Source organism: Lutra lutra, chromosome 12 (assembly GCF_902655055.1).
Source record: "Lutra lutra chromosome 12, mLutLut1.2, whole genome shotgun sequence".
Classification (NCBI taxonomy): Eukaryota; Metazoa; Chordata; class Mammalia; order Carnivora; family Mustelidae; genus Lutra; species Lutra lutra.
The window spans coordinates 69,216,769-69,360,947 of record NC_062289.1 but is presented as its reverse complement, the minus strand read 5'-3'; the positions used below and the strand labels follow the sequence as shown (position 1 = coordinate 69,360,947).

The 144,179-nt window shown below is 42.8% G+C and overlaps 1 long non-coding RNA gene, 1 pseudogene and 1 gene segment (V, D, J or C); all 3 read left to right on the top strand.

Annotated features, from left to right (window-relative positions):
* Positions 1-12,148: 12,148 nt before the first annotated feature.
* On the top strand, positions 12,149-12,636 carry LOC125081656 (probable non-functional immunoglobulin lambda variable 11-55). The segment is given in 2 exon segments: positions 12,149-12,197; positions 12,313-12,636. Coding segments are annotated over 2 exon segments (351 nt in total).
* Positions 12,637-25,004: 12,368 nt separating this feature from the next.
* On the top strand, positions 25,005-25,341 carry LOC125081658 (uncharacterized). Its single transcript, XR_007121769.1, has 2 exons — positions 25,005-25,073; positions 25,173-25,341. It is a non-coding gene; the product is annotated as an uncharacterized LOC125081658 (long non-coding RNA).
* Positions 25,342-69,276: 43,935 nt separating this feature from the next.
* On the top strand, positions 69,277-131,250 carry LOC125081787 (immunoglobulin lambda variable 5-45-like; annotated as a pseudogene).
* The last annotated feature ends 12,929 nt before the right edge of the window (positions 131,251-144,179 follow it).

Genomic DNA, 144,179 nt, shown 5'->3' with positions numbered 1-144,179 from the left:
TCCTTAATTTCTCTGTCTTCTGTCTTGTTGTTGGTGTAGAGAAATGCAACTGATTTCTGTGCATTGATTTTATATCCTGACACTTTACTGAATTCCTGTACAAGTTCTAGCAGTTTTGGAGTAGAGTCTTTTGGGTATTCCACACATAGTATCATAACATCTGCAAAGAGTGATAGTTTGACTTCTTCTTTGCCGATTTGGATGCCTTTAATTTCCTTTTGTTGTCTGATTGCTGAGGCTAGGACTTCTAGTACTATGTGGAATAGCAGTGGTGATGACGGACATCCCTGCCATGTTCCTGACCTTAGCAGAAAAGCTTTCAGTTTTTCTCCATTGAGAATGATATTTGCGGTGGGTTTTTCATAGATGGCTTTGATAATATTGAGGTGTGTGCCCTCTATCCCGACACTTTGAAGAGTTTTGATCAGGAAGGGATGCTGTACTTTGTCAAATGCTTTTTCAGCATCTATTGAGAGTATCACATGGTTCTTGTTCTTTCTTTTATTAATGTGTTGTATCACATTGATTGATTTGCGGATGTTGAACCAACCTTGCAGCCCTGGAATAAATCCCACTTGGTCGTCGTGAATAATCCTTTTAATGTACTGTTGAATCCTATTGGCTAGTATTTTGGCAAGAATTTTTGCATCTGTGTTCATCAAGGATATTGGTCTGTAGTTCTCTTTTTTGTTGGGATCCTTGTCTGGTTTTGGGATCAAGGTTATGCTGGCCTCATAAAATGAGTTTGGAAGCTTTCCTTCCATTTCTATTTTTTGGAACAGTTTCAGGAGAATAGGAATTAGTTCTTCTTTAAATGTTTGGTAGAATTCCCACGGGAAGCCATCTGGCCCTGGACTTTTGTTTGTTTGGAAATTTTTGATGACTGTTTCAATCTCCTTATTGGTTATGGGTCTGTTCAGGCTTTCCATTTCTTCCTGGTTCAGTTGTGGTAGTTTATATGTCTTTAGGAATGCATCCATTTCTTCGGATTGTCAAATTTGTTGGCGTAGAGTTGCTCATAGTATGTTCTTATAATTGTCTGTATTTCTTTGGTGTTCGTTGTGATCTCTCCTCTTTCATTCATGATTTTATTTATTTGGGTCCTCTCTCTTTTCTTTTTGATAAGTCTGGCCAGGGGTTTATCAATCTTATTAATTCTTTCAAAGATCCAGCTCCTAGTTTCGTTGATTTGTTCTATTGTTTTTTTGGTTTCTATTTCATTGATTTCTGCTCTGATCTTTATGATTTCTCTTCTCCTGCTGGGTTTAGGCTTTCTTTCTTGTTCTTCCTCCAGCTCCTTTAGGTGTAGGGTTAGGTTGTGTACCTGAGACCTTTCTTGTTTCTTGAGAAAGGCTTGTACCGCTAGATATTTTCCTCTCAGGACTCACTGAGCCACCCAGGCGCCCCTCTCTTTCTATTTTCAATGATAGCCTAACTGGATATAGTATTCTTGGTTGCATGTTTTTCTCATTTAGTACTCTGAATATATCATGCCAGCTCTTTCTGGCCTGCCAGGTCTCTGTGGATAAGTCTGCTGCCAATCTAATATTTTTACCATTGTACGTTACAGACTTCTTTTCCCAGGCTGCTTTCAGGATCTTTTCTTTGTCACTAAGACTTGTAAATTTTACTATTAGGTGACGGGGTGTGGACCTATTCTTATTGATTTTGAGGGGGGTTCTCTGAACCTCCTGGATTTTGATGCTTGTTCCCTTTGCCATATTGGGAATTGGGGAATTTCTCTCCAATAATTCTCTCCAATATACCTTCTGCTCCCCTCTCTGTTTCCTCTTCTTCTGGAATCCCAATTATTCTAATGTTGTTTCGTCTTATGGTGTCACTTATCTCTCGAATTCTCCCCTCGTGGTCCAGTAGCTGTTTGTCCCTCTTTTGCTCAGCTTCTTTATTCTCTGTCATTTGGTCTTCTATATCGCTAATTCTTTCTTCTGCCTCATTTATCCTAGCAGTGAGAGCCTCCATTTTTTATTGCACCTCATTAATAGCTTTTTTGATTTCAACTTGGTTAGATTTTAGTTCTTTTATTTCTCCAGAAAGGGCTTTTATATCTCCCGAGAGGGTTGCTTTAATATCTTCCATGCCTTTTTCAAGCCCGGCTAGAACCTTGAGAATCGTCATTCTGAACTCTATATCTGACATATTACCAATGTCTGTATTGATTAGGTCCCTAGCCTTTGGTACTGCTTCTTGTTCTTTTTTTTTTGTTGTTGTGAATTTTTCCGCCTTGTCATTTTGTCCAGATAAGAGTTTATGAAGGAGCAAGTAAAATACTAAAAGGGTGGCAACATCCCCAGGAAAATATGCTTTAGCCAAATCAGAAGAGATCCCAAATCGTGAGCAGGGAGAAAGGGGATAAAAAGGGATTCAGAAAGAAAAAAAAAAAAAAAGAAACTCTTTAAAAAACAAAGCCAATAAAAAATATAAAAAGGAGTGGCACCTGGGTGGCTCAGTGGGTTAGCCTCTGCCTTCGGCTCAGGTCATGATCTCAGGGTCCTGGGATCGAGCCCTGCATTGGGCTCTCTGCTTGGCAGGGAGCCTGCTTTCTCCCCTCTCTGCCTGCTGCTCTGCCTACTTGTGATCTCTCTCTCTCTGTTAAATAAATAAATCTTTAAAAAAATATAAAAGGATATATATATATATATATATATATATATATATATTAGCTAAACTATTTAAAAAACGTTAAAAAAGAAAACGGTAAAAGCTAAAAAAAAATTAGCAGAGGAAGAGAAAATAAAATTGTAAAAGAAAAAAATTAAATTAACTGCAAGGCTAAAGAATCATGGGGAGCAAGCCATGAGTTCCATGCTTTGCTTTCTTCTCCTTTGGAAATCCGTCACTCTCCTTGGTATTGAAACTGCACTCCTTGGTAGGTTAACTTGGTCCTGGCTGGGTTTCTCGTTGATCTTCTGGGGGAAGGGCCTGTTTTAGTGATTCTCAAGTGTCTTTGTCTGAGGCGGAGTTGCACCGCCCTTACCCGGGGCCGGGCTGAGTCATCCGCTCGGGTTTGCTGGGTTTGCTTTCAGGAGCTTTTGTTCCCTGAGCTCTTTCCGTAGAGTTTTGGAAGATGGGAATGAAGATGGCGGCCTCCTGGTCTCTGGCCCGGAGGAGCTGAGAGCCCGGGGCTCCACTCCTTAGTGCGCCCTCAGAGAACACCGCCCAATTACTCCCGTCACCCTGGCCTCCAGCCACGCTCCGAGCTGACCGAGCCTGTGACCGGTTCAAGGTAACCCCAAGTTTAGAGCTTACTCCTCGGCTCTGTCTCTGTAGCCGGCTTCCCTGTTCTAATACCGGTAAGCTCTGTGACACTCAGACACCCCCGATTCTTCTGTAACCATGTGGGACCTGAGGCCGCGCTGACCCCGCCTGGGCTTCACCCCAGTTAAGCCTCTGGAGCGATGTCCCTCAGCGGAACAGACTTTTAAAAGTCCTGATTTGTGCTCCGTTGCTCCGCCGCTCACCTGGAGCTGGCCCCTCCCCCCAGGGTCTATCTTCCATTCATTTTGGATTCACTTCTCCGCCAGTCCTACCTTTCAGATAGTGGTTGATTTTCTGTTTCTAGAATTGCTGTTCTTCTTCTCTTCAATCTCCCATTGGATTTGTAGGTGTTTGCAATCTTTAGATAAGCTATTTAGCTGATCTCCCGCTACCTGAAGTAGTCTCAGCCTGCTACGTCTCCGCCATCTTGACTCCTCCCCCTGTAGAATAGTTCTTAATAGTTTTCTTTTTTTTTCTTTCCTTAAAATGATTTTGTAAATTTATTAGAAAGTAGAGAGAGAGAGAGAGAGAGAGAGAGCAAACAGAGCAAGTGTGAGCAGGGGGAGGTGCAGAAGGACAAGCTGATTCCCCACTGAGCACGGAGCCCCACAAGGTGTTTGATCCTAGGACTCTGGGATCATGACCTGAAAGGAAGGCAGAGAGTTAACCAACTGAACCACAAAGGAGAACATATTTTTTCCTCAAATTAGTCTATTTATTTACTTTTGTTCTAACGGAACCATTTTTTTTTTCTTCACAACAAAGTGTACTTTAATGTCTTATTATAACAGAGCTTAAAAGTGTGAGTTTTTTTTTATTTTTAGTTTTTAAAATTTTTGTCCAAGTGACATTTCATAATTTGCACATTGGGTATTATGCATTTTCATTCAAAAACAGTAAGTTGTGGTTCTATTTTGTCTCTAAAAGCAGGATTTTGATGAACCAATTGCTAAGTTGAAATAGAGCTAGCCTATGACCCAACAAGTACACTAATGTGTATTTACTGAAAAGATACAAGTGTAGTGATCTGAAGGGGAACCAGCACCCCAATGTTTATAGCAGCAATGTCCAAAATAGCCAAGCTATGGAAAGAGCTCAGATGTCCATCTACAGATGAGTGAATAAAGAAGATGTGATATATAGATATATAGATAGATATAGATAAGAGATAGAGATAGAGATAGCGGTAGAGATAGATAGCTAGATAAATATCCCATCATATATGTACATATGTGATGAGATATTATGCAGCCTTCCAAAAACAGAACTCTTAGTATTTGCAATAACATGGATGGAACTAGAGGGTATTATGCTAAGCCAAATAAGTCGAACAAAGAAAGACAATTACCATATGATCTCACTAATATGGAGAATTTGCAGGTAGAGGATCATAGGGGAAAGGGAGGAATAAATGAAACAAGACAATTCCAGAGTTGGAGATAAGTGATAAGGGACTCCTAATCTCAGGAAATAAACTGAGGGTTGCTGGAGTGAAAGGGATGGGGGAGAAGGAGTGGCTGGGGGGTTGACAATGCCGAGTGTACCTGCTGTGGTGAGCACTGTGTATTGTGTAAGACTGACTAGTCACAGACCTGTACCACTGAAACAAATACTACTCCCACAAAATGGAAGACAGAAAGTGGTGAAAGACAACAGGATTTTCAGCTCTCAAGGGCATCTCTGAGCTGACAGCATCCTGAGCAATGATTGGTTCATTCTTCTCCTTCTTCCTCTTCTTCGTGTTACTTCCATCTCTCCTTATTCTTCCTTCTTCTTCTCCTCATCCTTCTCCACCTCCTCTGCCTTCTTCTTCTTCTTTTAATATTTATTTATTTATTTGAGAGGGAAAGAGTGAGAAGGGGGGTAAAGGGAGAGGGAGAGAGAGAATCATCAAGCTAACTTCCCACTGAAAATGGAGACCAATAGGGGACTGATCTGACAAACCTGAAATCAGGGTCTGAGCCAAAATCAAGAGTGAGACGCCTAACTGACTGAGAATCTCAGGTACCACAGTGACTGGACCAATCTTCTTACAGGTTCTCTGTCTCTGTCCAGTTTCCTCATTCACTCAGATATTCATTCCACCACATTCTTCAGGTTCCTTAGACAGTTCCCCTCTGGAGGGGCAGGGACTATGTGCTGGGACCCTGCAATGAATTAGACAGCTCCTTTCTTAGATCGTTTCTCTCTGCATTAGTTCTTCCATACTTCTAATCATCCTTGTTTCACCTTCTCCCCACTCCAAGTCATCCCAAAACTTTGATATCCTTTCCAAAAGAGTAATTGACTCTGTTACACCTGTAATTCTCACAGGATGGGCAGGACATCCAACCTTCATCTGGGAATCCTTGAGGAACTTCTCTCCCCTTTTGTGAACAGTCTGAGGCATAGCTTTCCCTGGACCATGTTCTTCTCTATCCCTTCTGAGAATTTGTTCCTTATTTCTGTTTCCACCTTCCCCTTCTCATATCTACCATTGTCCATGACCAGAAGCAGAAATGGAATAATTATGTGGAATAAATGTTTGGTCATAGTCAACTACCCCATACATAGAAGATGTATCATCACATGGGAACCAATGTTCCAGTGAAGATCCATGTTTCCCCCTGAGTGTCCTCATTCAGGTCCTTCCTCATATGGAGAGTTGAGTGGTGGGCCAGGCCCAAACATCATGGGGAGGACTCATGATCTTTGGCAACATCCTCAAGTAATGATTCACTTAAATAATCTCCAGCCCCTCAACATGAATTAACCACTAGCAAGCATCCCTGAACTTTTGTCATGTGCATGTCATATCTTACTGATAACTATTTATTTTAATTTTAAGATTTTATTTATTTATTTGGCAGATGGAGATCAAAAGTAGGCAGAGAGGCAGGCAGAGAGAGGGGGGGAACCAGGCTCCCCCCCGAGCAGAGAGACAGACTTGAGGCTTGATCCCAGGACCCTGGGATCATGACCTGAGCCAAAGGCAGAGGCTTTAACCCACTGAGCCACCCAGGCGCTTCTATATATATTTTTAATATTGGCCAAAATAGTGATATTTTATTTGAAAATGATGCAATTGATGAATATCTGATGATACTGTAGAGCATAAATACCCAGTGGATTGTGTTACTTGTAAATACATAACTGAGAAAGTCTCAGTAATGGAACATTTAAATCAATAAAATGAAAGTAAAATTATCTCTGGATAATTTACAATAGAATGTTACAGGCTTCTAACTGCATAGTTCCACTGTAAATATAAAATTGAATCAATGGGGTGGAATACATTATTTTCTCCATCTTTATGTAAGCCTCCCATCCAAAGTGGGTGTCAAATCTTGAGAGGTTACCATTAAGTGTCACTGACCTTCTTAAAGAAAGAGGAATCTGGGTCCAGGAGAAAGGTGGTGGCAGATGCTGGAGGCTGAAGGAGGGAGTGGGGAACTGGCCAACCAGCAGAGAGGAGCTGGGTGTGGAGAGGTCCCATGCCCTCTCCCAGGAACCACACCCTTAAGATTCAGAGAGCTGAAGCACAGATCTCCCCTCAGTCCAGACATAACCACTGGGTCAGGAGCACAAAGAAGGTTCTTTCCTGATACTTTCCTAATACTCCCTTACTGGCACCAATCAGAAAATAGGTGGTGCTTCTAAAATATGTATTTCAAAAATAACTACATACGTTCTATTACATATAAATAAATTATTTAACAAACTAGACAATTTAAAAATAACTTTGTTTTTTTCTGTTTATCCGTAAGAATTGGAGGCAGTGAAGGCTCAGTTTAGTTCTTAAACTCATCCTGTGCTCATAATCTACCTATGAGATGGCTCAGTTCATGTTCATGGATGCAAAAATTCCCTCCTGCTTCATTACTTGTCCCTACTCTTCCAAAATAGGGAATGAATTCTTTTATCTCCTTTAAGACATATTGTTTGAGAATCTCCTACAGGAGATCATGTAGTAAATAACCCATAACAATTGTGATTTTCTCTACATCAACAATGAAGAAGCTCAAGAGTGTATGAAAAAGCAATTTCAGTTAAGAAAGCTTAAAAAAGAATAGAACTTTTAGGACTAAACTTAACAATGTAGGCAAAAAACTTGTAAACTGAAAAGTACAAAGGATTGCTGAAAATACTAAAAAGATTTAAATAAGTGAGAGGACCCCACACCCATCAGTTAGATGATTTAATATTGTGAATATATGAACAACACACCCAAATCCATGCCTAATTCAGAATTGTGCTGTCATGACCTTATTGCCCCCGTTTTAAATCCATGATGTCTACAGATCACCCCCTGCTTATTGGAGGGTTTGGAAAAATGTCTGATTTTTGGATCCAGATCTTTTTGGATCCAAAAATCCAGATTTTGGATACTCATCCTCCATGAGACCCACCATTAGGCCATGAGGGTTTTCAGTGTAGAGAGAAGGACAAACCCCTCAATAGAAGAGGGCTCCATTTATAGTAATGCTCTGTGTATACCAATCTTCATCCTAATTAAAATAATAAAAATGGAGATTATATATAATCTGTCAGGTTAAATTTCAAGGAAACTTTGAACCCAGAAAAGTCAGCAGGAGCAGAGCCACTTCTCTGGCAGCATTCTGTTCTCATGACTGAGACTGGCATCATAAGTCCTTGCCGTGCAGTCTCAGGGGACCTCACAGGAGACTCTAAACCCACAGCAATAACAACAATGGTCAAACTGGAAGATGGGTCCATGTCGAATTACTATGATTTGTGAATCCCCTTGGTACTCTGAAAACCTTAAGGCTTTTACTTTGTTCAAGGTGATGGGAGACTGGTTATGACCCCGAGCTCCTGAAAGAAACAAACTCCAAACTCCAGTGATATCCAAACTCCAAAGGTAATCCTGAAATACCTGCTAACATAAGCACCACATGGTGCAACACACCATGTATGTAACCATCCGGAGGTCATTAGTGACCTGGGGGTGTGGAATGCCAGCCAGAAGACCACAGAGGGAACCTCTACATTCTACTGCCCTGGGCAGGGACATCATTTTGATCTCTTTGCAAAAGTCTGTGCATCATTCTAGGGGCTCTGAGAGGTGTGGGAGGGGCTAAGTTACTTGGTGTCCACGCAACTGGTGGTGCTGTGGGGCTGGGCTTGTGAGGACTGGCTTCTGGTTCAAATCAACTAGGGATATACTCTAAGAATTCTTGCACACATGGCAGGAAGTGTCTTCACTGAAGTATGACTGCAGCCCCTGTGACCCTGCAGCTGCATGGGGGCTCAGTTCTGACTCACTCTCTCCTTCCTGCCTCATCCTCCACACCATGGAGTGCTTGCTCCAGCTGGTTTTCAGACAGGGACGGACACAGAAATACCTGAAAAGTTTGCATCATGAAAAAAATATCACCTGCCATGCTAACTGAGTCTAGGGAAAGAGACCCCTGGGTAGGGGAGGGGTTGGGGGTATGCCACCACTGTGGCCTCAGCCAGCAGAACATGGGGGATTCTCTGCCCTGTCCTGATTCCTCTATCACCTCCTCCCTCATAGACAAGGAGTCCCCTTTATGCCTGAAGAGAAAAGATGCTGGGGTGGGGGAGGCATTTGCCCTACTTTGTTCCAAAATGAAGCCCTATTTTTTTCTGTCACCTTATAACTTTCAGCTTTCCTTCCAGGGCCCTGTCAGACCATGCTATCCAAGTCATCTGAGACCTTGTTAGGGGGATGAGGAGAAAAAAGAATATGGTATTTATTATAAATTAAAAGTAAATATTACATATTATAAAATTATCAAATCACATAATTTTCTCCAGTGTATCAAAGGATCTTTTGTTAAACAGACACAAAGTGATTGGGTTGGAACCTTTGTGTGATATAAGTTGAGCTCTCAAACACAGGCATTGAGGAGGGCAAACAGCAACCATGCACATTGTATGAAATAAACAATGTACTAAGAGTTTTGAAATGAATACAAAGTCACAATTTATTCCTATTGTAAGGAACACTGTTTTGACACAGGTGTACATTCCTTAAATGTGTTTCTCAAGAATGTAGGGGAAGTGGACCAGGAACGGTCAGTCAGTGAAGCATCTGCCTTAGGTTCCAGTTATGACCTCAAGGTCCTGGGATCAAACACTGTGTCTGCTTCACCAGGAAGTCTGCCTCTCCTTTTCCTTCTGTATCCCCCCAGCTTGTACATGCACTCTCTCTCTAATAAATAAGTAAACTCTTTTAAACTAAATAATGTAGTCTCTCATTGTTCACCTCCCCTTCCAATTTCCCCCAACTCCCTTCTTCTAACTCCACATGTCCTCCATGCTATTTGTTATGCTCCACAAATAAGTGAAACCATATGATAATTGACTCTCTCTGCTTGACTTATTTCACTCAGCATAATCTCTTCCAGTCCCGTCCATGTTGCTACAAAAGTTGGGTATTCATCCTTTCTGAAGGAGGCATAATACTCCATAGTGTATATGGACCACATCTTCCTTATCCATTCATCCGTTGAAGGGCATCTTTGTTCTTTCCACAGTTTGGCGACCGTGGCCATTGCTGCTATAAACATTGGGGTACTGATGGCCCTTCTTTTCACTACATCTTTATCTTTGGGGTAAATACCCAGTAGTGCAATTGCAGGGTCATAGGGAAGTTCTATTTTTAATTTCCTGAGGAATCTCCACACTGTTCTCCAAAGTGGCTGCACCAACTTGCATTCCCAACAACAGTGGAAGAGGGTTCCCCTTTCTCCACATCTGAAAAACAATCTGAAGGGTTTGAAGAGGTGGGGGGGTGGGAGGTTGGGGGAACCAGGTGGTGGGTATTAGAGAGGGCACGAATTGCATGGAGCACTGGGTGTGGTATAAAAACAATGAATACTGTTATGCTGAAAATAAATTAAAAAGAATGATTAAAAATAGTCCAGAGACAGATACATCATATACACTAACTGATCTTTAGTAAAGGATCAAAGGGAAAAAAATAAAGAAGAGAGAAGAACCACATTGTCCTCTCAATTGATGCAGAAAAAGCATTTGACAAAATCCAGCATCTGTTCCTGATTAAAATGCTTCAAAGTGTAGGGATAGAGGGAACATTCCTGAACTTCATAAAATCTATCTATGAAAGACCCAGAGCAAATATCATCCTCAGTGGGAAAAAGTTTGCAGTCTTCCCGTTGAGATCAGGAACACGACAAGGATTCCCACTCTCACAACTCTTGCTCAACATAGTATTAGAAGTCCTAGCAACAGCAATCAGACAACAAAGAGAAATTAAAGGTATCCAAATTGGCAATGAAGAAGTCAAACTCTCTCTCTTCGCAGATGAAATTATTCTTTATATGGAAAACCCAAAGACTCCACCCCCAAACTACTAGAACTCATACAACAATTCAGAAACGTGGCAGGATACAAAGTCAATGTACAGAAATCAGTGGCTTTCTTAGACACTAACAATGAAAATACAGAAAGGGAAATTAGAGAATCGATTCCATTTACTATAGCACCAAGAACCATAGTATACCTGGGAATAAACCTAACCAAAGAGGTAAAGGATCTGTACTCGAGGAACTACAGAACACTCATGAAAGAAATTGAAGAAGACACAAAAAGATCAAAGACCATTCCATGCTCTTGGATTGGAAGAATAAACTTGGTTAAGATGTCTATACTGCCTAGAACAATCTATACTTTTAATACCATTCCGATCAAAATTCCACCGGTATTCTTCAAAGAGCTGGAGCAAATAATCCTAAAATTTATATGGAATCAGAAGAGACCCCGAATCGCTAAGGAAATGTTTTAAAAAAAATAAAACTGGGGGCATCACGTTACCTGATTTCAAGCTTTACTACAAAGCTGGGATCACCAAGACAGCATGATACTGGCATAAAAACAGACACATAGATCAGTGGAACAGAGTAGAGAGCCCAGATATGGACCCTCAACTCTATGGTCAAATAATCTTCGACAAAACGGGAAAAAATATATAGTGGAAAAAAGAAAGTCTCTTCAATAAATGGTGCTTTGAAAACTGGACAGCTATATGTAGAAGAATGATACTCGACCATTCACTTACACTGTACAAAAAAAAAAAAAAAAAAAAAAACTCAAAATGGATAAAAGATCTCAACGTGAGACAAGAATCCATCAGAATCATAGAGGAGAATATAAGCAGTAACATCTTCAATATCAGCCACAGCAACTTCTTTCAATTTATGTCTCCAAAGGCAAAGGAAACAAAAGTGAACTTTTGGGACTTCATCAAAATCAAAGGCTTCTGCACAGCAAAGGAAACAGTCAACAAAACAAAGAGACAACTCACGGAATGGGAGAAGATATTTGCAAATGACAGTACAGACAAAAGATTGATATCCTGGATCTATAAAGAACTCCTCAAACTCAACACACACAAAACAGACAATCATATCAAAAAATGGGCAGAAGATATGAACAGACACTTCTCCAATGAAGACATACAAATGGCTATCAGACACATGAAAAAATGTTCATCATCACTAGCCATCAGGGAGACTCAAATTAAAACCACATTGAGATACCACCTTACACCAGTTAGAATGGCCAAAATTAGCAAGACAGGAAACAACATGTGTTGGAGAGGATGTGGAGAAAGGGGAACCCTCTTACTCTGTCGGTGGGAATGCAAATTGGTGCAGCCACTTTGGAGAACAGTGTGGAGATTCCTCAAGAAAATAAAAATAGAGCTTCCCTGTGTCCCTGCAATTGCACTACTGGGTATTTACCCCAAAGATACAGATGTAGTGAAAAGAAGGGCCATTTGTACCCCCAATGTTTATAGTCCTCTATGAAGGACTTGGACAGGGGATACAATATGTTAGGGTCATCCCAGCCTCGGCTCTGTGGCCTAAGAAGAAGCTGTGTCACTATGGCCTGGGCCACGGTCCTCCTCTTGGCCCTCTGTCACAGCACAGGTAGGGAAAGTTCCCATCTCAAGAAGGTTGCCCCACAGGATGAGTCAGATCCCTCTGGCTCAGCTCCTCAAACACCCTATCCCTTCTCTTCATCCTGATGTGTCTGTGTTTGCAAGTTCCCTGTCCCAACCTATGCTGATCCAGCTGTCCTCCCTCTCTGCATCTCTGGGATTATCAGCCAGACTCACCTTCACCCTGAGCAGAGACATCCGTGTTGCTGGCAAAAACATGTACTGGTGCCAGCAGAAGCCTGGAAGCCCTCCCCAGTTTTTCCTGCACTACTATTCAGACTCAGATAAGGAGCTGGGACCTGGGGTCCCCAGTCGTGTCTCTGGATCCGAAGATGCCTCCACTAATTTGGCAATTTTGCTCATCTCTGGGCTGCAGCCTGAGGAGGAAGCTGACTATTACTGTGCATAGGTCATAGCAGTGGGAGCAGCTACACATACCCACAATGTCTCAGACAATGAGGAAGTGAGACAAAACCCCATGGACACACAGACCTTGTCTCTGAGCCTCTTTTACTGAGAAACTTCTGAAGGGCTTCCTGGCAGATGTATGCCAGTGTCGCTAAGCACAGTGACAGAAACATTTGAGGGGTGGGGCATAGTCCTGAGGTCATAGGTTCCAAATGGTGACACATGTATTAAAGTGGTTAATCCCTTCACTGGTGACAGCAGTAGAACATATTCCCCGGGGACTAGGGCATGAAATGGGGACCCACTGGAACTCTGTCCTTTCTTTACACACAGACCTCATAGAGCCTATCAAATGTTAAACAAAATGTATATTAATACTAAGAAATATAAACCTCACTAATGCATTTTCCCTTGTTAAATATCTTGAAGAGAAGATGATAATAATCCAGAAGGCAGCACACATCATACTATGTTTTAGGATTCATTACAGATATATGGATATTGTATTTTTAGTTCTTTTAAATTTAAAATAAATTTAAATTTTATTTTATTTTTACATAATCTTGACACCAAGTGCGGAGCCCAGAATTACAGCCCTGAGATCAAGAGCCAGATACCTCAGGTACAGAGCCAACCAAGATCCCGCTATATGCATATTATCAGGACAAAGTGTCATTTAGGCCTTATCCAGCCCCCTGGCTGTGCTGTTTGCCCACAAATGAGAAAATTAATTAAAGAGATGAACTTTCTGAGAGCCTCACCTCTCTGAGATTACACCCCAAATCAGTGTTTGTTTGCCCTTGGGAACTGTCAATGAGCTTAGAGTTAAGAACCCTCATTGTCTGAATGCACTGCTTTTAACCTAGAATTGTCTCTGGGTCCATTACATAAAAAGCTCTGGCAGCTCAGCTCAAGGGTGCTCTCACTTCCTGTGTTTGCTGTTGTTGTAGTTGTTGTTGTTGTTGTTGTTGAGTGTGTGTGTGTGTGTGTGTGTGTGTGTGTGTGTGTGTGTGTATTTTCTGATTCATTTTAGAGGCAAAAAAACCATCCCTTGGAGCTACAAAATTCCCAGGGCCTCTCCAATGGGCAGTAAACGATACCTGTAAAATAAAAGTTGAAAATATAATGCTTTGGCCCATTTTGCATCACAAATTGTTTCTTGGAGATATGCATCCCTTTGAAAGTTCCCAATTCAATTTGGTAATGCTAGAAGCTTCCACCAAGATTAAGTCAGGAGGATATACTTTCAATAGTTGCCAAAATTCTCATTTAAATATTCCTCTGTGTGTAACCCATGGAAGGAAGTCACAATGTGGGGATCAACATCCCAGGTTTAGACCATTGTCTAAAGGACACTAACTTCCTGTGTGTACCAAGTCAATCTTCATTATTTCAACATTTGGTCTTTATTTTCTTTAAAAACACATTGGTGAGGGGTATTAAGGAGGACAGATATTGCAATGAGCACTGGATGTTGCATGCAAACAATGAATCATGGAACACTACATCAAAAACTAATGAAGTACTGCATGGTGATTAATATAATATTAAATATATATAAATAAACAAACAAATAAATTAAAATTTTGAAAAATAAAACATTTCATGTCTTTGTGGATTTCCAGTGCACAAATGAAAATTAGGGATTCCATATTTATGTTTTATTTCTGTACCATTGTGGAAAATTAGTAGACAGTCTTTATATTTTGGGGGCATTTTCATTTCCAGTGCACTACATATATAGGAATGTTTGCATTCTCTAATTAAAGTCTTTTCACGCAACTATTTGTAATCCATGTATCTTCCTTAGTGAATGTTGTTTGGATTAAAAAAGAGAAATAGTGGGGCGCCTGGGTGGCTCAGTGGGTTGACCCGCTGCCTTCGGCTCAGGTCATGATCCCAGGTCCTGGGTTCGAGCCCCGCATCGGGCTCTCTGCTCAGCGGGGAGCCTGCTTCCTCCTCTCTCTCTGCCTGCCTCTCTGCCTACTTGTGATTTCTCTCTGTCAAATAAATAAATAAAATCTTTAAAAAAAGAGAGAAATAGATCATTTATGTTGTGATTGTTAACTTTTTAGAGTACTTTATATATTCTGTGTGAACATACTGGGATTAAATGAGAAAGAGGATTACAGGAATGGTCCTTCTATCTGCTAGTCCAGTTGTTCACAGTCATGTGATAGAATAGAACCAAAGTTGCCAAGCTACAAGCTGGTGCAAAGACACCTTTGTCTTGATTTTTAAAGGGAAATTAAAGCTTAAATTTAAGGTAAGAAAGAATCACTGGGAAATTACCATACCTTATGGCTCAGAGATCAGTCCATTAATGTGGACAATTAAATTCTCATTAAAATAAGAAAATATGCAAGGGGACAAGCATTGCCCAGTTCTCACAGGAAACAGAAGGAAAAAGGAGGGAAGGAAGGAAGGGAGGGAGGGAGGAAAGGAGAGAGGAAAGAAAGAGGAGGTCTCTAATCAATGACTTACATAATATCATTTACCAGGTTACATTCCTGACCTGGAGATTACTGTCCAGGGACCCCATGTCCTTGTTTCCCATGTCCACCATGCAGTCCCTGCTTCTGTGCCCCAGGACCCCTGCGCTGGCCTTGGCTGCCACTCTAAGGTCTCCAATCCTGGAGGAAAGAAGGGGAGTATAGGAGCTGTCAGGTGGGGGCTTTGGGTCAGAACTCCTGGATCCACAGAACTGAGGAAAATTAATGCTAGAAGAGTGCTACTCTGCATGGGTCCTAGAGTGCCCAGGGAGACGTCTCCTTGCCACCCTCCCTCTCTGTAGAGGATCCAGCTACAGGGATCTCAGGCATAACCAGGTTCTCTTGGTATTTTTCAGAATACAAGATAATCTCCCCTAAGGGCCTCGCAGAGGATGAGCATTTATGGCAGCCTTCCTGCCTGGGAGGATATGGATCCTCAGCTGTGACCGCAAGGTTTCACCAGCATGTTGGCACTGCCCAATGTCCTCCACACACATTTCATTGATTATCACCTTTACCTGCTGTTTTTATTGTCCCATCCTCACACAGGGGTGCTCCCTTCTTCACAGTCTCCAAATTGAGAGCTAAGACTCATATTTTATTCCCTCTTTCCTTCAACTCAGAGATACATGAAGCCATGGGTACTATGGGACCCCCTCCTCAGCATGTCTGACATGTCCCTTCTTTATGTTTCCATTTATTTTCCTGCCATGGATTTCTCATGCCCACACATGATCCTCTTGTCTGATGTGATTCCCATGTAGCCATAAGATGTCTGGACATACACACATTCTTGAGTTTGACATCTCCCGTGCTAGGTCTTGCTGCCCCATGAAGAATGATTTGCTCAGGAGTCTTCCCCACAGTCCCTGACCTACCCCACTCCGGGGCCACTGTTCACACGGCACTCTGCTCATGTGAAGGACTGTGTGTCTGCTGTCCCACTTGGCCTGTGTTATTTCAAAGGAGGGAGAGGATTAAAAATGATATTGCAGGCCTACTCCTTAGCAGCTGAATTTTAGAATAAAGTCAAGCTATGGATAGACAATGGTCTGTGAGAATGTAGATGTATTTTATTTTCATATTTGGTGGTGTTGGTGGTGCTCACAAGAGTGATTCTCTTAGATTCAGAAGGTCATTATGGAGTCCACACATTCTTTCTATAGCTGTAAAGTTCAACTTGTAGTTATTCCATTACAACTACAAGGCCACAAAATTGAACAAGGACCGTAGTGGTCTTTCATGTCATTGGTCTATTTGTATCTTCAGCTGATTCAGTGCCTTTAAAATTTAAACTCCAAGTATTATCTTCACATATTGGTTTTTCTTAACTAATTGAATTATTTTATAGAATTAATCATCCTGATTCCTGAAATAGTAATTAAAATGAAATATATTAAACTTATATGTGTGGAACCAAATAATGCTCATCAATGAAATAAGATTTTAATGGAAAACAGATCTACAACTGTCAGTTATGCAATTTAAAATTGGATTTTCAAACGTGCCTTTATACTACATTTTAGTAAATATTTCAGAAGAGAGTGAAGTACACATAATACTTCTTATCACAGTCAAAGTAATTAAATATTTGATTTTTCTCCACCTACCTGTTATGCATTTCAAATTATACTGTGGTAGACCAGCAGGCTCCTACCATGGAGAATGTCATCAGCAGGAACCAGCTATGACACTGACACTCTAGTAGTCACTTTAGTAGTAGACACTTTAGTTTTTGACATTTAGTAATGAGGATGATTTAGAATAGGGTAACACATGTAAGGATGTAAAGGATATTTGTATGCATATAGCTTCTTAAATATAACCCGATTGTCAACTAATAATTTATTATTATTATAATACACATAACAGGGACACCTGGGTGTCTCAGTTGGTTAAGCATCTACTTTCAGCTTGGTCATGATCCCGGAGTCAAGGGATTGATTACTGCATGGGCTCCCAGCTCCGCAGGGTGTCTGCTTCTTCCTCTGACTGTCTCCCCTTTCATGCTCTCTCTTACTTGCTCTATCTCTCAAATAAATAAATAAAATATTTTTAAAAAGTGATAAACATAACAGAAAATTTACTGTTTCAATCACTCTTTAATGTGCAATTCAGAGATAATGGGTACACTCCCAATGATGTGTACCCATTACAACTAGCCATTTCTAGTTCTTCATCGTCCCAAGCAGTAACCGTGTACCTGAAAGGGGGATGTTTAACCTGGATCTGGGCAAGAAGCAAGGGCTCCAGAAGCCCATGCCTATACAGGAAGCAGCAGAGAGCAGAGGGCAGCATTGATGGGGTCTCTTGGCAGATGTGGCCTGTCCCAGGTGGGAGCATTCTTTGGGTTGTGCTTCCTACCTCAGATTGACCATGTGGATGCACTGTGCCTGCCATGGCATGGGCATCAATGTGCCCACTGCAGGATGTCTTGTAATTCTAGCTTTGTGTCCCGAAATGTGTCAGGAAACATCAGTGAGAACATAAGGATCTCATTTGGGGCATCTGATATAGGAGTCATGCATATCACTATCTGAATCCCCTCCAAAATCCATGCCAGCTCTTCTCCAGAGACCTCAAAAAGTCCCTGTTATCAGCCTAGGCCCTCCCTGATGGTCAAGGGGAAAATGTATTTGTTTGTTTGTTCATTCGTTTGTTTTTTTTTTTTAATGTATTTTTTTCTTTTTTTTTAATTTATTTTTATTTCTTTTCAGCGTGACAGTATTCATTGTTTTTGCACCACACCTAGTGCTCCATGCAATCCGTGCCCTCTCTAATACCTGCTACCTGGTTCCCCCAACCTCCCACCCCTTCAAAACCCTCAGATTGTTTTTCAGAGTCCATAGTCTCTCATGGGTCACCTCCCCTTCCAAATCGCCTCAACTCCCTTCTCCTCTCCATCTCCCCTTGTCCTCCATGCTATTTGTTATGCTCCACAAATGAGTGAAACCATATGATAATTGACTCTCTCTGCTTGACTTATTTCACTCAGCATAATCTCTTCCAGTCCCGTCCATGTTGCTACAAAAGTTGGGTATTCATCCTTTCTGATGGAGGCATAATACTCCATAGTGTGGAAAGAACCAAGATGCCCTTCAATGGACGAATGGATAAGGAAGATGTTCGTTGGTTTGTTGTTGTTGTTGTTGTTGTTTTGTTTTGTTTTGCTTGTTTTTAATTCTGTGGAATTGATCTGTGTGTCTCTAGGCCAATATGATAATCTTTTCAATACTATAGGGTTATAATATAATTTGAAAGCAGGAAGTATGGTGTCTCCAGGTATGTTCTTTCTCAAGATGTTTGGGCGGTTTGAGATCTTTTCTGGTTCTATATGAAATTCAACATTTTTTTTCTATTTCTGAGAATAATGTCACTGGAATTCTCATAGGAAATGCATTGAATGTATAGATTTATCTGGGTAACAGGAACATGTTAATCTTATTTTTGTTGTGGAGAGCACTGGATTTAAGAATTACTTGGAGATATTGTGTGAGGTATAAAGATGTTTCTAAGATGATACTCATGTCTGTGGTTCAGAATTTGAGTTGATGATGATGGTCTTAATGAAGCTTGAGATACCTATTTTGGATGTAAGCTAAAGAGGGTGGATATTTGTATTTTTTCATTTGCTGATTTATTTGCTTTAATTCAAAAGTATTTACTGAACACCAGCTAAGTATCAGCAAGCTCCAAATACTTAGTGCTGCAAGCAGAAAAATAAATTTGTGAAGATCATGGGCACATGTTCAGTTTTTTATCTGACTCACTATGAAAGGCAGTGATCAGATATTTTATATGAAATTCAGAAGGAACCATTAGAATTTGTATGAATAAGACATACAGTACTTTTAAAAATATTTTATTTATTTATTTATTTGACTGATAGAGGGAGAGAGTTCACAAGGAGACAGAGAGGCAGGCAGAGAGAGAGGAGGAAGCAGGCTCCTCACTGAGCAGAGAGCCTGTTCAATCCCAGGACCCTGATATCATGACCTGAGCCAAAGGCAGAGGTTTAAACCCCTGAACTGCCCAGGGGCCCCAAGACATACAGTTTTATGTTAAGTGAGAGATGCTGGATAGAGATAAACACACACACACACACACACACACACACACACTGCCCTTATCAGAGCAGAATGGCTTAGATAACATCACTGGAGAAAGTAATTGTGTTAATATTTATAGCATGAATACGACCATGTCTAGTACATTGATAGACTAGAAATGGATCATTTATATGAGTCATAAAATGAGTCATTAAAATATATCTCTGATTGAGAACAGAGGGCTTAGGAATTTCTGGATCAAGAGACTGAATCTAGGAATTTCTGGATCATGAGAGAGTGATGTCCTTGAGACTCTCAGCCCATGTCCCCCAAATTACAGTGCCACCAGGATGAACCTAGTGCCTGGTGCAGGAGACCCATTCACACATGGTGTCTCCTCGCATGTCTGGGGGTTCCTGGCTACATTCTTGGAGGGCTGCATTGTTGACCATTTCCTACGTGTGCTCTCAGAGAGGAGACACAGAAGAACCACATTTAGCTTCTTTATAATTCTGGTCTCTCCTTGAATTCCCTGCACACTGTTATTAATGAACTCTGAGCCATCAAGGACAGAGCAGAAGGTTATAGGGGTTCATCAGCTAGGTTGGAATTGTCCTGATATGAGACAGAGGTTGGCTCTCTCCTCCAGTAGCCACCCCCCCACAAAGAGGCTGTAAAGGGACTTGCATGTCCTCTACACATCTCACTGTGTGTAGGATGTATCCTTCCTGAGGGGCCACTCAACTCTGGCCCCCAAAACACAACTATCTATGTAGCAGGAGAAGCAGAGGGTGATTAATGCTGAGGAGGGCATGTCTCTGAAACAAAGACTTGGGTGTGGCACCTGCAGCACAGGGAGGGTCCCCCTGGAATGAGAACCCCAAGCCCATATGTGGGGATGGGAGGTGAGTCAAGCAGGCTGAAGTCCACAGTGTCCCTCTCTCTACTCAGCTCCAGGATGTCCCTCCAAGTCAGTGGTGAGTCTGGACTCTGAGGCAGCAGGGGGTGCTATGGGCTTGTCCCTGTGGGTTTGGGAGGTGGGGTGAGGGATCACCTGGGCACCCAGGCCTGGAATCTTGTCTTGTTCCCTCTGCTCTGTGCTCACTGGGGCCCAAGAGAGGTTCCCCAACCCTTCCCCACACTTAACTGTCCCCAAATTCATGCCAAGGGACCCCAAGGGAGGAAATGATTTACATGAATTTTTCCTCTCTGCTTTTCCAGAAGGGGAGAGGATAAAAAAGGCTTTCTGCAATGCTCACTTGTGAGCTCAGAATCAAAGCCTGGGTATATCCACCATGGCCAGGACCCTTCTATTCATCACCCTCCTCACTCTCTGCTCAGGTGACTGGGTTCTGGGATGTAGGGGGAGTGATTAGGGTAGCCCCAGGCTATTTCTTGTCTCTTTTTGAGAACCTCTTTTGGACAATCACCAGACACTCACCTGTATGGGTCTGTTGCAGGGTTCTGGGCAACTGCTACAGGGTTCTGGGCACAGTCTGCACTGACATAGGAAGCCTCCATATCAGGGTCTGTGGGACAGAAGGTCACCACTACCTGCACTGGAAACAGCAACAATGTTGGGGCATGTTTTGTGAGCTGGTACCAACAGATTTTTCATGGTGCCCCAAAGCTCTGATGCTTGAAACCACTAGTCCTCAGGATTCCCAGCTTGGTTCTCTGGCTCCAGCTCTGGGAACAAGGCCTCTCTGACAATCTCTGGCCTGTAACTTGAGGCCAAGGTTGATTATTACTTCTCAACATGGGACCACAGCATCAACAAGGACACAGAGCTGCAGGGCCATGGAGAAGTGACACAGAAAGCTGCCCCTACTCCCCATGGTAACCCCCATGAGTCTATGTGACAAACAGGGAGACTGTGGAGACCCTGGAGGGCTGAGTGCATGATTGTCTGACCACAGAACAACTGTAGGGAGAGGGACAGTAGCTTCTTCTTTTGCTATTTTTTCTCCTAAAACCAAAACAAATATATTATAATTTGCATGCCATAAAGTTCAGTGCTCTAAAGTGTACAATTCAGTGGTCTGTAGTATACATAATAGTTGAGCAACTACCATCAAGATTAAATTTATATTCCCACCACCTGCAGAGAATCCCATGAACCAGCAGCAGTCATGCCAGTGTCTCCCTGCACTCAGCACTGCGTGGCCCGCAATTCCCTCCTGTTTGCAGTGAGTTCCCTATTGTGCACATTTCACAGGGACTGAACCCTGGAAAATGTGCCCTTGTATGTGCTCAGTTCATTGTCATGAGGGGCGTGTGTATTGTTGTGGGGCATCACCACCATCTGGAAATATGCAGACTGCTTCATGTATGTACATGTCACCTTGTATGGAGGCCATGGTAATCTATCTGTATGGCCCTAACTTTAATGCATGGGATGTTGAAATGTTCATGATTTACATTTCTATAGCGGTCTATAAAATAATTATGGATTTCAATGTTTTTTTTATTTTTATTTTCCAATATCAAATATCCCTTATCAATTTTTTAAGGTTTGTTCAAAGTAAATAATTCAGTCAGTGATTCTTTTATTCGGTTATGAAAAGTAATATGTTATTTAAATTTTTTCTAATTTTTCTCTCGTGCATTTTTTTCTTGACTAATGGTGGGAAGTGGGCTTTTTCTCCTTTCCCTTTTTCCTACTCCCCTGTGCCTGGCAGACACTAAATTTCCCCTTTCCCTTCTTTTCCCATTATAGTGGTGTTTTCAGGGCTCCCCACCATAGGTTTTCACCCACAGCACTGCATCTGAGACCTCCTGTCTCTTTCTTGGAGGACCATTCTGTGGTCAGGGCTCAGGTCTCCTCGCTGTCCTGTGTCTTCATACTCAGAGGACTTCCTCCTCTGATGTTGGTTCAGGACTGCTGCTAACTTCCACTTCTGCCTCCCACAGACTTTTTTGGAACTGGCTTTTCTTTCCAGTGAAGCTCACGACTTCTGGGGTTAGCATGGGAGTGAGGACACCAAGGTCTCTGGTCTTTTTGAGCATTTATGTATCCATTTGTTTTCATTTACAGGATGGAAAAAGTTGGCATATGAGCTATCTCATCAGTTAATATGTTCTGAGTCCTGTATAGCTTCCTGGCTTCCTAATTGTGAATGTGTTTTTAAGAGATATAATTTCTGTTCAGTGCAAGCATTTTGCATATGTATTTTTAAGTATTAACAATTATAAATACTTTTAGAGAGGGTATTTTCTTTTTTTAAAGATTTCTTATTGATTTATTTGACAGAGACAGAGATCACAAGCAGGTGGAGAGGCAGGCAGTGAGAGAGCAAGAAGCAGACTCCCCACTGAGCAGAGAACCTGACGCGGGACTCAATCCCAGGACCTCCAGATCATTCCCTGAGCTGAAGGCAGCAGCTTAACCCACTGAGTCACCCAGGCACCCATAGAAAGGATATTTTCTTCCCTAATATCATGGATAAAATTGGAGCCTCTCAAAGAGCATATATTGAAGTTGTAGCCCTTAGGGCCAAAGAATGTAACCTTATTTGATAATGGGTTGTCCCAGATGTAATTAGGAAAGATAAGACAATAGTGGGTTGGGGTGACCTCTTAATCTGTTTTGACGTGTGTGTGTGTGTGTGTGTGTGTGTGTGTGTGTGTGTGTGTGTAAAAAGACAGCCAGATGGAGACCAGGACAGCACCATGGGTACATAGAGGCAGAGACTCTGGTCCCAGAGCTGCAAACAGGGTGTGCCAAAAATTGGCCTTAAACCTCCAATGGTTAGACAGAGGCAAGAAGGATTCCTCTGCAGGTTTCAGAGAGGACACAGCCAAGCCCTGCAAACTGTGGGGCTGGGTGAGAACCACAGAAATATATTTCTACAGTTTGAAGCCAGTCTGTGGTACTTTCTTATGGCAGCTGTAGAAATATAATACACCTAAAAATCAAATATATAAATATAGGAAATGCTACTAATAAGTGGAGATATACAACTTAACAAGGAAATTACTTCTCAGTTATAAAATTGGAAAATATTAAGATGGAGTTTATCCTCTGTAATATGTGTGCTAAAATGGGAAATCTCATAAATGATGGTGAGAGTATAAATTGGTGCATCAATTTTAGAGCATAAATTTTAAATTTCTATCAAACATTAAATATATGAATGGTTTGCTTCAGGGTTATATTTTTACAATTCAATTATTTAAAAAAAATCTAACTGATACATGTAACAATGAATATACTGGCATATCTAGTTCAGAGATGTTACAAAATCAATAGAGACCAATATGGATATTTCTCCATGGAAACATGGTCAAATTGTGGTAAATTATCCTATGGAATGATTATAAAATATGAATTAAAATAAGATATATCTCTATGCTTGCAGAGAAATATCAGTGATTATATTTTACATATAAAGACAGTCATGGAACACTGGGACTATACAAAAAACAGGACTCTGTTATGTTATATATATATATATAATACTACATATAACACACACATATATAAATTTTCATATCTATTATATATAATATAAATATTATATATGCAAATATATGTATAAAATTACTAGAGCACATTCTTGAGACAGGTTTCACTTATCCACTCAGGGAGTAAGTGCCTGTGGAACAGAAGAGTGGGTTGTCAATGGGGGGTATCATATCAATTTTATAGACCATTTAGAGTTATATTCATATATATGAATATATGAAAAATAATAAAAGTTGACTAAAATGCCTTAAATACACCAGGGAACTAATACAAAATATTTTGTGTAAGGGTAATATTCAAGAATAAGTGAAAATCGACCAACATAATCAAGGACAAAAGATATATTGTATCTGACAGCATGATATTGCCACGGCAAAGACAGAGATAAAGGCAAGGTATATGCCATGAGAGCTCATGACCCTAACAGGAGACCCTGAGAACAACAACAATAACCAGTAAGTCAACTTGTAAGGGTAATCCAAGTAGAATTACTACCGAGGTTGTACCAATTGGCTTCTCTGGGGAACATTAGTCCTTGAGCTTGGTTCAATTGCATTTTGTCCCAGTAGTGAAACCAGGGACAAGACAGAAGCAAACTGAAATGTCACATAACCCAGAAAATTCTCCCAATATAAATATTTCAGTTATTTTTTTACCTGAGGGCATTGATTCTCTGGAAAAATGGATGGATCAACCCCCAATCCTACATAGCTGACCTACTCATTCTATAGCCATGGATGGTGACATTAGAAGGATACACCTGTAAAGGTCATAAAGTCCTTGCAGGAGTGCTGGAGAGTGTGCCATGTTCTGTGGGGGAATGGGTCTGAGGTCAGTAGTGGGCACAGGTGGGCTTCTCCCGAGAGCTCAGGGTCTGGGCCAGGAAGCCTAGGAAAATCTAATAATGACCTTTGCCAGCTAGGGCAAGCAGGATCCTCACTGTGACTTTCCTGCACCTGGGCCTCCAGGGTTCACAAGATCCTTCAGCTCAGATTCATGCATGCCTCATACATCATCCTCCACGGAATCAGAGTAAAATATCTAGACCTGATATTCATGGGAAGAGAGATGGACATGATGATCAGATAACAGAAACATATTTGAAATAGACCAAACCTTGGGACAGAAGTCACCAAGGTCACTGGGGATGTGATCTGGTGAAAGATGTCCCCCTGACAATGTCTCAGGTCCCCTGCAGGCATTGTTGTGTCTGAGTTCCCAGCATCTCCTCCTTTCAAGATTTCTGAGGGGACATGTGAGGACTCTGGGGCAGTGAGAAAGAGGAAGGTGACTTGCATGAAGCACCTTCTCCTCATAGCACGTCTTGAGATATGAAAAGGTCCAGAACACCTCACTCCAGCCTAAGAGTCTGTGAGGGTCACAGACTGCAGGAATCCCCACCATGGCCTGGACATTGTTTCTTCTTGGGTTCATTGCATATGGATCAGGTCAGGGGTAGGGAATCTGTCCATGGGAGACATTTAAAAGTAGGGTCTCAAGGGCTTCTTTTTTCCCCATAACAACAGCTTTCTCTCCTGTTGGTATAGGAGCAGATTCTCAGACTATGGTGATCCAGGAGCCATCACTGTCAGTGTATCCAGGAGGGACAGTCTCACTCACTTGTGGCCTCAGCTCTGGTTCAGTCTCTGCAGCTAACTCCCCTCACTGGTCCCAGCAGACCCCAGGCCAGGCTCACCACATGCTTATCTATAGCACCAGCAGCCTCCTCTTTGGGGTCCCTGATTGCTTCTCTGGATCCAGCTCTGGGAACAAAGATATCCTCACTATCACCATGGTAAAGGCTGAGGATGAGGCCAACTATCACTGTTTGCTGTCTGTGGGTGATTTAATTCTATGAGGAAGTGTAACTGGAACCCCCTGAAGGGCTCTGAGTGGCTCAGCCTTGGAGACAGGAGAGAAGTTGGTTGTGGTAATGGTCACCACCATCATGGGAAGGGAAGCTCCCTGGCATCATCTTTCTCTTCCTTGGTTCAAGGCCATGTGTCCCCCATCCTGGTTATCCCAGCGTGTGTCCATCTCTCCACTGTGACATTTTCAGACTGCGTTTCCTCTTTCATCTGCCTGATGTGTTGAGTGGGGACTCAGTTCCATTATCTATAAAGCAGTACTAAGATTCAATCTCCTGCTGCTTCCAATAAAGACTATTATCAAGAGAGCATCGGTAGTTATGATTGTATTCATTAATTTGATAATTAGAGATAGATTAATAATTTATTTTAATTGAAAGCTTGATAAAAACGCAATTCTCCATCCTAGACCTTCTAAATATGAAGAATGTGTTGATGTTCATAGATTTACATTTAACAATTCCTCCAGGAGATTTGTATGACTGTTAATGGTTGCGAAGCATCTGTTCTTTTATTATTATGAAATTATTTCTGAAAATATCTCTTTAGAAGGCAGTGATAACATCTTCTGACACATTCTCCAAATCCCACTGAAGACCAAAGAGCACTGAGAAACAGATTCAAAGTCTCAGGCTACCGATGAACATAAGTGTTGGGTATGGCACAAGGCATGCTGGGAGATACAGAAGTGAGGGAGAATATGTATCCATTGGATGTAGATGTATAATTCGTCCTGGAGACTGGATGATCTGAGCATTTTGGTTTCTGACTATAAAAGACTCCCAGTGAAATATCGAGAGACAAAGGATGGCATAACATTGTATATTGTTTCAACCCTCTGCCACTAAATGAAGTTGTGCAATACTTGACATTATATTTGGGCGGTTTCTACTATTTTTGTTTCAGAATACATCATCTGAGTTAAAAACCACTAAACAGTGGAGGTTGGGTGGCTCATTGATTGTCTGCCTTGGTTCAAGTCATGATCTCCAGGGCCTGAAATCCAGCCCCATATCGGACATCAGCTCAATGGAAGTGTCCGTTTCTCTCTGCCTCTACCTCTGCTTGTACTCTCTCTCTCTCTCTGTCTGGGTGTCTCTGTATCACTCTCAAATAAATAAATAAAATCTTAAAAAAATAAGCATAAAAATCACTAAACAATACAGAAATTTATTATATCAGCTTATTTTAGATCCTTAATGATATTAATTTTTAAGGAAAGTTACAGTCAAGTTAAACACATCCCCAGGAATTACTTATGCAATGTAGACTTTGATCCAAGAATGAGCAGTTACATTGTTTAACTCATGCTTGCCAGTAACTACATCGAAATTGTTCATTGCTTTACTTGACAGCCTTCCCATGAAGAAAACTTCAGGCCAGAAGACTTCATTAGAGAATTCTACCATGCATTTATAGAGGAAATAATGAGAATCCTACAGAGAATGGAGAAAAAGGAAGAAACTTGAATATATGTTATAAATCCAGTTTCTCTCTGATATCATAACCATGTAAAATGTTTAAAATAAAAGAAGTTAAGAATCAATATGGTTTAAAAAAGAATCAATATGATTCATAGACATAGGGATCAAAATTTAAAAAATGCATATTTAGTCAGCAATGCATCAAATGGGAACCTGATTTGCTCAGATGGATAAGTGTCTGACTCTTGGTTTTGGCTCAGGTCATGATCTCATGGATCATGGGATTGTGCTTTTTGTGCTTCACACTTCATTCTGTTTGAAGATTATCTCCCCCTGCCCCCCCTTTCTCTTTCTCTCAAATTAAATGAGTGCATCTTTAAGAGATCCTCAATGCATCAAAGGTGGTCATTTTAGACACTTAAGGTTTGTGAAACATTCAAAAGTCAGTCAAGGTAATTCAATCTATAAGTGAATAAATTAAAAATATAATCATCTCAATAAATGCACCAATATTGCCCTGAAACCATTCATCTAGATGGAAATAAATTAGGAAGGAAAAATAAACTATATTATTCATAGATGATATGATCATTTATGTCCAAAACAAAAATAACTGACATTAAAGAAAAATCTCAAAACTAATAAGCAATTTCAGCAGGTTCAAATGCACACTTAATATGGAAAAATCAAGTGCTTACCCATTAACTAGCATTGAACAAGGGGAGTGGGAAATATGTACAATTTATATTAGCCCCCCAAAAGGGGAAACTCTTAGGTAAAAAATCAAACATAATATGTGTAAAACCTGTAAAAGGAAAACAACACAATTCTGATAATTGAAATCAAAGAGAAGCTAAATAAATTGAGGGATATTCTATGTTCATTGATGAGAAAGCTCATTACTTTGAAGATGCTGATTCTTCCGAATTGGGTGTAAAGATTCAATGTAACCCTTAAATCTCAGCAAGTTATTCTATATATCCTGAAGAACTGATTCAAAAGTTTACACAGAGTGGTGCCTGGGTGGCTCAATGGGTTAAAGCCTCTGCCTTCGGCTCAGGTCATGATCCCAGGGTCCTGGGATCGAGCCCCGTGTCAGGCTCTCTGGTCAGTGGGGAGCCTGCTTCCTCCTCTCTCTCTCTGCCTGCCTCCGCCTACTTGTGATATCTCTCTCTGTCAAATAAATAAATAAAATCTTAAAAAAAAAGTTTACACAGAGAGGGAAAATATCCAAATTAGCAACATAATATTGCAGGGGAAGAACACAGTTAGAAGGCTGACACTTGAATTTGAAGACCTATTATAAAGCTATAGTATTGAAGATCAATAGAAGACAAGGAGAGAAATACAGATCACAGTGTATTACACTTGGTGTCTGCCCTGCTTTCGATAGATACTCAATGTTGCCAAAATGTGTGTCTACCATGATCCCCAGGCAAAATCCATCTCCTTCCAAGAGATCCTTGTGTGGAGAACGTGGGAAGTACTGAGGTCAGGGACTCCAAGATCAGAGGAGGGTTGAGGCTGGAGCAGGGAACAAGGGCAGAGCTGTGAGGGGGGTGGGGAAGTGTGCAGGGCAGAGCAGGGAGGACCCTCAGACATGGGATGGGTTTGGGTGTTTGGCAAAGAGCAGTGAGGAGTCACTGAAGGGGTTGAAGCCTGAGCTGTGACATGCCTGAGCTGTAGGAGAAGGACCCCTACCTGTGAGAGCCTTGAGGAAATGGTTTCTGAGGGAAGTAGGTGATTGTGGTCATAGGCCTATTATTTAAGGTCCCTGTGAGTCTAGAGATTTGGTGAATACTTGTGCATAGAGCTGATTGTGTCTTAGGGCCCAGTGAGATCATGATTTCTGAACACCCTTTTCCAGGTATATAGAAACAATAATAAAATATCCCATTTCATCCCACTGAAGGAAAGCAATGGGTACAAATTTACAAGTTGGAAATATATTTGGCTACAATACACAAAGTTTGCGAAGCAACAAAGACAGAATCCTGACAAAATTTGCAGAGCAGTAATACTCAGAAACCAATGGATTTAGGAGATACATCTCACTTCCAAACATAAAGACATATGTCTATTATTCACCAATAAATATTCAGTCAGGCAAAGCTGTTAGATTTTCAGAAATCACTCGGTCACATCTGATCCTGGCCTAATTGTAATAGCTTCACATGACCTTTGAAATGTTTGCTGAATTGCTGCCTCAGGAATATGTCACTGAGCTTACTTCCTGGAAAACATCAAGTCTGACCATTTCCTGAAAGTCCCATACAAGCCCCTCCAACCACTCCACTGTCCTCTGATAAATAATGTTTGATATGATACATTCAAATTTTACAATAACTACTCTGAGGATGGTGAACACCAATTGGTGATTTATGTACATTTTGGCCCTTTCCATAGAGAGGTGTCTCTCCAGAGAGTAAGAAACCCTAGTGATCATGTATAGTGTATACGAATCATAGGATCTGGAGATCAGACATGGGAGTGAGAATAGACAGGTACCTGGTGAGCTGCTGAAAGCCACTCGGCTCTCAGGGCTTTGGTCCATATTGAGACAGCTGCATTGTGACAAGCAAGGGTCATTGTGGGATTGCCCTGTTGTCCCCACATAGCTGCTCAGTGAGGAAACTTCACTCAAGGGAGCTGTGCCTGTGTGCTGGGCTCTGTGCTCCTTGATGTGGATGGACTCAGTAGCTGTGTCTTCTCTGGTTTGGCAGAGTCCTCTGAGCTGGGACTTCTGTGTGTTCTCAGCAAACTGCATTCTGTTCAATGTGTGTTGTGAACTGAGATGCAGCACCAGGGCTCAGGGAGGGGCTGAACACTCACTGGGTGGACCCCATTTGCATGGACACCTTCACATGTGGCAGAGGGTAGAGAAGAAATGGAGGCCTGGGCCAGCCCAACCCACACTAGGTATCATGGTTGTATCACCATGGCTTGGATACCTGCACTCCTTGTTCTCCTGTCTTACTAGACAGGTAGGGGCAGGACTCAGAGATACAGGGTGGCCCAAAAAGTCTCTTTCCATGCTCAGCATTTGAGGACTTTTTTTTTTTTTTCCCCCATTGCTAATGCCATAACCCATGAGTGTCTGAGTTTGAAGGTTTGCTGTCCCAGCAATGGGAGCAGCTGTCATTATGCAGTGTCTCAGACAATGAGGAAGTGAGACAAAAAACCCGGGGCATGATCTCTGAGCCTCTTTAATTGTGAACCTTCTCTGGATCCTTCTGTAAGGGAGAATACTCTGTGGGGAGATGTGTCCTTGATGAGGGAAGAGTGACACGCAAATTATGCTGTTGCCTGAGACAGTGCAGGATCACAGTCCCAGCAGCACCCCCAGGTGAGGGAATCAAGCCAAACTGTTCATGCCCCAGATTCTGGAGAACAAGAACAATACCAAACACTTATACATGGGATGCATCAGACCTTCCTGCATGTTGTGTTCCCTTACTACTGTCAGGAAGCAGGAATGTCCTGTTCATTTCAAGATCCTTCTATCTGGATAAGAATAAAATTGACATAAGCCAGATTAATAGGAGAAAATCAAATTTAATAGTGTACATATGGGAATCCACACAGACATGGAAATTCCAAAGACACTCAGGCAAAATGAAGTGTATATGTTTTTTTTTTTTTTTTTTTTTTTTTTTTTTTTTTTTTTTTTTTTTTTTTTTTTTTTTTACTACACAGGCGGTAGGGTCTACTATTCAGTGCAAATAAATGCAATTCGCAGACAGAGGAAGGGGAAAAAATGGTAGACAAATTGTCTGGATGCACTGGGAAACAATGGGACCCAGAGGATCCTCACCAAATAGGCCTGGTTGGGTCCCTCCCTGTCTGCCCTCATAGTACATGTCTTAGTGTGGTTGTTTGTGTGGGAAATCTGTTCCCAAAGAAGGAGCTCTTCTCAATTCCTTAGTCCGTTGAGGGGGAGTTAAAAAGCTTTTCCTGTGTCTACTGGGTTTCAACTGCCTTTGACCTCAAAATAATCTTCACGCCAAAGTGGACCATGTAGGACTGCCTTGTCCTTTTTCCCTACAGTTCTCTCTGATGATTCTTCCCTGAAGTCTCACACATTCAAAATTGAGCAGCGAGATTGTTCAACTTGTTGAACTAGTTTGTTAATTTGAAAGCAGTTCAGATCAGTTAAACTCATTTCTGGAGTCTGCGATGCAGGTAGGCTCTCAAAAAGTCCACACTGAGGAAACAATCGGAAAATTGGCAGGCTGCATTTTTATATAAATTAAAATAAACATAGTCTAATGTTTGGCACAAATTATTAGCCCTTAACCTAAGACTCTGGTGCTACCAATGCAGGTTGGCTGGGTCTGACGACTCAGAGGGGATCCCCCAGGAACATCCAAGAGGTTCCTTAGCTTCACACTGCATAGGCATCAAACATAAGCAAAAAGACGATGAGAACAGAGTTTATGGAAGACATCAACCAGATACAGAGTGTCTGGGAGGTTCAGAAAGGGAAAGAAAAGAGTCTCAGCTTTGCTTGGGGTCTGGAGCTTTTACTGAGGACTGTGATCTGGTGCACAAGTCTTCTCAGGCATCTGGGAACTGGTTAAAACAAGGAGGAGTCCTCCAGTGTCCTACATAAGTCACTTCTGCTCTGGAGCCAGGGGTCCCAGAGTGTCACTAGCCTGGAAAACATTCATGATGACTCCACCAGTCAACCCTTTGTTGTTCTCCATTGAGCTGGAAGACTTCAGAGAAACCATGAACACATTGACCTTTATTTTTTATTTTATTTTATTTTATTTTATTTTATTTTATTTTTTATAAACATATAATATATTTTTATCCCCAGGGGTACAGGTCTGTGAATCACCAGGTTTACACATTTCACAGCACTCACCATAGCACATACCCTCCCCAATGTCCATACCCCCCCCACCCAACCCCTCTTCCCCCATCAACCCTCAGTTTGTTTTGTGAGATTAAGAGTCACTTATGGTTTCTCTCCCTCCCAAACATATGTGTGTTTTGCTTTGAGTTTTCCATTGTTTAATGTTAATATTAAAACTTTGATTTTCTTTTTATTTGTATCTCTTCAGATATCTTTCTTCATCTTTTTACTCATCCTTTTGTACTCATTTGTCTTAGGTGTATCTCTTGTAATGAATATACAGTTGACTTTAGTTTCCTAATCTGGTTTTCTCCTTTTTAGTCTTCTCACAGAGAAGTTTAAGGCATTTATAAATATTGTCATAAACAAAATATTAGCTTTACTATTTTTTTAAAGATTTTATTTATTTATTTGTCAGACAGAGATCACAAGTAGGCAGAGAGGCAGGCAGAGAGAGAGGAGGAAGCAGGCTCACAGCGGAGCAGAGAACCCGATGTGGGGCTTGATCCCAGGACCCTAGGATCATGACCTGAGCCGAAGGCAGAGGCTTTAACCCACTGAGCCACCCAGGCGCCCCTAGCTTTACTATTTTCATTATGTTTTCTTTTTGACACTTGGGTGGTTTTTCCCCATTCTTTTCTATCTTTGAACATATAGACATTCTTTGTTAATGTTTCATAGAGTGTATGTTTTGTAATAAGTTCTGTTTTCATTAAAACCTCTCAAAAGCATTCTTTAGTCTATCAGTCTCTCTCAAATTTAAGGGCAAACAGCATTTTTACACCTTCTATTTAAATGGAAGAATTTAGCATACTTCCCACCCCATACATATACTACTGCTCTCCCTTGGCCCTATATTATCTATGTCAGTTTACTTCTTAACTGGTTTATATTCATTTACATTTCTCTGGTTTTTTTTTTTAATAAATGAAACAATCTGAGGTGCTCTGAGCCTCTGTGGGGCCTCAGCACGTCCCTGCTCTGCTTGATGGATATGCCAGTTCTCTTTGCATTTAGTAGTATCATTCCCTTCACTTTAACCAGATAACTCAGTTTGATTATGTTTGTTTATGTCATGATTATGTTTGATTATGTTCATAATCATTTGGATTATGTTCTGATATTTGTGGGGAATATGGGAAATGTGCCAAACTACAAATGAGATAAGGTGAAACCAAAACAAAATTTCTGTAAAGAAAACCTTGCCTATGAATGTTTGTAGAAGATTTATTCATAATTGTCACATGAGAAACCAATCAGAACTTCACATGGATGTTTATACCAGGTTTTTAAAAATCCCTATGACTCGACATAACAAAATCATTCTACAGTCGGTTATATATTTGCTCACTGGGATATTAGTCAGCATTCTACCCCATGACCCAGAAATTGCACTACTAGGTATTTACCCAAAAGATATACAAATACTGATTTAAGGGCACATGCACAGTGTTTAGAACAGCATTATAAATAATTGCCAAGTACAGAAAGAGCCCAAATGCACATTGACTGATGAATGGATAAAGAATTTGTGATATATATATATATATATATATATATAGAGAGAGAGAGAGAGAGAGAGAGAGAGAATGCGAGCCAGTGGAAATAGTGACAGATGACAAATATTTTCAGTGTGTAGCCCCTCTGTGAATGTACATGAAAGCTTCTAAACACACAGTGCCCACATGTGCTTTCCATCGTCTCCATTTTGTGGAATATATATATATATATATATATATATATATATATATATATATATGGTTGCTAGTCATCAAAAAGAATGAAATCTTGCCATTTGCAATGATGTGGAAGGAACTAGCATGTATTTGTTAAGCAGTCAGTCAGAGAAAGATAAATTCTGTATTATTTCACTCATAAGTGGATTTAAGAAAGTAAACAGGGGATCATATGGGAAGGAAAAAATAGAGAAAAGGAAGCAAACCATAAGAGTCTCTTAACTATGGATAATACATTGACGGTTGATGGAAGAAGTGGAAGGGGTGTAAGCTAAATGAGTGATGGGTGTTAAGGAGGGCACTTGTGATGACCACTGGGTGTTACATGTAAGTGGCAAAACAATAAATTCTATATCTGAAAAGTTTTGCCATATATTTTAACTAGAATTTAAATTAAAAATGAGCAAAAATCACAAAAAAAACAAGAAATAAGTAAAACAAATGGCATATGAAGTTATAGATGTATACAATAATTTTAAATACATATTTCTTCAGAAAAAAAGAACACTTAAAGTGCTATATTTAATATAATTATAATTGAAAGCCATTTTACAAGAGCATAAATCTAGAGGTCCTGAAAAGGTCAGTGATGGAGAGGAGGTGGAGGAAGGAGCAGGAGGATGAATATGCTAGAACAGTATTTATGGCAGGGTCACTCTTTTACAGGACACCGTTATGGTGGCCACATCACACTGCTGTGTTGTTACAACTCAGTTAACTCTACAGCACAGTGACAACACCTGAGTTCATGCACAGTTATGTAGGAAGTCCAGGATCCATGATGAAGTGCACAGTTTGATATCATCCCGTTCACTGCTCTACAAAGGTAGGAAGCATCCTCAATGAAAGAGTGGGGCAAAATGATGATGACCTGATGGCTTCTGAAGAGGAGCGGAGCCTGTAAGTCCAGGGATAAAAGAAACTGTGCTTGAGCCCCTTTTTCCAGTTGATGGACTTGTGTCTGATGCAGTGCGTAACCAATAATTGTGAAGTTCCTGATATGTGCCTGAACTGAACAATGAAGATAATGGTTGGAGATGGTGGGAGCCAACGTTCTCCCTTCAGGAAGAGAAGATCAAGTATTTTGCAGGTCTCCGCCTCTCTATAACCTATGCAGTGCCTGGGCCCACCCACGTGGATCATATTATGACTGCAAGTTATCATTCAGCTATAAGCATAGGAATCTTTGGAAAATAAAGTCTTATTACTTTTAAGACCTGGATATTAGATAGCACACCTGGAGCTGCAGACCAAGTCATGGGTCATGAAAGAATGAGACTATGTCCTCCCCACCAGATGTTTGGACAGAGCCTCCACAGACTGAGAAATGAGCTGGGAGTGGGAGACAGAGATGGAGAGACACATAAAGACAGAGACAAACCAACTTTCTTGGATACCACTCAGTCTTGGGGTCAGATAAGCAGGGGCCTCTGTCCATTTGCTCCTTGCATGAAAGATGAGTTCTGACACCTTGCCACACCTCACACTATTAGTGGAGAAGCACTGGAGCTGTGGAGGCAGCTGGAGACAGTCCTCAGTGAGGAGGCATAGCAGGAAATTCTGAGTATGGCCATGAGGCTCCAGCCTAAGGAAGGTCCAATGGGATACATTCTCTATGGGAAGGGAGCAGAGGACACAAAGGGCTGAAAGCAGGGGGAGTTCTACTCTGGTCTCCAGTCCCCTAAGCTCAGTTAGGTGACCGAGGACTGGGGCAACAGGGCACTCTGTGCCTGCCCCTGGGGTCCATGGTGTGACGGCAACTGGGAATGCAGCATCTGCTTAAGTTGTGGCCCAGAGCCCCAGCCTTGGGTCCCTGTGCATGCTCTCACCAGATTGTTTCCCCCACTCTGTGAAATTGCTGTGTCCCATCATGGTTTGAACATCTTGACAACCTTCTTTGATTTTCTCTTCTATGAGCCCATGTGGAGAACAAGGTCACTCCTCTCCTAAGATACACTTGAAAGTACCATCAGAGGATGAAATCCCAAAATGTCACCAGTGGAGGGGTAATCTCAATCTTTTATATGATTTATGTTTTGCAGAAATTCTCATTGTCAAAGGAGTATTTATTTCTCATGACTTTCCCCTCTGTGTTATAATCCTCTCAAATCACAGATGTATATCCATGTTATTTATTTTTTTTAATGAGACTTAGCATGGTGCTTCTCATATCTTCTCCCTCCACTCCCTCCTGGGTCCCATTCAGAGCAGGTCCTGCCCTTAGCCTTCTATGTCCTCAGGTCCCCACTCAAGTTACTGAATCAGTGGTCAACTGGGGAATGTCAGAGTCAGGAAAGGAGTGCACATTTGCATAAAGAGTAGCCTTCTTTACATGGGGACAGTACAGAGGATAAGAGAGGCCTGAGACAGTCTGGCTCCACTGTGTAGACCGAGGCTGTGTCACCATAGCCTGGGCCCTTCTTCTCTTTATTTTCTTTTCTCTCTGCTCAGATAGGGAAATCATTTGATGTCATGGGATCTTCCAAGGTATTAACAGCCCTCAAGACTGAGAAACTCTCAGTGTTAATGCATCATAACCCATGGTTATCTGTGTTTGTAGGTTCCCTGGGCTATCTTTGCTGGGACAACCTCCCTCATGGAATCTCTGGGAAAAACAGCCAGACTCACCTGCACCCTGAGTAGTGGTTTCAGTGTTGGGAGATATGTCATAGGCTGGCACCAGCAGATGCCAGGGAGTCCTCCCCAGTATCTCCTGAGATTTTACTCAGTGTCAGATAAACACCAGTGTCTTGGGGTCCCAAGCTGCTTCTCTAGCCCCAGAGATGCCTTAGCCAATTCAGGGCTTCTGATCATCTCTGGCCTGCAGGATGAGGATGAGGGTGACTATTACTGTGCTGTACTCTGGAGTCAGGAGGTAGCACTGCTGAGCTTTTCCAGAAGGGAAAGTGCTCTGGCAAAGGCAACTAGGAAAATACTCTACTGAGTGTTACATAATTGACCAAGCATTGTCCCCAGTGAACTGAGACTTCTTGCATATGGGGTCCCCAGAAACCACATGAGTACAAAATACTGACTCACAACACTGTATCAAGTTTCTTCCTCCATCACCATGAGTTGTCATCCTGGCCTATGTCCAGGCAAGGACAGATGGACTGTCAAACACAGAGACAGATTTATATGAAGATAATGACCTATGAGGGAAATGAAAATAATATCCGTGACACCTGCAGATGGCAGTGACAGATTTCCAGATACTCGTCCTCTGCAAGCAGAGTCTGGGGGCTTCAGCATGGCCAGGATTTCTCTGTCCTTCACAAACCTCAATTCATAGTTAAGATGTACTATGAGGACACTAGTAGAAAGACTGAGATCATGAATATCCAGGGACAGCAAATCTGGGTTAAGTAGTAAGCACAGTAAATTAGCTGCTTCAATGAATGACGGAGCCCCTGAGCCCTCAGATTTCATTCTCTGACAAAGTATGTGTGTGGGGGGAGACAAGATGGTGGGGAAGTAGGAGGACGCGCCGTTTCAGCCTGTACCCTAAAGTGAACTGATTACCTACCAAAGATCTCCGATTCCCCATGAAATCAGCCTGAGATCAGAATTATACACGTCTGAATCTCTATGGGGCAGAAGACGCCAGTGGGCAGGTAAAGCAGAGTGGGAATGTCGGACTGTTATTGGAAGATAAACAAAAGGGGGAGGTAGCCACCAGAAGCGACCCATTGGAAAGTAATACCCCAAATACGAGCGTGTCCTGCATCTGGGGACCAGCATTAACTTGGAGACTGGTTGAAAGCACTCAGAAAGAGCAAAGGATCATGGCGTGTGGGGGAAATTGTGGGAATTGGGGCAGCTAGGGACAAGGGCTTAAGTACCCGGACCCAGGACAGCCTCCTCTGGCACTGAGCCAGAGAGAGTGTGGCGGAGAAAGAAGGTCTTGGTCCCTGAGCTACCAGCACGCCCAAGAATGTATGGGGTCCATGGGGTCCAGCTCCTGTGAGGGGCTGGGAGCCTCACCAGATGGCAGAACCTGGAGCCCCGCTACAGAGCCTGAGACAAGCACGCCCTTCACCCTCCCCTGAGAGAGATGCACAAAGGCCCAGCCTGGCACTCTTATACCCATGCCATTGTTTCAGAGCCTGGGACTTGGTGCGATGCACAGCCTTCCCTGAGAGAGGTGCGCACAAGCCCGGCACTCTTAGACCCAGAAAGAGCAGGCACTCCCAGCCCAGGCCAGTGGGAAAATCTCAGTGTGCAATCTCTGCTTGGAACCTCTCTGGTGGTCTGGAGCTGCCCAGACAGCCGCCGCTGCTGTAGTTTTGGGTAGAAGCAGAAGATCCTGTATCCCCAGGGAGCACGACTCGGAACCTGCTCTGCCAGCGGCCAAGGGGGAATTTATATGGGCTCTGCAGCACCTACAGGGGACCAGGCTGAGGCTTCTCTCTGAGATGGAGGTCAGGGTGCTGTTTGCTTTCCTCTAAACCTACAAAAACCATCAAAAGTGGTCAAGGCGAGAGAAAAAAAAGTGAACAGACATAAAAACCTCCAGAGAACAAAAGCCTGAAAAAAACCGGTTTCCCCAGAGTCGACCCCCATGAGAGGGGTGGGAGGACTTAACTCAGGGAAGATCATTGACTGATAATCCACGTGGCAGGCCCCTTCCCCAGAAAAAAATCCAGGAAAGAAAAAAAAAAAAAAAAGACTACAAGAGAACAACCACCACTACTTCATAGGACAACTTCTATTTTTAAATTATTCCCACAATTTTTGTTCATTTTTTATATAGATAATTTTTAACCTATTTACCATCACAGTGAGATGTCCAGTACATCAAATTCCATAATAACCTTCTAACCTGAACTTTTTGATACATACACCTGTGTTTTTCTTTTGTATTTCTATTTTTTTAAATTTTTTTCTAAATTTTAGTTTAGTCTAGTTTATCCCTTTTTTTATTTTTATTTTCTAATATTCATATAGAGTTAATTTCAAGGTAATCCCCTTTCTCCAATCGATGCTTACCCTATAGGTAAACCAATTTATAATCCACCTTTATCTTAGGAAAGTTGAGTCCTTTAACAAAGATATCAAGATACATCCAGGAAAAATCAAAGCAACCTTCCTCGCCCACACTGAAAATTTATAACCACTCTCCCATCTTTTTCTTCCACCAGTGTTTCTGCGTTTTTGTGTTTGTCCTGATAGTATATAAATCTTACACTTGGGGTTCTTTTTGACGAGGTTCTTCCTTTATTTGCATATATATATTTTTTTCTCTTGTCATTTACTTTTATCAGTCTTTTTGTTTGTCTGTTTTTGTTTCTATACTTCATCAATGTTACCTTGGGGCCCATTTGAGCTGAACATTCTCTTTTATCTTCCCTTTCTTTCCTGTCTCTCTTTCTCTCTCTCTTTTTTTTTCTTTTTCTTTTCTTTTTTTCTCCCGTTTGGGTGGGGAACCCTGATTGCTCAGAAGCGTTCCAGGGTGCACCTTGACTGCACCATGGTCAGTATATCCAGCTACATCTCTTCAGTCATCTCTCACCAAAATGACTAGGAGGAGGAAAGCCCAAGAGAAGAAAAATAGAGGATGGTCCTTCTGCAACAGAGCTAATGGCAATGAACATAGAAAATATGTCGGAAAGAGAATTCAGGCTAACAATTATCCAGGCAATAGCTAGGTTGGAGAAAGTCATGTATGACCAAACGGAATTGATTAGGACAGAACTGAAATCGACCAGTGATGATGTTCACAATGTTAGGAAGACCTGAAAGCTACCAGGGAGAGAAAGAAAGCAGTCTAGAAGATATAGTGGAAAAAGTTCTTCATGAAAAATTTCCGAATCTCACGAATGGAACCAGTGTTAATGTACTAGAGGCTGAACGATCTCCACCCAAGATTATAGATTCCAAAAAAAAAAAAAAAATCAAGGCACCTGATAGTCAAATTGAGGAATCATAATTGTAGATACAATCTCTTGAAAGCAGCTAGGACAAAGAGGCTCCTTACTTACAGAGGAAAGTCCATCAGAATAAAGTCAGACCTGTCCACAGAGACCTGGCAACTCAGAAAGGGCGGGCAAGATATATTCAGGGCACTAAATGAGAAGAACATGCAGCCAAGTATACTTTATCCGGCAAGACTGACATTCAAAATGGATGGAGAAATTCAAAAGACTGACATTCAAAATGGAGTTTCCAAGACTGGCAAGGCTTAAAAGACTATGCAACCACCAAGCTGATACTGCAGGAAATATTAAGGGGGGTTCTATAAAAGAGGGAAAATCCTAAGAATAGCATTGAACAGAAATATAGAGACAATCTACAGAAAGTAAGACTTCAAAGGTAACATGATGTCAATAAAATCGTATCTATCAATAATCACTTTCAAAGTGAATGGCCTAAATGCGCCCATAAAATGACACAGGGTTACAGATTGGATAAAACCACAGGACCCATCCATATGTTGTCTATAAGACACCCATTTTGAACCTAAAGATACACCCAGACTGAAAGTGAAGCAATGGAGAAACATCTTTCATGCCAATGGGCCTCAAAAGAAGGCTGGGGTAGTGATTCTCATATGAGATAAATTAGATTTTAAACTAAAGACTGTAGTCAGAGATACAGAAGGACACTACATCATTCTTAAAGGGACTATCCACCAAGATGATCTAACAATTGTAAATATATATGCCCCAATATGGGAGCAGCCAATTACATAAGAAAACTGTTAATCAAGATAAAGAGTCATATTGATATGAATACATTAATAGTAGGTGATCTTAAAATGACTCTGTCAGAAATAGACAGATCATCGAAGCATAAATCAAGAAAGAAACAAGAGCATTGAATGACACATTGGACTAGATGGACCTCAATAGATATATACAGAACATTCCACCCTAAAACAACAGAATACTCATTCTTCACAAGTACACTTGGAACCTTCTCAAAAATAGAACACATACTTTGTCACAAATCAAGACTCAACTAATACCAAAAGACTGAGATTATTCCCTACACATTCTCAGATCACAATTCTTTGAACCTGGAGCTCAGTCACAAGGAAAAGTTCGGAAAGAACTCAAACACCTGGAAGCTAAAGACCACATTGCTTAAGAATGCTTGGATCAACAAGGAGATCAAAGAAGAATTGAAACAATTCATGGAAACCTATGAGAATGAAGACACTTTGGTCCAAAACCTATGGGATAGCAAAGGCAGTACTAAGATGGAAATACATAGCCATCCAAGTCTCCCTCAAAAAATTGAAAAATCCAGGGGCACCTGGGTGGCTCAGTGGGTTAAGCTTCTGCCTTTGGCTCAGGTCATGATCTCAGGGTTCTGGGATCGAACCCCGCATTGGGCTCTCTGCTCAGCGGTGAGCCTGCTTCCTCCTCTCTCTGCCTGCCTCTCTGCCTACTTGTGATCTCTCTCTCTCTCTCTCTCTGTCAAATAAAAAAAAAAATGAAAAATCCAGAACACACCAGCTGTCTCTACACCTTAAAGAACTGGAGAATCAACAACAAATAGAACCAACTCCACACATATGAAGGGAAACAATCAAGATTAGAGCAGAGATCAATGAGATAGAAACCAGAGATACAGTAGAACATATCAATGAAACTAGAAGCTGGTTTTTTGAAAGAAGCAATAAGGTCGATAAACCATTGGCCACATTAATCCAAAAGAAAAGAGAGAAAGCCCAAATTCATAAAATTATGAATGAAAAGGAAGAGATCAAAACTAACACCAAGGAAGTAGAAACAATCATCAGAAGTTATTGTCAACAGTTATATGCCAATAAGCTAAGCAACCTAGATGAAATGGATGCATTCCTGGAAAACCAAAAGCTCCCAAAATTGAACCAGGAAGAAATTGACAACCTGAGTAGAACGATACCTCATAATGAGATTGAAGTAGTGATCAAAAGCCTCCCAAAAAACAAGAGCCCAGGACCTGATGGATTCTCTGGGGAATTCTACCAAACTTTCAAAGAAGGAATAACACCTATTCTCCTGAAGCAGAAGGAAAACTTCCAGACTCTTTCTATGAAGCCAGCATTACCCTGAACACCAAACCAGGCAAAGACCCTAACAAAAAGGAGAATTTCAGACAAATATCACTGATGAATATGGATGCTAAGATTCTCAACAAGATCCTAGCAAACAGGATCCAACAGCACATTAAAAAGATTATCCACCATGACCAGGTGGGATTCATTCCTGGGCTACAAGGAGGGTTCAACATTCACAAATCAATCATTGTAATAGAACACATTAATAAGAGAAGAGAGAAGAACCACATGGTCCTCTCAATTGATGCAGAAAAAGCATTTGACAAAATCCAGCATCCGTTCCTGATTAAAATGCTTCAAAGTATAGGGATGGGGGAACATTCCTGAACTTCATCAAATCTGTCTATGCACAGATTGTCTTGGGAGTCCCTGCTATCTTAACCTGGTGAGCTTCAAAAACCAGCTGGGCTCCAGCTGGGCTCTCAGTTCTTTGGTTCTAGTGAAATGCATGCCCTGTAACCTGCAGGGGTTGCTGTGGGACGGGACTGTGGTCCTTCCACAGAGGCTCAAGGTGGAGATTTATCTCAGAGAAGCCTGAGAATAGAGACTATGTCTTATGTTTCCTGATAGGGCCACAGTATCTGCTTCCTCTCAGGTCTGGCAAGGTCACCAGATCAGGGACCTATGTGTGTATCAGCAGATATCTACATGCTCTTAGAACTACATGCTTCTTCCCAGGGCTCTGCCCAGGGTGGAGGCCAACACCCATCCTTCTCAGTATGTGGTGAGAGCTGAGCTTTAGCACCAGGGTTCAGGGAGAGGCGGGTCAGCCAATGGATGGACCTATTTAAATGGAAAGCCCCTCCTGTATCAAAGGGTGGTGGGAAAAGGGGTCCTCCAACAGACCAGACCACTGTGGGAACTAGGGCCTGTTTCACCATGGCTCAGGATTTCAGTCCTTGTTTTGCTTTCTGTTGACACAGATAGGAAAAGGCCTCTGGGATATAAGACAGCCCTACAGTTGTAGGGATACAGGGAGTGAGAAAGTTTACACATTCCCCTACCCCATCACCCATGAGTGTCTGTGATTGTAGGTCACCTCTCTCAGCCTGTGCTGACTAAGGTGCACTCCCTCTCTGCATTTCTGGAAAAAATGGATGTACTCACTTCTACCCAGAGCAGTGACTTCAATGTTGGGGGATACTATATCATCTGATATGAGCAGAAGCCAGGGAGCTCTTTCTGGAGTCTCCTATACTATTAAACAAACTCAGATTAGCACCAAGGATCCAGGGTCCCCAGCTGCTTCTCTGGCTACAAAGATGCCTTGGCCCATGCAGGGCTTTGCTCATCTCTGGACTACAGCATGTGGACGAGGCAGACTATTTTCGTGATATTTTCCAAGGCAGATATCATATGGAAAATATATTCCAGAATCTTGGGGAAATGAGACTAAAACCTCCCCAGTGCTCTCCCTACATGCTGCAGCCACCCCTGCCCTGCCTGGTACCAAGGCTACACCAGGTAACATCTGTTGACATGCCTTCAGGCAACTTCCCTTACTAGGCCCTTTGCATGTGCAAATACCCTCTCATTTACTGTACATGGTTCAGTTACTCCATGACTAATGACTTCTAACACAGATCTCACTGTCTCCATAGGAATAAATCAGGATTTATTTTTTTTAAGATTTTTTTTTATTTATTTATTTGACAGAGAGAGATCACAAGTAGACGGAGAGGAAGGCAGAGAGAGAGAGAGAGAGAGAGAGAGGGAAGCAGGCTTCTTGCTGAGCAGAGAGCCTGATGTGGGACTCGATCCCAGGACCCTGAGATCATGACCTGAGCCGAAGGCAGCGGCTTAACCCACTGAGCCACCCAGGCGCCCCATAAATCAGGATTTAGAGCAAAGTACGACTTCACAAAGTCTATGGACATGATGGAGGTGACTGACCCCACCCACATCAGCCCAACATCTGCGTTTGATTTCGAGATCTGGGTGCTCTGAGTACTTAGGTGGGTCCAACATGACCCATGCTCATTTCTCAGGGTCCAGTATGAAGAGTCAGACACCTTCTTTCTGCATCTGCTCATTCCAATTTTTCTCTGGGTACTGCTTTTTTTCCTCCCTTCCTCCTTTCCTGGGAGCTCTTTTGTTTTTGTTTTTGTTTTCCCCATGGGGCCCATAGTAAGTAGGTCTCTATAATTCCAAGGTGATGAACAACAGATCCTTCTCTAACGTAAGATGTGCCTATGTGCATTCCTTCCCTGTGTGCACTGGACACCCAGCATCAGGCTCACTAATCACTGAACCAATTGAAAGAAACATTTTTCTTCTTTATCTCAAGATTATCTGAGGCTTATGCCACAGTGCTGATGAGGCTGAGAATACTCAGCGTCTATGGACATATAGAGAATATAAAATAAGTTACAATTCGACAAGTTATGGAGATAGGGACATGGACATACAAGGGAGCTGTGTCACCATCCACTGCTGCAGGAAGCTAACTCCGGGGACTCCCAAACAAGCCTTGGCCTTTCACCTTTCCACTTATTTATGCACAGGTAAATAGCTGAAGTGGTGTATGGAAGGGTTCCCTAGGAGCACCTTGGTTGTTCCTCTTTTCCATACTCTAGCTACACCATGTGGCCCTTGATTCACCCTGATCAACAGTCAGGTCTCTCGATGCATACATCTCAATTACTTTATGCTCTGCAGAGAGTTACATCTTGGATATTCTCTAAGGTTCGGAATTTCTTTACCTTCCTGTAACAAGGAGACTTTATAAAGGTAGCGTGTCAATGACTCCATGTCTCTCTCAGGGGGACTGACCTGGGCTAGCACACACCACCTTCTGTCCCTCCCCCAGTGACCTTAGTCCCTGGAGATCTGTACATTTCATCAACACTAATTGAAGTCTTGGCTGTACACCTCTCAGGAGCACTTGGGGCTCCTCCTCCTAACGTCCCATCCCTTCCATTCCTGTAACCCAGCAGGCATTTAAAATTGAAGCATCTCTGGAGATATTTCTTCTGCAGCACAGCTCCATACCCATCCTATTTGCCCTGCACTTTCTACTCTGCTACTCCTCAATCTCATTAGGAGAAGGAAGAACGGGATGCCTTCCCAAGTTCAACGATGGAATCTCCCCGGGTAAATGATGATTGGTGGGAATAACACAGAACCTTGTGAGGTTTACATTTTCTGCAACTGTACAGTGAAGAAAAATGTTCCTCCTGAAAATCAATGTTTGATAACTGTGTAATGTTGAACAATCCAGGATGGGGTATCACTCTGCCATACTGGACACTTTCTGTGGTTGGAAAGCCCCTGAGCATGTGTTGACGGGATCATAATGCACATCACAGACGCTCTGCAAACTTGGGAAGGCTCCAGGACTTTGATGAAAGCTCTTTTTGATGGTTCTCATGATTGTGGGCTTCCCATGAGTCTTGCAGGTCAAGATAATCATGGCTGGAGGAAATGGTCATTACATAGTTTGCAGTTCAGGGGATATCTGTGGTAGTGGAGGTGTCATACACCCTCACTGAGGTGTTTCTCTCAGCACTAAATGTGAGCTCTACCTCTTCCTTGTCTGAGATATGCCCACAGATCTCTTCCAGACTGCTCCTATGGGGAGACCCTGTCCTGTGCAGTCTGGCAGGGACAGCTTCCTCATCAAAAGGAGCCCACAATAGTAATTTCCTGTGGACAGAGAAACACAGGTGGGAATGACACAGGGGTAGCATCTCGTGAAGGTACCCCTTACCTTGTTCCTCAGTTGCAGGAATCAGGAGGAATGGAACAGTCCTTCTGTGGTGATGTGACACTTGAGGTTGGTCTTTAAAGTGGGGAGTTTTGGTAGTCGTGCTAAGACTTGTACGTGCTTATTGTTGTGGGAATGTCCTCATTCACATGGAATATCAGCAGTTTGCCTTGGTCAGGACAGAGAACCATCAATGATGTGGCACAGTATCTTTATGGTGTTAGGGGCTTAATTAAAAAACCCAGCTTGACTCCCAAATTGAGTTGACATTCTTTCAAATTTTGAAGCTGAACATCTACAAGGGAGGCACAAAATCCATGGAAATTATTTTGAAAATAATTTCAAAATAGAAGTTTTTTTTCTTTCTTTTCAGACAGTACAGTTTTCTTGCTTTTCAGGCAGTACATCTGCCTACAAGTTTTCTTATTTTTCAGATAGTACATCTGCCTAGTGGCTAAGATGAGGCAGACCTGCCAGAGATCCGCACACCACAGCCAACAGGAAACTGAGAACAGCATGAGCACAAACTTTATGATGCTAGATTAAAAAGCAAGCAGGCGGTATTATTTATTTCATATAAATGTTCACTGTGAAATCCCTAGATTCCCAATTCCACATGGAGGGACAAACATCAACCATTCAACCTAACTATGTTGGTTAGCACTCTGGCATACCCCTCCAACTTTTTTGAGTGACAGTGACAAGGACACTAACAAGGAGAGTAGCAGAATCCACAGGAGCTTCCCAGTGCCTGCAGATGGACATGTAACCAGCTGGGGGCGACATGTCTCTGGTGGAGTTGGTTGTGGGAGTTTCAGTCAGGAAACCCCTGGTGACACCAAGTCATTCTTGAAGGCACTGGTCCCTGACACAGTGCTCAGGTCTCAGCCACTGTGTCCGAAGAGGAACAAGAGAGTACCCATTACTCACAAACCTGTATTATAACCAAGCACCTTCTTCCTCTAAAATGCTTTCCACACAGAAAACTCAGAGCATCTTTGCCCCTTCAATTTCTCTGTCCACATACCTAACTCAGGTTACTTGTCATAACTCAGAAAGGGACAGGACCAGATAAAGATAGGGTCAAATTAAAGAACAGTATTCTCCCTGTTAGGTAGTAAGATGGATAATAAAGACCTGGCCCAGCCTAATCACAGCTCTAGGGCCTGTGGGTCTGTGACCACCATGGACTGGATCCCTTTCCTCCTCATGAACTGCTCTCACTGCACCATTAGTAACAAGCTTTGGAGCAACAGAGAAGCCCCCCAAGCTGTGTGGGCTGCCCTCATCTAATCCCCTATCAGATGCCAGTTGCCCCAGATCCATTAGGAATATGTGACTTTGTTGTAGGTTATCTGTCCCAGCCTGTGATGACCCAGTTGTCCTCCCTCTCTGTATCTCCAGTGACAATGGCCAGACTCAAATGCAACCTGAGCAGTGGCTTCAGTTTTAGGGACCACAACATATACTGGTTCCAGCAGAAGCCAGGGAGCCCTCCCCAGTTTCTCCTAAGTTTCTACTCAGACGTAAATAAGGACTAGGGCTCTGGGTCCCCCAGCCAATGCTCTGGCTCCAACAATGCCTTGGCTTCTAGGCTGTAGCCTGAGGATAAGGCTGATGATTACTGTGCTACAGCTCACGACAGTGGGGGTAGCTGTCATTCTTCAGTGTCTCAGATAAGGATGAAGTGGGTGAAAAATGTTTGGGCCAACAGATATTGTCTCTGAGCCTCTTTTCAATAAGAAACTTACCTGTAGAGACATACTGGGGTGGTCTCTTCAGCACGATGATCTATCTTTCAACAAGAAAAAAAGGAACAGTCATGTAATGCACATAAAGTGAGACAAAGTGGGCCATTCCAGGAATATGCACACAGAGGAGCTATCAGAGACCATCTGCACAAAACCACTAAATCTGGAGAAGATGAAGAGGAATAAATTCTGTGTCTACAAGTAATCATGTTACCCTGTGAACATTTATCCACAGTCCGTTCTATCATCTGATTCCATAAAGTGATATCTTGAGTCACTGCTGATATATCCACAGCTGATATATTGACAGTAATTCTGGTCACAGACCCAATGTCTTCTCTCTGAACCAGCTACACATAAACTTGGACCAGGTCCTATAGACGTGCACTGACAGCACTCCCCACACCCTCCCACCTCTTCTCCCCTTTGCTCTCACATCTTCAGGCTTCACTCTCTTCCTCTGGCTCTTCAGTCTGAGCTCTGTCTTTATATAAGTATTTTATTTTATTTTATGTAAAGAATATTTATTTATTTATTTATTTATTTATTTATTTATTTACAAGGACTGAGACAGCAAGAGAGAGAACACAAGCAGGGAGAGTGAGAGATGGAAGAGGAGACTTCCTGCTGAGCAGTGAGCCCCTGATGTGGTTATGGATCCCAGGACTCTGGGATCATGACCTGAGACAAACCTGGAGTTGGAATCAAAACCTAATGTTCCCTTCTGGAGCACCCAAGTCTCTCTCTTTAATAGAAAAATAGGGGTACCTGTGTGACTCAGTGGGTTAAACCTCTGTCTTCCGTTCAGTTTATGATATCAGGGTTCTGGGATCAAGCCCAGCATCAAGTTTTCTGCTCGACAGGGAGCCTGCATCCACCCCTCTCTCTGCCTGCCTCTCTATCTACTTGTGATCTCTTTCTCTCTCTCTCTGGCAAATAAATAAATAAAATCTTTACAAAAATATATAAAAATAATGTTATTACATTTCCAGATAAGGATATATTCATCTACATTTAGGTATTTGCACATGTGACCTATTGTTTCATTCCGACTTCATAATTAACTGATGTCCCAATCCATGGGGAGTCTTGGAGGTATCCACAGACAAGGATTACATGTGTATTTTTAGATATATCTTTCTTTCCTTTATGCTCCTGATTCTCATTCCTAAGAACTCTCTGGACAGTAATTCCACCACAGAAATATATTTCTACAACTCATGAGTTCCCAGGCTGTAGTTGTTTTATGCACAGGCACAAAAACATCAGCAATATCTTGTTCTTACACCCTGGTAGGTACTGGGGATATGGAGAACTATGGGTCTGGCTTCAATGTGGAAGCATAAAGGTGGAATGTGTGTTCCCCCCACCACCAAGTGCTTCCAGACACCCAAAAACCCCACAGTTGTAGATCTTGTGTCTGCAGAGATAAGCTTCAACATATTTCTTGTCACTCAACAGGACAAGGATGCCTAATTCAGTGAATTGTTAATAGGTTTGCTATCACATGAGTCCTTCTAGCCTAAGTAAATCCTATTCTGGTAAAAATCTAGGAGATATTTACCTGTAAATGAATGATCAGGACCCTAGTGTTTTATAAAAAGAATCTCCATGGGGAAACATCGTTCAGGATGTTTCAAAGTCACAAGAGAGACAGAATTTACATAGCCTCCTATTTGGTCACACACACACACACACACACACACACACACACACACACCTCTTCTCCCTCTGAGTGAAGAGTGTGTGTGGGACTCCTCTGCAGTCTCCAGGTTCTAGGTTCTTCCAGAGGATAGGGGCATTCTCTGTTCACCAGCCATTTTCATTGTTCCAATCTCCAGAATTCAAAATCCTCTTCAACAGGAAACATGGACACATCATGTGAAACTTGGGTTCTGTCATCATGGCAGCCAGGATGGAATCTGAGCACCAGCTCTCCTGGGATGATGCTGATGTTCACGAATCTTTGCAGAAGTCTCTGTCTCCATGGGTAGTTCATCCCCCGACAATCTGTGGGTTCCAGTCAGTGCTTAAAAGTGACCAGTACATTGATTCTGGGACAGAAGCCTCAGTATTGCTCCTCTAGAGCTCAAGTCCATTGGGGGACATGAGACACTCTCTCCCTGTGCTCTCATGCCTGGACTTTCTATCTCTCAGTCACCCAGTGACATCTCCAGCCAGGTTGCACTCTACTGAAATGTTCTGTATCTCAAACCAGGGCCAAAGAACCTGTCATCACATGGTCACCATCCGAATTATTGCCATAACACTTCCACTCAGATTTGGGATATTTGACAGAAACATCTGGCTCCAGTTGGCCTTATGTGGTAAAACCCATTCTTGTATCATGGAGGAATGAATAATGGGTCCATCCTGAACATCCTGGAACCAGCTGAAGGGCCTAGAGCTGTGTCTACCCCGGAGAGTGGTCTGACCCCAAATCCCTCTATCCTAGAAGCTATGTCTGTGTTTGGTAATTTTGTCAGAAAGATGGTTCTGAGTTCATAGGAACAGGCTCCTCAAGGGGTTTCACTGGGCATTATGTCGGCCTTTCCCTTGTGGGAGAGCAAACACATGGTACAAATAAAGGATTTTATAAAAAAAAAAAATGTATAAGGGTGCCTGGGTGGCTCAGTGGGTTAAGCCGCTGCCTTCGGCTCAGGTCATGATCTCAGGGTCCTGGGATCGAGCCCCACATCGGGCTCTCTGCTCCGCAGGGAGCCTGCTTCCTCCTCTCTCTCTCTGCCTGCCTCTCTGCCTGCTTGTGATCTCTCTCTGTCAAATAAATGAATAAAAAAAAATCTTTAAAAAAAATGTATAAACACCTAATTATCCTGAGAACAGAAGACATTCCTGATCCACTGTTTTCTATCCATGTGTTTAACCACTCATTCAACCCACATTCTCTCTGCAATAAGCACTGATCTGGGGAAACTACACTAGTGATAGTCCCGACATCTTCCCAATGACATTGCCATTGAGTTTAAATCAATCTTACTGAATAGAATTATGCATAAAATAACACACATTCATTTTAAACACGAGGTTAGCTCTGTGTTGACTCAAAATGAACTCTTTCCCTAGGTCCCTGTCAGAACACCTGCAGTTGTCATTTCTTTCCTAGAACTTTCATCAGGTTTGCCCTTTGTTCTCTGAGATCAGTGCCACCCACAGCCTCACATGGCAGGACTCCTGCAGACAACTGCTTGTGCTGGAAGGACAGATCCTAGGAGGGAGTCACTGCCCCAGCTGTGTGTGAACTGTTGTTTCAAGAAGGTGAAAAGAGTGACAGGTGACAAAGATGTTCAATGTGTTTCCCTGTAGGAATATATGTGAGAGACTCGACCCACAACCTGGAGAGAATCATTCCCTGGCTCCTCAATTTTGTGAGATCCTCAGAGTATGGAGAGCTCTGAACAATAGGGAGAAGGCACATAGGAGGAAAGTGGCAGCCTCCTGTACAGAAGGGACCTTGTGTTCCTGGGGACCTGTCACTGCTCTGGACTAGATCCTGATCTAGAGAAGTAAGTTATAGGCAGCATTTCAATACTGACCCAGGGACAGAAAAGGGTGCCATGGAAAAAGTCCTTCTGAACACTCCATAGGGCATACATTGAGTCCTGACTTAATGGGAGTTGACATGTAGGGACAGCAAGTAAAGCCCTAATTCAAGGAACGTGGACAAAACAGTGTGGGGGATGTGAAGATGTGTCTGATGGGCACTGGTCACCTTGTCACTCAATGGTGTGCCTGTCTATGGACACCAGGGGGCAATCTGGTCTCATTTCTGAGGTTCAAGGGGCATCAGGTCTGGCACCAGCTCCCTGGCACTGCCTGTGACCTCTACTCAGGGCTCACTCCTCTATCCTCCCCACTTCCTGACCCCACACATCTCCTCCCTTGCCCAGCCCCCTGACATGTTGAAGCAAGGAGGGATCAGACACAGAGCCAGGGAGTGATCAGCAACTGTGGTTTCATTTGCATAGATGGTCCCACCCTCTCTCAGAGGATGAAGAGGGGAAGGGACAGATGAGAGGTCTGCTGAGTTGTGGGATCACAGACAGCAAGATCAGTGATGACCTCCACCATGGCCTGGCCCCATCTCTTCCTTACCCTCCTTGCTCACTGCATGGGTGTGTGCTTGCAGGGACAAGGGAAGGGTCCCTGGGAGGATATGTGAGGTCCTGTTTCTCCTCCATATTCAGACCCCAATATCACCCTTTCTGTGTCTCTCCTCTTTGCAGGGTCCTGGGCCCAGTCTGTGCTGACACAGCCACCTTCTGTGTCCGGGGCTCTGGGCCAGAAGGTCACCATCTCCTGCACTGGAAGCAGCTCCAACATTGGTGGTGGTACTATTGTGAACTGGTACCAACAGCTCCCAGGAACAGCACCCAGAATGATCATCTATGCTAATAAAAATCGACCCTCGGGGGTCCCTGAGCGATTCTCTGGCTCCAAGTCTGGCAGCTCAGCCACCCTGACCATCACTGGGCTCCAAGCTGAGGATGAGGCTGAATATTATTGCCAGTCCTATGACAGGAGTCTCAGTGCTCACACAGTGCCCCAGGACTATGGGGAAGTGAGACAAAAACCTACTGTTCCTCCAGCGCTGGGTTTCGCTTTGCAGCTCCCACTCCTTCACCAAGTCAGCTCTTTCCTTTGTTTGGTCTAAATTAAAGCTCTAGACCAATCTCAAGGAAGATTTCCTACAAAATCATCCCCATTCTCATAAATTCAGCCTCTCATGCCTGTCCTTGGCAGGAACACATTGTACAGTTTTCCCATATTTTGGAGAATTTTGTGGGTGCCAGGGACAGGCTCCCCTAGTAACAGAGTCTGCTGCTGAAGAAAACAAAGGCAGGAGAAATGTAGCTTAAATTAATATCCTTACAGCTTGCAGCCCACTCATAGATGCCTGACACTTGCAGAATGTGACCTTTCTGAAGGAATTCATGGCTGCCTCAGTGCATTAGATTTGGGGTTTTATGAAAGATTAAAAGTAACCTTATCTTCACAGCAGCTAGGCCTTCAATTTCTGAGAGCCCTGCTTCCTAATCCCTCAGAGACTTAGGCTATCCCTAACCTCCACTAAATAAAACATATGTAATCAATCACTCCTTAACGTCTCAGTACAGATTTCTGCCCATGGATCCTGTCCCCATGCTATAATAAAATCATCTTTTTCAACATTAAATGTCTAAAGAATTTCAGTTTCATTTGCTTTTAACTTCAAATAACGTTTGTGCCAAAGTGGCCCATCTTGGGGAAGCCCATCTTGACAAGTTCTCTCCCTCCTCTGAAACATGCCAGTATTATACATATTAAAAGTTGGAATAGAAGATTTTTCTTTTGGGGGGGGCAGAAGCTCAATGTTTTATTTCAAGGAGGGAAGTCCTTAGTGCAGAACCATTGAGGACCAGGTGGTGGACAGATGTGGAAGAGAATAATCGACTGGGAGATGATCACTTCAAAATTGGACTGCTGAGCAGTGCATAGTTTGGGTGGGGAATTAAAAAAACAACAACAAGGGGTGCCTGGGTGGCTCAGTGGGTTAAGCCGCTGCCTTCGGCTCAGGTCAGGATCTCGGAGCCCTGGGATCGAGTCCCGCATCGGGCTCTCTGCTCAGCGGGGAGCCTGCTTCCTCCTGTCTCTCTGCCTGCCTCTCTGCCTGCTTGTGATCTCTGTCAAATAAATAAATAAAATCTTAAAACAACAACAACAACAACAACAACAACAAAACACTAAGCTGGTGGCATTTTCATCCTCAATCTTAACTCTGATTGTTTTACTCCCCATTCCAGAACTTTAAATGTCTTTTTCCTACCAAATAAGCCCAAACTCCTTGGCCAAATTTCAAAGTTTTTGTGATGGCCTCACTGTTTTTTCTACCTTAATTCATCTGTTCTATTTGCAAGATAGTTCAGCAAAATTAAAATACTATCTCTCTCTTTTTTTTTTTTACTTTTATCAACTAACATTCATTTTTATTAGTACTTATTTCTTTCATACATACATAAATTGCTCATGTTTTTACCTTTTCCAATAGAATACAAATGTTCATAAGAGAACTTCCTGTTCTAAATTAACAAAATTTGAAACCAATATCTGTGTCCTCTCCTGGTATTTCCCTGTTTGTGTTTGTTTTTTTTTTTTTTTCCCAGCGTAACAGTATTCATTGTTTTTACACCACATCCAGTGCTCCATGCAATCCGTGCCCTCTCCAATACCCACCACTGGTTTACCCAACCTCCCACCCCCCGTGCCTTCAAAACCCTCAGATTGATTTTCAGAATCCATAGTCTCTCATGGTTCACATCCACTTCCAATTTCCCCCAACTCCCTTCTGATCTCTAACTCCCATTGTCCTCCATGCTATTTGTTATGCTCCACAAATCAGTGAAACCATATGATAATTGACTCTCCCTGCTTGACTTATTTCACTCAGCATAATCTCTTCTAGTCCCGTCCATGTTGATAAAAAAGTTGCGTCTTCATCCTATCTGATGGAGGCATAATACTCCATAGTGTATGTGGACCACATCTTCCTTATCCGTTTGTCCGTTGAGGCATCTTGGTTCTTTCCACAGTTTGGAGACCGTGGCCATTGATGCTATGAGCATTGGGGTACATATGGCCCTTCTTTTCACTACATCTGTATCTTTGGGGTAAATACCCAGTAGTGCAATTGTAGAGTCATAGAGAAGCTCTATTTTATTTTCTTGAGGAATCTCTACACTGTTCTCCAAAGTGGCTGTACCAAATTGCATTCCCACCAACACTGTAAGAGGGTTCCCCATTTTCCACATCACCTCCAACACATGTTGTTTCCTGTCTTGCTAATTTTGGCCATTCTACCTGGTGTAAGGTGGTATCTCAATGTGGTTTTAATTTGAATCTCCCTGATGGCTAGTGATGATGAACATTTTTTCATGTGTCTGATAGCCATTTGTATGTCTTCATTGGAGAAGTGTCTGTTCATATCTTCTGCCCATTTTTTAAATGACTGTCTGTTTTGTGTGTGTTGAGTTTGAGGAGTTCTTTATAGATCCTGGATATCAACCTTTTGTCTATACTGTCATTTGCAAATATCTTCTCCCATTCCGTGGGCTGCCTCTTTGTTTTCTTGACTGTTTCCTTTACCCACATCAAATATCATCCTCAATTGAAAAAAGCTTGCAGCCTTCCCATTGAGATCAGGAACACGACAAGGATGTGCACTCTCACCACTCTTGTTCAACATAGTATTAGAAGTCCTAGAAACAGCAATCAGACAACAAAGAGAAATTAAAGGTATCCAAATTGGCAAGGAAGAAGTCAATCTCTCTCTCTTCGCAGATGACATGATTCTTTATATGGATAACTCAAAAGACTCTACCCCCAAACTACTAGAACTCATACAGCAATTCAGTAACATGGCAGGATACAAAGTCAATGTACAGAAATCAGTGGCTTTCTTATAGACTAATAATGAAAATACAGGAAGGGAAATTAGAGAATCAATTCCATTTACTATATCACCAAGAACGAAAAGATACCTGGGAATCAACCAAACCAAAGAGGTAAAGGATCTGTACTCGAGGAACTACAGAACAGTCATGAAAGAAATTGAAGAAGACACAAAAAGATGGAAGACCATTCCATGCTCTTGGATCGGAATAATAAACATTGTTCAAATGTCTATACTGCCTAGAGCAATCTATACTTTTAATGCCATTCAGATCAAAATTCTACCGTTATTTTTCAAAGAGCTGGAGCAAATAATCCAAAAATTTGTATGGAACCAGAAGAGACTCCAAATAGACAATGAAATGTTGAAAAACAGAAATAAAACTGGGGCATCACGCTACCTGATTTCAAGCTTTACTACAAAGCTGTGATCACCAAGACAGCATGGTACTGGCATAAAAACAGACACACAGACAAGTGGAACAGAGTAGAGAGCCCAGATATGGACCTTCAACTCTATGGTTAGTTAATCTTCGACAAAACAGGAAAAAACATACAGTGGAAAAAAAGACAGTCTCTTCAATAAATGGTGCTGGGAAAACTGGGCAGCTATATGTAGAAGAATGAAACTCGACCATTCTCTTACACCGTACACAAAGATAAACTCAGAATGGATAAAAGACCTCAACATGAGACAGGAACCCATCAGAATCCTAGAGGAGAACATAGGCAATAATCTCTTCGATATCAGCCACAGCAACTTCTTTCAAGATATGTCTCCAAAGGCAAAGGAAACCAAAGCCAAAATAAACTTTTGGGACTTCATCAAAATCAAAAGCTTCTGATCCAAGCATTCTTAAGCAGGGTGGTCTTTAGCTTCCAGGTGTTTGAGTTCCTTCTGAAATTTTCCTTGTGATTGAGCTCCAGTTTCAAAGAATTGTGATCTGAGAATGTGCAGGGAATAATCTCAGTCTCTTGGTATCTGTTGAGTCCTGATTTGTGACCCAGTATGTGGTCTATTCTTGAGAAGGTTCCATGTGCACTTGAGAAGAATGAGTATTCTGTTGTTTTAGGGTGGAATGTTCTGTATATATCTATGAGGTACATCTGGTCCAATGTGTCATTCAATGCTCTTGTTTCTTTATTGATTTCTGCTTCGAGGATCTGTCTATTTCTGAGAGAGGCGTGTTAAGATCTCCTACTACTAATGTATTCATATCAATATGACTCTTTACCTTGATTAACAGTTTTCTTATGTAATTGGCTGCACCCTATTGGGGGCATAGATGTTTACAATTATTAGATCATCTTGGTGGATAGTACCTTTAAGAATGATGTAGTGTCCATCTGTATCTCTGACTACAGTCTTTAGTTTAAAATCTAATTTCTCTGATATGAGAATCGCTACCCCGGCCTTCTTTTGAGGCCCATTGACATGAAAGATGTTTCTCCATCACTTCACTTTCACTCTGGGTGTATCTTTAGGTTCAAAACGGGTCTCTTGAAGACAACATATGGATGGGTCCTGTCATTTTATCCAATCTGCAACCCTGTGTTGTTTTATGGGCGCATTTATGCCATTCACATCGAGAGGTATTATTGATAGATATGTTTTTATTGACATCGTGTTACCTTTGAAGTCTTTCTTTCTGTAGATTGTCTCTATATTTCTGTTCAATGCTATTCTTAGGATTTTCCCCTTTTATAGAACCCCCCTTAATATTTCCTGCAGTGTCGGCTTGGTAGTTGCATAGTCTTTTAAGCCATGCCAGTCTTGGAAACTCTTTATCTCTCCATCCATTTTGAATGTCAGTCTTGCTGGATAAAGTATTCTTGGCTGCATGTTCTTCTCATTTAGTGCCCTCAATATATCTTGCCAGCCCTTTTGGCTTGCCAGGTCTCTGTGGACAGGTCTGACTTTATTCTGATGGGCTTTCCTTTGTAAGTAATGAGCCTCTTTGTCCTAGCGGCTTTCAAGAGATTATATCTACAATTATGATTCCTCAATTTGACTATCAGGTGCCTTGATGTTTTTTTTGGAATCTATAATCTTGGGTGGAGACTGTTCTGCCTCTAGTACATGAACACTGGTTCCATTCACGAGATTGAGAAAATTTTCATGAAAAACTTGTTCCACTGTATCTTCTAGACTTCTTTCTTTCTCCTCTCCTTCAGGGATTCCAATAATTCTGACGTTGGAACGTTTCATGGCATCATTTATTTCCCTGATTCTGTTTTTGTGGCTTCTAAGCTGTTTGTTCCATGCTTACTCCTGATCCTTTCTCTCTATTTGTCCTCCAGATCACTAATTATTTTTTTTAAAGATTTTATTTATTTATTTGAGAGAGAGGCAGTGAGAGAGAGCAAGGTCAGAGGGAGAAGCAGACTGCCCATGGAGCTGGGAGCCCGATGCAGGACTCGATCCTGGGACTCCGGGACCATGACCTGAGCTGAAGGCAGTCGTCCAACCAACTGAGCCACCCAGGCATCCCCAGATCACTAATTCTATCTTCTGTCTTAGTTGCCCTAGCTTTGAGAGAATTTAGATTAGAGTGGAACTCATTGAGAGCATTGTGAACCTCATCCCTGTTATCTTTCAGCTCTGCCCTAACATTTTGAATATCATCTCTGGTCGCTTTCAGTTCAGCCCTAATCAATTCTGTTTAGTCATCCATGGCTTTCTCCAACCTAGCTTTGCCTGGATAATTGTTAGCCTGAATTCTCTTTCCGACATATTGTGTATGTTGATAGCTGTTAGCTCTGTTGCAGAAAGCCCATCCTCTGTATTTTTCTTCTGTTGGGCATTCCTTCTCCTAGTCATTTTGGTGAGAGATGGCTGAACGGATGTAGCTGGATGTATCAACCATGGTGCAGTCAAGGTGCACCCTGCAACGCTTCTGAGCAATCAGGATTCCCCACTCTAATGAGAGAAAAAAGAAAAAAAATGAAAAAAAAAAAGAGAGAGAGAGAGAGAGACAGAAAAGAAAGGGAAGATAAAAGAGAAGGTTTAGCTCAAATGGGCCCCAAGGTAAGATTGATGAAGGATACAAACAAAAACAGACAAACAAAAAGACTGATAAAAATATATGACAAGAGAAAAAATATATATATGCAAATAAAGGAAGAATCTCATCAAAAAGAACCCCAAGTATAAGATTTATATACTATCAGGACAAACACAACAACACAGAAACACTGATGGAAGAAAAAGATAGGAGAGTGGTTATAAATTCTTCCTGGATGTATCTTAATATCTTTGTTAAAGGGCTCAACTTTCCTAAGATAAAGGGGGATTACAAATTGGTTTACCTATAGGTAATCCCTTTGTGGAAAGGGGATTATCTTGAAGTTTAACTCTATATGAATATTTGAAAATAAAAATAAAAAAAAAACTAGACTAAACTATACCAAAATTAAAAAAAAAGAAATTTAAAAAATAGAAATGCAAAAGAAAAACACAGGTGTATGTATCAAAAAGTTCAGGTTAGAAGGTTAATATGGAATTTGATGTACTGGACATCTCACTGTGATGGTAAATAGGTTAAACAATTACCTATATTAAAGAAAAATGAGCCAGAATAGTGGGAACGGGTTAAAAATAAAAGTTGTCCTATAAAGTAGTGGTGGTTGTTCTCTTTTCGTCTTTTTTTTTTTTTTAATTTCCTGGTTGGTTTTCTGGGTGAGGGGCCTGCCAGGTGGGTTTTCAGTCAATGATGTTCTCTGAGTTAAGTCCTCACGCCCCCTTCAAGGGGGTGGGCTGAGGAAACCGTTTTTTTCAGGCTTTTGTTCTCTGGAGGTTTTATGTTTGTTCACTTTTTTTTTTTTCTCTCTTGCCTTGACCGCTTTTGATGGTTTTTGTAGGTTTAGAGGATAGCAAACTGCACCCTGACCTCCCTCTCAGAGAGAAGCCTCAGTCTGGCTGCAGGTCCCAAATAAGTGCCCCCTTGGACTCTGGCAGAGCAGGTTCCGAGTTGCGGTCCCTGGGGACTCAAGATTTTTTGCTTGTATCCAAAACCATGGCAGCGGTGGCTGTCTGGGCAGCTCCAGTCTGCCAGAGAGGTTCCAAGCAGCGATCGAACACTGAGATTTTCCCGCTGGCCTGGGCTGGGTGTGCCTTGTCTTTCCGTGTCTGAGAGCACCGGGTTGGAGCCTGTGCGCACCTCTCTCAGGGGAGGGCGCGGGGCGCAACTGAGACTCTGATAGCAGGGCAAGGCACTCTCGTGGGGACTGCAAAAACGCTGTGCTTCTGCCAGCTGGTGAGGCTCCTAGCCCCTCATGGGAGCCAGACCCCAGGTGCTCTCAGGCATGCTGGTGGCTCAGGGACCAGACCTGGTTTCTCTGCTACACTCTCTCTGGCTCTTTGCCAGGGCTGGCTGTCCTGCGTCTGGGGACTTAAGCCCCTGTCCCTAACCGCCCCGATTCCCACAACTTCCCCCTGTGATCCTTTGCTCTTTTTGAGTGCTTTCTACAAGACTCCAAGTTAATGCTGTTCCCCAGAAGCAGGCCCCTCTCCTATTGGGATATTACTTTCCAGTGGGTTACCTCTGGTGGCCTCCTCCCCCTTTTGTTTATCTTTTGATATCAGTCTGACTTTCCCACTCTGCTTTACCTGCCCACTGGCGTCTTCCGCTCCTGTAGAGATCCAGACGTGTATAATTCTGATCTCAGGCTGATTTCGTGGGTGATCAGAGTTCTTTGGAAGGTAATCCGCTCACTTTAGGGTACAGGTTGAAAGGGCACCTCCTCCTACTTCCCCGCCATCTTGTCTCCCCTCTAGATCAGTTCTTAATAGTTTCCTTTTTTTTTTTTCTTTTCCTTAAAATGTTTTTGGTCATTTATTAGAAAGGAGAGAAAGAGTGAGAGAGAGCGAGCAGAGCAAGTGTGAGCAGGGGGAGGTGCAGAAGGACAAGCTGATTCCCCACTGAGCAGGGAGTCCCACAAGGTGCCTGATCTTAGGACTCTGGGATCATGACCTGAAAGGAATGCAGAGAGTTAACTGACTGAACCACAAAGGAGAACATATTTTTTCCTCAGATTAGTCTATTTATTTACTTTTATTCTAATGGAACTTTTTTTTTTCTTCACAATAAAGTATACTTTATTGTCTTATTATAGCAGAGCTTAACAGTGTGAGGTTTTTTTTTTTAATATTTGTCCAAGTGACATTTCATAATTTTCACATTGAGTATTATTCATTTTCATTCAAAAACAGTAAGTTGTGGTTCTATTATGTCTCTTCAAAGCAGGATTTTGACGAACCAATTACAAAGTTGAAAACAGAGCTAGCCTATGACCCAACAAGTACACTAATGTGCATTTACCGCAAAGATACAAATGTAGTGATCTGAAGGGGAACCAGCACCCCAATGTTTATAGCAGCAATGTCCAAAATAGCCAAGCTATGGGAAGAGCTCAGATGTCCATCTACAGATGAGTGAATAAAGAAGATGTGATATATATATATATAGATAGATGATAGATAGATAGATAGATAGATAAGAGATAGAAATAGGAATAGAGATAGCGATAGAGAGAGATAGATAGATAGATGATAGATAGATAGATATCCCATCATATATGTACATATGTGATGAGATATTATGCAGCCATCCCAAAACAGAATTCTTACCATTTGCAATAACATGGATGGAACTAGAGCGTATTATGCTAAGCCGAACAAAGAAAGACAATTACGATATGATCTCACTGATATGGGGAATTTGCAGGTAGAGGATCATAGGGGAAAGGGAGGAATAAATGAAACAAGACAATTCCAGAGTTGGAGATAAATGATAAGGGACTCCTAATCTCAGGAAATAAACTGAGGGTTGCTGGAGTGAAAGGGATGGGGGAGAAGGAGTGGCTGGGGGATGGACACTGGGGAGTGTACCTGCTGTGGTGAGCACTGTGTATTGTGTAAGACTGACTAGTCACAGACCTGTACCACTGAAACAACTACTACACTTTAGGTTAATAATAAAAAATAAATTAAAAAAATAATAATTAAATAGAATTTGCTATTCTCTGGACACGAAGTGGTGTTGTGGACCTGAGAAGAGCCCAGAGAGTGATTCCTACCTCCCTCCCACATGGGAAATGTCTGAGCCTGCACCAGTGAGCCCGGGCGAAATGACCTCTCCAGGTATGTGACTGTCTTGTACTCTGACCATCTAAGCCCATGGAGAAATTGAATGCTGGTCTCCCTCAGCCCCTGGGGATCCTACGTCAACTCCTCCTTCTTCCTGTGACTAGAACCACTGCCAGCACAGAGTGATGCAGTGACTAGACATGGGGGTGGCTGCAGCATATTTGCACGAAAGTCTATTTCCAAGAACAATGCAGAAGAATGAGAGAAATTCAGTGTCTCCAGTCCCATAGTGGCCCTCGGGAGGCTTTGATGTTCTATTTCCTATATGGCTCCGCATTCACTTGTAACATACAATGCACAGGAGATAACTCCTTGTTACCCAAGTGCAGTTCAATGAGGAGTTACTGCGTCAGCCACAGGTGATGGTTCAGACCTAGCCCCACCCCATGTGGGATTCCAGAAGAATCCCCAGCTCCTTTCCTGGGGTCTGGATCAGCAGGAACATCCATGTCAGCACAATTAAATTCTGCCCAGGTGAGCAAATGTCAGGGAACACAGATGGAAACAAGAATCTTCTGATGGGGAGGAAGTGCTTTGGGGTGTCTTGAGAGGATTCCCGGGGTAAAAGTCCCACAAAATGGAACACACAAAGTGGGTGAAAGATGACAGGATTTTCAGCTCCCAAGGGCATCTCTGAGCTGACAGCATCCTGAGCAATGATTGGTTCAATCTTCTCCTTCTTTTTCTTCTTCGTGTTACTTCCATCTCTCCTTATTCTTCCTTCTTCTTCTCCTCATCCGTCTCCACCTCCACTGCCTTCTTCTTCTTGCTTTAAATTTTATTTATTTATTTATTTATTTGAGAGGGAAAGAGTGAGAAGGGGGGTAAAGGGAGAGGGAGAGAGAGAATCATCAAGCTAACTTCCCACTGAAAATGGAGACCAACAGGGGACTGATCTGACAAACCTGAAATCAGGGTCTGAGCCAAAATCAAGAGTGAGACGCCTAACTGACTGAGAAACTCAGGCACCATTTGTGACTGGACCAATCTTTTTACAGGTTCTCTGTCTCTGTCCAGTTTCCTCATTCACTCAGACATTCATTCCACCACATTCTTCAGGTTCCTTAGACAGTTCCCATCTGGAGGGGCAGGGACTATGTGCTGGGACCCTGAAATGAATTAGACAGCTCCTTCCTTAGATCGTTTCTCTCTGCATTAAATGCTCTTCCATACTTCTAATCATCCTTGTGTCACCTTCTCCCCACTCCAAGTCATCCCAAAACTTTGATATCCTTTCCAAAAGAGTAATTGACTCTGTTACACCTGTCATTCTCACAGGATGGACAGGACATCCAACCTTCATCTGGGAATCCTTGAGGAACTTCTCTCCCCTTTTGTGAACAGTCTGAGGCATAGCTTTTCCCTGGACCATGTTCTTCTCTATCCCTTCTGAGAATTTGTTCCTTACTTCTGTTTCCACCTTCCCCATCTCATATCTACCATTGTCCATGACCAGAAAAAGAGATGGAATAGTTATGTGGAATAATTATTTGGTCATAGACAACTACCCCAGACATAGAAGATGTATCATCACACGGGAACCAATGTTCCAGTGAAGATCCATGTTTCCCCCTTAGTGTCCTCATTCAGGTCCTTCCTCAAATGGAGAGCTGAGTGGTGGGCCAGGCCCAAACATTGTGGGGAGGACTCATGATCTTTGGTAACGTCCTCACATAATGATTCACTTAAATAATCTCCAGCCCCTCAACATGAATTATTCACTAGTAAGCATTCCTGAATATTTTTCATGTGCATGTCATATCCTACTGATACCTGTTTATTTTAATTTTATTTTTTTAAGATTTTATTCATTTATTTGGCAGATGGAGATCAAAAGTAGGCAGAGAGGCAGGGGGAGAGAGAGAGGGGGAACCAGGCTCCCCGCTGAGCAGAGAGACTGACTTGAGGCTCGATCCCAGAATCCTGGGATCATGACCTGAGCCAAAGGCAGAGGATTTAACCCACTGAGGCACCCAGGCGCTTCTATATTTATTTTAATATTGGCTAAAATAGTGATATTTTATTTGAAAATGATGCAATTGATGAATATCTGATGCTTACTGTAGAGCATAAATACCCAGTGGATTGTGTTACTTGTAAATACATAACTGAAAATGTCTCAGTAATGGAACATATAAGTCAATAAAATGAAATTAAAATTATCTGTGGATAATTTAAATAGAATGTTACAGGCTTCTAACTGCACAGTTCCACTGTAAATGTAAAATTGAATCAATGGGGTGGATTACATTATTTTCTCCATCTTTATGTAAGCCTCCCATTCAAAGTGGGTGTCAAATCTTGAGAGGTTACCATTAAGTGTCACTGACCTTCTTAAAGAAAGAGTAATCTGGGTCCAAGAGGAAGGTGGTGGCAGATGCTGGAGGCTGAAGGAGGGAGTGGGGAACTGGCCAACCAGCAGAGAGGAGCTGGGTGTGGAGAGGTCCCATGCCCTCTCCCAGGAACCACATCCTTAAGAGTCAGAGAGCTGAAGCACAGATCTCCTCTCAGTCCGGACATAACCACTGGGTCAGGAGCACAGAGAAGGTTCCTTCCTGATCCTTTCCTATTACTTCCTTACTGGCACCAATCAGAAAATAGTTGGTGCTTCTAAAATATGTATTTCAAAAATAACTACCTATGTTCTAGTACATATAAATGAGTTATTTCACAAACTAGACAATTAAAAAAAAACTTTATGTTTTTCTCTTTTATGCATAAGAATTGGAGGCAGTGAAAGCTCAGTTTAGTTCTTAAACTCATCCTGTGCTCATAATCTACCTATGAGATGGCTCGCTTCATATTCATGTATGCAGAGATTCCCTCCTACTTCATTACTTGTCCCTACACTTCCAAAATAGGGAACAAATTCTTTTATCTTCTCTAAGACGTATCTGTTGAGAATCTCCTACAAGAGTTCATGTAGTAAATAACCTATAAGAACTAGGTGATTTTCTCTACATCAACAATGAAGAAGCCCAAGAGGGTATCAAAAAGCAATTTCAGTTAAGAAAGCTTAAAAAAGAATAGAACTTTTAGGAATAAACTTAACAATTTAGGCAAAAAACTTGTAAACTGAAAAGTACAAAGGATTGCTGAAAATATTAAAAATATTTAAATAAGTGAGAAGACCCCACATCCATCAGTTGGATGATTTAATATTGTGAATGTATGAAGAACACACCCAAACCCATGCCTAATTCAGAATTGTGCTGCCATGAGCTTATTGTCCCCATTTTAAACCCATGATGTCTACAGATCACCCCCTGTTTATTGGAGGGTTTGTGAAAATGTCTGATTTTTGGATCCAGATTTTGGACACTCATCCTCCATGAGACCCACCATTAGCCCATGAGGGTTTTCAGTGTAGAGAGAAGGACGAACCCCTCAATAGAAGGGGGCTCCATTTATAGTAATGTTCTGTGTATACTAATCTCCATCCTAATTAAAATTAAAAAAATCGAGATTACATATAATCTGGAGGCTTCAATCTGTCAGGTTGAATTTCAAGGAAACTTTGAATCCAGAAAAGTAAGCAGGAGCAGAACCACTTCCCTGGCAACATTCTGTTCTCACGACTGACACTGGCATCACAAATCCATGCAGTGCAGGCTCAGGGGACCTCACAGAAGAATCTAAACCCACAGCAATAATAACAATGGTCAAACTGGAAGATAGGTCCATGTCGAATTACTAAGATTTGTGAATTACCTTGGTATTCTGTAAACCTTAATGCTTTTCGTGGTTCAAGGTGATGGAAGACTGGTTATGACCCCAAGCTCCCGAAAGAAGCAAACTCCAAACTCCAGTACATCCAAAATCCAAAGGTAATTCTGAAATACCTGCTAACATAAGCAGCACATGGTGCAACACACCATTTATGTAACCATCCGGAGTTCATTAGTGACCTGGGGGTGGGGAACATCAGCCAGATGACCACAGAGGGAACTTCTTCATTCTACTTCCCTGAATAGTGACATCATCCTAGATCTCTTTGCAAAAGTCTGGACATCATTCTAGGAGCTCTGGGAGGTGTCGGAGGGGCTAGAGTACTTGGTGTCCACCCAGCTGGTGGTGCTGTGGGACTGGGCTTGTGAGGACTGGCTTCTAGTTCAGACAAACTAGGAAAATACTCTAAGAATTCTTGCACACTTGGCAGGAAGTGTCTTCACTGAAGTATGACTGCAGCCCCTCTGACCCCGCAGCTGCATGAAGGCTCAGCTCTGACTCACTCCCTCCTTCCTGCCTCACCCTCCAACCCATGGAGTGCTTTCTCAGGCTGGTGTTCAGACAGGGACGGACAAAGAAATACCTGAAAAGTTTGCATAATGAAAAAACTCACCCGCCATGCTACATGAGTATAGGACAAGAGACCTCTTGGGAGAGGAGGTGAGGGGGGATACCACCACTGTGGCCTCAGCCCACAGAACTCAGGAGCTTCTCTGTTCTGTCCTGACTCCTCTACCACCTCCTCCTTCATAGACAAGGAGTTCCCTTTAGGCCTGGTGAGAAAAGATGCTGGGGTGGGGGAGGCATTTACCCTGCTTTGTTCCCAAATGTAGCCTGATTTTTTTCTGTCACCTTATAACTTTTATCTTTCCTTCCAGGGCCCTGTCAGACTGTGCTATCCAAGTCATCTGAGTCCTTGTTAGGGGGAAAAGGAGAAAAAAGAATATAGTATTTATTATAAATTAAAAGTAAATATTACATATTAAAAATTATATATACTATATAAGCATATAAACATATATTAAATGTGTGCAATATGTTATATTGAATTATTTCATACATCATCTTATTATATGTAATCTAGTAAATATAGACATCAGGTATGATATAAAATACTGTAGATTATATATAAATATTGTATCATATATACAGTACATGTTACATGCTGCATATATATATCATATATTACAAGTTATGCATTTAAGTGATGTAAGTGACATATACAGGGAGAGGGAGGAATGCAAATTTATTGCGTGTGGGAACTAATGTGAGTTCACTCCATCCTGAGGTAACTTTAGAGACAGAGAAAGATGTGTAGTCACAGAGAGGAACCTGTATATGCAGAAATTAGGAGATCACAGGGGACTTGTGGGACAGGAGAGAGTGGCTACTTTTTATTTAGTATTTGGGATGAATATTCAGAAGGGGAACTTTGTCATCCCATGTCAAGGTGGGCATAAGGTGGGTCAGGAGGACTGAGAACACAAGCCTCTGCAGGCATCCTCTGCTATGTTACTGCAGGCTAGGCTCCTCCTAGTGCAGAGACTCACATTACAAGGAAGCAGAGATAGCTGGCCCACAAGGGGAAGGGGCTAGGGACCTGCCCCCAGAGCCAGGATACACTGGAAGGGTCAGAGCTCCTTTTCTGGGATAAGTATTGTGGGGCCTGGTTTCCTTTGAAATAGCATTGGGGATTTCAATGATTTGCTGTTTCTGATGTGGTTAGACTGTTTCCTGGGCCCGTTAGAGGCTGTCAATTTTTGCATTCCCTTTGTTCCCTTAAAATCCTTAACTAATGAAGTTTTATTTTGTTTTAATTTTATTTTTTCAGTGTTCTTTTTTTTTTAGATTTTATTTATTTATTTGACAGAGAGAGAGAGATCACAAGTAGGCAGAGAGGCAGTCAGAGAGAGAGGAGGAAGCAGGCTCCCTGCTGAGCAGAGAGCCTGATGCAGGCCTAGATCCCAGGACCCTGGGACCATGACCTGTGATGAAGACAGAGGCTTTAACCCACTGAGCTACCCAGGAGCCCTTTTTTCAGTGTTCTAAGATTAATTGTTTATGCACATATCCATTGCTCTATACAATACATGCCCTCCTTATTACCCACCACCAAGCTCACTTAACCCCTCACTCTCTCCCCTCTAAAACCCTCAGTTTGTTTCTCAGAGTCCACAGTCTCTCATGGTTCATCTCCCCCTCTGATTTCCCCCAATTCACTTTTTCTTTACTTCTCCTTATGTCCTTCATGTTATTTATTATGCTCCACAAGTAAGTGAAGTTTTCGTTTTTGTTTATGCTTTCTTCCATTTCTTCCTAATTCTGACATCTCTGAGGAATATCTGTATGATGTGTACTGGGAAACTCGAGCCATTCTGACAGAAGATCACAAGAAATAGCTGGGGGCCGGGTGTTAATTGACTCCTCTTGTGTCAGGAAAGCTGTATCCCATCTTTTGTGTGTTTGGTTTTGCTTTTCCCCTGGGGACCCCTAGGGTTTTCTGCTCAACCAGGGTCCAGGAGTCCCTTACAAAGTTGGAAAAAGAACAGGCAGACTCCCACATGTAGCCCCCTGTGGACAGTGACCATCATCATGGTCCTTCAGAGATGAAAAGAAAAGCCCAAGGACAGTTCTCTCCTGGGACAACCAGCATTGCGCTAGAATCAGCAGGGGTTGGTGTGGGTGTCTGCCTGTTCTTTCCAACTCTGTGAGGGGCTCCTAGGCCCTGGGTTTTTCTCCAACATCCGGTTCTCTAATCTTTGTGTTCACCACTGTCTCCAGACCTTCACAGTAACAAAGGATTTTCTGATCCATGGTAGGATGCTTTGAGAATGTGTGTGACAGTTTCTCAGGACTCCCTTCAAGGTCAGGGACACCAACTTATTACTGTGACTCCCCAATTTATTTATGATGAAATATATTTCATTATTTCTCAAACTCTTGGTTTTTGTTGCTATTTCTAAGAAATGTGATATTGGTCATTTATTTCTGTATTTTATGTTGACTTACAGAAGCTCTCAAGTTTTTTTTTTTTTTTTCAGATATGTCTACTATTCATCCTAATTTTTCCTTTTTCTTTTAAGTTTCAGTCCTCTTTATCTCCCAATTTATTCCACATAAAATTGAATAATTTTCTCCAGTGTATCAAAGGATCTTTTGTTAAACAGACACAAAGTGACTGGGTAGGAACCTTTGTGTGATATAAGTTGAGCTCTCAAACACAGGCATTGAGGACGGCAAACAGCAACCATGCACATTGTATGAAACAGACAATGTACTAACAGTTTCAAAATGAATACAAAGTCATAATTTATTCCTATTATAAAGAACACTGTTTTGACACAGGTGGGAATTCCTTAAATGTGTATCTCAAGAATGTAGGGAAAGTGGACAGGATCGGTCAGTCGGTGAAGCATCTGCCTTAGGTTACAGTTATGACTTCAGGGTCCTGGGATCAAACCCTGTGTCTGGCTCACCAGATAGTCTGCCTCTCCTTCTCCTTCTGTATCCTCACAGCTTCTACATGACTCTATCTCTAATAAATAAATAAAATTTCTTAAAAATAAATAATGTAGGTGACAATGTGTCAAAAAAGAAGAAAGAAAGGAGAAAGAAAGAAAAAAAATAAAGAAGAGAGAAAGAAATAGTAGTGCAGATTGAGCCCTCATATTGATGGTTACAGTATTAGTTGCTTCCTTCCTATAAGGGAGGGAATGTGTCTGCCAGCCCTGTTCATCTGTGTTTCCACACCTCTCCACAGGTCACACATGGCTGCCATGTGATAAACAACAGGCTATCAGCAGGCCCTACTCGCCCACCTGACCTCACCCATGTCAGTCTGGGCACCCCATCATGGTGGGAATCACTATCCACTTGACACTCTCATCCATCCTTCCCTCTCTCAGCCCAGGGTCCAGTCGGTCCCCTTCCTGTGTCACACCTGAGGATACATGACATTTCTCCCTTTCCTGTTTCCTCTTCTTTCTCCTTCCTCCAGCTGCCCTCCTGGTGTCAGCTTCCAGGTCTCCTTCCCCAAGCTCTGTCTTAGAACTTCCCACAGAGATAAATCCCTAATGAGCAGTACTAGCTAGAAGCACACCTTCTGGTCTCACAGCAAATGTAGGGAGGTCACAGGATGACCCACCTGTTTTTTCTGCTCAATACCCAGATGCTGTTTTGTTCTCATAGCCCCTGTGTGTCCTGTTAACCCTGCTTAGGATGGGCACAGCATTGTCACACTCAGTCTTCTTCTCTGTGACGATGTGTGTCCCCTCCACAAGCTCCTGTTTACACACAGCCCCTAGAGCCAACCACCTCGCCTGAGGCCCTCCTGTGAGGACAGATTCAGAGTCTCTCTGTTCCCTGTGTCTTGTACTAAGCTCCACAGAGGTTCACAGGATCTCCTGGATCAGGTCTGCTCATGTATTTTCCTCTAGAAACCATTCCATGGAGGAAGCCTGTTCAGGGAAAATACACCAGGACCTCTGTCTTTCCCTGGAGGGACACTGGCAATTGATGGAAACACAGGTTTCACAGAAGCAGGTGAAGAAGACACATGCCATCTATGGGAATGAAGGAGAGATTCTCCCAGAGAAGAACAGGGGGCACTGTGAGACTGTGTTTGTGGGTTTCTGCAAGACAGGGTCTCCCAGCATGCTACCCCTCCACTGACAGGAGGCCCCAGTGCTGTGTCCCTAGCTTTCAGTGGGGACAGGGAAGCTGTAGCCTCTTTGAAGCTGGATAAGTCCCTGGACCAGGGCCTGTTAGGTGCCAGCAGCTGCTTCATCCAGGCCCACTAGTGGGAAACTAGTGTGACAGGAAATCTCCCTGTCAAAGGGTTATAGACCTGGAAGTACACAGGAAGGAGAAGCAGGGGTGGGTCATATTTGCATGAGGAGCCCATACTCTATGAGAACCTTGTACAGGGGATAAGACATGCTAGGGTCAGCCCAGCCTCAGCTCTGTAGCCTAAGAAGAAGCTGTGTCACCATGGCCTGGGCCATGGTCCTCCTCATGCTCCTCTGTCACTGCACAGGTAAGGAAAGTTCCCATCTCAAAAGGGTAATGAAAGGGCCTGGTTAGCCAGAGGAACTTGGTTGCAAACCCTGGATATAAGGGTGGGCCAGGCCGGATGGAGACATCCAATCAGTGGGGCATGCATATATTTACTATGGTGAGTTGGAATCCCATTGGCCACCTGTGTGTGGGCCAGGCTCAACCACCTATATAAAGGTTAGTCTGTGAGGCTGGGGAGTAGTAGGAGTAGTAGGAGTGGTAGGAGTAATAGGAGGAGTTAGAATAGCCATTAGGATAGCCGTTAGGATAGCTGTTAGAATAGCCATTAGGATAGCCTATGATTAGCCATTGGGAGAGACGTTAGGGTAGTCTTTGGGAGAGTCAAAACGTCGTGGTCATCATGGTTGTTGGGAGTGTCATGGTCATCCTGGTCATCGTAGTCATAGGCAGCAGCGCCGTGGCGAATGGCCTCTCCACCAGCAGCCTCACTGCCAGCAGCCTTGCCGCCAAGTGGCTTCACTGCCCCAAGCAGTGGCGCCACCACCACTGGCCTCACTGGAGCGGCATCATTCTGGGGAGCAGCCCCATCTGAGGAGCGGCCTCGCCGGAGCAGCCTCATTCCAGGAAGCGGCCCTGTCTGGGGAGCGACCTCGTCAGCAGCGGCCTCATCCTGGGAGTGGCCTCATCCAGAGCGGCCTCTTCTTGGGAGCGGCCCATCCAGGCAGCGGCTTCGCTGGAGCAGCCTCATTCCAGGGAGCAGCCCTGTCCAGGGAGCGGCCTCGTCGGCAGTGGCCTCGTCTGGAGCGGCCTCGTCCTGGGAGTGGCCTCGTCCAGAATGGCCTTGTCGGGAGGAGCATCATGGGGAGCAGAGTCTGCCTGTCATCAGGAATGTTGTCCTCGTCGTGGTCGCCTCTTGGTCGTCAGGAGTGGCCTCGTCCTGGGAGTGGCCTCGTCCCGGGAGCGGCCTCCTCCGGAGTGGCCTTGTCTCGGGAGTGGCCTCGTCGGGGGGAGGCCTTGTCCAGAGTGGCCTTGTCTAGAGTGGCCTTCATGGGAGCGACCTTGTTTGCGTCATCGTCGTCGTCTCTTCGTAAGAGACGGCCCCTACCAGTCAGTTTGATTTTCAATGCTTGGAGCGAAATAAAGCTTTGCTTGACTTTTGCTTTGCATCAGTCTCATTCCTTTGATCACGAGCCCTAACATTGGTGGCAAGTCCGGGATCAAATGGCGAGAAGTGAGCCAGAATCAGAATTTTTGTGAAAAGCCTCCGGAGGTCACAAGATCACAGGATCCTATCTGTCTGTCTGGTTGGAGCTACAGGGTATGGACCTCCGGGGAGAAGCTGGACGCAGCCATGCTCCCCAGGGCTGGAGTGGATGCAGGGACGCTCCTTCCCTCCACCAGTAGATTGCCAGGGGTTCGAGTCCCTCTAGGTGGTCAAGGGTTTCGAGTCTCCATAGGCAGTTGCTAGGGGATTCGAGTCCCCCTGGGTGGTCAGGGGCCTGCCTGGGGTTTCGAGTCCCCCTGGGTGGTGGCAGGGGGTTCGAGTACCCCTGGGCAGCCGCGGGGCTAGAGTCCCCCAGGCAGTCACCGGGGACCAAGAAAATCCCCACTGGCGGTAGGACAGCTGGGTCTGCGGTTGTCTTTGTGTTGTCTTTTTGTTGTCTGTTGTGTTGTTTGTTATGATTGAAGGAATGGGGCAAGCAGAGAGTAAGGGGACTCTGACTTTCGTTTCTCCATTCCTCATAATAGATGTGAGGCTTCTCCTTCACTCATTTCATGTGTTAAGGGCTATAACTGGAGCCAACTGGGATTAGTCTAATGCCGGGTTAAGATGCCCAATGCTGATGATCATTGGAGCAGGGCATGGAATATGAGTGCCTAGTGGGCCACTTTTGGTAAGCAGAACTGGCGCTGAGGGATGAACCATCATTGAGACAGAGACTTTAAGAAATATTCCCAAGCAGCTGCCGAAACTCCCTTTGTTTTTGGGAATTCCTTGCCTTCTCTGGCCCGAAGTGGACTGCCGAGCCCCTCCCCCTTGCTGGCGGGGAAACCATGGCGTCTGAAGTGGAATCGGCCCAGGTGGAAGATGAGGTCTGTTAGCGGAGGGATGGCTGGGCTGATGGTTAACTGTCTGTCTCAGGGCTTTAATGGGTAATTGTTAAAGTAGCTATTGGAGTCTTTGGTAACCTGAAGCTTTAAAGTTTTGCTTGGATGACAAATGGGATGAAGTGATAGGGCATTGGTTGCTGGAACTGGGTTTGTGCTTTTGAAATCTGTTGGTAAACGTTTTGTGCTTAACTGCTGTTGCAACAGTTCACAATTGGTGAACATTTATTCTTCACTAGAGATTGAGATGTTTCTAAGAAAATGTACATGGTTTTCTCTTTGCCCGCCCAGAATTGTAAATGAGATCTCTTTGACTCATAAGGCTTTTCCATGATATGCAAAGTTACTCAGGAAGTACTGCTAAATGAATGATAAACTTGGGTTACATTTGGGGAAATGCTGTAACTACTCCAGAGGTTCTAACATTTCTTAAGGTTACAATGTGGGTTTTTTGTTGTTGTTCTTTTCAGCATAACAGTATTCATTATTTTTGCACCACACCCAGTGCTCCATACAATCCAGGCCCTCTTTAATACCCATTTCCTGGTTCCCCCAACCTCCCAACCCCGCCCCTTCAAAACCCTCAGATTGTTTTCCAGAGTCCATAGTCTCTCATGGTTCAACTCCACTTCCAATTTCCCTCAACTCCCTTCTCCTCTCCTTCTCCCCTTGTCCTCCATGCTATTTGTTATGGTCCACAAATAAGTAAAACCATATGATAATTGACTCTCTGCTTGACTTATTTCACTCAGCATAATCTCTTCCAGTCCCATCCATGTTGCTACAAAAGTTGGGTATTCATCTTTTCTGATGGAGGCATAATACTCCATAGTGTATATGGACCACATCTTCCTTATCCATTCGTCCGTTGAAGGGCATCTTGGTTCTTTCCACAGTTTGGGGTCCATGGCCATTGCTGCTATAAACATTGGGGTACAGATTGCTCTTCTTTTCACTCCATCTGTATCTTTGGGGTAAATACCTAGTAGTGAAATTTCAGGGTCATAGGGAAGCTCTGTTTTTAATTTCTTGAGGAATCTCCACACTGTTTTCCAAAGTGGCTGCACCGACTTCCATTCCCACCAACAGTGTAAGAGGGTTCCCCTTTCTCCACATCCCCTCCAATACATGTTGTTTCCTGTCTTGCTAATTTTGGCCATTCTAACTGGCATAAGGTGGTATCTCAATGTGGTTTTAATTTGAATCTCCCAGATGGCTAGTGATGATTAACATTTTTTCATGTGTTTGATAGCCATTTGTATGTCTTCATTGGAGAAGAGTCTGTTCATATTTCTGCCTATTTTTTTTTTATGATTGTCTGTTTTGTGTGTGTTGAGTTTGAGGAGTTCTTTATAGATCTTGGATATCAACCTTTTGTCTGTACTGTCATTTGAAAATATCTTCCCCCATTCCATGGGTTGTCTCTTTGTTTTCTTGACTATTTCCTTTGCTGTGCAGAAGCTTTTGATCTTGATGAAGTCCCAAAAGTTCATCTTCACTTTTGTTTCCTTTGCCTTTGGAGACATATCTTGAAAGAAGTTCCTGTGGCTGATATCGAAGAGGTTACTGCCTATATTCTCCTCTAAGATTCTGATGGATTGCTGTCTCACATTGAGGTATTTTATCCATTTTGAGTTTATCTTTGTGTACGGTGTAAGAGAATGGTCGAGTATCATTCTTCTGCATATAGCTGTCCAGTTTCCCCAGCATCATTTATTGAAGAGTCTGTCTTTTTCCCACTGTATAATTTCCCCCTATTTTGTCGAAGATTATTTGCCAATAGAGTTGAGGCTCCATATCTGGGGTCTCTACTCTGTTCCACTGGTCTATGTGTCTGTTTTCATGCCAGTACCATGCTGTTTTGGTGATCACAGCTTTGTAGTAAGGCTTGAAATCAGGTAACGCGGTGCCCCCAGTTTTATTTATTTTTTTTTTTAACATTTCCTTAGCTATTCGGGGTCTCTTCTGATTCTATAAATATTTTAGGATTACTTGCTCCAGCTCTTTGAAAAATGCCGGCAGAATTTTGATCAGAATGGCATTAAAAGTATAGATTGCTCTGGGCAGTATAGACATTTTAAAAATGTTTATTCTTCCAATCCAAGAGCATGGGATGATCTTCCATCTTTTCGTGCCTTCTTCAATTTCGTTCATGAGTGTTCTGTAGTTCCTTGAGTACAGATCCTTTACCTCTATGGGTTAGGTTTATTCCCAGGTATCTTATGGTTCTTGGTGCTATAGTAAATGGAATTGATTCTCTAATTTCCCTTTCTGTATTTTCATTGTTAGTGTATAAGAAAGCCACTGATTTCTGTACATTGACTTTGTATCTTGCCACGTTGCTGAATTGTTGTATGAGTTCTAGTAGTTTGGGGGTGGAGTCTTTTGGGTTTTCCATATAAAGAATCATGTCATCTGCAAAGAGAGAGAGTTTGACTTCTTCAATGCCAATTTGGATACCTTTAATTTCTTTTTGTTGTCTGATTGCTGTTGCAAGGACTTCTGATACTATGTTGAACAAGATTGGTAAGAGTGGGCATGGGCATCCTTGTCATGTTACTGATCCCAACGGGAAGTCTGCAAGCTTTTTCCCATTGAGGATGATATTTGCAGTGGGTGTTTCATAGGTAGATTTTATGAAGTTCAGGAATGTTCCCTCTATCCCTACACTTTGAAGCGTTTTCATCACGAACGGATGCTGGATTTTGTCAAATGCTTTTTCTGCATCAATTGAGAGGACTATGTGGTTCCTCTCTCTTCTCTTTTTAATTTGTTCTATCACATTGATTGATTTGCACATGTTGAACCATCCTTGTAGCCCAGGAATGAATCCCATCTGGTCATGGTGGATAAACTTTTTAATGTGCTGTTGGATCCTGTTTGCTAGGATCTTGTTGAGAATCTTAGCATCATATTCATCATTGATATTGGTCTGAAATTCTCCTTTTTGGTAGGGTCTTTGCCTGGTTTGTGGATCAAGGTAATGCTGGCTTCATACAAAGAGTCTGGAAATTTTCCTTCTCCTTCGATTTTTTGAAACAGCTTCAGGAGAATAGGTGTTAATTCTTCTTTGAACTTTTGGTAGAATTCCCCAGGGAATCCGTCAGGTCCTGGGCTCTTGTTTTTTGGGAGGCTTTTGATCACTGCTTCAATCTCGTTACTAGATATCGGTCTATTCAGGTTGTCAATTTCTTCCTGGTTTAATTTTGGGAGTTTATAGTTTTCCAGGAATGCATCCATTTCATCTAGGTTGCTTGGATTATTGTCATGTAACTGTTGATAATAACTCCTGATGATTGTTTCTACTTCCTTGGTGTTAGTTGTGATCTCTCCCTTTTCATTCATAATTTTATGAATTTGGGCTTTCTCTCTTTTCTTTTGGATTAGTGTGGCCAATGGTTTATCGATCTTATTGATTCTTTCAAAAAACCAGCTTCTAGTTTCATTGATACGTTCTACTGTATCTCTGGTTTCTACCTCATTGATCTCAGCTCTAATCTTGATTATTTCCCTTCTCACGTGTGGATTTGGTTTGATTTGTTGTTGATTCTCCACTTCTTTAAGGTGTAGCGACAGCTGGTGTATTCTGGATTTTTCAATTTTTTTGAGGGAGGCTTGGATGGCTATGTATTTCCCCCTTAGGACCGCCTTTGCTGTATCCCATAGGTTTGGGACCAAAGTGTCTTCATTCTCATTGGTTTTCATGAATTGTTTCAGTTCTTCTTTGATTTCCTGGTTGATCCAAGCATTCTTAAGTAAGGTGGTCTTTAGCTTCCAGGTGTTTGAGTTCCTTCCGAAATTTTTCTTGTGATTCAGCTCCAGTTTCAAAGCATTGTGATCTGAGAATGTGCCGGGAATAATCTCCGTCTTTTGGTATCGGTTGAGTCCTGATTTGTGACCCAGTATGTGTTCTATTCTTGAGAAGGTTTCATGTGCTCTTGAGAAGAATGAGCATTATGTTGTTTTAGAGTGGATTGTTCTGTATATATCTATGAGGTCCTTCTGGTCCAATGTGTCATTCGATGCTATTGTTTATTGATTTTCTGCTTCGATGATCTATCTATTTTTGAGAGAGGAGTGTTAAGATCTCCTAATATTAATGTATTCATATCAATATGACTCTTTATCTTGATTAACAGTTTTCTTATGTAATTGGCTCCTCCCATACTGGCGGCATAGATATTTACAATTGTTAGGTCATCTTGGTGGATAATCCCTTTAAGAATGATGTAGTGTTCGGGCGCCTGGTTGGCTCAGTGGGTTTAGCCCCTGCCTTCGGCTCAGGTCATGTTCTCAGGGTCCTGGGATCAAGCCCCGCATGAGGCTGTCTGCTCTGCAGGGAGCCTGCTTTCCCCTTTCTCTCTGTCTGTGTCTCTGATTACTTGTGATCTCTCTCTCTCTCTCTGTCAAATAAATATATAAAAAATATTTAAAAAAAGAATGATGTAGTGTCCTTCTGTATCTCTGACTACAGTCCTTAGTTTAAAATCTAATTCGTCCTATATGAGAATCACTACCCTGACTTTCTTTTGAGGCCCATTGTCATGAAAGATGCTTCTCCATCCCTTCACTTTCAGTATGGGTGTATTTTTAGGTTCAAAATGCATCTCTTGTAGACAACATATGGATGGGTCCTGTCGTTTTATCCAATCTGCAACCCTGTGTTGTTTTATGGGTGCATTTAGGCCATTCACATTGAGAGGGATTATTAATAGATACGTTTTTATTGACATCACGTTACCTTTGAAGTCTTTCTTTCTGTAGATTGTCTCTATATTTCTGTTCAATGCTATTCTTAGGATTTTTCCTCTTTTATAGAACCCCCCCCCCTTAATATTTCCTGCAGTGCCAGCTTGGTAGTTGCATAGTCTTTTAAGCCTTGCTGGTCTTAGAAACTCTTTATCTCTCCATCCATTTTGAATGTCAGTCTTGTTGGATAAAGTATTCTTGGCTGCATGTTCTTCTCATTTAGTGCCCTGAATATATCTTGCCAGACCTTTCCAGCTTGCCAGATCGCTGTGGACAGGTCTGACGTTATTCTGATGGGCTTTCCTCTGTAAGTAATGAGCCTCTTTGTCCTAGCGGCTTTCAAGAGATTATATATACAATTATGATTCCTCAGTTTGACTATCAGGTGCCTTGATGTTTTTCTGGAATCTTTAAACTTGGTGGGAGATCGTTCAGCCTCTAGTACATGAACTCTGGTTCCATTCGCGAGATTGGGAAATTTTTCATGAAGAACTTATATCTTCTAGACTTCTTTCTTTCTCCTCCCCTTCAGGGATTCCAATAATTCTGATGTTGGAACGTTTCATGGCATTATTTATTTCCCTGATTCTGTTTTTATGGCTTCTAAGCTGTTTGTTCCAGGCTTCCTCCTGATCCTTTCTCTCTATCTGTTTTTCCTCCAAATCACTAATTCTATCTTCTGTCTCAGTTACCCTAATTTTGAGAGAATTTAGATTATAGTGGAACTCATTGAGAGCATTGTGAACCTCATCCCTGGTAGCTTTCAGCTCTGCTCTAACATTGTGAACATCATCTCTGGTCGCTTTCAGTTTGGCCCTAATCAATTCCGTTTGGTCATCCATGGCTTTTCCAACCTAGTTATTGCCTGGATATTTGTTAGCCTAAATTCTCTTTCCAACATATTGTCTATGTCAATAGCCATTAGCTCTGTTGCAGAAGGCCCATCCTCTGTATTTTTCTTCTTTTGGGCATTCCTCCTCCTAGTCATTTTGGTGAGAGATGGCTGAATGGATGTAGCTGGATGTATTGATTGTGGTGCGGTCAAGGTGCACCCTGGAACACTTCTGAGCAATCAGGATTCCCCACCCAAAAGAGAGAAAAAAGAAAAGAAAAAGAAAAAAACAGAGAGAGAGAGAGACAGGAAAGAAAGGGAAGATAAAAGAGAAAGTTCAGCCCAAATGAGCCCCAAGGTAAGATTTATGAAATATACAATCAAAAACAGACAAACAAAAAGACTGATAAAAATATGACAAGAGAAAAAAAAAATATATATGCAAATAAAGGAAGAACCTCGTCAAAAAGATCCCCAAGTGTAAGATTTGTATACTATCAGTACAAACACAGAAACACTGGTAGAAGAAAAAGATGGGAGAGTGGATATAAATTCTCAGTGTAGGTGAAGAAGTTTGTTTTGATTATTCTTGGATGTATCTTGATATCTTTGTTAAAGGACTCAACTTTCCTAAGATAAAGGGGGATTGAAAATTGGTTTAACTATAAGGGTAGTATTGATTGGGCAAAGGGGATTACCTTGAAGTTTAACTCTATATGAATATTAGAAAATAAAAATAAAAAGGAATAAACTAGACTAAACTAAACTAAAATTTAAAAAAAAAAATTAAAAAATAGAAATGCAAAAGAAAATACAGGTGCATGTATCAAAAAGTTCAGGTTAGAAGATTATTATGGAATTTGATGTACTAGATATCTCACTGTGATGGTAAGTAGGTTAAAAAATTATGTATATAAAAATAATGAGCCAGAATAGTGGGAATGAATTAAAAATAAAAGTTGTCCTATGAAGTAGTGGTGGTTGTTCTCTTGTCATCTTTTTTTTTTTTTCTTTTCTTTCCTGGTTGGTTTTCTGGGGTAGGGGTCTGCCACATGTGTTTTCAGTCAATGATGTTCTCTGAGTTAAGTCCTCCCTCTCCCCTCTAGGGGGTGGGCTCTGAGGAAACTGTTTTTTTCAGTCTTGTTCTCTGGAGGTTTTTATGTTTGTTCACTTTTTTTTTTTCCTCTCTCGCCTTGACTGCTTTTGATGGTTTTTGTAGGTTTAGAGGAAAGCAAACTGCACTCTGACCTCCCTCTCAGAAAGTAGCCTCAGTCTGGCTGCAGAGCCCAAATAAATTCCCCCTTGGCCGCTGGCAGAGCAGGTTCAGAGTCATGGTCGCTGGGGACACAGATTTTTTGCTTATACCAAAATCTATGGCAGTGGCAGCTGTCTGGACAGCTCCAGACTGCCAGAGAGGTTCCAAGCAGAGATCACACACTGAGATTTTCCTGCTGGCCCAGGCTGGGAGTGCCTGTTCTTTCTGGGTCAGAGAGCACCAGGCTGGAGCCTGTGCACGCCTCTCTCAGGGGAGACCGCGGAGCACACTTGGACTCTGATAGCAGGGCAAGGCACTCTCGTGGGGACTGCAAAAAGGCTGTGCTTCTGCTGGCTGACAAGGCTCCCAGCCCCTCATGGGAGCCAGACCCCAAGCGCTCTCAGGCGCGCTGCTGGCTCAGGGCCAAGACCTGTTTTCTCTGCCGCACTCTCTCTGGCTCTGTGCCAGGGGTGGCTGTCCTGGGTCAGAGGACATAAGACCCTGTCCCTAGCCGCCCTGATTCCCACAATCCGCCCCCCATCGATCCTTTGCTCTTTTTGAGTGTTTTCTACCAGACTTCAAGTTGATGCTGGTCCCCAGACACAGGGCACTCTCCTATTGAGATATTACTTTCCAATGGGTCGCCTCTGGTGGCTCCTTCCCCCTTTTGTTCATCTTCCAATATCAGTCAGATGTTCCCACTCTGCTTTACCTGCCCACTGGCGTGTTCTGCTCCTGTAGAGATCCAGATGTGTATAATTCTGGTCTCAGGCTGATTTTGTGGGTGATCAGAGTTCTTTGGAAGGTAATCAGCTCACTTTAGGGTACAGGTTGAAAGGGTGCCTTCTCCTAAGTCCCTGCCATCTTGTCTCCCAAAAATATATGCTTTTCAATGCATCAAGGCCTCGATAAACAAAGGGAATATTTTGGTGAAACACAGAGCGCATGTTTTCTAGGCACTTAATTTTAAGATTAGATAAGAACCTTTGTTTGCCTTTCATTTTGGAAGAGCAGACTAATGACTTAAGTAAAATTTTGATTTCTTCACCAAGTTAAAACAGAATCTTATTTTGCAACCACATCGTTTGGTATTAAAATCACTTATTTACATAAATGTATTTTTATTTTAACTGGTATTGCCCACACAGAACACTCCTTTCAAGGTTCATTTGCTAAAAAACCTACTGCAAATTTTTCCTTTTTCTAGTCCCCATCAATACCCTCTCTATGTCTCTCCCCCTTGCAGGGTCCTGCACCATTCTGGGCTATGTCAGCTAGCTCCCCTTCATGTCTGGATCCCTAGGCCAGAGGGTCACCATCTCCTGCACTAGAATCAGCTCCAACCCCAAGGCTCATGCTGTATACTGGTACCAACAACTCCTAGGAGCAACCCCTCAAACTCCTCATCTGTGTTCATAATAATCAATCTTCAGTGGTTCCTAAACAATTCTCTGGCTCTAGGTCTGATAACTGAAGCTCCATGACCATCGCTGGACTCAATGCTGAGGATGAGACTGCTTACTCCTGCCCATCTTCTGACAGCAGACTCCATGCTCACACAGTGCTCTAGGCCTGACAGGAATGACACACACTTGTCCCCACAACAAAGGGGGCTCCCTGTAAGACCCCATCTCTTTGGCCAAGTCAACTGCTTCTTCTGTTTCTTTGGTATAAACTGGGTCCTGAGATCCATCTGAGGGAAATTGTTCACAAATCATCTTCACATTACTTTAAATTTTACCCTGTACCCTGTTCTTCACAAGAAACATATTTTGTCACTTTCTCAAATTGAGCAAAAAATTCTGGGTAGCAAGGGCAGAATGTCCAATGGACAGAGTCCATTATGAGTTAGGGAGGAACCCAGAAAACATAATCTAGCTGTGTCTCAGTCCTGACATGTCAGGAGCATCCAATATGTGTCTTGATACCAACATCTCCCATGTAAAGGTACCCAAAACCTCAGCTACTGTGATGGTGAGACCATCTGGTGTCTCTGATCCTTTCTTTGTTTCTATGTCTGATGGCTCTAGGTCCCTGACCATCAGTCACTGGGCTGATGTCTGATGACATTCTTCTCCCCTCTCCCCCTCATGTGACAGCATCTCAGGTCTCACAGAATCCATGCATGTGGAAATTGGGACCAGAGCCCCTTTCTCATCTGTCAGAAGGGGAGCCCCAACAGCTGTTCAGGCTTTTCCTGTGGCTTCTCCTTCTGCTACTCCTGCTATCAAAATATGAGGCCGGAGCCAGGTCTATGCAAGGGCCCAGCCTGGGAGTGAGGGCTCTTCCTTTCCTCCTATCCCCAAAGTCACTCACAGCATCCTTTCCCTACACAACGGTTCTCAAAGGACACAGAAAGATCATCTCCCCCATCAGGTTGGGACACAGGGTCTCTACACAGATTCATGGCCTGGGGGTGTCAGGTCCAGGGTGCTCATCTCCTCCTGAACTGTGAGGAATTTGGGATCTTCATTCTTGTTCATTTACCTATATCTAGAAGTTTCCAGAACTATCCAATTCTATTAGTCTTCCATAGGAATGATTATTCTTTCTGCTCGTTGGGCTGATTTCTTCTGTCCCTGCTACACAAACAGGGAGTATTGAGGAATCCTATATTTGGGTCTTTGGGGATGACTCCATTTTTATTCCCATCAATGCTGAGATCTAACTAGTGATTTCTCTTTTCATTTTCATTGTCTAATACTTGCAGAAAGATAGTGAATAAAAATGGAGTTAAGGTCACTTATGCCTGCTCTTGATCTTGTTGAAATGTCCTCCCCCACCTCACCACAGTAGCTAATTTCCTGTCTGGGGGATTGAGTTCTAGGTGTGTAGGAAAGACTGTGTCACCATGGTACAAAAATATGCCTGTCTGTTTCTATTTTATGCATTTTTGTTAGGACTTTGCTTTACATTTGTCAAAAATTCTTTCAAGATCTAGTGAGATAATGAAATATTCATCTATACATACTAATAAGATGACTTATATAAAGTAATTTTTAATATGGAATTCAACTTGTAAACCTGCAGAAAATTACATATGGTCACGATGTGTGAACATATGAATGTGATTTTAGAGTCCTACTGTTCATATTGTATTTAGATCATTGAGTAATATGTCATTGCTGATCTGGAAATCTATTTTTCCTATATATTATTTTTCATGTATAGGTACCGATTTTATAATTTTTTCTATAGTAATTTTAAAATTCCAGGGACAATTGTTCAGTTAGTTAGTAGAGTATGTTACTCTAGATCTCAGGGTCATGAGTTCAAGGCAGACATTGGACAAGGAGACTAAACAAAATAGTAAAAATAAGTAAGTAAATAAATAAATAATAAATTTCTATTCTATATTTTGAAATGGCATATATATGAAGCAATCACATAAATTTTTCTGCTCTCTGAGGTATTTTTAATGTTTCCTGTGAAGCTAACATCATCTCATGACTTTTTCTAGAACAGTTCCTAATAGTATTTTTTCTTTTCTTTTCCTTAAAATGATTTTACTCATTTATTAGAAAGGAGAGAAAGAGTGAGAGAGAGTGAGCAGAGCAAGCATGAGCGGGAGTAGGGGGTTGGTGCAGAAGGACAAGCTGATTCCCCATTGAGCAGGGAGCCCCACAATGTGGTTGATCCTTGGACTCTGGAATCATGACCTGACAGGAAGGCAGAGAGTTAACCGACTGAACCACAAAGGAGCCCATATTTTTTCCACAGATTAGTCTATTTGTTTACTTTTTTTCTAAAGGAACCATTTTTTCCTTCACAATAAAGTATAGTTTTATGTCTTATAAACAGAGCTTAACAGTATGAGCCTTTCTTTTATTATTTTTGTCCAAGTGACATTTCCTAGTTTGCATATTTGGGCATTATTCATTTTTATTCAAAAACAGTAAGTTGAGAGAGAGAGAGAGATGATAGATGATAGATAGATAGATAGATAGATAGATAGATATCCCATCATATATGTACATATATGATGGGATATTATGCAGCCATCTAAAAACAGAAATCTTACCATTTGCAATAACATGGATGGAACCAGAGGGTATTATGCTAAGCCAAATAAGTTGATCAAAGAAGGACAACTACCATATGATCTCACTGATATGGGGAATTTGCAAGTAGAAGATCATTGGAGAAGAGAGATAAAAATGAAACAAGACAATTCCAGAGTTGGAGATAAATGATAAGGGAATCCTAATCTCAGGAAATAAACTGAGGGTTGCTGGAGTGAAGCAGGGTGGGGGAGAAGGAGTCGCTGGGGCATGGACATTGGGGAGTGTACTTGTTGTGGTGAGCACTGTGTGTTGTGTAACACTGATGAGTCACAGACCTGTACCACTGAAACAAATAATACATTTTATGTTAATAATAAAAATAAATTAAAAAATAAAAATTAAATCAAATTTTTTATTCTCTGGATATGAAGGAATGCTGTGGACCTGAGATGAGCCCAGAGAGGGATACCTCCCTCCCTCCCACGTGGGAGATGTCTGAGCCTGCACCAGTGGGACTGGGCGAAATGACCTCTCCAGGTATGTGACTGTCTTGCACTCTGACCCTCTAACCCCATAGCGAAATTGGATGCTGGTCTCCCTCAGCTCCTGAGTAACCTAGGTCATCTCCTCCTTCTTCCTGTGAGTAGAACCATCACCAGCCCAGAGTTTTGCAGTGACTGGACATGCAGGTGTCTGCAGCATATTTGCACAAAAGTCTATTTCCAAGAATAATGGACATGAATGAGTGAAACTCAGTGTCTCCAGTCCCATCGTGGCTCTCAGGAGGCTTTGGTGTTCTATTTCCTACATGGCTTCACATTCACTTGTAACACAATCCACAGGCGATAACTCCCTGTTACCCAAGTACAGTTCACTGAAGAGTTCCTGCCTCACCTGCAGGTGGTGGTGCAGACCCAGCCCCACCCCATGGTGGATTCCAGAAGAATCCCCTGCTCCTTCCCTGGAGTCTGGATCAGCAGGAACATCCAAGTCAGCACAATTAAAGTCCCTGCCCAGGTGAGCAAATGTCAGAGAGCACAGATGTAAAGAAGCCTCTTCTGATGGGGAGGAAGTGCTTTGGGGTCTCTTGAGAAAAATATTGGTGTAGTACTCCCACAAAATGGAAGACACAAGGTAGATGAAAGACAGCAGGATTTTCAGCTCCGATGGACATCTCTGAGCTGAGAGCATCCTGAGTAATGAATGGTTCAATCTTCTTCTTCCTCTTCTTCGTGTTACTTCCATCTCTCCTTATTCTCAATTCTCCTTTTCCTCCTCCTCCACTTCCTCTGCCTTCTTCTTATTCTTTTAAGATTTATTTATTTATTTGAAAGGGAAAGAGTGAGAAGTGGGGACAAATGGAGAGGGAGAGAGAGAATCATCAAGCTGACTTCCCCCTGAAAGTGGAGAGCAATGGGGCCCTGAATCTGACAACCTTGAAATCAGGTCTTGAGCCAAAACCAAGAGTGAGACAACTAACTGACTAAGAAACTCAAGTGCCACAGTGACTGGATCAATCTTCTTACAGGTTCTCTGTGTCTGTCCAGTTTCCTCATTCCCTCAGCCATTAATTACATCACATTCTTCAGGTTCCTCAGACAGTTCCCCTCTGGAAGGGCAAGGGCTATGTGCTGGGACCCTGCAATAAAATAGATAGATCCTTTCTTAGATCCTTTCTCTCTGCATTAAATGCTCTTCCCTACTTTTAATCATCCTTATTTCACCTTCTTCCCACTCCATGTCATCCCAAAACTTTGATATCATTCCAAAAAGAGTAACTGACTCTGTTACACCTGTCATTCTCACAGGATTGGGAGGAAATCCGAACTTCATCTGGGATTCCTTGAGGAACTTCTCTCCCCTTTTGTGAACAGTCTAAAGCATAGCTTTTCCCTGGACCACGTTCCTCTCTATCCCTTCTGAGAATTTGTTCCTTATTTCTGTCTCCACCTTTCCCTTCTCATATCTACCATTGTCCATGACCAGAAGCAGAGATGGGACACGTAGGTGGAATAGACATTTGGTCATAAACAACTTCCCCATACATAGAAGATGCATCATCACAGGGGAACCAATGTTCTTGTGGATATTCGTGTTTCTCCTTGAGTGTCCTCATCCAGGTCCTTCCTCGAATGGAGAGCTGAGTGGTGGGCCAGACCCACACAACGTTGGGAGGACTGATGATCTTTGGCAACTTTCTCACCTAAGGATTCGCATTAATAATCTCCAATCCCTCAACATGAATTACCCACTGGCAAACATCCCTGAAGTTTTGTCATGTGCATGTCATATCCTACTGATATCTATTTATTTTTAATATTGGTAAAATAGTGATATCGTATGGGAAAATTATGAAATTAATGAATATCCGAGTCTTACTATACAAGAAAAATTCCCAGCGGATTGTGTTACTGTAAATACATAACTGAAAATGTCTCAGTAATGGAACATATGAATCAATAACGTGAAAGTACAATTATCTGTGGATAATTTATAATCAGAATTTTACAGACTTCTAACTGCACAGTTACACTGTAAGTGTAAAATTGAATCAATGGGTGGAATACATTATTTTCTCCATCTTTACATAATCCTACAGTCGAAGTTGGGTGTCAAAACTTAAGGGTACCTTTGGATATCACTTACCTTCTTAAAGAAAGAGGAATCTGGGTCCAGGAGGAATGTGGTGGGAGATGCTAAAGGCTGGAGGAGGGTGTGGGGAACAGGACAACCAGCAGAGAGGATCTGGGTATGGAGAGGTCCCATGCCCTCTACCAGGGACGACACCCTGAATAGTCAGAGAGCTGAAGCAGAGCTCTCGCCTCAGTCCTGACATAACCACTGGGTCAGGAGCACAGAGGTGGCTCCTTTCTGATTGTTCCTATTACTTCCTTACTGGCACCAATCAGAAAATAGTGTTACTTCTAAAATATGTATTTCAAAATAACTACATAAGTTCTAGAACATATAAATGATTTGTTTCACAAACTAGACAACTAAAAAAAAACTTTATACTTTTCTATTTTATCCATAAGAATTAGAGGCAGTGCAGATTCAATTTAGTTCTTAAACTCATCTTGTGCTCAGAATCTTTCCTGTGAGATTGCTGACTTCATGTTCACGGAGGCAGAGATTCCCTCTCATAGTCCCTCCTGCTTCATTACTTGTCCCTCCTCTTCTAAAATAGGGAACAAATTCTTTTATCTCCTCTAAGCTGTATCTGTTGAGAATCTTCTACAGGAGATCATGTAGTAAATCACCTATAACAACTAGGTGATTTTCCCAAGAGGATGTCAAAAAGGAATTTCAGTTAAGATAGTTTCAAAAAGAATGAAACTTTTAGGAGTAAACTTAAAAATGTAGGCCAAAAAACGTGTGAACTGAAAAGTACAAAGTATTACTAAGAATACTAAAATGACTTAAATAAGTGAGAGGACCCCACATCCATCAGTTCGATGATTTATTATTATGAATGTATAAGCAACACCACCCAAATCCATGTCTACATTCAAAGCTGTGCTGCCATGAGCTTATTGCCCCCGTTTCAAACCCATAATGTCTACAGACCACCCCCTGCTTATTGTAGGGTCTGGGAAAATGTCTGATCTTTGGACCCAGATTTTAGACACTCATCCTCCATAAGACCCACATTAGACCATGTGGGTTTTCAGTGTAGGAGAGAAGGAAGAAGCCCTCAATAGAGGAGGGCTCCTTTTATAGTGATGGAAACCTTCGATAGAGGAGGGCTCCATTTATAGTAATGTCCTCTGTATACCAATCTTTTTCCTAATTAAAATAATAAAAATGTATATATTCATATATATATATATATATATATATATATATATATATATATATATTTAGAGAGAGAGATTTAGAGATACAGATATAAATAGATATAGATATAGATGATATAGATATAGATACAGATCCACCTCTGTCAGGTTAAGGTTAAATTTCAAGGAAACTTTGGACCCAGAAAAGTCAGTAGGAGCAGAAGAACCACTTCCTTGCAGCATTCTGTTCTCAAGGAAGAGACTGGCATCATAAGTCCTTGCAGTGCAGGCTTAGGGGAACTAACAGGAGAATCTAAACCCACAACAACAACAATGGTCAAACTGAAAGATGGGTTTATGTAGAATTACTATGATTTGTGAATCACCTTGGTATTCTGAAAACATTAAGGCATTTACTTGGTTCAAGGTGAAGCGAGACTGGTTATGAGCCCAAGCTCCTGAAAGAGGCAAACTCCAAACTCCAGGGACACCCAAACTCCAAAGGTAATCATGAAATTCCTGCTAACATAAGCACTATGCAACACAGCATGTATGTAACCATCCAGAGGTCATTAGTGACTTGGGGGGTGGGGAATGTCATCCAGAGGACCACAGAGGGGACCTCTTCATTCTACTGCCCTTGCAATGACATCATTATATATCTCTTTGTAAAAGTCTGGACATCATTCTAGGAGCTCTGGGAAGTATTAGAGGGGCTGGAGAACTTGGTGTCCCCTCAGCTGGTGGTGCTATGGGACTGGGCCTGTGTGGAATAGCTTCTGGCTCAGACCAACTAGGGAAATACCTTTAAGAATTCTTGCACACTTGGCAGGGAGTGTCTTCACTGAAGTATGACTGGAGCTCCTGAGTCCCCACAGCTGCATGGGGGCTCAGCTCTGACTCAATCCCTCCTTCCTGCCTTATCCTCCACCCCATGGAGGGCATGCTCAGGCTGGTGTTCAAACAGGGACAGACACACAAATTCCTGAAAAGTTTGCAACATGAAAAAAACTCACCTGCCATGCTACCTGGGTCTAGGGTAAGAGACCTCTGGGGAGGGCAGGGGAGGGGGGGATTCCAACACTGTGGCCTCAACCAGCAGAACTCTGGACTTCTCTGTCCTATCCTGAATCTGCTATCATATCCTCCCTCACGGACAAGGAGTCCCTTTTAGGCCTGAAGAGAAAAGATGCTGGGGTGGGGGAGGCATTTGCCCTGCATTGTTCTCAAATGTAGCCCGAATTTTTTCTGTCACCTTATAACATGCAGCTTTCCTTCCAGGGCCCTGTCAGACTGTGCTATCCAAAGCATCTTAGTCCTTGTTAGGAGGAAAAGGAGAAAAATATATATGGTATCTATTATAAATTAAAAGTAAATATTAACTATTATAAACTTATATATACTATATAAGCATATAAACATATATTAAATGTGTGCAATATGTTATATTGAATTATTGCATACCTCATTTTATTGTATGTAATCTAGTAAATAATGATATCAGGTATGATATAAAATATTATAGATTATATATAAATATTTTATCATATGTATGGTACATGTTACAGGTTGCATATACATATCATATATTATAAATTATACATTTAAATTCTGTAAGTGACATATACAGGGAGGCAGAGAAACGCAAAGTTATTTCATGTGGGAACTGATATGAGTTTACTCCATCCTGAGTTAAATTTAGAGACAGAGCCAGGTGTGTAGTCACAAAAAGGAATCTGTATCTGCAGCAAATAAGGAGATCACAGGAAATAACTTGCAAAGCCTTGACTCTGGGAGCAGGAGAGAGTGGGTACTTTTTATTTACTATTTGGTATGAATATTCAGAAGGGGAACTTTGTCATCCTATGTCAAGGTGGGCATAAGGTGGGTCAGAAGGACTGAGAACACAAGCCTCTGCTGGCATCCTCAGCTACGTTACTGCAGGCTGAGCTCCTCCTAATGCAGAGAGCATAACATTATAATGAAGAAGAGGTGGCTGTCACACAAGGGGAAGGAGCTAGGCACCTGGCCCCAAAGGAAGGATACACTGGAAAGTGTTTGAGCTCCTTGTCTGGGGAAAGGACTGTGGGGCCTGATTTCCTTTGAATCAGCATTAGGGATTTCACTGATTTGCTGTTTCTGATGTGGTTAGACTCTTTCCTGGCCTGAGAGAGGCTGTCAATTTTTGCATTCCCTTTGTTCTCTTAAAATCCTTAACTAATGAAGTTTTGTTTTGTTTTAATTTTATTTGTTCAGTGTTCTAAGATACATTGTTTATGCAACATATCCAGTGCTCTATGCAATACGTGCCCTCTTTAATACCCACCACCAGGCTAACCTAACCCCTCACCCCCTCCCCTCTAAAACCCTCAGTTTGTTTCTCAGTGTCCAGAGTCTCTTATGGTTCATCTCCCCCTCTGATTTCCCCCAATTCACTTTTCCTTTCCTTCTCCTAATGTCCTCCATGCTATTTCTTAAGCTCCACAATTAAGTGAAGTTTTTTTTTTAATTTTTTTTTATTTATTCATTTGACAGATAGAGATCACAAGCAGGTAGAGAGACAGGCAGAGAGAGAGGAGGAAGCAGGCTCCCCGCTGAGCAGAGCGCCCGATGCGGGGCTCAATCCCAGGACCCCGGGATCATGACCTGAGCCGAAGGCAGAGGCTTCAACCCACTGAGCCACCCAGGCGCCCCAAGTGAAGTTTTTTTTTTTTTTTTTAAAGGTGTTGGAGCATAACCAAAGAGCAAGAGTCCCTGATACTTTTTTTAAAAAGATTTTATTTATTTATTTGACAGAGGGAGAGAGAGAGAGATCACAAGTAGTCAGAGAGGCAGGCAGAGAGGGGAGGAAGCAGGCTCACCGCTGAGCAGAGAGCCCAATGCGGGGCTCGATCCCAGGACCCTGAGATCATGACCTGAGCTGAAGGCAGAGGCTTAACCCACTGAGCTACCCAGGTGCCCCTTAAGTGACGTTTTTGATTTTGTTTCTGTTTTCTTCCATTTCTTCCTAACTCTGACATCTCTGAAGAGGATCTGTATGATGTGTGCTGGGAAAGTAGAGCTGCTCTGACAAAGATCACAGGAAATAGCTGAGAGGAAGGGGTTGACTTCTCTTGTGTCAGGAAAGCTGTATCCCATCTTTAGTTTCTTTGGTTTTGTTGATCACCTGGGAACCCCTAGGATTTTCTGCTCACACAGGGCCCAGGCGTCCCTCACAAAGTTGGAAAAAGATCAGGCAGACTCCCGCCTGTAGCCCCCTGTGGACAGTGTCCATCATCATGGTCCTTCAAAGATGAAAAGCAGAACCCAAGGACAGTTCTCTCCTGGGACAACCAGCATTGCCCTAGAGTCAGCAGGGGTTGGTGGGGAAGTCTGCCTGTTCTTTCCAATACTGTGAGGGGCTCCTGGGCCTGGGTTTTTCCCCAACGTCCCGTTCTCTGATCTTTCTGTTCACCACTGTCTCCAGACCTTCACAGTAACAAAGGATTTTCTGATCCATTGTAGGATGACTTAAGAGTGTGTGTGACAGTTTCTCAGGACTCCCTTCAAGGTCAGGGATCCCGACTGATTACTGTGACTCCCTGATTTATTCATGATGAAATATATTTCATTAGTTCTCAAACTCATGGTTTTTGTTGCTATTTCTAAGAAGTATGATATTGGTCATTTACTTCTGTATTTTATGGCGGCTTACAGAAGCTGTGAAGTTTTGTTTTGTTTTGTTTTGTCAGATATGTCTATTATTCATACTAATTTTTCCTTTTCCTTTTATGTTTGGGTGCTCTTTATCTTCAAATTTATTCCACATAAAATTACATATTTTTCTCCAGTGTATCAAAAGATCTTTGTCAAAGAGACACAAAGTGATTGGGTAGGAAGCTTTGTGTGATATAAGCTGGGCTCTCAAACACAGGAATTGAGGAGAGCAAACAGCAACCATGCACATTTTATGAAACAATGTACCAACAGTTTCAAAAAGAATACAAAATCATAATTTATTCCTATTGTAAGGAACACTGTTTTGACACAGGTGGGCATTCCTTAAATGTGTATTTGAAAAATGTAGGGGAGGTAGATCTGGATGGGTCAGTGGGTAAAGCATCTGCCTTAGGTTCCTGTTATGACCTCAGGGTCCTGGGATCAAGCCCTGTGTCTGGCTCACCAGGGAGTCTGCCTCTCCCTCTCCTTCTGTGACTCCCTCAGCTTGTACATGCACTCTATCTCTCTCTAATAAATAAATAAAATATTTTAAAAATAAATAATGTAGATGAGAATAAATTAAAAAAGAAAGGAAAGAAAGAGAGAGAGAAAGAAAGAAGAAAGAAAGAAAGAAAGAAAGAAAGAAAGAAAGAAAGAAAGAAAGAAAGAAAGAAAGGGAATAGAGCAGACTGAGCCCTCACTTTGGTGGTTACAGTATTAGTTGCATCCTTCCTATGAGGGAGGGAATATGACTCCCAGCCCTGTTCATCTGTGTTTCCACACCTCTCCACAGGTCACACATGGTCATCATGTGACAGAGGGACAACAGACTATCAGCAGGCCCTGCTCTCCCCCCTGATCTCACCTGTGTCAGTCTGGGCACCCGATCACGGTGGGCATCACTTTCCAACCATCCTTCCCACTCTCAGCCCAGGGTCCAGTTGGTCACCTTCCTCTGTCACACCTGGGTTCATGTGACATTACCCCCTTCCCTGTTTCCTCTGCTCTCTGCTTCCTCCAGCTGTCCTCCAGGTGTCACCGTCCAGGTCTCATTGTCCCAGGTTCTGTTCTAGAATTTCCCACAGAGATAAATCCCTAATGAGCAGTACTAACTAGAAGCACAGCTTCTGGTCTCACAGCAAATGGAGGGAAGGTCACAGGATGGCCCATCTGTTGTTCCTGCCTGATACCCAGATTTTGCTCTGTACTCACAGCTCCTGTGTGTCCTGTTAATTCTGCTTAGGAAGGGCCCAGCATTCTCAGACTCAGTGCCCACCTTTGTGAAGATGTGTGTCCCCTCCACGAGCTCCTGTTTAAACCCAGGCCCTAGAGACACCCACCTCCCCTGAGGCCCTGCTACAAGGACAGATTCAGAGTCTCTCTGTTCCCTGTGTCTTGACCTCAGCTCCACAGAGGTTCACAGGATCTCCTGGGTCAAGTCTGCTCATGTATTTTTCTCTAGAAACCAGTCCATGGAGGAAGTCCAATGAGGGACAACACAGCAGAATCTCTGTCTTTCCCTGGAGGGTCACTGTCACATGGTGGGAACACAGGTTTCACAGAAGCAGGTGAAGAAGACACATGCCATCTATGGGAATAAAGGAGAGATTCGCCCAGAGATAAACAGCGGGCACTGTAAGACTGTGTCTGGAAGTTTCTGCAGGACAGGGTCTCCCAGCAGTTTCCCCCTCCAATCTAGGAGGCCCCAATGATGGGTCCCTAGCTTTCAGTGGGAACAGGGCAGCTGTAGCCTCTTTGATGCTAGGTAAGTCCCTGGATCATGGCCTGTTATGTGCCAGCAGCTGCTTCCTCCTGGCCCACCAGGGGGAAACTAGCGCCTCAGGAATTCACCCTGTCAAAGATCCACAGACCTGGAAGTGCACAGGAAGTAGAAGCAGGAGTGGGTCATATTTATATGAGTAGCCCTTCCTCTGTGAGGACCATGTATTGGGAATAAGACAGGCTAAGGTCAGCCCAGCCTCAGCTCTGTGGCCTAAGAAGGAGCTGTGTCACCGTGGCCTGGACAACTGTCCTCTTCATGCTCCTCTGTGACTGCACATGTAGGGACAGACCCCATTCCAGGAGGATCACCCCCTGCCCAGCCTGAGTCAGATCCTTCTGGCTCAGCTCCTCACCCACCCTATCCCTTTTCTTCATCTTGATGTGTCTGTGTTTACAGGTTCCCTTTCCCATTCTGTGCTGACCCAGCCGTCCTCTCTCTCTGCATCTCTGGGATCATCAGCCAGACTCACCTGCACACTGAGCAGGGACATCAGTGTTGGTGGTAAAAATATATACTCGTACCAGGAGAAGCCGGGAAGCCCTCCCCAGTTTTTCCCATACTACTACTCAGTACTGTGTACTACTACTCAGACAAGGAGCTGGGACATGTGGTCCCCAGTCATGTCTCTGAATCCAAAGATAACTCCACTAATATGGCAATTTTGCTCATCTCTGGACTGAAGCCTGAGGAGGAGGCTGACTATAACTGTGCTATAGCTCATGGCAGTGGGAGCAACGTTCATTATCAACAATGTCTTAGATAATGAGGAAGTGAGACAAAAACCACTGGACCTACAGACCTTGTCTCTGAGCCTCTTTTATTGAGGAACTTCTGTGGGGCTTCTGGGCAGATGTATGTCAGTGGCACTAAGCACAGTGACAGAAACAGTTGAGGTGTGGGTCAAAGTCCTGAGATCATAGGTTCCAAATGGTGACACATGTACTAAGGTGGTTAATCCCTTCACTGGTGACAGCAGTAGAAGATATTCCCTGGGGACTAGGGCATGAAATGGGGACCTGCTGGAACTGTGTCCTTTCCTTACACACAGACCCCATGGAACCTCTCAAATGTTAAACAAAGTGTATATTAGCACTAAAAAATATTAGCATCACTAATTCACTTTCCTTTGTAAACATGTTGAAGAGAGGATGATAATCATCCAGAAGGCAGCACACATCATACTATGTTTTAGGAGTCATTACAGATATAAGGATATTGATATTTTATTTCTTTTAAATTTAAAATAAATTTAAAATTCATTTTATTTTTACACAATCTTGACACCAAGTGTGGAGTCAAAATTACAGCCCTGAGATCAAGAGCCACATGCCCCAGGGACAGAGCCAGCCAGGATCCCACTATATGCATATTTTCAGGACAAAGTGTCACTTAGGGCTTATCTCAGTCCCCAGGCTTGCTGTTTGCCCCCAAATGCAAAATTTAAAGAGATGAACTTTATGAGGAGCCTCCCCTTCTAAGATTTCGCCCTAAAGCAGTGTTTGTTTGCCCCTGAGAACTGACAATGAGCTTAGAGTTCAGAACCCACATTGTCTGAAGGCACCGCTTTTAACCTAGAATTCTGTCTCTGGGTCCATTACATAAAAAGCCCTGGCAGCTCAGCTCAAGGGTGCTCTAACTTTGTGTGGTTGTTGTTGTTGTTGTTTCTCTGTGTGTGGGTGTGTGTGGGGGAGGGTTCTGTCTCATTTTAGAGCCAAACACACCATCTCTTGGAGTCACAGAATTCCCAGGGCTTCTCCAATGGGTAGTAACCTATTCCTGTAAAATAAAGCTGAAAATATAATGCTTTGGCCCTTTTTGCATCACAAATTAAGTTTCTTGCCTCATAGGGGGTTTTCCTGAAGTAGGCTCTTAATTTTAAATTAAAATAAAGCAGAGCCTTTACTGTGAGAAAGATAAATGTTTTTTTGTTTTTGTTTTTGTTTTGTTTTGTTTTGTTTTAATTTAGTGACAAATTTAAACAATCCTGGGAAATATTCCACCCTTTGAAAGTTCCCAGTTCAATTTGGTAATGCTAGAAGCTTCCACCATTATTACATTGGGGAATATACTTTCAGTAGTTGCTAAAATTCTAATTTAAATAATCTTCTGTGGGTAAACCATGGAAGGAAGTCACAATGCAGAGATCAACAGACCAGGTTTAAACCATTGTCTAAAGGACACTAAATTCCTGTGTGTACCAAGTCAATCTTCATTATTTCAACATTTAGTTCTTATTTTCTTTAAAAACACTTGGTGAGGGGTATTAAAGAGGACACATATTGCAAGGAGAACTGGATATTACATGCAAACAATGAATCATGGAACACTACATCAAAAACTATGAAGAACAGTATTAATTCTTAATTAGTTATAATTAATATTGATTAATATGACATTAAATAGATATAAATAAATGAATAAATAGATAAATAAGATTTAAAAAAAATAAACATTTCATGTCTTTGTGGATTTCCAGTGCCCAAATGGATTCCATATTTAAGTTCTATTTCTGTACCATTGTGGACAACTAGCAGACAGGATTTAGATTTTTTGGCCATTTTTGTTTCCATTCTACTACACATATAGGAATGTTGCATTCTCTAATTAAAATTTTTTCATGCAACTATTTGTAATCCATATATCTTCCTTAGTGATGTTGCTTAGATTAAAAAAAAAAAGGAAGTAGATAGTTTATGTTGTGATTGTTAAGTTTTTAAGAGTACTTTATATATTCTGTGTGCACATATTGAGATTAAATGAAAAAAGTGAAATACAGAAATAGTCCTTTTATCTGCTAGTCCAATTGTTCACAGTCATGTGATAGAAGAGAAGAAAAGTTGCCAAACTTCAATTTGGTACAAAGACACCCTTGTTCTCTTGAATTTAATTAAAGAGAAATTGAAGGTTGGACATAAGACAAGAAGGAATCACTGGAAATTACAACCTTAGGGCTCAGAGATCAATCCATTAAAGTGGAGAATGAAATTCTCATTAAAAATAAGGAAATATGCAAAGCGTCGTGCATTGCCCTGTTCTTGCAAGAAACAGTTGGAAAAAGGAGGGAAGGGAGGAATGAAGGAAGTAAAGAAGGGATGGAGGGAAGAAGGAAAGAAAGAAGATGTCCCTAATCAATGACTCACACAATATCATCTACCAGGTTACATTCATGACCTAGAGATAAGTTTCCAGGGGCCCCATATCCTTGTTATCCAAGTCTACCATGCAGTCACTGCTTCTGTGCCCCAGGACCCCAGGGCCGGCCTTGGCTGCCACTATCAGGTCTCCAAGCCTGGAGGAAAGAAGGGGAGGGTAGGGACTGTCAGGTGGGTGCTTTGGATCAGAACTCCTGGATCCACAGGACTGGGGAGAATGAATGTTACAAGTGTGCGACTTTGCATAGGTCCCAGAGTGCCCTGGGGACCTCTCCTTGCCACCCTCCCTCTCTGTAGAGGATCCAGCTACAGGGATCTCAGGCATAATCAAGTTCTCCTGGATTTTTCTGGGTACAAGGAAATCTCTCCTAAGGCCTTGCAGAGGAAAAGCATTTATGGCAACCTTCCTGCCTGGGAGGAGCTGGATCCTCAGCTGTGACCACAGGGTTTCACCAACATGATGGCACTGCCCATGTCCTCTACACACATTTCATTGACATCATCTCTACCTGTTGTTTCTGTTGTCCCATCCTCACACAGGGGTGCCCCCTTTTTCTTCACAGTCTCCAAATTGAGAGCTAAGACTCATATTTTATTCCCTCTTTCTTTCAACTCAGAGATACATGAAGACATGGGTCCTATGGGAACCCCTCCTCCGCATGTCTGGCATGTCCCTTCTTTGTTTTCCCATTTATTTTCCTGCCATGGATTTCTCATGCCCACACACAATCCTCTTGTCTGATGTGATTCTCATGTGCCTGTAAGATGTCTTGTCATACACACATTCTAGAGTGTGACATCTCTCCTGCCAGGTCTCTGCTGTCCTATGAAGAATGATTTGTTCAGCGGTTTTCCCCACAGTTCTCTGCATCCACCACAACACCGGGGCCACTGTCACATGGCACTCTGCTCATGTGAGGGTCTCTGTGTCTACTGTCCCACTTGGCCTGTATCATTTAAAAGGAGGGAGAGGATTAAAAAATGATATTGCAGCCTCCTCCATAGCAGCTGAATTTTAGAATAAAGCCAAGCTATGGATAGACAATGTTCTGTGAGAATGTAGCTGTGTTTTACTTTATGTTTGGTGGTGGTGGTAGTGCTCCCAAGAGAGAATCTTTTAGATTCAGAAGGCCATTATGGAGAGAAAACATTCTTTCTATGTCTGTAAAGTTCAACTTGTTGTTATGTCATTACATCTAGAAGCCCACAAAATTGAACAGTGACCTTAGTGGTTTTTCATGTCATTGGTCCATTTGTATCATCAGCTGATTCAGTGCCTTGAAATTTAAACTCCATATATTATTTTCACATATTGGTTTTTCTTAACTAAGTAAATTATTTTATAGAATTAAACATCCTGATTCCTGAAACCATAATTAAAATGAAATATATTAAACTTATATGTGTGGAACCAAATAATGCTCATCAATGAAGTAAGATTTTAATGGAAAACAGATCTAAAATAGTTATGTAATTTAAAATTGGATTTTCAACCATGTCTTTATACTACATTTTAGTAAATATTTCAGAAGAGAGTGAAGTACACTTAATCCTTCTTATCACAGTTAAAGTAATTAAATATTTGATTTATTTCCACCTGCCTGTTACACATTTCAAATTGTCCTGTGGTTGACCAGAAGGCTCCTACCATGAAGAATGTCATCAGCAGGAACCAGGTATAACACTGACATCTATTTTCTGGGATCTGCAGCTGTCATGTTCCAGAATAATTCTCTTTCCTCCCTAGTTTGATATTTGAGCCTGTTGTGAAAGGCACTGAGTTGTGTGGTTCACATGCAACAAGAAGTGGATCTGCCATCTGGTTACAATATCTGTAAGCCTAGGGGTCTGTACATGCACGTCTGTTCACATCTGAGGAAACATGAAGGTGCTCTGCACTGGAGGCTCATTCCTAGGCTTCAGACATGCTGGCACTTCACACTGACAATTAAGGTCTGAGACTGAGTTCCCCTGGGAGGGTCTCCTTCCTCAGGGACACCCAAGAGCCTTCACAGACTCAGATCTTGACCCAGATAAGATTCTAGGTCAGAATGTCCATGTAATCCTTCCCCTGCATCCCTGTCCCTAGCCATCCCCACCCTGCGGAGGGCAGAAGGAGAGTGACCCTCAGACAGGTCCACATGTGAGCCCCCTCCTGATGGACTTTGAGATGTTGGGTTTCTCAGGGAGTTGGGGGTTGAATGTGCATGAGGATCCCCTGCTCAGGAATGTGGGTGGCAGTGAAAGAGACTGTGGAGGGTCCCAGCAGATCTGTAGATCTCAGAGTGAATAGCTCAGACTTGTCTACCTTGACCTGGACCTGTCCCTTCCACATGTTGCCCAGGTTCTGCACAGTTGACAGCAATGTTGCAGGAGGGGACATAAAAACTCTCTCCTCTTATGCCAAGGTATCTCCTCCTGGGATAGATCTGAAGCAGACACACATGCACATGTCATCCACCTGATCCACCAGCACTGAGCCTCTTGGGATCGTATTCACACCGCCTTCTATACTTGACATGAATGTGATGATCCTGAATCCAAGAACCACAATGGGGACAGTGGTGACTTTATCTCCATGGCTTGGCCAGTTCTTGTCATGACACAGCTCCTCTCTGTCTCTTGTCATCTGAGTCCTCAGCTAGAATATGGACACATGTGGCAAATCTTTTGTCTCCCCGAGAGAGACTAAGGCCTTCTCTGCAGGACTGCAATGGAGATGTGGAGCACTCAGATTGGGTCCTAACCAGGGACCTCGCTCAGGGAAAAAAGGTCAATTCTGATATGCCTAAGACATTAAGTACCTTTTAGTACACTGACAAAATGCTCTGATTGTCCTGTTCCCTATGAGGTGGCACCTCTCACTCTGAAAGTCCCACAACAGGCTCCAGGGACACCTACAGTGGTCGAGAATGTCAGGAACACAATGATTAGATACCTGGAAAACATGAAGTCTGATGGTCCATGAACTTGAGCTGGTCAGTGGGAAGAGAGAATTGGTGATGTTGAGAAGTCACAATCCTCGGCCACAATATGTGGGAGAGATGGTGGGTTTTGTTCTGAGCCTATATGGCCCATGGAAGAGATTCACCTAGAGATGTTTTCAATCTTACCACAGAAAGCCTCCTGAGGTATATAATACTGAGCTCAACAGGCAGTTGGTTTGTAGGGGTGCCCTGAATTACCCACAAACCTGACTCTGAAAATTGGGTTTGTTATCAATCACAGGGATGTTGATCAGTGAATTATTGTTAATAAATACACCCATTGCTGTGCTGAGGATTGTCCTATGTGGGTGTAGATAAGGTCCTCTGTGTCAGCAGTGTGTGTGGACTGCATAGCTGTTTCTCATGATGGCCTTACTTTCTCTGACAGATTTCAAACTCTTGCCCATCACCCATTGTCTTGCTCTGACCACAAAATCTCCTCAGAGGAAGCACATGCTACTTGCTGCCATGGGGTCAGAGCCCATGCTCACCTTGCCCTCATTCTCCCCATTTGCCTCCTTTACCACCATCATTCCAAGGAGGGCTTCTCATCCATATCAACATGAAAGACACCTGAGCACATACAGGCTTGTGAAGGGAGGACAGCTTCCATAAGAGGTAGGGATGTTGTGACCCTACAATTTCCGATGAATTGGGTCCAGGTGAAAATCCTCCCCCCCTTTGCCAATACAAAGGGCCTGTATGACCCTATGAAATCACTGGGACTCACTGAAGAACATTCACTGAGACCAGAGTTTATAGAGGAGGGGTCTGAGGCAGTGGGGATTTGGTTTAGGTGGGGCTGAAAGCATGGGGATCAAGGCTGCCCCCACACTGAGCAGACAGAATCCAGCTGGGCTCTCAGTACTTTAGGTTATAATGAGTTGTTTGCTCTGAGAGAAGAAGGGGGCACTGCGGAACTGTTCTGAGGTCTTTACCCAGGTGCTCTGAGAACAATTCAAGCAAAGGAGCCTGGGATTGGAGGCTGGATTCTGGGCTTCCTGATGGGGACTCAGCAGCTGTGTCCTCTCAGTTTTCTGAGCAGGGACCTACATGTGGTCTCAGCAGGTGCTTCCTCCCAGGGATCTCCAGAGGGGTGGAGCCAGCTGCTATCATCCTCACTGTGTGCTGTGAGTTGAACTCCAGCACCACGGCTTGAGGAGGGGCTGGACGGTTGCTGGATGGACCTCAAATGCATGGACAGCACGAACTGTGACAGAGTGTGTGGGGGAAAAAAAAGTGGCCTGGGGCAGCCCAAATCCTTGTGGGTCTCAAGACTGCGTCACCATGGTCTGGGTATTTACTTTGTCACACTCTCTCAGTGCACAAGGAAGGAGTAGCCCCAGGGACACAGAGCAACCTGTCAGACTATGTCAGCCACTCTAGCTTAGAGGTTTGAGGAAATTTAATCTGGTCCCTGATCCAACACCCATAAAAGTGTTTGTCAGTTCTCTGTCCCAGCCTGTACTGACTGAGTCAGCCACCCTCACTTCCTGCATTTCTGGCATCATCAACAGGACTTACATGCACCCCAAGCAGTGGCTTCAGTGTGGGGACTTCTGTCTTATCCTTGTACCAGTAGCTGCCAGGGAGCCCTCCAGAGCCTCTGCTGAGGTTCTACTAAGAGACAACAGGTTTCTGGGATCTGCAGTCGCTTCTCCGGATCCAAAGATGCCTCGGCCCATGCAGGGCTTTTGCTTATCCCTGGGCTGCAGCCTGGAGATAAGGCTGACTCCCACTGGGCTCAAATTATGACTGTGGGAGCAGCTTTCATTCCTCACAGTGTCTCAGATAAGGAGGAAGTGAGAAGGGAGGCTTGTGAAGGGAGGGCAGCTTCCATAAGAGGTGGGGATGTTGTGACCCTTCAATTTCTGATGAATTGGGTCCAGGTGATAATCCTCCCCCACTTTGCCAATACAAAGCCCAGACAAGGGCCTGTATGACCCTATGAAATCACAGACCCACAGACCTTGGATTCTGACTATTTTCAGTGAGAAACATAACCTGAAGACACACAGGGGGTATATATCTGTTGGTAGATCTCTTCTTGGACAAAAGAAAAATACTCAGATTATGCATTTGAGGTGACACAACGCAGGGCATCCCCAGATGGCAGAAACGGATGATGTATCAAACCCAACTGAATATTCCCACTAAGTTTGGGGAAGATGGACAGGAATAAGCACTGTGTTTCCTCCCAAACCTGATGTCCAGTGAAAAACCATCCACAATCAATTCTATCATCTTATTCCATAAAGAGTTACCTCCTGTCACTGCTGAAGTATCCATCCCCCCCCCACCCCGTGTTTGATTGTACTTCCCCCACTTTGGGAAATCTTTGAGCTGCTGAACTATTTCTCGGCTTGAACTGTATCTCTTGCTCTCTCCCTCTCTGGCTCTCTGGAAACTGGTTACTTTATTCCAAATAGATGGGACATCCCAAGATTGGGGTGGTCACTGTCCTTCCTGGGCCTCAAGGTTGCGATGGAAAGGGGCATCTGCCCCCTCCTCAGCTATTTCTGGGATATGCTAGGATCCCCAGAGGACTCACATGTGTCTTGGGATTGGAGAGAATATAGCCAGAGCCCTTCTGGGGGAGCCGAGGTTTGTGAAGCTAGGGAGGGGAGTGAGGGCAGGTAAAAAGGAGCCCTCCCTCCCCTAGATGCTGAGGGTGTGCTGGCAATTTGTAACACTGGAAGTGCTGGCTGTCACTGTATCTGAGCTTTGTCTGGACCCTGCTGAACCAGCTTCCACCTGACAGAGACCAACCTAGGATACAGTGTGGCACTGAGGAGGCTGGGCCCAACAGGTGCTGTGGTGTGGGGCCCACTCAGGACTGCATGCAGGGCCTGCCAGGCCTGAGGTTCACTCCAGCTTTTGGTCTCTCAAGGTGGTTGTATTCCCCTGGGGTTGAGTTAAGTTACAGCCACCACTGTTAATGTTGATTATAGCAAGATCCTTATCCAGTCTGTTCCTCCCTCAAACACAATTCTTCCCTAGCATGGCCCAAGGACCTGTAGGACTGCAGGTGGGGATGGGGCGAGCAGGGGGCTGCCTCCTACAGCAGCAAGGAAAAGAGGAGGTCTTTTGGGTCAGGTTGGCAATAGGTGAGGTAAGGGCCCATGGAATTCGGGCTCCTTTGCTGGCCATGGCTTTGGCAGGGACCTGTTCCCCCTCACAGCCCTCCAAGTGATCCAGGCTTGTTGCAGTTAAAGATTCAGGATGCCGGTGGGCTCTTCTGGCCTGTGTATCCTGGGGACCCAGCTCCTCTCAATCCCTCTGTGCTCTGAGATGGGGGGACAACAGGGAGACAGGCCAGGGTATGGGGAAGGCAGTGAACGTGGCTGTCAGGAGAGATCAAAGAGACCACTAGGACGAGACTCATGCCCAGCAGGTGGAGGAAAGATGGAGGTGGTCCTATTTTGGTGGAGGAAGGACATGCAGTGTGGGCACCAAGGACAGGCAGAAGTCTGCAAGTGCATTCCTGAACATGTATGTGAGTGCACTGAGGACTGGGACTCCCTCTTCCTCTCCCTGCCTGGGCAGGGCCCGGAGGTGCACTGGGAATTGCTTTCACTGGATTTGAAAACCTCAGGAGCTAGGCCAAGCGCTAGAGATGTCCCCTAAGGGCAGGGCCTGGAGAAGACATCCTTCCTGCCCAGCTTTTGGCAGCTTCCTTCGCCAGTGGCAGGGGGTCCTGACCTACTTGGTGAGGAGACTGCAGGGCAGGTACTGGGAGAAGTACCTGGAGTCCTTGGGATGGTCCCAGGTTAGCTAGTCAGCCCCAGCTCCCACAGCTCCTGCAGCTGCGCCAGGACCCACCACCCCACGGATGTCAGCAGTCGGCAGCCTGCCAGACACCAGAGATACCATGTCCTTCTGGGCAGGAGCTAATGCAGCCTGAAGTCCCGCACCTGGCAGCACCATCACAGGTAGAGGCTGCAGAGGGATGATATGGTGACAAATAGCTGAGTTCAGTATCTGTGATGTGTTCATACCCTGGAGCATGGGCGTCATTTATTTGTTTGTTTGTTTTATTTTAGGAAATAACTTTCCCTCAAAGAAGTTATGGTTCATTGCCTTGTAACATCCAGCATTATTCTTGAGAGGTTAAAAAATCTCTCTGACTTTTTAAAAGATTTTATTTATTTATTTGTCAGAGAGTGAGAGAGACAGAGAGAAAGCTCAAGCAGGGGAACAGCAGACAGAGGAGAAGCCGGGTCAGCACGCAGCACAGAGCCCAATATTGACAGTAACCCTGGCCACAAACATACTCTCCTCTCTCTGAACCAGCTACACATGACCTTGGACCAGATCCTACAGACTCTCCCTGACAACACCACACACAAACTCCTCTTCTTCTGTCTCCTCCCATGTCCCTCAAGCATCAGTCCCTCCCTCTGGCTCTGCAGTCTGAACTCCATCTCCATGTCAGGATTTCAGAGAATAATGGAAGTGCTTCTGCTGTAGTTCCCAGTCTCCAGGGTTGATCACTGGGGAGGAGAATGACTAGAAAATAGAGCTGCATGGAACCCTTCATATTCTCCATCTTGTTTCTGTCTCTTGAGAAGACCTGGACTTCTGATTCAGTGAATTGTAAAAAGTCTGACCTCACATCAGTCCTCACTGCCTAAATAAATCCTTCCCATGGAGAATATAAGACCCCAGGCTCAGTGCTGCTTCCCTGGAGCTCAGGGCCCCTGGGGATGTGGCACACAATGCCCTGTGTTCTTGAACCTGGGCTGTTACTTCCTCAGTCATCCCTGTGACACCTCCAAGGAGGATGGACCTCTGCTGAGACTCTGCTGTCCCAATTCAGGTCCTCAGGGATGTGACATCAGGGACACTTATCTCCAACTGTCCTCCACTCAGATGTGGGCCCTTGGACAGACAGACACTTCTGGGTCTGATTGGTCTTGGGTAATAGCATTATTTTTTTCTAGTCATGGGTGATTGAGTGAACAATTTCTTGGTTCTGAAATTGCTGAACAAAAGGTACAAGGAGTACAGCTATGCTCACCTCTGGGTCCAGTCTGATCCCAAATACTTCCTTCCTGGAGGCACTGTCTGTGTTTGGTAATTCTATCTCTGAGATGGCTCTGAAGCTCATAGGAATGGCTACTTCTTGGATTTCACTGGTTACCACATCAGCTTTTTACCTGCAAGATGAGACCCACGTTACACAATTCCTAACTACAATAATATTAATAAATCAAATGATTTTAGAAAGATGTTTATAGACTGCTATTCAGCTGAAAACAGAAGGCATTTATTATCTACCATTTTTCCATCCATGCTTTCAACCCTAAATTCCATGATTCTAGATGCTGGATTTTGTCGAATGCTTTTTCTGCATCAATTGAGAGGTCCATATGGTTCTTCTCTCTTCTCTTATTGATTTGTTCTAGCACATTGATTGATTTGCAAAAGTTGAACCATCCTTGTAGCCCAGGGATGAATCCCACCTGGTCATGGTGGATAATCTTTTTAATGTGCTATTGGATCCTGTTTGCTAGGATCTTGTTGAGAATCTTAGCATCTATATTCATCAGTGATATTGGTCTGAAATTCTCCTTTTTGTTAGGGTCTTTGCCTGGTTTGGGGATCAGGGTAATGCTGGCTTCATAGAAAGAGTCTGGAATGATCAAATTCTTTCAATTGTTCCCTCATTATCTGTACATATTACCTGCTTGTTCTGTGTATGCAGGTATATCTCTGTACTTAGTGACCTCTCTCTGTGAATTCATGAGCCGTCTCCTTAATTGGGTACATGAGAGGTCCCTTTTCATTGAGAATTCAGAAAGACATATCACAATATTCCCTAGGTGCCTTTCTGTTATAAATAGTGTGAGTAGAAATATACATGCATGTAATTAATTGTTTCACAAATGGAAATTATTGGATAATCACAAAAATCTACATTTAAATGTGTGTTCTATTAATAAATTGTTAACCAATCACACACATTCTTACTTCCCACAGGGAGGTAAGTGACCATAGATAAAATTCACAGAATAAGTGAAAATTTTAGGACTGTTGATACATTTCCAACAAAGTCAGTGTCATTCATGGTATGAAATTCTATAGTACCCATGCCATTTACAGCTGATTCAGCCCACATCTCTATGTGTGTGTGTGAGAGAGAGACAGAGACAGAAAGAGAGAGGCAGAAAAAGAGAGAACAGAAAAAAAAATTACAGGTTTTTTAATATTTTCCGTGAGAAGGTGGTGCTCAGAACTGTTAGAGGTTGCTCTGCGGGTCCCAATGATTGATGTCACTTAGGACACAGCCTGTGTGGGAACAGATAATCACTTCATCCGTTCATCAGTTCATCAGTGTCACTGCCTCAAACTTCCATGGTTCTCTTCAATCTGGACCAGTGACCCAACTCATCTTTTCTGTTGTTCTTGTTCCATCCATCGTGTCTCTGTTACTAAGTGTCACCAGTATTTGTCACAGCCAGTGACTAGTCACTCACTGGGGAGATCTCTGCTGTCACATCTTCACCAGCATTGGCTTGCTAAGGCCATGAAGTCCATTTGTATCTTTAAAAATGACTACTTGTCCTTTACCATCAATATCAAGTATTAACCATTGATTTTGTTTCCTTAACCATATTTTCTGTTACTTGAGGAGTACTGTTGAAAAATAATGGAAGTGAGGATCATCTTTGTCTTTTCCTGATCTTCGTGAAAATGGTCCCCTTCACTACACCATGAATTGAGATGCTGGTCTTAGGGTTACATCATAATTGTGTGAGAGAGTGTGTACTACTTTATTATAAATATATCTGTTCATATTTCCATTTTTTTGTGATTTGGCCAAAAGCTCTTCCAAGAAAAATTGGGGCAATATAATCATACCTCTTGATGTGATAATATGGCATTGATATGAAACATATTCTTAATATGGAACATAACTTGCATCATTGGAGAAAGTCACACTTAATAATGGTATTTCATGAATAAAAGACCTCACCCTTTGACAGGAATCCATCAGAATCCTAGAGGAGAACATAGGTAGTAACCTCTTTGATATCAACCACAGCAACGTCTTTCAAGATATGTCTCTAAAGGCAAAGGAAACAAAAGCAAAAACGAACTTTCAGGACTTCATCAAGATCAAAATCTTCTGTACATAAAATGAAACAGTCAACAAACAAAAAGGGAACCCACAGAATGGGAAAAGATATTCGCAAATGAGAGTACAGATAAAGGGTTGATATCCAGGATCTACTAAGAACTTCTTAAACTCAACACACACACAAAACAGATAATCATGTCAAAAAATTGGCAGAAGACATGAAGAGACACTTCTCCAATGAAGACATACAAATGGCTATCAGACACATGAAAAAATGTTCATCATCACTAGCCATCAGGAAAATTAAAATTAAAGCTACATTGAAATACCACCTTACATCAGTTAGAGTGGCCAAAATTAGCAAGACAGGAAACAACATGTGCTGGAGAGGATGTGGAGAAAGGGGAACCCTCTTACACTGTTGGTGGGAATGCAAGTTGGTGCAGCCACTTTGGAGAACAGTGTGGAGATTCCCTAAGAAATGAAAAAATAGAGTTTCCCTATGACTCTGCAATTGCACTTATGGAGTATTATGCATCCATCAGAAAGGATGAATACCCAACTTTTGTAGCAGCATGGATGGGACTGGAAGAGATTATGCTGAGTGAAATAAGTCAAACAGAGAGAGTCAATTATCATATGGTTTCACTTATTTGTGAAGCATAACAAATAACATGGAGGACATAGGAAGATGGAGAGGAGAAGTGAGTTGAGGGAAATTGGAAGGGGAGATGAATCATGAGAGACCATGGACTCTGAAAACAATCTGAGGATTTTGAAGGGGAGGGGGGTGGGAGGTTAGGGGAGCCAAGGGGTTGGTATTACGGAGGGCATGTATTGCATGGAGCACTGGGTGTGGTGCATAAACAATGAATTCTAGGACCACCTTGGTGGATCAGTGGGTTAAAGCCTCTGCCTTCGGCTCAGGTCATGATCTCAGGGTCCTGGGATCAAGCCCCACGTCGGGCTCTCCACTCCGTGGGGAGCCTGCTTCCTCACCTACCTCTCTGCCTATTTGTGATCTCTCTCTCTCTCTCTCTCTGTCAAATAAATAAAATATTTTAAAAAATGAATTCTGTTACACTGAAAAGAAATAAATTAAAAACATTAATTAAAATAATGGCATTTCAATTTATTAATATGATACTGATACCTCTTTGTTAGTATTTTGTATACAATATTTGCATCAATATTTAATGTTACAGGTGTGTAATTTTCATTTTTGTGAAATGTAATTTGGTACATTTGTTTGTCAGTGTTATAACTCTGGAGTTAGGAGAAAGGAGTTGGGGAATATTGGAAGGGGAGGTGAACAATGAGAGACTATGGACTCTGAAAAACAATCTGAAGGGTTTGAAGAGGTGAGTGGGTGGGAGGTTGGGGGAACCAGGTGGTGGGTATTAGAGAAGGCACAATTGCATGGAGCACTGGGTGTGGTACAAAAACAATGAATACTGTTATGTTGAAAATAAATTTTAAAAATGATTAAAATAATAAAATAAAATAATTTAAATTAAAAAATTAAAAAAAATAAAAGAACTAAGAAATATTCCATCCTTTTTGGTATTATGAAAAGAATATGAAGCAAAGAAATGGGAACCATCTTATCTCAGAAGGTTTGTTTTATGTCTCCAGTGAAAATGTCTCTAACTTATACATTTCTGTGGAGTGATTCTATAATCACATTTTCCACTTTCCTATTAAAAATTGATATATTCACTCAAATTATTTCCAGTAGACTAATTTTGTATCTTCCTTTTTAATTTTTTTAAAAATTTAATTTAGAGAGACAGAGCGAACAGGGGAGGAGCATAGGGAGAGAGAGAGAGAGAGAATTCTAGATGGACTTCTTGCTGAGCATGGAGTTCCATGCTGGGTTCAATCCCAGGACCTTGAGATCATGAACTGAACCTAAACCAGGATTAAGACACTTAACTGACTTAGCCATCCAGCTGCCCCTAGTTTTGTATCTTCTTAAGAAAATATGAATTTTATTTATTCTTAGTAGGGATTATCTCCTATAAGTTTTTTTTCTTTTTTTTTTCTTTTTCATGTATCATTTTTCCATGGAAGATTAACTGTGAGACTGCCCTGTTGTCCCTACAAAGTTGCTCAGTGAGGACTAGTCATTGAGGACATTCAAGTCTGGGAGTTCTGTGTGGTCTCACCAGAGGCTTCTTTCCAGGGCTCTCTGCAAGGGTGAGTAGAGCTCCATCTTCCTCAGTGTGTGATGTTAACTGAGCTCCAGCATCATGGCTCAGGGACGGGCCAGGCAGCTCCAGGGTGGACCCCATTTACATGGACATCCCGTCCTGTGGAAGAGGGTGGAGGAGAAAAGGAGGCCTGTGACAGCCCAGCCCACTGTGGCATCAGGGGCTGTGTCACCATGGCCTGAACTCTTGTCCTCCTCATGCTCCTATATTACTCTGCTGGTAAGGAGAGGCCTCAGGGACAACTGCCTGACCTCTACCAGGTGTCAACCTCTCTGGCTGAGACCCTAGGGAACTTTATCTGGCCCCTGTCCCATCATGCACGAGTTTCTGAATTTGCATGTAGCCAAAGGGCTCATGGAACCCAAGGTGGTCCCCAAATCACTTTTCCTGTGCTTAATGCCCTGATGACTCATTTTCTTCCATTTCCCCATCACCCTTATGTCTGTGTTTGCAGGTTCCCTGTCCCAGCCTGTGATAATTCAGCTGCCCTTCCTCTCGGCATTGCTGGGAACAATGGCCAGAATCACCTGCACCCTGAGCAGTGGCTTCTGTGTTGGCAGCTACTACATGAGCTGGTACCAACAGAAGCCACGTAGTCCTTCCAGGTTTCTCTTGTGCTATTACTCAGACTCAATTTCGCAGTTGGGATCTGGGGTCCCCAGCCACTTCTCTGGCTCCAAATACACCTCAGCAAATGCTGGACTTCTGCTTATCTCTGGGCTGCAGCCTGAGGATGAGGGTGACTATTACAGTGTTAAACCTCGTAGCAGTGGGAGCAGCTTTCATTACCCTCAGTGTCTCAGATAACGAAGAAGTGAGCAATAAGAACCCCTGGAACAAGAGATCTTGTCTCTAAGCCTTCTGTGGAGGCTCATGTAATGGAGAGTCCTCCCCTGAAAGACCTGTCCTTAAGGAGGGAGGAGTGACACACAGATTTTGCTGTTGCCTGAGACTTTGCAAGTGTCCTCGGTGCACACCTGGGTGAGGAAACACAGTCTAATTCCACATTCCCTATGGTCTGCGATAAATTAAAAATAATAAATATTTTATTTAGAAAAGGCCTCCTTCTTTCCTTGTATTTCCATTATATCTCCATTATTACTGATGTAAAACATGTCATGTCTGACACATCTGGTCACTGGTTGTGTGGATTTTCTTTTCCAAAGCAAGCAATTCTCTGTGACACCTGCTTGGTATTCTGAAATTTAACTCAATTTAACACACAGCTTACCTGATTTGAGATGGTGTCAGATGCACAGGATAAGGACTCAGTAGAATGCTCCCCACTTTGATGTCAACAACAACTTGTAGGTTCCTTACCATTTATGTCCCACTTGGCTACAAATCAGGTATTCTCACAACACTCTCCCCAGTTCATTTAATTTACTAGAGTGGCTCAAGGAAACTCTTACTTACTTGTACAAATTCTTTAAAGGGTATGATGTAAACCAATGACCAGTCAGATGAAGAGACACTTAGGTCAAGGTCTGGGAAGGTCCCAAGCGTGTGATATTTTGCCACCATGGAGTTGTGGTACATCACCCTCTGGCTGTGGATATGTTCACCAATCTGGAAGATCCTCAAAGCCCCTATTTGGCATTACTATTGAGGCGTCAAGTAAATATCATTGATCCAAATTCAGCTCCTCTCCCCTTTCTGGATAATGGGGCTCTGAATATTCCCAACACCTGAACATGGCTTCAACTTTCAGGGGACCAGCCCGATCCCAGAGTCATCCATGAGTCCCCACTGTCACCTCATTTGCACAAAGATTCCCCTAATGATTTTTGTCACTTTGGATATGGCAAAGGTTTCAGGAGCCCGGTCTTGAGAACTTGGGACAAATATTTGAATATAGTTTTTAAGATCTCACAGTACTGTTGTGTCAACTGAAAATGTTGATTGGCAAATTTCTGTCATCCACAAATGTTCTGGTACACAGTGTGACTCTTGTTTTACTGATGACACATTAGCTGGTATATTAATATTCACATTGATTACAGTTTTTTTTTTTCCTTTCCCTGATCCAGCCTCCTGACAGTGAGTCACAACTGCTTCAGACTCACTAACGACACCCATACACACGGACTTCTCTTTTCCGCTCCTCTCCCATGTCCCTCAGGCGTTCAGCTCTCCCTCTGGCTTAACTTCATCTCCTTATGGGTTTTAAGAGAGAACTGTGAATGACCTTGCTATAGTTTCCCCTCTCCAAGGTCTGTTTCTAGGGAGAATTGTCAGATAGTAAACCAGCATGAAATCCCTTCATCCTCCCTGCCCTCATCTCTCACTGTGGTTTCCATGTCCCATCAGCTTCAACCAATTTCTTTAATATGACAACATGGTTATTCCGTCCCCTACAAATTAATATTTATCCAGCCTTGGTGTATTTGTGCACAGAAGCTATTGGTGTATTTCCTTTTCCTTCTGCAGAATTACTGAGGCCTTATTGAAAGTCACTGTTGACCTAATTAACCAAGTTAGGATTGGCTGCATATTTCAGTACATGACACCTTTTTTTTCTTATTCTTGAAGATATTTGTTTCTGGGACTAACAGAACAATAACTTATCCACACACACATTTGCCCTAATCAGTGAATACTCATACATAAGGCTTTTTGAAAATTGAGAATAGACACTGTCTCCTGGTCACCTGGAGGGAGGCATCAGGAAACCCTGGAAGTAAAATGTGGAATGGTTGTGATGTGAGGCAGCATGAGGCTGAGTTGTCTCGTCAAACCCTGCCCTGTGCTTTTGAGACTGGAAGAACCCACAGAAGTGGGACTTGCGTCTGCACAGATGAAAATGAACAGATGCCTTACACCCCTTATGACTCAATGTCTGATATGGTGGAATCACTATTGGAGTGAATCTGCAATCAAATTCCCCTTCCTTGTGTATGTTTAATCCTTGTGCAAGAGAAATTGCCTTACAGGCAACATCTTTAGCTCCAAGCTTCAGGACAATGGAAAGTATTACAGAGAGGGAGCTCTGGGATGGATTTGCATGGAGATCACACTCAGACAGTGGAGAGGACATAATATGGATGAGGACATAATATGGAGAGGACATAATATATGGGAGGATATAATATGGATTGTACTCATGCTTGGTCTTTACCAGAAAGTCTTCCTATGGGTACATGGGTGTATTCTTATTTTCTGTATCTCTCTCTCTCTCTCTCTCTCTCTCTCTCTCTCTCTCACACACACACACACACACACACACACACACACAAATACTGACACACACTCTCTGAACCTACTACTCTCTGAACATATAATGTCCTGGGCTCTGCAATTTCCAGGGTTTGCTGTCTCTCCAGAAGTCAGGCTCAACCTGGGTTTACCAAGTTGTCTTCAGTGTCACAATCTCTATAAGGCAGAATCCCCACCACCAGGAAACATCGAAGACATTGTTTGTGACTAATGTCCTGACAGCAGGGTAGCAAGGATGTGCCCTGAACACCTGGACGGAGGCTGATGCTCAGGAATCTCAGGGGAAGTCTCTGTCAATGGGACAGCTCTGCTCCTAACCATCCCAGTGCTACAGTCAGTGCTTGAACTGATCAGTAAATTGATTCTGGGATAGCAGCCTCAGTGCTCTAAACTCATGGATATGTGACACAGTCAACTCACTGTCTCTCAGAGGCCCAGGCTGTCCCTCCCTCCTTTACCCCAGTGATACAACCAGCCTGGACATCTGCTGAAAATTCTTCCATACCAATGCAGTACCACAGGGCCTGTGACTTCAGGGACACAGTTACCTTTTCTCCTGACTCTCGTCCATGGCATGTGAGACCTCTGATAGGAAATTCTGGGTCAGAATGTCCTTGAGTAATAGAAATTCATTTCTCTAGTGACCACATGTGGCTGAATGAACAATGGTTCTATCCTGAATGTGCTGTACACAAGGTGCATGGACTACGGCTGTGACCACCCCTGAATCAGGTCTAACTCCAAATCACTCCATCCTAGAAGCATCGTCTAGCAGTGAGATTGTTCTTGGATTTGTAGGAACAGGAAACTCCTCATGGGGCTTCACTGGACACCATATTCAGTCTTCCTTCCTGAAGCAACAGAGCCAGGATACAAAACTGATGACTAAAATATACATATATGCAGAATTAGAATAAAAATCAAGCTATATTAGTAAAACTTCATAGACTGTTTTTGAACCAAGAATAGAAGGCATTCCCTTTGCATTGTTGTTTCATTATTTTTTTTCCTAAGATTTCATTTATTCACTTGAGTGAGAGGGAGACAGAAAAGACATGCAGAGGGAGAATCAGAGGGAGAGGGAGAAGCAGACTCCCCACTGAACAAGGAGCCCAACTTGGGGCTCAATTCCAGGACCTGGAAATCATGACTTGAGCCAAAGGCAAATGTTCAACTATCTGAACCACACAAAGAACCCTGCCCCATCTATGTTTTTAACCACAATTTCCACCCATATTTTTTTCTGCAATAAACACAGGTCTGGGAGAAGTATACCAGCCATTAACTACATGCACACAATGACATTAACATTGAGATGTAATCAATTTGAATGAGATGAATTCTGTGTAACATTAACATGCACCCATTTTATGTATGTGGTTGTTTCAGTGGTGACTAACACATGAACTATGTCATTGAAAACCTGTCATAGCATCTATGGTTGTCAGTCCTGCTCCCCTAGAACTTCTGGAAGGTTTGCCATCATTCTTTGGGGTCAATTGCACACATAGATTCATATGGCAGGAGTCCTTGTGTCTGTGTGATTGGAGAACAGGTCCTAGGAGGGAATCACTGTCCACAGTGATTGGACTGTGTTTCAAGGAGTTGTAAAGACTAACAGGTGACAAAGATTTTTTGTGTTACCCTTCTGGGAATGCACATAAGGGCTTCTACCCACAACGTGATGAGAAGTGCTTTCCATCTCCTCAGTGGTATGGGAATGCCAGAGGTGGAGACCTTTGGAAATTGGGAAGAATCACATAGAAAGAAAGGAAAGACCCAGTGTTTGCACGGAAGCGACCATATGTCCATGGAGATCCATCATTGGTCTGTATTTACACTTTATCCAGGAGGAGTTTGTTAGAGAAAATATGTCAGTCCTGACCAAGTACTGATCAGCCAAGGGAGCTGTAAAAAGACTCACCCTGAGGAGTCTGAGTAGAGCACAAAGTCTGTCCTCAGGTGGTGGGAAGATACATAATGGGAAACAAGTCCTGGACCTAATTCAGGAGATAGTGATCAGAGCAGTGGGGAGTCAGGAGTCATGTCCAATGGACTCCATTCACCATTTCAACAGCTCCAGACCAGGATCACCATGTGACCTGCATCCACCAGAGGGCGGGGGTGTTCCCCAGTACCCTGTCTCTCTGCCCCTTGCAGGAGGTCCTTTGTCATCCCTGGGGTGAAGCCCTCTCAAATTCCTACACTCTTTTGTTCCACTGTATCCCAAGTTATGTCAAAGGAGGGGATTGCACAGCCTTAAGAAAAGGAAAGATTTCCAAGGAGACTCCCACCACCACCCTGAGGATCAGGAGGACACAAGTTTTGGTGAGCTCAAGCAGAGCTGTGGGGCCCAAGAAGTAGATTCTGGAGTGTGTCTACCAGGTCCTGGGCTCCCCTGGTTCACACCTTTGTCACTGCTGTACAGGGATTTCCAAATATGCCTTGGGAGCAAAACAATACCAGAGATCTACCAAATGAAATAACATATTTTGAGCTCTTAGGCAGCCTTTGCTTTATTTCTTTCTTATGCCCTTCACTGGAGAGAGGTCTGATGAGGAAAAAAAAAAAAGGACATATTTATGTCACTGGACAGATCTGGAATTCTGACTCAGTAAAGTTTTAAGAGGTCTGTTCTCATGCGAGTCCTCGGTGACTAAATATATCCTCTTACATAGAGATTGTCTTTGAGACAATTGACCTCTAAATCCAGAATAAAATTCTTGATGAACCATCTTTCAGAAGGACGCATAAGAGACACAGTGGGTCACTTGACCTTATTTTTGGTTTTTTGGTCAGACACACACACACACACACACACACACACACACACACACACACACATCTCTCTTCACACTCTGATTGTACAGTGTCCAGGTCTGCAATTTCGGGGCTTCCCTGTCCATCCAGAAGGCATGCTCAACCTGTGTTCACCCAGCTGTCCTCTGTGTCACAGTCTCCAGGAGTCAGAGCCCCTATCAACAAGGAAACCATGGGGATGTCAAATGCAATTGAGGTCTTATCAATAGGGCATCTAAGACGTGCTCTGAGCACATTTTCTCCTAGGACGAGGCTGATGCTCAGGAATCTTAGAGAAGTCTCTTTCCCCATAGGCAGCTCAGTCCCCAACGATCTCTGGCCTCAGTCAGTGCCTGAGGCTGATCACTACAACATCAGGGCTATTCCCCTGGAGCTCAGGTCCTGTAGGAATGTAAGACACGCACTTCCTGTGCTCTCAGTGATGGGCCGTCAGTCCCTCATCCAACCTAGTGTACCTCCAAAGAGGATGAACCTTTGCTGAAATGTCTTCAGTCCCAAGCTAGTGCCACAAGATCCCTGACCTAGGGCCATAGTCTCTCTTATCTCTACCTTTCTTTCAATCAGTTGTGGGAAATTTGACAAAATCTTCTGAGTTTAGGTGGTTGGGTAATAGAAATTATTCTATATATATATATATATATATATATACTAAATTATTCAGATAGTGACATGTGGGATTAGTCAGCACTATGTCCATGTTCCTGGGTTAGTTGACTCCTCTAAATGTCATTTGTCTGTCAGCTGAATGGGACTGGAAGCAGTGGCACCCCATAACCAGTAGATACATTTCCCCACATTTTTCTTTCTAATTCCACTCTCCTGGGCAATAGATGCAGACTTCTTTGGAGAAAATTTAATTCCCTGGGGCACCTGAGTGCCTGAAGAGGTTTTAATAGGTCATGATCCTGGGGTCCTGGGATACAGGCCAGCATCAGGCTCCCTGCTCAACAGGGAACCTGCGTCTCCCTCTCCTTCTGTTCCTCCCTTGCTTGTGTTCTCTTGTGCTCACTCACTCACTCTCTTTCTCTCTCACTCTCTGTGATAAATAAATACATACATACATACATACATACATACATACATACATACATACTTTAAAAAAATGATTTAATGCCCAGATCAGGAATTTCACAGGATGAACACAGAGCACCTTGTAGTGTCAGAAGGTGAAGAATCCTTTAAAACAAACACAAGCACACCAGTGCAACACCACCACACACATGATTGTGCATGAGCATACATAAACACACACACACACAGTGCAAGGAGCCAAGGAGTCCAAGAGTCAACTCAAGGGGCTCCCATTGGGAAAAAATGGAAAGATTTGAGGATCCCATAAATGTAAGAGTATAGGGTGTATCCGGTTTAACTGGATGTCTGTGATCCACGTTGTTCACTGGTTGTATAAGTGAATAAATGGAAGGAGAAGAGACACATTCCCATGCAGAGGTTTCAAAGAACAGGTGTAAATATTCAGCTCTGAGAGGGCAGTGTTCTGAGCTGGGCCAGCAGGAATATCCGTGTCTAGCTCTCATATCTTAAGGCAAGCAGGGTCCTTGTTGCAGTGTGGCTGTCCCACACTTGCAGCACAGGAGCCACAGGAGCCCTCAGACTGACTCCCTCCCCCACATCGAATTACTCACTCCACTCCAATGGTGGGCTTCTCCACACCTGAGGTCAGGCATATACAGATGGACCCTCACACAGAACAATACGTTTGCATGAAGAATCTGGATCAGGAAGACACTCAGGGGTGAAAATAGTAGAAAAGTAGGGAAGAGGGGTTTCAAGGCTAAAAGTGAGGCTTCAACAACTGAGTTATGAAGGCATCTCCCCCTGTCCTAGAGATTTGTCTCCTTCACCTTCCTCTTCAATCACTGGCCAGGGAGGTCCTTTGGGACAAATGAAAGGATGTACAGGACAAATTTTTCTACCTTTCCTCCAGGAGCCCAGCACAAGGGTTCAGGCACCCCATTCTTCAAACCACGTTCTCTCTCTACTTCCAGGTCAGACTGTGCTGGTCTCAACATTTACAGAGTTTGGGAGTCTGCATACAAAATAAAAATATAACTGTGTGTACGTGTATATACACATGACTGAGCATATATAATATTTATATTATATGTTAATATATTTATATGTTTATATGACACATATATATCACATATAATGTGCAATATATTATCAGTAATAAAATTCTTTCATAGAAAAAGCAAAGCAGAAGGCATCATGAAAGAATGCTGACAAATATGCAAGACAAGTTCCAAGAATTTTTCAATAGAGAGCATGTGGCCCAAAATCATTCCTAATGCTAGAAAATCCATGACACACAACCCAACAGGAACAACAGGAAAATTCAGGGCATCTGAATGGCTTAGTCGGTTAAGCACCTGCCTTTGGGTCAGATCCTGATCCCAGGGTCCTTGAATCCAGCCCCACGTCAGGCTCCTGGCTCAGTGGAGAGCCTGCTTCTCCCTTTCCCTCTGTCTGCCACTTGTGCACTCTTTATCTCTCAATCAAATAAATAAGTAAAAAAATTATTAAGGAAAAATTTAGGACAATTCCATGTGTTAATATAGAGACACAATCTTGAGCACATTAGCAAGAAGAGTCCAACATGGATCGGTACAATTCCCCCTTGACTTCCAGGGAAGAATGGCCTGAAAATATGGCCTTTGTGTGTGTGCTCTCTGGAGGTTTACAGGGATTGTGGAGAGAGCAACAGATAGCATGAGGTAATGAGCCATGTGTCCACTGTCCCAGTAAGAGTCTTGGGCTCTCAGTGTGGATTCCTTAAACCCTTTGGGAGAGAAAGATGGGGATATCAAACACACTGACAAAAGACACAGTATTCTTCTAGCCTGTGGTGGGCAGTATACAACATGGTCATTCTTAGATTAAACACACCTTTTGCTTGGGTCAAGCCACATCTCCCAAGGGCCAACAGGGGAGCTGCTCTCTGCTCCTTCCTGTGTTGCCATGGGCTCATGTATCATTCGATTTTTCTGTAATACCTGTTTTGCATATTATTCCATTCACTTCTGGATAAGGGGCAACAGGGGTTTGTTTAATGGGTATACAGTTCCTGTTTAGAATTATGAGAATGATCTGGAAATGGAAAGTGGTGGGGGCGCACAGCATTGTAAGAGTGCATAGTGCCAATGAATTGGGCAGAAGTGATTAAAAGTTTGCATTTTACACTTATGCACATGTTGCCATAGTTAGAAAATTATTAGTTCACAGTCCAAACTCTATGTAAAAGTTATTATCACAAAAATCTCTGCAGCTAAATACCAACATTATGATACCATGAGCTTCTTTTTTTAAAATTTATTATTTTTTTAAGATTTTATTCATTGTTTTGGCAGAGTGAGACACAGTGAGAGAGGGAACATAAGCAGGGGGAGTGGGAGAGGGAGAAGCAGGTTTCCTGCTGAGCAGGGAGCCCGATGCAGGGCTCGACCCCAGGACCCCAGGATCACGACCCGAGCGGAAGGCAGACGCCTAACGACTGAGCCACCCAGGCACCCTCCATGAGCTTCTTTTAAGTTAAGATATGATAGACTAGTCTTCCTCCACTACCCCTACGATCCATCTCTTGCCTGTCCCTGTCTGTGACCCACATCCACTCATGTTTACCATCCTCAGTCATTTCTGGAGGACTGGTGCTGTTACCTAGATCAGTGTTTATGAGATCAATTAAATGTTGTAGGTGACCTCCACAGGATCCAAAAGTAGCTGTAAAAGGACAAGGTGATTGGGCTCGGTCTTCTCAAGAATATGGGTTGAGGAAACCCACCAGATGTACCACATGGATTAGCCAATTTCTTCTCAGAATTGGAGGAGAATCTAGAAAGAGTAGTGGAAGCAAAGCCTATTTGCATTCCATGTTTCCTTGAGATTAAACTTCAGCAGTACGGCCTGTCTTTCACAACAGTAAATGATACTTTGCACATTTCCCACAGTGTAAGTCATTAAAAACATCCAGGAGGAGCTATTCTTATGACTCATGCTATGAAGCTTGGGGATTGGAGCAGTGCAAAGGCTGTGCTGTCATTATATAATGGTGGCTTCCCTGTGGCTCTGTCATTTATCAACCTGTCTCAACTGAACTCCTTTATGGGTCTTGTCCTTGGATAAGCATTCACTCAAAGTCATTAATTTTAATTCACTCAAAGTCACTAATTCTATGTCACTAACTCACTAATTCAGGCAGCCCACATGCAATGACTGACTGATGCATGGTTCCATGAGTTTGTCCTTGGATTTCCACTCCCCCCAGACTACAAAAAAACATCCCAGCTCCAATCTCTGCACAGAAGGGGCTGAGCTCATTGCAAACATATCACAGTGCAAATCCTTCTTCTGCCCCATTATGCACCTCTCACTCCTGAACTGCTGGTGAACATGAATCTCCATTTCAGTGATAGTTTCTCAGGAAATGAGGGGGACCTGGGACATCTGACTCTTATAGGAATGGAACCTAGTAACGGCTCTTGCATGATCCATGAAGGTCTAGTGAGATAGTTACAAGAGTCATCAGGGGCAGGGAGAGGGGTATTCACCATCCCTGTAGCGCTGGGGAGTAAATATTAAATTTGTGTATGTCTCTCCTTATTTCAGGGAAGTCACAACATGCCTGTCACACATATCATCCTGTAGAAAAGGATTGCAATAATGAGGAAACATGAGACAGAGGCTTCTTTTTGTACATTTGTTTCTACTGCAAATTGATTTAAGGAAATATATATTATATATTTTTTTTAAAATATAAGCCTTTGAATCATAAAAAATCGAAGGGTCACCTGATTGGCTCAGTTGTTAAACATCTGCCTTTGGTGCCGGTAATGATCCCAGGGTCCTGGCACCAAGCCCCACATCAGGCTTCCTGTTCAGCAGGAAGCCTTCTTTTCCCTCTCTCTCTGCTTGTGTTCCCTCTCTCCCTGTGTCTTTCTCTGTCAAATAAATAAATAAAATATTTTTATAAATAAAGAAAGAGAGGAAAAAAAGAAAGAAATAAAGAGAAAGAATCTAAGTAAAAAATGCAAATGATCTGAACAAAGATGACATACAGATTGCAAACACACTTGAGAAAAGATGTTCAACATCATATGTCAGTAGAGAATTGTAAAATGATACAGCAATGAGATAGTGTTATATACCAGTGAGAATGGATAAAATCCAAACACAGATGACACCAAAGGCTGTCCAGGACTTTTAGTGACAGGAACTCTCTTTCATTACTGATGGGAATGCAGTTTATACAGTCACTAGTGAAAAGGACTTGACTGTTTCCTTAAAAGTAAACATTTCTAACCTGAACAATCCACCAATGATACCTCTTGGTATTTACTGAAAGGAGTTCAAAACAATGTGAACAAAAACCTGCACAAGGATGTTGACAGCTGCTTTATTTATAACTGTCCAAACCTGGAAGCAGCCAACTGAGATGACTTTCCAGAAGTGATGGATGAATAAATTGGCATGCAACTAAACAACAAACTACTGATCAGTGCTAAGAACTGAGCCTTGAAGCCACAAGAAGACATAGAGTGCATTTACATGCATATTGCTCAGTGTTTAAGAAGCCAACCTGAAATGGCTATACTCCATATGATTCCAAGGTTATAATAGAAAGGAAAAAAAAGGGAAAAAAAAAAGAAAAGCAAAAGAAAAAAAATCTAGGGACACCTGGGAGCTAAGTTGGTTGAGTGTCCAACTCAGCTTTGTCTTGGATCATGATTGCAGGTCATGGGATTGGGTTACTTGTTGGTCAACAGCAGTGTGGCATTGTCCATTTGTTCCCTGAACTGGGTTTTTGGCTGACACCCTTACACACCCCAACAATGGAGACAGCACTGGAGAAGTGGAGACAGCTGGAGACAGACCTCAGTGAGGAGCCACCACAGGGGATTCTGAGCTCAGTGTGGGCCCATGCGTGGCCCGTTCTCCATGGATAGTGGAAAGGGAATCCACAGCCATGGAAATGGAGGGTTCGCTGCTCTGGGCTCAGCCTCCTCGTATCAGTTGGGGGCACAGGAGTGGGAGAGAGGGGAAATGTGAACCTGTCCTTAGGTTTCACAGGATGATGTCAGCTGGGAAAGCATCCCCTGCCTGAATGTGGGCCTAATGTTTAGCTTACTTCATTTCCGGGACCTCAGTGATCAGGTGGGTCCTTCTAGGCTGCTCCTTATGACAGATAACAAGTAGAGGAAATGGAGTTGAGGAGTGGGGACCACAATGTAGTGTTCCTTCCCCAGAGTTTGAGAGGAATAAGAGAGTATGCAGTTCTGCCTCCCTGTGGCTCAAGTCCAGGGCATATGCAGCTGGGGTGAAAAGTTTGGGTTCATCTCCATTCCCACTTCTTCTTTATGTCTACTGTGCCAGGCACTTCAGCATCACCCTGGATGCTCCACACTCATGCATCCTTGTGACTCTTCCTGAGCTTCTCCTGGGATACAACGTTCTACAAAAATCACTACCAGACAGATCTTCACTCTCTTCAGCCTTCCCTGGAACATTTACACAGGAAAGACAGAGGGCTGGTCATACCTGAACTGACACCCAGCTAATCACTTGGGAGCCTGAGAAGAAGGTAGGATGTCACTAACACACATATTGCAGGAATGGTGAAGGGACTGAACATAGGAGACAGCCCAGACTGAGGGACTCTGCTTCCAGGACTCCTCATCTATTTTGGACATGGGGATTGTGCACACGGCTGTGTTCCAGGATCCTGTCCCTCCTACATGTCCACTTCTGCACTAGGGACTGCTCCCCAGCCCGGACACCATGACATCATGGCACTCAGGGTCAAGGTTAACCATTTATGAGCTTGGAATTCACTATTTCTACCTATGCTTCAGGTTCTCAACTCTTTTATGAACAGGGAAGCATCTTATTGTCTAGTGCTCCACTACAATAAACAGCAGCACCATCTAATGGGCCAGTAAAAACAGAAATGCCCACATCAAACTCTACCCTTCCTCCTTCTCTCCCTGAGTTCCTCATGTTCCACAGTCCTGGCATCTCCTGTGAGCACAACTACTTTCATCCCTATCTCCTATTTATCCTATCTTCGTTGTTCCTCCCTGTCACATAGTTTCCTCAGTTCTTCCCTGTGTGTCCACCTTTTTTTCCCCTTGTGCACTCTGTCACCAGATGGTTTCCCCACTCTGTGAAATTGCTGTGTCCCTTCATGGTTTGAGAATCTTCACACCCTGCTTTGATTTTTTTTTTTTCTTCTGTGAACTAATTTGGAGAATGCAGTCATTCCTCTTCTGAGACATACAGTGAAACCCTCCTGTGAGGAGATCCCTAAATGTACCATCTTTTATATGTTCCTTTTATAAAACAGATTCTTATGTTCACAGAAGTGTTTATTTCTGGATAACTCTTCCTTGAATGTTTCAGAACTCTCAAATCACAGATGTGTATCCATGTTCTTTAAATCAGAACCAAGATGGTGCTTCACACAGGCATTCAGGTCACTGTGGAATGCTCGTGGCACAAGTGTAGAAATTAACCTCAGGACACTGGGGACCCTGCATGGAGGCATATAACCATCAGTGGGCACTGTGCATCTCTCTGGGCCATTCAAGGTGACCCTCAAATTAGGAAAGGCCCTACCCTCAAGGCATGGCAGACACTGAGCTGCCCTCTGTACTCCCTAATGAAATCCAGCAGCTTGTTTCCTCAGGGCCAGGCAGAAGCTCCTATGCTGGGTTTTGTGGGTGACCCCACAGCTGCTCCCTCCACCCACTTCTGGATCTGACTCAGAGCAAGAAATGCCCTCAGGTTCTTCTGTCCTCAGGTTCTGAATCAGTGATCACATGGACTCTGACAGAGTCTGAAGGGGTTGCAAATTTGCTTAAACAAATTACCTACCCTGGGGAATGTGAGAAGGAAAAGACAAGGCTGGGACAACACAACCCAACTGTGGAGACTAGGGGCTATGTCACCATGACCCTGACCAGACCATTTTCTTTTTCTTCCTCCCTCTATGCTCATGTAGGGACAAAGTAAATGTTTGGGTGAGATCCCAGAAATTATCAGCCTCAAGACCAAGAAACTCCCAATCCAATTGCCCTGTCATCCATGAGTGTCTGTGTTTGCAGGCTCTCTGTCCCAGCCTGTGCTAACCGAGCTACCCTCCCTCTCTGCATCTAGGTGAACAACAGACAGACTCACCTGCACCCAGCACAGTGGTTTAAGTGTTGGGAGCTGGTACATTTACTGGTTCCGACAGATGCCACAAAGCCCCCCCACACTATCTCTGGTACTATTGAGACTCAAGAATGTTGATGTTATCTAGGGTCCCCAGCTGCTTCTCTGGGTCCAAAGTTCTCTCAGCCAATGCAGGACTTCAGTTCATCTCTGGGCTGCAGCATGAGGATAAGAGTGACTATTACTGTGTTATTGGACAGCAATGCTCCCCACAGTGACACAGGCTGATAGAGAACTGGGACTGCACCCTCATCTGCTCAGTGCTTGTTTGATGACAGTTCAAAACTTGTAAAAATGTGTATACACAAACTTTGATTGTATTTACTACTTGGTTTATGGTGGGTCTAAGAAAAACAGAAAAAGAATGTCCGCAAATGCTTTAATGTCATGATAACTCAGATGTTTTCTGTTTATTCCCATGGGATAAAACCAGGTTCTGTGAACCTGAACGGTTTTCTCTTGAAATAAGAAAAAAACTAGCTTTTCATTTCCTTTACCTTCAGCAGAACCCAGGGACCATTCCAGCATGTGGACAGTCTTCCAATGCATGGACTCTGCCTTTCCAGGTAAAACACAGACACCGTCTTCCTTTACAGGCTCCTGTGCTTAGGACTGGCTGAGGCTCCCTGTGCCCCATGGATGAGGCTCTAGGTTGTGAGAAGCTGTGTGAGAACACAGGCTTGGGAAGGGTTGGCCTGGAATACTTCCTGGGCATCTGAGCTTTCAGTTGTGATATTCAGGAGCGGGAAAATTTGTGGGCCTGAAGCCAGGAATCCTCTTATGATGCAGCAGTAGGCAATGTTGCATCATTTTTGGAAAAGGGAGAGTGTGTCCCAAAGAATTTGGGGGAATGGGGTCAATAAATGAATCTCTGCTACAGCTGACACCATATAGGGCACATGGGGCTCTTCTTGAATGGGTTTTCCTGAGCACACAGTTGGATTTTTGTCCTGCTCACCTTCCATACATTATTAGAGTTTCTGTGAGGTCGGGCAGTAGAATGTCCAGATCAGGAACTCCTCTATATGTGCAAGTATCACTGCGCCTGTGCAGCTCTTGATGACTCCCAATTTGAGGTCACTATCACCTGCACATGACAAAATAAACACTGGGTGTACACATGAAATTGGTACCAAGGCCCAGACAGCCCCTATGCTTGTGCTTGAGACAGCATGAAGGACTGTTTTCATTTCCAACCTTATTCTCCAGATCCAACTGTGTTATCAGGAACTCTTTTATGATCTCTTGGCTTCCTCATGAGGAGAGGCTGATTATCATTGTTATAGAGCTGATACAACCAAATGTCACACAGAGCTCCTGGTCCGTGGGCAAATGTAATAATATTCTCTCTAACCCCATTCCCGTCTTACTGATCATTCCCATGTTCCCATATGGGATCAATCACAGCTCAGATTATGCTTTCTACTGTTACCTGTCCTACTCAGATCAGAAGACTTCATCCCCTAAATTTTGTGGATGTTTATGAGGTCAATAAAAAACATGTTTTATATTTATTGGTCACCCAATGCCTAGAATTACTTTGTTTTCAGAAACAAAATGACCCCAATAACTTCTGGGTAACAATGAGAAAAAGGGCTTTGGGTCAGGATGTGTGACCCAGGAGAACCAGGTGGTCCTTTGCCCAATGTCCTACATGCCTCTGTTGCCAGCCTGCGCTTTACTGAATATTTCATGATATCTGAAATCTTAGAGATGCTCAATTTCTTTTTTTTCTCCTGAGATTTGGGAAATGACAACACATATACACTGATGTGAGAAATGTTGGAATCCCTGATTTTTTGCACAAATCTTTTGGAACATTGAACATGTAGGTAACATATTAAATTTCATGAGGTTCATATACCATACATGGATGATGGAGTGTTTGGGAAGGAAGTCATGTTCTGGAAGGAGTAGGACAAGGGACAAAAAGGGGTGAGATAGACAAGATGAGTCATATCCCTGACCTTGTGTTGGATATGGGTGAAAGCTGTTCGTTGTCTAATAATCTATTGTCTACAGTTTAACTTGAATATATAAAAATGTATCTTTATATTTTATTTTTTATCCCCTCTTGAAAATTCTGTGTGTGTGTGTGTGTGTGTGTGTGTGTGTGTGTGTGTGTGTGTGTGTGTATAATTTGTATTTGTATTTATAGATTCTCTTTGGCCATCTGTGATAATATGTGTATATCAAAGTAATGAAGAACTACTGATTGCCACTCAGAGTTACCAAAATACATGTTTTCTCTATGATCACAAGTCAAAACCCATCTCCCCAGAGACTGAGGAGGACATGGCTTAGAGAAGGGAAGGGGCTGAAATTCAGGGTTTTGTATTATTTTAAATTTTTTTCAAGATTTTATTTATTTATTTGACAAACAGAGATCACAAGTAGGCAGAAAGGCAGGCAGAAAGAGAGCGGGGGAATCAGTCTCCCCGCTGAGCAGAGAGCCTGATGCAGGGTTTCATCCCAGGACCCTGGGATCATGACCTGGGCATCAGAGAGCAAGGGGTAGGGCTTTATGGTGGGTGGGGCCAGAGCATGAAGGTCACTTTAAGGACGGAGGGGTTTGGGTTTTCTGCCAAGAGCAATGGGAAAGTCACTAGAGGAGGGGCCTGCCTGAGCTCAGACAGGAAGATCCCTCTGCCTGCCTTTAGGACAGAGTATCTGAGGGAGGCTGATGGTCCTCATCACAAGAATTTAGTAGAAGGCCTTTGAAGATAGATGTTTGAAGAATATTTGCACGCTGAAAGCTGAGCTGGATCTGTGGGACACTGAGGAAGGGAAGGTTTATGGAAGCAACTGCTCAGACACTGAAAACATCTGGAAAACACTAACATCCACATTTAACTTCTACTGAACTATGATAAAGTATAAAAAAATATAGATAAGGATTTTTTTTAAATATAAAGAAATTGTATGACACCTAAAACAAACATCTGCCAAAAAATGTATGACAGAGATAAGTACAACCTATAAATGTGGGAATATAAACTCAATTCTTAAATTCTATATATATACACATACATATATATATGTACATATGTATATATATACATATTAAAAAATTAAAAAGTGTGTATATGTGTGTATACACACATATATATGTACATATGTGTATATATATATGTATGTGTATATACATGCGTGTGTGTATACACACATATACACACTTTTTAATTTTTTTAAATTTTTTATTGTGTTATGTTAGTGACCATAAAATATGTCATTAGTTTTTGATGCAGTGGTGGTATATATTACACTTCTGCTGGGTAAATTTTAGTGAAGCCCACAGAAGCCATTATGTGTATTTGTTTATTTACTTATTTTTTCTACCCATCCTTTAATAAAATGAAATCTCCACTAACATTTTCAATGCAATGTTTAAAATGTTTTCCGCATTTTCCTCTTTAGAATATGACACTGAGCATGTGTATTCCTACAAAATCCCCTATGTCTTTCCTAGAAACAGCCCATATGCTTTCATCAAAGCAGCTCAGGTGTTCACCCCCATCATGGCTCTGTATCACCTGATGTGATGCACACGTGGGTCATTCAGCATTTTCTAGAATGTCCTCTAACTAATTATATATGTTCATATTTACACATCCCATGGGCCAAGCCTCATCCAGGAGTGAGAACTTAACAGGAAGCAAGCACAAGCATTTGATTCATCGTACAGCTGTCCCCAACCATTGAAAGTTCTCTTTACACCACTTAGCTGTTATAAAACACTTACATAAGTACCTGCTTTTACTGATAAGGGAAATCTGAAGACGATTTTCAGTTTTATATTAAAGAAAGAAAGAAGAGCCAAACTAACATTCAGCATTTATTTCTCAGGGAGACTCTACAAAACTGTGCATCACTCAGAAAGCAGGAGGGGAGCCATCCAGCTCCTTCCCAAGAACTACACCCAGCAGCTCAGTGTCAGGACACCAGCACTTTGAACTGTGTATGTTATCATATTTTCTTTATCCCCATTTGTTTTTGCACATCTGACAGCAAAATGTGTCCTTAGGTATAAGAGAAGCCTACGACAGTCTTTTTGAGTCTGGAAACATGCAAGTCTGTGCATATAAATTAATGTTAATTGCTTCTTTGTCTTATGCCATTGTGGCTTACTATAGACCTTAGAATGATGTATTTTCAGAGAGCAGGAGAAACGTACTAAAAATTGTACGGTGGATGTGTGTATACACAGGGAATTGAGGAGCTGCAGAAATCAGCTGGGCAATCAGGGTTTTGGGGTATAGGGACTGCTGCAACCTGTTACTGGCAGAGCAGGATGTGGGACTGCCCTGTGATCCCTATATGGAGGTTTACTCAGGTACATTCACTCAAGGGAAATGACCTGGGGCCTGGGACCTGCTCTCCTTGATGGGGACTCAGCAGCTGTGTCTTCTCTGGTCTTTCAGAGTCCCCTGAGAGGGAGCTGTGTGGTCTCAGCAAGTGCTTCCTCCCTGTGCTCTCCCCAGGGGTTGAAACCAAACACCATCCTCCTGAGTATGTGGTGTGAACTGAGCTCCACCACCAGGGCTCAGGGAGGGGCTGGGCTGTCACTGGGTGGACCCCATTTGCATGGACATCCCTGTTTGTGGCACAGGGTAGAGGATAAAGGAGGCCTGGGCCAGACCAGCCCATTGTGGGGACCAGGGTCTAGGTCACCATGGCGTGGATTCCTATTCTCCTCAAGCTCTTGTCTCTCTGCACAGATAGGGAAAGGCCTCAGAGACACAGGGTACCCCATATGACATTTTCCATGTTCAGGATTTGAGGCTTTTGTTTGTTTGTTTTGTGTTTCCCACTTATAATTCCATCACCCATGAGTGTCTGTATTTGCAGGATCTTTGTCCCAGCCTGTGCTGACCCAGCCGTCCTCACTCTCTGCATCTCCCGGAACAACAGCCAGACTCACCTACACCCTGAGTAGTGGCCTCAGTGTCAGCAACTATGGCATATTCTAGTACCAGCAGAAGCCAGGGACCCCTCCCCGGGTTCTGCTGTACTACTTCTCAAGTACACAGCTGGTGCCTGGGATTCCCAGTCGCTTCTCTGGCTCCAAGGATACCTCAGCCAATGCAGGGCTTCTGCTCATCTCTGGGCTGCAGCCTGAGGACGAGGCTGACTATTACTGTGCAGTCTGGCACAGTGGTGCTGATCACAGTGACACACAGATGGGGAAGTGGGACAAATACCTAAGCCTGCTCACAACCTTGTACTCTGACTCTCTTCCAAATTTAAATAAGTAGAGTACACACTGACTGTACTTGGAAGTAGTGCCTAGATCACAATATCCTTTCTACCAGGTTCCTATACAACCTAAGTGATCTCTCAGGGGGGAAACAAAACAAAACAAAACAAAAAATAAAACGAAGACAACAAAAAACTCATGGTAATGGAGAAACTTTATCTGGTGATCCAAGTGTAAAAATTCAGAGCCTGTTGAGCTCGCATTTTTTCTCTCTTTATGAAGACACATAAACTTTCCTTAATTTTCTTGAACAGAGCCTGCAGATCATCTAAGCAGGTGGACAGTCGTCCACAGCTTGGACCCTGTTCCAACAGGGCTCAGAGCACAGACCCTCCTTCCCTCCATGCTCCTGTGCTCAGGACTGGCTGCGTAGCTCTGTGTCTCAGGAAGAAGGCTCTAAGATTGGTACCGAGTGAGGACTCAGAACAGGAGGCATTCTGGGGGCACAACTGACTTGGAACAGATGCTGGATTCTATCATTTCACTGTGATGTCAGGAAAGGATAGTAAACCCTGGAGGAGCCTTGAGTGTCTGTTTGCAGATACCTCAGTGGGGCTTGTGGGGGTAAAGGGAAGGCTCCAGCCCTGCTATAAAATCCTGAGCCTGCTCTAGGGGAGGTGGGTGAAGTAGATCCCACAGATGTGAGGGACACACAGATGACACTGTTAGGGCCAACAACCCCTGCAGCAGATTTCCAGAGCCCACAGGCACGGACTGTGTCCTCCTCTTTCTTGCCACAATAAGGCTTGTCAGTGATCCAAAGTGTACGGGGGCAAAACAGCACCACAACATGATGACCCCCACAAGTGCACAAGGATGTCCACCGCATGAGCCTTTCCAGGAATATTTCCTGCTATTTATGACAAGTGTTGACCTGCAAGAAATTACCCTAAGTGAAATAAGGCCTACAGGGAAATACAAATTATGTTTGATTTTTTCTTATTTATATGTGAAATCTATAGGAAAAATAATAACAAAAAAGCTGCTGCACAATTTTAGTAATGAGGATGATTTAGAATAGGGTAACACATTTAAGGATGTAAAGGATATTTGTATGCCTACAGCTTCTTAAGTATAATCTGATTGTCAACTAATAATTTATAATTATTACAATATATGTAACAGGGACACCTGGGTGGCTCAATTGGTTAAGCAACTGCCTTCCAGTCAGGTCATGATCCCAGAGTCAAGGGATTGATTCCTGCATGGGATCCCAGCTCCACAGGGAATCTGCTTCTCCTTCTGTCTCCCCTCTCATGCCTTCTCTTAATTTCTCTCCCTCTCAAATAAATAAATAAAATCTTTTAAAAATAATAATATACATAACAGAAAATTTACTGTTTCAATCACTCTTTAATGTGCAATTCAGAGATATTGGTTACACTCCCAATGTTGTGTACCCATTACTACTAGCCATTTCTAGAATCTTCAACATCCCAAGCAGTAACCATGTACCCAATAGGGGGATGTGTAACCTGGATCTGGCCAAGGAGCCAGGGCTTTAGGAGCCCATGCCAATGCAGGAAGCAGCAGAGAGCAGAGGGCAGCATTGACGGGGGCTTTTGGCAGATGTGACCTCTCAGAGGTGGGAGCATTCTTTGGGCTGTGCTTCCTAACCCAGATTGACCATGTGGGTGCACTGAGACTGCCATGGCATGGGCATCAATGTGCCCACTGCAAGATGTCCAGTCATTCTAGCTTTGTGTCCTGAAGTGTGTCAGGAAACATCAGTGAAACTAAGGATCTCATTTGGGGCATCTGCTATACGAGTCATGTATATGACTCTCTGAGTCCCCTCAAAAATCCATGTCGGCTATTCTCCAGAGACCTCCAAAAGTCCCTGTTGTCAGCCTAGGCTCTCCCTGATAGTCAAGAGGAACTTGTATTTATTTTTGTTTTGTTTTGTTTGTTTTATTATGTGGAATTGATCTGTGTGTCTCTAGGCCAATATGATACTGTTTTCAATACTATAGCGTTATAATATAATTTGAAAGCAGGATGTATGCTGTCTCCTGGTTTGTTCTTTCTCAAGATGTTTGGGCAATTAGAGATATTTTCTGGCTTTATGCAAAATTCAATATTTTTTTTCTATTTCTGAGAATAATGTCACTGGAATTTTCATAGGAAATGCATGGAATGTATAGATTTCTCTGGGTAACAGGAACATTTTAATGTTATTTTTGTCACGGAGAGCACTGGATTTAAAAATTATTTGGAGATTGTGTGTGAGGTACAAAGATATTTCTAAGATGATACCCATGTCTGTGGTTCAGAATTTGAGTTGATGATGATGGTCCTAATGAAGCTGAGATACCTATTTTGGGCATGAGTTAAAGAGGTGGATGTTTGTATTTTTTCATTTGCAGGTTTATTTGCTTTAATTCAAAAGTATTTACTGGACACCAGGTAAGTATCAGCAAGCTCCAAATACTGATTGCTGCAAGGATAAAAACAAATTTGTGAAGACCATGAGCACATGTTCAATTTTTATCTGACTCACCATGAAAGGCAATGATCTAATATTTTATATGAAGTTCAGAAGGAACCATTAGAATTTGTAAGAATAAGACATGTAGTTCTTTTTTGAAAGATTTTCTTTCTTTATTTATTTGACAGAGAAATCAGAAGGAGGCAGAGAGTCAGACAGAGGGAGAGGAAGAAGCAGGCTCCCCAATGAGCAGAGAACCTGATGCGGGGCTCAATCCCAGGACCCTGAGATAATGTCCTGAGCTGAAGGCAGAGGCTTAAACCACAGAACCATTCAGGTGCCCCAAGACATACAGCTCTATGTTAAGTGAGAGATGCTAGACAGAAATAAACTCACACATAATACTGTAAAAAAAATTAAATTTAAAAAAATCTTAAAGAAAAAAAAAGAAAAGAAATAAACACACACCAAACACACACACACACACACACACACACACACACACACACACACACACACACACACACATTCTGCCCTTATCAGAGCAGAATGTCTTAGATAACATCACTGGAGAAAATAATTTTGTTAATATTTATAACATGAATACAACCATGTCTGGTACATTAATGGACTGGAAATGGATCACTTCTATGAGTCATAAAATGAGTCATTAAAACATAGCTCAGACTGAGGACAGAGGGCGTAGGAATTTCTTGAACATGAAACTGAATCTAGGAATTTCTGGATCATGAGACTGATTGATGCCCTTGAGGTTCTCAGCCCATGTTCCCAAATGTACAGTGCCACCAGGATGAACCTAGTGTCTGGTGCAGGAAACCCATTCACACCTGGTGTCTCCCCTCATGCCTGGGCGTTCCTGGCTACATCCTGGAAGGGCTGTGTTATTGACCATCTCCTATCAGTGCTCTCAGAGAGGAGATGAGGAAGAACCACGTTTCACTTCTTTATAATTCTGGTCTCTCCTTGAAGAATTCCCTGCACACTGTTATTAATGAACTCTGAGCCATCAAGGACAGAGCAGAAGGTTATGGGGGTTCATCAGCTAGGTTGAAATTCTCCTGATATGAGACAGAGGTTGGCTGTCTCCTCCAGTAGCCCCCTCCTCCCGCCAAAGAAGCTGTAAAGGGACGTGCATGCCCTCTACACGTCTCAGAGTGTGTAGGATATATCCTCCCTGAGGGGCCACTCACCTCTGGCCCCCAAAACACAACTATATAAGTAGCAGGAGCAGCAGAAGGTGATTCATGCTGAGACTATGTCTCTGAAACAAGGACTTGGGTGTGGCACCTGCACCACAGGGAGGGGTCCCTGGGGGATAAGAACCTCATGACCCTATGTAAGGGTGGGTGGTGAGCCAGACAGGATGAAGTCCAGACTGTCCCTCTCTCTACTCAGCTCCAGGATGTCCCTCCAAGTCAGTGGTGAGTCTGGACTCTGAGGCAGCAGGGGGTGCTATGCATTTGTCCCTGTAGGTTTGGGAGGTGGAGTGAGGCATCACCTGGGCACTCAGGCCTGGAACCTTGCCTTGTGTCCTATGCTCTTTGTTCATTGGGGCCCAAGAGAGGTTCCCCAGCCCTTTTCCACACTTAACAGTCCCCAAATTCATGCCAAGGGGTCCCAGGGGAGGGAATGATTTGCATGAAGTGTTCCTCTCTGCTTTTCCAGAAGGGGAGAGGATAAAAAAGGCTTTGTGCAGTGCTTACTTGTGAGCTCAGAATCAGAGCCTGGATATATCCACCATGATCAGGACACTTCTCTTCATGAACTTCCTCACTCTCTGCTCAGGTGACTGGTTCTGGGATGTAGGGGGAGTGATTATGGGGAGCTCCAGGCTATTCCTTCCCTCTTTTTGAGAACCTCTTTTGGACAATTACCAGACAGTCACCTGTGTGGGACTGTTGCAGGCTCCTGGGCAACTGCTACAGGGTTCTGGGCACAGTCTGCACTGACACAGGAAGCTCCCATGTCAGGGTCTATGGGACAGAAGTTCACCCCCACCTGCAACAATGTTGGAGCACGTTTTGTGGGCCAGTACCAACAGATTTCTCACGGTGCCCCAAAACTGGGATCCTTGAAATCACAAGTCCTCAGGGTTCCCAGCTTCATTTTCTGGCTCTACCTCTGGGAACAAGACCTCTCTGACCATCTCTGGCCTGTAGCCTGAGGTCGAGGTTGATTATTACTTCTCAGCAGGGGACCACAGCATCAACAAGGACACAGAGCTGCAGAACCATGGGGACCTGACACAGAAAGCTGCCCCTATTCCCTATGAGTGTATGTGACAAACAGGGAGACTGTGGAGAACCTGGAGGGCTGAGTGCTTGATTACCTGACCACAGAACAAATTTATCTGGAGAGTGACAGTAGCTTCTTTTGCTATTTATTTCCCTAAAACCAAAGCAAATCTATTATAATCTGCATACCATAAATTTCAGTGCTCTAAAGTGTACAATTCAGTGCTCTGTAGTATATTTAACTGAGTTGAGCAACTACCATCAAGATTAAATTTACATTCCCATCACCTGCAGAGAATCCCATGACCCACCAGCAGTCATGCCAGTGTCCCCTAGCACTCAGCACTCTGTGGCCCGCAATTCCCTCCTGTTTGTAGTGATACGTATTGTGCACATTGCAAAGAGACTGAACTCTGGAAAAAGTGCCCTTGTATGTGTTCTCTGTTCATTGTCATGAGGGGCATGTGTATTGTTGTGGGGCATCACTACCATCTGGAAATATGCAGATTACTTCATGTATGTACATGACACCTTGTGTGGAGTCCATGGTAATCTATCTGTAAGGTCCTAACTTTAATGCATGGTATGTTGGAATGTTCATGATTTACATTTCCATAGCACTGTATAAAATAATTATGGATTTCATTTTTTTTTAATTTTTATGTTCCAGTAACAAATATCTCATCAATTTTTAAGGTTTGTTCAAAGTAAATAATTCAGTTAGTAGTTATTTTATTTAAGTAATATTATGTTATTTAGATTTTTTTCTAGTTTTTCTCTCATGCATTTTTTTCTTCACTTAGGGTGGGAGGTGGGTTGTTTCTCTTTTCCCTTTTTCCTACCCCCCTGTGCCTGGCAGACACTAAATTTCCCTTTTCCTTTCTTTTGCCATTATCGTGGTGTTTTCAGGGCTCCCCACCTAAGGTTTTCACCCCATCTGCCCAGAGCACTGCATCTGAGACCTCCTGTCTCTTTCTTGGAGGCCCATTCTGTGGTCAGGGCCCAGGTCTCCCCGCTGTCTTGTGTCTTCACACTCAGAGAACTTTCTCCTCTGATGTTGGTTCAGAACTGCTGCCAGCTTCCACTTCTGCCTCCCACAGACTTTTTTGGAACTGATTATTCTTTCCAGTGAAGCTCATGACTTCTGGGGTTAGCACAGGAGTGAGGACACCAAGGTCTCTGTTTTGTTTGAGCATTTATGTATTCATTTGTTTTCATTTACAGGATGGGAGAAGTTGGCATATGAGCTATCTCATGAGTTAATATGTCATGTGTCCTGTATAGTATAGTTTCCTGTCTTCCTAATTGTGAATGTGTTTTATAATTTCAGTTCATTGCAAGCATTTTGCATATGTATTTTTAAGTATTAACAATTATAAATGCTTTTAGAAAGGATATTTTCTTCCCTAATACCATGGATAAAATAGGATCATCTCAAAGAGCATATATTGAAGTTGTAGGCCTAAGGGCCAAAGAATGTAAACTTTTTTGATAATGGGGTTGTCTCAGATGTAATTAGGAAAGATAAGACGATAATGGGTTGTGGTGACCTCCTAATCTGATATGACTTGTGTGTGTGTGTGTGTGTGTGTGTGTGTGTGTGTGTGTAACAAGACAGCCAGATGGAGACCAGGATGGCACCATGGGTACATAGAGGCAGAGACTGTGGCCCCAGAACTGCAAACAGGGTGTGCCAAAAATTGGCCTCAAACCTTCAATGGTTAGACAGAGGCAAGAAGGTTCCCTCTGCAAGTTTCAGAGAGGACACAGCCAAGCCCTGCAAACTGGGACTGGGTGAGAACCATAGAAATACATTTCTACAGTTTGAAGCCAGTCTGTGGTATATATATATATATGAAATGTTCCTAATAAGTGGAGATATACAACTTAACAATGAAATTACTTCTCAGTTATAAAATTGGAAAACATTAAGATGGAGTTTATCCTCTGTAATACATGTGGTAAAATGGGAACTCTCATAAATGATGGTGAGAGTATAAATTGGTGCATCAATTTTAGAGCATAAATCTTAAATTTTTATCAAACATTAAAGGGGCGCCTGGGTGGCTCAGTGGGTTAAGCCACTGCCTTCGGCTCAGGTCATGATCTCAGAGTCCTGGGATCAAGCCCCACATCGGGCTCTCTGCTCAGCAGGAAGCCTGCTTCCTCCTCTCTCTCTGCCTGCCTCTCTGCCTGCTTGTGATCTCTCTGTCAAATAAATAAATAAAATCTTTAGGGGCGCCTGGGTGGCTCAGTGGGTTAAAGCCTCTGCCTTCAGCTCAGGTCATGATCTCAGGGTCCTGGGATCGAGCCCCGCATCAGGCTCTCTGCTCTGCGGGGAGTCTGCTTCCTCCTCTCTCTGCCTGCCTCTGTGCCTACTTGTGATTTCTATCTGTCAAATAAATAAATAAAATTAAAAAAAAGAGTCAAACATTAAATATGTGAATGGCTTGCATCAATGTTCCATTTTTATAAGCAAATTATTTTAAAAAAATCTGACTGATACATGTAACAATGAATATACTGGCATATCCAGTTCAGAGATGATACAATAACAATTGAGACCAATATGGATATTTCTCCATGGAAACGTGGTCAAATTATGGTAAATTATCCTATGGAATGATTATGAAATATGAAATGAAATAAGATACTTTTCTATCCTTGCAAAGAAATATCATTGATTATATTTTATATGAAAGACAGTCACGGAACACTGGAACTATACAAAAAAACAAGACTGTGTTATGTTTTATATGTATAATACTACATATAACACACACATATAAATTTTCATATCTATTATATATAATTTATATATAATACACATATTATATAAGAATATATGTATAAATTACTAGAGCACATTCTTGAGAGAGATTTCAGTTATCCATTCAGGGAGTAAATGCCTGTGGAACAGAAGTGTGGGTTGTCAATGGATGGTATCATATCAGTTTTATAGACCATTTACAGTTATGTTATTTATTATCATCCCTTTTACCACGAAAAATAATAAAAGTTGACTAAAATACCTTAAATACACCAGGAAACTAATACAAAATATTTTATGTAAGGGTAATATTCAAGAATAAGTAAGAATCCACCAACGTAATCAAGGACAAAAGATATGTTGTATCTGACAGCATGATATTCTCATGACAAAGACAGAAATAAAGGCAAGGTATATGCTGTGGGAGCTCGTGACCCTAACAGGAGACACTGACAACAACAACAATAACCAGTAAGTCAACCTGTAAGGTTAATCCAGGTAGAATTACTACCAAGGCTGAACTAATGGGCTTCTCTGGGGAACTTTAAGGCTTGAGCTTGGTTCAACTACATTATGTCCCAGTATTGAAACCAGCAACAAGGCAGAAGCAAACTGAAATGTCACATAACCCTGAAAATTCTCCTAATATAAATGTTTTAGTTATTTTTCTACCCGAGGGCATTGATTCTCTGGAAAAATGGATGGATCAACCCCAAATCCCACATAGTTGACCTATTCATTCTATCACCCTGGATGGTGACATTAGAAGGATACACCTACAAAGGTCACAAAGTCCTACCAGGGGTGCCTGAGAGTGTGCCATATTCTGTGGGGGAATGTGTCTGAGGTCAGAAGCGGGCACAGGTGGACTTCTCCTGAAGTCAGGGTCTCCTGAGCTCCTGAGCTCAGGGTCTGGGTCTGGGTCTGGGACAGGAAGCCTAGGAAAATCTAAAAATTAGCTTTGCCCACTAGAGCCAGCAGGATCCTCGCTGTCTGTGACTTCCCTGCACATGTGCCTCCAAGGGCCACAAGAGCCCTCAGCTCAGATTCATCCTCCATGGAATCAGAGTAAATTGTCTAGACCTGATATTCATGGAAAGAGAGCTGTGAAGTGGGTGGGGAAGTGTGCAGGGCAGAGCAGGGAGGAACCTCAGACATGGGAGGGGATTGGGTGTTTATTAAGCAGCAGTGAGGAGTCACTGAAGGGGTTGAAGCCATTGGGTGACATGCCTGAGCTGTAGGAAAAGGACCCCTACATATGAATGCCTTGAGGAAAGGGTTTCTGAGGGAAGTAGGAGATTGTGGTCAGAGGCTTATTGTTTAAAGTCCCTGTGAGTCTAGAGATCTGGTGAATACTTGTGCATAGAGCTGATTGTGTTTTAGGGCCTAGTGAGTTCATGATAACTGCACCCCATTTTCCAGGCATGTGTAAATAATAATAAAGTATCCCATTAATCTTCCCACTGAAAGAAAGCAATGGGTACAAAATTGGAAGTTGGAAATAAATTTGGTTACAATACACAAAGTTGGCGAAGCAACAAAGACAGAATCCTGACAAAATTTTCAAAACAGAAATACTCTGAAACCAATGAATTTAGAAGATACAACTCACTTCCAAACACGAAGAGATATGTCTACTATTCATCAATAAATGTTCAGTCAGTCAAAGCTGTTAGGTTTTCAGAAATCACTCGGTCACATCTGATCCTGGCCAAATTGTAACAGCTTCAGGTGAACTTTGAAATGTTTCCTGAATTGCTGCCTCAGGAATATGCCACTGAGCTTTCTTCCTGGAAAAGGTCCAGTCTGACCATTCCCTGAAGATCCCATACAACCCCTCCAACCACTCCACTGTCCTCTGATCAAGAATGTATGACATGATGCATTTACCTATTACAATAACTTCTCTGAGGATGGTGAACACTAATTGGTGATTTATGTACATTTTCGCCTTTCCATAGAGAGGTGTCTCTCTGGAGAGTAAGATATATATATATATATATATATATATATATATATATATATATATATAGTGATCATATAGAGTTTATATAAATCATAGGTTCTGGAGATCAGACATGGGAGTGAGAATAGACAGGTACCTGGTGAGCTGCTGAAAGCCACTGGGCTCTCAGAGCTTTGCTCCATATTGATACAGGTGCATTGTGATAAGCAGGGTTCACTGTGGGACTGCCCTGTTGTCCCCACATAGCTGCTCAGAGAGGAAACTTCACTCAGGGGAGCTGGGCCTGTGTGCTGGACTCTGTGCTTTTTGATGTGGACTCAGAAGCTATGTCCTCTCTGGTATGGCAGAGTCCTCTGAGCAGGGACTTCTGTGTGTTCTTAGCAAAATGCATCCTCTTCAGTGTGTGGTGCGAGCTGAGATCCAGCACCAGGGCTCAGGGAGGGGCTGAACCCTCACTGGATGGACCCCATTTGCATGGACAGCTTCACTTGTGGCAGAGTGTAGAGGATAAAAGGAGGCCTGGGCCAGCCCAACCCACACTAGGCATCATGGGTTGTATCACCATGGCCTGGACACCTGCACTCCTTCTTCTCCTGTCTTACTAGACAGGTAGGGTCAGAACTCCAGCATACAGGGTGACCCCCAAAAGACTCTCCACATTCAGCATTTGAGAATTTTTTCCCACTGCTAATGCCACCACCCATGAGTGTCTGAGTTTGCAGGTTTGCTGTCCCAGCAATGGGAGCAGCTGTCATTAGGCAGTGTCTCAGACAATGAGGAAGTGAGAAAACAAAACAAAACAAAACAAAAAAAACCCCTGGGTATGATCTCTGAGACTCTTTAATTGTGAACCTTCTCTGGAGCCTTCTGTAGGGGAGAATCCTCTGTGGGGAGATGTGTCCTTGAGGAGGGAAGAGTTACACACAAATTATGCTGTTGCCTGAGACAGTGCAGGATCACAGTCCCAGCAGCACACCCAGGTGAGGGAATCAAGCCAAACTGTTCATATCCCAGGTTCTGGAGAGCATGAACAATACTAAACACTTATACATGGAATGCATCAGACCCTCCTCCATGTTGTGTTCCCTTACTATTGTCAGGAAGCAGGAATGTCCTGTTCATTTCAAGATCCTTCTATCTGGAATAAGAATAAAATTGACATGACCAGATTAATAGGAGAAAATCAAATTTAATAGTGCACATATGGGAATCCACACAGGCATGGAAATTCCAAAGACACTCAAGCAAAATGAAGTGTATATGTTTTTTTCTGAACTACACAGGAGGTAGGGGATGAGGTAGGGTCTACTATTCAGTGCAAAGAAATGCCATTCATAGACAGAGGAAGGGGAGTGAATGTTTGGTAGACAAATTGTCTGGATGTACTGGGAAATAATGGGACATGGAGAACCCTGACCAAATAAGCCTGGTTGGGTCCCTCCCTGTTTACCCTGCCTAGTTCATGTCCTAGTGTGGTTGTCTGTGTGGGAAATCTGTTCCCAGAGAAGATGTTCTGCCTCAATTCTGTAATCCACTGAGGGGAAGTTAAAGAGCTTTTCCTGCATCTGCTGGGTTTCAACTGCCTTTGACCTCAAAATAATCTTCATGCCAAAGTGGACCATGTACGACTGCCCTGCCATTTTCCCTTACAGTTCTCTCTTCTGATTCTTCCCTGAAGTCTCACACATTCAAAATTGAGCAACGAGATGGTTTCATCTTGTTGAACTACTTTGTTAGTCTGAAAGCAGGTCAGTTCAGTTAAACTCATTTCTGGAGTCTGCCATGCAGGTAGACTCTCAAAAAGTCCACACTGAGGAAGCAATTGGATAAGCAATTGGATAATTGGCAAGATGCATTTTTATATAAATTAAAATAGACATAGTCTAATGTTTGGAACTCGGGTGCTACCGATGCAGGTTGGCTGGGTCTGAGGACTCAGAGGGGATCCCCCAGGAGCAGCCAGGAGTTTACTTAGCTTCACAGTACACCGGCATCAAACATAAGCAAAAAGACGATGAGAACAGAGTTTATGGAAGACATCAGCCAGATACAGAGTGTCTGGGAGATTCCGAAAGGGAAAGAAAAGAGTCTCAGCTTTGCTTGGGGTCTGGAGCTTTTACTGTTGGGGCCAATTCCACATTAAAACCTGTTAAACCTCTTGGGCCTACCTGGGCCTACTTAGCCATAGTGACTCCATGTTGCCTAGGTAGCCATTTTGTTGTTTAATAAATGCCTCAACAGTTACTGATGTCAGTTCCAGGTAACTGTTGCTAAAACACACACCTAAAACAAGGCCATTCTGTTATTTAATACACACCTCAGCAGCCTGAGGTAACTGTTACTAAAACAGACAGGTAAGAGACATCCAATCAGCCAAAGACATATGTAGATGTCTGTGGTTGTGCCCTATAAAACTAGCCTGTAAGACCAGGGGGGCGTTGTTCTCTTCACAGGCGGCCTTGGCTGGTAGTCTGACTTCTAATGCATGGCATAGAGTAAAGCGTTACATAACTTTCACTTTGTCTCAGTCTCGTTCCTTTGATAATGAAGCCAACATTACTGAGGACTGTGATCTGATGCACGAGTCTTCTCAGGCATCTGGGAACTAGTTAAAACAAAGAGGAGCCCTCCAGTGTCCTATATAAGTCACTTATGCCCTGGAGCCAGGGGTCCCAGTGTGTCACTAGTCTGGAAAACATTCATGATGACCCCACCCAGTCAACCCTTTGATGTTCTCTATTGAGCTGGAAGACTTCAGAGAAACCATGAACACCTTGGCCTTTATAAGGTAGATGCATGTTATCCATAAGTACTTTGTAGGGTGTGGGTGCAGGTCCTAGCAAGAATACCAGCAAGAAAAAAAAAATGGAAAGGAAAGGAAAAGAAAAAGAAAAAAGAAAGAATACCAGCAGGAAAAAGAGGAAGAAAAACAGTCCTTTATATGGTCCTTCAGTTTCCCTGTCTCACTGCCAGTGAGAATATTTGTAAATGTGGGATCAAAAGCATCTTCAGATGAAATGAGGGCAGGACTTGGCAATGTCATAGCTTTCCCTAGTTTGCAGTTTGGATATTCTTTGTAATATTTTTGAGTGGGCAACAGAGCAACACGCAGGAAGATTGTCTGCACATGAGCCCCTGGGATATTTCCCTGAAGTTTACACCAGGTTACTATTCACAGGGCTTCAGGAAGATGGATGTGTTTGCTTCTCAAATGATTTAGAATGTCAGGTGGGAGAAAAATACAATTGTTACCTTGATTACAAGTACCAGCATGTATGAGCTGTATGTTCTGAGGTCATTGCCACACAGCCTTACATGTCTAGTCTTCTATAGATGTCTGCCTGTGTGCTGACAGAACAGATCCTAGGAGGGAATCACTGTCCACAGGGTGTGCAGAACTGTTGTTTCAAGCCAGTGGAAATAATGACAGATGACAAAGATTTTTAGTGTGTAACCCCTCTGTGAAGTAAAGGAGGGCTTCTACACACACAGTGCAGACATGTGCTTCCCATCTTCTCCAAGTTGTGGGAACCTCGGCTGAATGAGAGAGGAGTCTGAAACATTGATCCATTACATAATGGAAATACCTATCATCCAGTGGAGAAGGAAATATGTGTTCACAGAGACCATCACACTCTGGACTTGATCCTGATCTAAAAGAAATGTTTGGAGACACACCGTCTCAGTTCTGACCCACGCTCAGTCAAGGGAGCTGTGGAGAGTCACCCTGAGGAGTCAGAATAATCTGCACTTATGTGATGGGAGGACACCTAAGGGGACCCTGCATGACATTAATGAGGGGACAATGATCCCAGAAGTGGGGAGGCAGAAGCTGTCCCTGATAGACTCTGGTCACCACATCACACAATGGCATATCTGGGTCTGGGCCCTGGGTGGCACACGGGGTCCATTTTTGAGAGGCCCTTGGCTCAGGTTTTAAGGCTCTGAAGTCCTGTCCCCTCCCATGACCATCCCCCTGAAATATCTGGCAGAGGGACCTGACTCAGGGCCAGTGAGGGGTTTCATTTGTATGTATAGGTCCTCTCTCTTTCTAAGGAAGTGAAAAGGAAGGAAGAGAATAGGGGAAGAGGAGAAGGGGAAGATTAGGGGAGGTTATGCCCAGTTGTGGGGCACAGAAGGCAGGTCTCTGATGACCTCCACCATGGCCTGATCAGATCTCCTAATTGCTCTTACTCACTGCACATGGGTCTGGATGTAGAGACAAGGCTAGGGTCTATGGGAGGTCACACTGGGTCCTGCTTCCTACTCTTGTGTCTAGTCCCTAGCATCACCTTCTCTCTCTCTCCCCCTTGAAGAGTCCTGGGCCCATTCTGTGCTGACTCAGTCATCTGCCATGTATGGGACCCTGGGACAGAGGGTCACAATCTTTTGCCCTGGAAGCAGCTCCAACATCAGGCACGGTAATTAAGTGAACTGGTACCAATACATACCAGGAACAACCCCCAATTTCCTGACATATGAGAATAACAAATGACCTTAGGGTGTCACTGATCTGTTCTCAGGCTGGAGGTCTGGCATCTTCAGCTCCTCACCCATCACTGATCTCCAGACTGTGGACAAGGCTCATTATTACTGTTATGCATGTTTCAGTCGGCTCAGTCATCACAGTATTCCAGTCCTGTGCAGAGATAAAACAAAACCCTAGATAACTCTCTGAGAAGAAGGGGGTGAACAGCCCACAGATGGTACTCAACTTAGGCTGGAACTTCTATTTACTCTTTTATCGATGCTCTGGGTCCTAAGTCTATCCAGGGGCACCACCTAGGAGTGAAAGTATTCCTTCACTTCTTTCTCCCTTCTGTACGCAAAGTCACTTGTTGTAGCCCATTTGTAGAAATACAGTCTTTTTGGAACTAGAAACTCCTTGTGCTAATTATCTATTATGGTTTACTTCTTAACTGCTTTATATTAATTTACATTCCTCTGTTTTTTTTTTTTAATAAATAAAACTATCTGACATGTTCTGAACCTCTGTGGGGACTCAGCATGTCCCTGGTCTGCTTGATGGATATGCCAGTTCTCTTTGCATTTAGTAGTATCATTCCCTTCACTTTAACCAGATAACTCAGTTTGATTATGTTTGTTTATGTCATGATTATGTTTGGTTATGTTCATAATCATTTGTATTATGTTGATATTTGTGGGGAATATGGGAAATGTGCCAAACTACAAACGAGATAAGGTGAAACCAAAACAAAATTTCTGTAAAGAAAACCTTGCCTATGAACGTTTGTAGATTTATTCATAATCACCACATGTGAAACCAATCAGAACTTCACATGGATGTTTATACCAGGTTTTTAAAAATCCCTATGACTTGACATAACAAAGTCATTCTACAGTCGGTTATATATTTGCTCACTGGGATATTAGTCAGCATTCTACCCCATGACCCAGCAATTGCACTACTAGGTATTTACCCAAAAGATATACAAATACTGATTTGAGGGGCATATGCACAGTGTTTAGAACAACATTATAAATAATTGCCAAGTACGGAAAGAGCCCAAATGCCCATTGACTGATGAATGGATAAAGAAGTTGTAATATCTATATCTATATCTATCTGTGTGTGTGTGTTTGTGTGTGTGTATAAAGCCAGTGGAAATAGTGACAAATGACAAATATTTTCAGTGTGTAGCTGACATGTACATGTACATGACAGCTTCTAAACACATAGCGCTGGGACGCCTGGGTGGCTCAGTTGGTTAAGCAGCTGCCTTCGGCTCAGGTCATGATCCCAGCATCCTGGGATCGAGTCCCACATCGGGCTCCTTGCTTGGCGGGGAGCCTGCTTCTCCCTCTGCCTCTGCCTGCCATTCTGTCTGCCTGTGCTTGCTCTCTCTCCCTCTCTCTGACCAAAAATAAATAAATAAATAAATAAATAAATAAATAAATAAATAAATAATAAACACATAGTGCTGACATTTGCTTTCCATTGTCTCCATGTTGTGGAATATATATATATATATATATATATATATATATATATATATATATATATGATTGCTAGTCATCAAAAAGAATGAAATCTTGTCATCTGCAATGATGTGGAAGGAACTAGCATGTATTATGTTAAGCAAAATAAGTCAGAGAAAGACAAATTCTATATTATTTCACTCATAAGTGGAATTTAAGAATCTAAACAGGGGATCATATGGGAAGGAAAAAAATAGAGAGGGGGAAACAAACCATAAGAGTCTCTTAACTATGGATAATAAATTGAGGGTTGATGGAAGAAGTGGGTGGGGTGTGAGCTAAATGAGTGATGGGTTTAAGGAGGGCAGTTGTGATGAGCACTGGGCATTACTTGTGAGTGACAAATCAATACATTCTATATTTTAAAAGTTTTGCCATATATTTTAACTAGAATTTAAATTAAAAATGAGCAAAAAATAAAAAAAAACAAACAAGAAATAAGTAAAACAAATGAACTATGAAGTTATCATTGTATACAAGAATTTTAAATACATATTTCTTCAGAAAAAAGAACAGTTAAAGTGCTACATTTAATATAATTATAATTGAAAGGCATTTTACAAGAGCACAAATCTAGAGGTCCTGAAAAGGTCAGTGATGGAGAGGAGGTGGAGGAAGGAGCAGGGGGATGAATATGCAAGAACAGTATTTATGGCAGTGTCACTCTTGTACAGGACACTGTTATGGTGGCCACACCACACTGCTGTGTTGTTACATCTCAGTAAACTCTACAGCACAGTGACAACACCTGAGTTCATGCATAGTCATGTAGGAAGTCCAGGATCCATGATGAAGTGCACAGTGTGATATCATCCCATTCACTGCTCTACAAAGGTAGGAAGCATCCTCAATGAAAGGGTGGGGCAAAATGATGATGACCTGATGGCTTCTGAAGAGGAGTGGAGCCTGTATATCCAGGGATAAAAGAAAGTGTGCTTGAGCCTCTTTCTCCAGTTGATGGACTTGTGTCTGATGCAGTGCGTGATCAATAATTGTGAAGTTCCTGATATGTGCCTGAATTGAACAATGAAGATAATGGTTGTAGATGGTGGGAGCCAACGTTCTCCCTTCAGGAAGAGAAGATCAAGTATTTTGCAGGTCTCAGCCTCTCTATAACCTATGCAGTGCCTGGGCCCACCCACGTGGATCATATTATGGCTGCAAGTTATCATTCAGCTATAAGCATAGGAATCTTTGGAAAATAAAGTCTTATTACTTATAAGACCTGGATATTATATAGCACACCTGGAGCTGCAGAACAAGTCATGTGTCATGAAAGAATGAGAGTATGTCCTCCCTACCAGATGTTTGCACAGAGCCTCAACAGACTGAGAAAGGAGCCTGGAGTGGGAGACAGAGATGGAGATATACATAAAGACAGAGACAAACCAACTTTCTTGGATACCACTCAGTCTTGGGGGCAGATGCACAGGGGCCTCTGCCCATTTGCTCCTTGCACAAAAAAATGAGTTCTGACACCTTGCCACACCTCACACTATTAGTAGAGAAGCACTGGAGCTGTGGAGACAGCTGGAGACAGTCCTCAATGAGGAGCCACAGCAGGAAATTCTGAGTATGGCCATGAGGCTCCAGTCTAAAGAAGGCCCAATGGGACACATTCTCTATGGGAAGGGGGCAGAGGACACAAAGGGCTGGAAACAGGGGGAGTTCTACTCTGGTCTCCAGTCGTCTAAGCTCAGTTAGGTGACCCAGCACTGGGGCAACAAGGCACTCTGAGCCTGCCCCTGGGGTCCATGGAGTGACAGCAGCTGGGAATGCATCATCTGCTTAAGTTGTGGCCCAGAGCCCCAACCTTGGGTCCCTGTGCATGCTCTCACAGGATTGTTTCCCCCACTCTGTGAAATTGCTGTGTCCCATCATGGTTTGAACATCTTGACAACCATTTGATTTTCTCTTCTATGAGCCCATGTGGAGAACAATGTCATTCCTCTCCTGAGACACACTTGAAAGTACCCTCAGAGGATGAAATCCCAAAATGTCACCAGTGGAGGGGTAATCTCAATCTTTTATATGATTTATGTTTTGCAGAAATTCTCATTGTCAAAGGAGTATTTATTTCTCATGACTTGCCCCTCATATCCCCGGTGATTTGAGAGGTTATAATCCCCTCAAGTCACAGATGTGTATCCATGTTTTTTAAATGAGACTCAACACGGTGCTTCCCACAGCTGCTTCCTCCACTTCCTCCTGGGTCCCATTCAGAGCAGGTTCTTCCCTTAG